The 117,509-nt window shown below is 40.2% G+C and overlaps 7 protein-coding genes and 1 long non-coding RNA gene across 10 annotated transcripts; 3 read left to right on the top strand and 5 right to left on the bottom strand.

Annotated features, from left to right (window-relative positions):
- Positions 1–6,528: 6,528 nt before the first annotated feature.
- Positions 6,529–19,782, bottom strand: LOC134331339 (vitellogenin-like). Of its 2 annotated transcripts, XM_063012704.1 has the most exons (27): positions 19,743–19,782; positions 19,638–19,658; positions 19,410–19,561; positions 19,072–19,323; positions 18,827–18,988; positions 18,598–18,746; positions 18,355–18,505; positions 18,121–18,278; positions 17,881–18,046; positions 16,846–16,971; positions 16,526–16,744; positions 16,217–16,434; positions 16,032–16,129; positions 15,811–15,935; positions 15,603–15,704; positions 15,370–15,504; positions 14,125–14,311; positions 13,936–14,038; positions 12,074–12,259; positions 11,724–11,980; positions 11,296–11,636; positions 9,170–9,214; positions 8,309–8,359; positions 8,023–8,226; positions 7,765–7,916; positions 6,804–6,942; positions 6,529–6,717 (listed from the first exon to the last, which is right to left on the bottom strand). In XM_063012704.1, the coding sequence occupies exons 1-27, from the start codon at positions 19,780–19,782 to the stop codon at positions 6,571–6,573; spliced, it is 4,086 nt and encodes a 1,361-aa protein (XP_062868774.1). In that variant the 3' UTR covers positions 6,529–6,570. The 2 variants fall into 2 exon arrangements, with proteins under 2 accessions (XP_062868774.1, XP_062868775.1); XM_063012705.1 differs by lacking the exon at positions 9,170–9,214 and having other exon boundaries at positions 8,309–8,353.
- A 3,331-nt stretch (positions 19,783–23,113) lies between these two features.
- ctbs (chitobiase, di-N-acetyl-) lies at positions 23,114–33,523 on the top strand. The gene is made up of 7 exons (XM_063012813.1): positions 23,114–23,285; positions 24,877–25,015; positions 27,350–27,558; positions 30,269–30,440; positions 30,530–30,627; positions 32,663–32,824; positions 33,086–33,523. Exons 1-7 carry the CDS (start codon positions 23,166–23,168, stop codon positions 33,344–33,346), a joined length of 1,161 nt encoding a protein of 386 aa, XP_062868883.1. The 5' UTR covers positions 23,114–23,165; the 3' UTR covers positions 33,347–33,523.
- Positions 33,524–37,115: 3,592 nt separating this feature from the next.
- On the bottom strand, positions 37,116–48,658 carry spata1 (spermatogenesis associated 1). The gene is made up of 8 exons (XM_063013402.1): positions 48,528–48,658; positions 48,275–48,392; positions 45,455–45,508; positions 45,023–45,365; positions 41,492–41,617; positions 39,957–40,135; positions 39,673–39,771; positions 37,116–37,223 (listed from the first exon to the last, which is right to left on the bottom strand). Exons 1-8 carry the CDS (start codon positions 48,656–48,658, stop codon positions 37,116–37,118), a joined length of 1,158 nt encoding a protein of 385 aa, XP_062869472.1.
- Positions 48,659–53,353: 4,695 nt separating this feature from the next.
- LOC134331669 (uncharacterized) lies at positions 53,354–54,211 on the top strand. The gene is made up of 2 exons (XR_010015144.1): positions 53,354–53,526; positions 53,813–54,211. It is a non-coding gene; the product is annotated as an uncharacterized LOC134331669 (long non-coding RNA).
- Positions 54,212–57,769: 3,558 nt separating this feature from the next.
- rpf1 (ribosome production factor 1 homolog) lies at positions 57,770–66,490 on the bottom strand. Its single transcript, XM_063012596.1, has 9 exons — positions 66,177–66,490; positions 62,278–62,334; positions 62,088–62,168; positions 61,916–62,011; positions 60,283–60,436; positions 60,100–60,182; positions 59,507–59,688; positions 58,697–58,823; positions 57,770–58,205 (listed from the first exon to the last, which is right to left on the bottom strand). The coding sequence occupies exons 1-9, from the start codon at positions 66,405–66,407 to the stop codon at positions 58,164–58,166; spliced, it is 1,053 nt and encodes a 350-aa protein (XP_062868666.1). The 5' UTR covers positions 66,408–66,490; the 3' UTR covers positions 57,770–58,163.
- Positions 66,491–71,937: 5,447 nt separating this feature from the next.
- dnase2b (deoxyribonuclease II beta) lies at positions 71,938–82,605 on the bottom strand. Its single transcript, XM_063012913.1, has 6 exons — positions 82,001–82,605; positions 81,743–81,911; positions 78,096–78,174; positions 76,128–76,289; positions 75,792–75,989; positions 71,938–72,442 (listed from the first exon to the last, which is right to left on the bottom strand). The coding sequence occupies exons 1-6, from the start codon at positions 82,108–82,110 to the stop codon at positions 72,108–72,110; spliced, it is 1,053 nt and encodes a 350-aa protein (XP_062868983.1). The 5' UTR covers positions 82,111–82,605; the 3' UTR covers positions 71,938–72,107.
- A 1,171-nt stretch (positions 82,606–83,776) lies between these two features.
- On the top strand, positions 83,777–90,982 carry uox (urate oxidase). The gene is made up of 8 exons (XM_063012426.1): positions 83,777–83,857; positions 83,939–84,151; positions 86,293–86,409; positions 86,513–86,591; positions 87,117–87,303; positions 87,520–87,643; positions 87,737–87,820; positions 90,761–90,982. Exons 1-8 carry the CDS (start codon positions 83,840–83,842, stop codon positions 90,833–90,835), a joined length of 897 nt encoding a protein of 298 aa, XP_062868496.1. The 5' UTR covers positions 83,777–83,839; the 3' UTR covers positions 90,836–90,982.
- Positions 90,983–94,043: 3,061 nt separating this feature from the next.
- samd13 (sterile alpha motif domain containing 13) lies at positions 94,044–106,204 on the bottom strand. Of its 2 annotated transcripts, XM_063012321.1 has the most exons (4): positions 106,119–106,204; positions 101,668–101,710; positions 96,425–96,536; positions 94,044–94,809 (listed from the first exon to the last, which is right to left on the bottom strand). In XM_063012321.1, the coding sequence occupies exons 2-4, from the start codon at positions 101,703–101,705 to the stop codon at positions 94,666–94,668; spliced, it is 294 nt and encodes a 97-aa protein (XP_062868391.1). In that variant the 5' UTR covers positions 101,706–101,710; positions 106,119–106,204; the 3' UTR covers positions 94,044–94,665. The 2 variants fall into 2 exon arrangements, with proteins under 2 accessions (XP_062868391.1, XP_062868392.1); XM_063012322.1 differs by lacking the exon at positions 106,119–106,204 and having other exon boundaries at positions 101,668–102,683.
- Positions 106,205–117,509: the final 11,305 nt, after the last annotated feature.

The raw sequence follows: 117,509 nt of genomic DNA, 5'->3' as shown, positions 1-117,509 counted from the left end.
CACTGAAAGCCTCTGTGTGCTCTGGTGCTCCTGAAGTGCCACGCCCCCCTCTCCATGAGCACACTCTGTCTCCTACCACGCCCTAGCTTATGATTGGTTCATTCAAACTGATTGGCTCCAGCTGCCCCCTATATAAGAGGTGCGCTGGAGCAAAGACCTTGGGAACTATTGTGGCTTTGTTGGACTGCTTAACAGGACTCTGTTGCCATCTGTAAGGTCTGTTAATGCTCATGTTTAGTCTTGTTTCTAGCCCTTGCTCATGTTTAGTCTTGTCTCTAGCCCTTGCTCAGGCGAAGTCTTGTCTCTAGCCCTTGCTCAGGCGAAGTCTTGTCTCTAGCCCTTGCTCAGGCGAAGTCTTGTCTCTAGCCCTTGCTCAGGCGAAGTCTTGTCTCTAGCCCTTGCTCAGGCGAAGTCTTGTCTCTAGCCCTTGCTCAGGCGAAGTCTTGTCTCTAGCCCTTGCTCAGGCGAAGTCTTGTCTCTAGCCCAGTTAGCTGTGTTTCTCCTGCTTTTAGTTCATGTGTGTTTAGTTTGGTTTGGTTTTGTCTTTGTCTTTTGTCTTAATTAATAAATATCCTTTGTTTGTTTACATCTCTGTGTTTGTGTCCACCCCTATTGTCTCGTCCTAGACCCCTCGTTACAACTTTGTAGTCCTTTTTTATTCCCCTATATATGACAAGTCCAGGCTACCACAAAACAATTGTAGTTTGTACAAATGCTATACCAATAATGTTTACCACAACATTGATAAAAGTCTTAATGAAGTTCTGTTCTTAAACAATAAACACTAGCTGACCTGAGTCCATGGATCTAAGAGATCTACTGGGTTTATATTCTCTAAACATATCTGAGATGTATTCTGGGACGAATCCACTCAGTGATTTGTAGACTAGTAGCAACACTTTAAATTCTATTCTGTAACTAACCGGAAGCCAGTGTAAAGATTTTAGAACTGGAGTGATGTGCTTTGTTCTCTTCGTCTTGGTTAGAACTCTAGCAGCAGCGTTCTGAATGAGCTGTAACTGTTTAATAGTATTTTTGGGAAGTACAGTTAAGAGACCATTACAATAGTCCACCCTACTGGAAATAAAAGCATGGATGAGCTTGTTGGGACACTAGACCCTTGATTCTGGATATATTTCTAAGATGATAGAAGGCTGTTTTGGTGATAGATTTGATATGGCTAGTGAAGGTGAGATCTGAGTCTGTTAGAATGCCAAGATTTTGGACTTGGTCTTTGGTCTTTAGAGCCCGGGAACTGAGGTGTTCACTGACACTAATTCTCTTCTCTTTGCCGCCAAACACAACAATCTCTGTTTTGTCCTTATTTAACTGTAGAAAATTCTGGCTCATTCGGTTATTGATGTGCTCCAGACACTGACACAGTGAGTCTAATAGGCTATAATCATCTGGTGAGAGAGCCAGATATATCTGTGTGTTGTCTGCATAACTATGGTAATCAATGTTGTTAGCCTGTAGCATTTGGCCTAATGGCAGCATATAAAGATTGAACAGAAGAGGTCCGAGAACTGATCCCTGGGGGATAAGTACAAATGTTCAATTTAACTAAATCCACAGGCAAACACACAACTGGTAAGTTACTTAAACATTACCTATAAACACTGACACAAAACATTTGTATGGGAAAACTATATACACCTATAGAGTCTGAGTGGGGCATGGTGTAAACACACACATGCTATATTGCTTCCACCCTCCCCACCTAATCTACCAAACTGACAAATGCCAGTTTCATTACATGGACCCTCAAACTGGGGTCTCATCGTCCTTGACTCTGTGATGCTGCCATAAAATGAGTCACTCATAGCTGGTTTTCACCGCCAGCAGCTTAATAAGGCTGGGGCACCACTCCTAGTCCTCTAAATATGGGGCTAAGTGGTTTCTTTGTAGTACCATCTGATGTCTAGTATCAGTGCCCACCAGGTAGACCACATCAGACAATCTTTCCAGTACTGTGCAGGGCACCAGCCATTCTCTGGAGAGTTGAGAAATGGCCTTTGGTTTACCGAGGGTTGTAGACCCTGACCAGCTTCCCACTCTCCTTTTGTCTAAAGGTTGTGGCTCATTATCTGAATTACTGTATAATTACAATTTATAAAAAATTTACTACATATAGTGGCGAGCAATTTTTCCCAGAATGCCTTGCATCACTATAATAGCAGCCAGTGGGCAGGGTGTTCCTAGGATACCTTGTAAAACAAGTTTGGTAATGGCATTATTAAGCTAAACTATGTAAGTTTGTGTAATTTTTGAAGTTGTCATGTTTTGTGTATTTGTTGTACAATTTGATGTATGATAGTGTTTTGGTTACCCCTGCCCCATTGCTGTGGTTAGGCATGGCTTAAAAGGCAGATCTCTGTTTGACCATGCCCTTTAATTTGCATCAAAAGCTAATTGTCTCTAAAGAAGTCTCAGTTGATCCTACATTGGTGTCAGAAGTGGGATGGCTCAAGGGTGCTGGAAAGACAAGAAAAGTGTGGGTATGCTGTGAGGTGCAGCTTCAGCTGGTGGCATGGTATTGCGGATTGACAGTGGAGATGGTGGTGCTTCCAGTGGTGGTGCATGGTTAAGAACATACAGGTAAAGGTCCTAGTAGACACATGCTTAACTGTGTCACTGTTTCAGCCCAAAGTCCTGTCCAAGTGGCGGCTGCATGTTGGCGCACAGTGGGGGTCAATGGCAGAGACTTGACTGAAATCTGTTACTGGTGAAGCATCATATCAACAAAATCCAAGAGACCAAGGTGGACTATCCTCTGCCCTGGATCTATAATGTGTTGTACTGGGTGGCAGAGACAAGCTGGTTCAGCTCGCTGGACCTACTTAGTGGTACTGGCAAGCAGAGGTGGAAAATAACGAATTACATTTACTGGCGTTACTGTAATGGAGTCGTTTTTTTGTGTACTTGTACTTTTTAAAGTAGAGAACCTGTAATTTTACTTTTACTTAAGTATGTTTTGTATTAAGAATTTGAGAAATAAAATGTTCACTATAGAAGCACTTCTGTAAGTCGCTCTGGATAAGAGTGTCTGCTAAATGCTGAAAATGTAAATGAAAATGTAAATTGTAATTCGCTACATTTTAAATAACATCCGTTACTGAGTAAAAAAAATAAAAAAATAAAATAAAAAACTTGACATTAAACTGGCCCGTTAGGCTGTTTGATCCGGCCCGCTGAGCATTTACGCATTTGTGTGCTTTAGAGTCGGGCTTGCAAACTGAATCACTGAGTTAACGAGTCAGAAACGACTCACTCTGTTTCATTATGATGTTGTGCATAAACAACTCCATGAATCGGTTCATTTGGTGAAGAGATTCAGATGTATAAAGCAATCAGAGCTTCAGAATTCACATTCTGGGCGGAATTTCCTGATTGGTTGTTCTATAAATGACAGTTTAGTGAACGAATCACCAATTTAAGCTTTTTACCGGGAAAGCCGAGAGAATAAATATAGTTTTCATTAGTTAGGTGGATAAAACAGTTGGGTATAAATTTATATATTCTGGAAACATACAAGATGGTCTTATATAAAGTGGATTATATCCTTAATGGAACAACACATGGATGTAGATCAGATCAGCAGATAAGTGGTTATGATTTTCTGTCGCGGTTCTGCTGTTTACGGTTGGCTTTCATTTTGCAACGATAGCAAAGCATTATGAAATATTGTGATTGTTTTATTTTCATTTATTTTTAGTATTTATTTAAGTAAAACGGACAGCATAAATGTGACTGTGAGATTCTGCTGGTTTGCTTTTGATTTTGATCATGTTCCTATGACGGTGTAAGACCCGTTATATTTTTTATAGGTGCAACCCTAACCGCCTAACCCTTTTATTGAGGATAAACAGAAATAATGCTGTTTTGAATTGATAACAGCAGTTGCAGTGTGTTAAGTGTGTAGAGTGGTTAAATCCACACATGAACTGCTAATATGCTGCATGGCTGGTGAGCTGTGTGTAGTCTGCTGTATCATTCATCTATCAACTTCTTTTGGAAAATGACGTCCCTCCTTCTGTTAAACAAGTAACAAAGTAACGTTTACTCTAAGTACATTTTAAATGAGTTACTTTTTACTTTTTACTTGAGTAGATTTTTAGACTAGTAATTTTTCTCGTACTTAAGTAAAAAATCATTAAAGTAATAGTACTTTTACTTGAGTACAATATGTTAGTACTCTTTCCACCTCTGCTGGCAAGTAGCATTCGCCTTTTGTTTGATTGATTGATGGATCGTGTACGTGTGGGCTTTCCTCAGAACTGGTGTGTTGTGTTCACAGATAAGCCTGGTTTTGACAAAGCCCTGAGTACTTTACAGCAAGTATTCACTGCCATCCGCTCTGCCTACCAGCCTGTGTTTATTAGGGCCTTTACATGTCTGTTTCTAACCATGCACCACCACTGGAAGCACAACCATCTCCACCATCAACCCGCAGTGCCATGCCATCAGCTGATGCTGCACCTCACAGCATACCCACACTCTGCTTGTCTTTTCAGCCCCCTTAAGCCATCCCACTTCTGACACCAATGTAGGACCATTTGTGTGAGCATCAAGAGCAAATTGCCTCTAAAGAAGTATTAGTTGATCAACTAATACTTCTTTAGAGGCAATTTGCTCTTGATGCTCACACAAATGGTTTAATGCTTTGAGAGGACTATGTAAAGTTCCCATATTCAGCTTGAGTATGCTGGAGAAAGATGTCAATAAGAAACATCCAGCTTCACCCGCCCACCAAATAAACTCTGCGCTTTATTGGAAAATGTAGGATTCTTCAATGACACAACTGGTTAACTTATAAAATAATATTACCACCATTTTACAAAATGAACCCCCTGTTATACAAAAATGAACCCCATGTCTCATTTCTTAGGCCAGTAGTACCAAAGCACCTCATTACTATATTACAATACCCTCGGATACACCTCTTCTCGTCTTGTAGTGAGGGCCCTTTTTGACTTTAGAAAGCAAATATTTAGTAGACTGGGAGAATTAGGGCCCAGTGGAGAGATTATGTGTATTTATGTGTGAGTGATTTACAGAAGAGCTTCCTCTGTACTCCAGTCTAAGAACACAAAACTTCTGAAACCCTGTTGGAACTAAAGGTAAATTGTAAATAAAATTGCTCTATAGGCTGAACCATTTTTTTTTTTTCTGCTAAGGATATTTTGGACCACATGATGAAAGCTGACTATGGCCACCAACATCTGGACAGGCCTGCTCCGTGTCCCAGAGGCAGACCCCCAATACACAAACAGTATACTTGGCTCAGGAGCTACATCTAGAAGGGAGGGCAGAAAAAACTAAAAGAAAAAGCAACTACATTTTAGGGCTATATTACAACCCCAAATCAGAACTGTTTGGAAAATGTTTGGAAAATGCAAAGAAAATAAAAACACAGAGTTTCTTACATTTACTTTAACATTTACATTTCTTATATTTTATTTCATTGCAGACAGTTTGAACCAAATTTCATGTTTTATCTGCTGAACTTCATTTCATTTATTAATATACCTCCATTCCTGCATTTCAGGCCTGCAACACATTTAAAAAAAAGTTGAGATGGGGCAATTTAGGGTTAGTAATGAGGTGAAAAAACTAAATAATGATGTGATTCCAATCAGGTGATGTCAACAGGTGATTGTAATCATCGTTTGGTACAAAAGCAGCATCCAGGAAAGGCTGAGTCTTTTATGGGCAAAGATGGTCAGAGGATCTCCAGTTTGTCAACAAATGTGAGAGAAATTGATTGAAATGTTTAAAAACAATGTACCTCAAACAAGGGATTACTTTGGCAAACCTTTGTCAAGCACTACAAGCCTTATGTCAAGCCCTATTCTCTGGGCTCGGAGGCATTTAGGATGGACCATCACACAGTGGAAACGTGTATTGTGGTCAGATGAATCAGCATTCCAGGTCTTTTTTGGGAAAAATGGATGCCATATGCTCTGGACCAAAGACGAAAAGGACCATCCAGACTGTTATCAGCAACAAGTCCTAAAGCCAGGGTTTGTCATGGTATGGGGTGTGTCAGTGCCCTTGGCAAAGGTCATTTACACTTCTGTGATGGCAGCATTAATGCAGAAAAGTACATTGAGATCTTAAGAGCAACATGCTGCCTTCAAGACGTCATCTTTTCCAGGGACAACCACGTTTTTCAACAAGACAATGCAAAACCACCTGCTGCGCACATTACAAAGGCATGGATGTGGAACAAAAGGGTACGGGTACTGGACTGGCCTGCCTGCAGTCCTGACCTGTCCCAATAGAGAATGTGTGGAGAATGTACTGTTGCACATCTTGAGACGTGTTTGTAGGAAGAATGGGACAAGATAAAAGCTGAAACACTGTCCACTCTATTAGATTTTTTGATGTCAGATTTGTTTATGATATAATATATGAATAGTGAAGTATATGAAGTAAAATGAAGAATTAAATTAAAGCTGTAAATTTAAACACTATAACCAAACAATGCACAATTAAATAAAACCAATACAAACAGTATTTTGCTTTATCAATGCTTTTTATTTCAGTTATTTATTTACATAGTGTATTTTAATAAGTTGAATATTCAGCCCGAATCTCATTCATCCACTCATCAATAATAGCTTGAATGTCCAAATTCTTGAGAGCTGGAATGGATCCATCCCGTTCAATAGGCAGGGCAACAGGAAGACGTATAGCCATCTTTGACAGGGTCATCTGAAAGGAAGGATTTAATGTTAGTGTTAAAGTAGTTACAAAATCGTAATTAATTAACATTTAACACCTAAAGAATGATGTTTTACCCTTGGAATCCTCATAATAATGTTTAAAGACTCTTGAGATGGTAAAGCCATGATTAGTTCAATCTCTTGCTCAGGTTTATCGTTTCTGTCGACGTTAATTCCAGCCAAAGGTGCGATCCTAGGGATGTATTCACAAGCCCTGCAAAGGGAAAGGCATAAAGAAATGAACAGACTATTAGACTAAACACAATACACCGATCAGACATAACATTAAAACCATCTCCTTGTTTCTCACTTACCATATAGAAGCACTTTGTAGTTCTACAATTACTGACTGGTCAGGACCCCCACAGGACCACCACAGAGCAGGTATTATTTAGGTGGAGGATCCTTCTCAGCACTGCAGTGACACTGACATGGTGGTGGTGTGTTAGTGTGTGTTGTGCTGGTATGAGTGGATCAGACACAGCAGCGCTGCTGGAGTTTTTAAATACCGTGTCCACTCACTGTCCACTCTATTAGACACTCCTACCTAGTTGGTCCACCTTGCAGATGTAAAGTCAGAGACGATCGTTCATCTATTGCTGCTGTTTGAGTTGGTCATATTCTAGACCTTCATCAGTGGTCACAGGATGCTGCCCACGGGGCGCTGTTGGCTGGATATTTTTGGTTGGTGGACTATTCTCAGTCCAGCAGGGACAGTGAGGTGTTTAAAAACTCCAGCAGCATTGCTGTGTCTTATCCACTCATACCAGCACAACACACACTAACACACCACCACCATGTCAGTGTCACTGCAGTGCTGAGAATGATCCACTACCTAAATAATACCTATTTTGTAGTGGTCCTGTGGGGGTCACACTGGGTCAAACAGATGGACTACAGTCAGTAATTTTAGAACTACAAAGTGCTTCTATATGGTAAGTGGAGCTGATAAAATGGACACTAAGGAGGTGGTTTTAATGGTATGGCTGATCGGTGTATATTTTATTATAATATATTTCTATATTTGACTCATTACCTCTTGATATAGGGAGTTACAAGATTTAGAATACTTGGAACTCTTTCCCACTCAAATGCAAGACGGGCACTAGGATTTGAATCATGCAGACCAGCCTCAGCCTTGACAGCTAAAGAATATTCCTGGCATTCTGCTCCAAACGCAACCCTGGCCTGTAAAGACAGTTTTAGCTTAGTGCAAATAATAGTATTCAATGTGTAGTATTCAGTAACATATAAAGATAACCTTAGTTTACTTAGAGTAAAAAGCTCGACTTACACCAATTGTATGCTTGCTCTGTATTATAGCATCAGCACAAATCTTCCTTTTGTCATTGTCAGCCACGGAGTTGAGCACAATCTGTATTCTCGATGCAGGCTTGTCCAGATAAGCAGCGAACTGGTATCCCATCGCTCGGTCAGCTCTAACAGCACGAGCCGTTACAGCAAGAGCGGGTGGAATAGCATTTCCAAGGAACTTAAACTGAAATTGTAAACAGGTTTTAATTCCAGATGAATTTGGCTTTGGCTTAACACTTTAAACCTACAGTTAGATTTTGTATTACCTGTTTCCTAATGACTTGAGCGGCAGATGCACTGCTGTGCTTTGACTGTACCTGTGGTGTAAGTAAAAAAAAATTATCATATATATAGTATATATATATATATATATATATATATATATATATATTTGTTTTTTTTTGTTTTTTTTTTGTTTTTTTTGCACTATGTGGACAAAAGTATTTGGACACCTGACCATGAGCTTGTTGGACATTCTATTTAAGAAACAAATGGTATTAAAATAGAGTGAACTCTATGTGGGGTGGCATGGTGGCTCGGTGGGTAGAACTGTCGCTTTACAGCAAGAAGGTCTGGGGTTTGATCCCCAGGTGGGGCGGTCCGGGTTCTTTCTGTGCGGAGTTTGCATGTTCTCTCCGTGTCTGTGTGGGTTTCCTCCTGGAGCTCCGGTTTCCTCCCACAATCCAAAAACATACAGTCAAGGTTAATTGGAGACACTGAATTGCTCTATAGGTGAATGGGTGTGTGTGTGTGTGTGTGTATGTGTGTCTACCTTGCGATGGACTGGTACCCCGTCCAGGGTGTTACTGTGTGCCTTGCGCCCATTGAAAAGTTGGGATAGGCTCCATCACACACACACCCCTCCCCAACCCTAATTGGATGAGCGGAGTGAGTGAACTCTGTGTGATCTTTTAAGCTATAACACAAGCCACTTTATGTCTATTAGAATTTTTGCCCATTTTGTCAAAAGAGCATTTGTATGGCTGGACACAAAAATGTTGGTCAAGAAAGCCTCAGTTCCTTTCAAAGCTCTTTATTAGAATGGGTGTCCTAATATTTGTGTCCATATATGGTATGGCAGTCATCATGTGTTGCATTTCATTGAAGTTAAAGAGTTAAAGAGTTACCTGATCATTAGGAAATCTCTCAAAGAGAGCAAGCGTAGAATTAACCTAGGAAGAAACATAGTGTCACATTTTTGTAACCAAAAAAGCCTAAATGTTTTTTACATACATGCATTTTAAAAGGTTAGATTTTAAGCCTTCTGTGAAATAATATAAATAAAACATTATAACTATAAATGTTAAAAACCGGGTAAGCCATAGCCTAGTGGTTAAGGTACTGGACTAGTAATCAGAAGGTCACTGGTTCAAGTCCCACCACTGCCAGGTTGCTGCTGTTGGGCCCCTGAGCATGATCCTAAATCCTGAATTGCTCAGACTGTATACTGTTACTGTAAGTCACTTTGGATAAAGGCATCTGCTAAATGCCAAAAATGTTGATTTCTGTCGGTAAATGTTAGTATTTAAAATGTATTTATGTAGATTATAAAACGGATAGTTCCGGTCCTAAAATCTGATTGGCTGAGCCGCGTTCGAAGCCGTTGTAAAATCCCCGATAAACGCACACCTATGACCACCTCACATCATTCCATATTAATACGCCACTGAAAAGAAAAAGTGAATGTTATGTTCGCCCTGTTAACGAACTACCTGGGGTCGTGGAAGAATGCTTTTTGTAAGTGTTTTTGTAAATAAAAACATTTATAAATTGAACATTGTTGTATTTTATTATATTTTATGTTGAAGACAAGAGACTCCGCTTCGCGTCATGCCAAAACAACCTTCCCCGTGATAAAATCGCAGTAGCGCATGTCTCTTGTGGCTTATTGCTTTATAATACATTGACTTCATGGCTTTTATATACACCTAATGGCCAAAAGTATGTGGAAATATAACCACGAGCTAGTTGGACATTTTATTCCAAAATCATGAGCATGAGTATAGTGTTCACCCCTACTTTGCAGCTGTCACAGCCTACTCTGAATTGTTCTGTAGGAATTTGTGCCCATAAGGTAAGAGTTTGTTTGTTTATTAGGATTTTACCATCATGTTTTACACTTTGGTTACATTCATGACAGGAACAGTAGTTACTCATCACACAAGGTTCATCAGTTCACAAGGTTATATCGAACACAGTCATGGACAATTTAGTGTCTCCAATTCACCTCACTTGCACGTCTTTGGAATGTGGGAGGAAACCGGAGCACCCGGAGTTACCCACGCAGACACTGGGAGAACATGCAAACTCCACACAGAAAGGACCAAGACTGCCCCACATGGGGATCGAACCCAGGACCTTCTTGCTGTGAGGGTAAGGTAAGAGCATCTGTGAGGTCAGACATTGTTGTTGGAAAAAGTGATTGGCCCGCAGGTGACTGATTTCCTCCAAGGGTGTTCAGTAGCGACACGGCAAGGCACCAAACTTCCTTCACACTAAACTCATTAAGCCATGTCTTTATGCTTAATGCTGCTCCTGCCAGATGTTATGGACCTGGCGTGTTTGCCCCAAGAATGTCAAGAACTCACTACAGACTTTATCACAGACTGGACTGAATAATAACTCCAATTAGTTTAGCTAGTTATAACTTTTAGTTCATTTTAATTTGTGTGTGTGTGATATTGTGTAAATCCTATTTATTCAAATTATTCTCCAGGCCACCCAAGAAGGATGGGTCCCTGCTGAGTCTGGTTCCTCTCAAGGTTTCTTCCTGTAATTTTAAGGGAGTTTTTCCTTGCCACTGTCACCCTCGGCTTGCTCAACAGTGGTTTTGGTCTGTTGGTCCTGGATTCTGTAAAGTTGCTTTGAGACAATGTTTATTGTAAGAAGTGCTATATAAATATATTTGACTTGACATGATTAACCGTGCTTGATTATGGCTGGAAAACCCTAAACTCAATTATTAGGAGGGGCATCCACACACTGCTGGCCATATTGTGTATGTACTACAGACATTCTTTTTAAAAAATGGTACTGTAGTGAATATTTTAATTCTCACAATTCCAAATGACAGGCGTATAACAACCCTAAGATGGTAAAAAATGTACACATAGAACAATAACAGGTCAAATCTTCTCAGTATTAATCAATAATACTGATGAGACAAAGATAGAAACCTTAAAGAAACATTACAGTTCTATGTAAATCATAATAATGAACAGTTGTGCCCAATATCTATGTGTTAAATGTTTACCTTGGACATGCGGCTGCTCCTGCTACTGCTTGAACTTTTGCTGCTACTTGAACTCTTGCTGCTGTTGCGGCTGCTTGAACTCTTGCTGCTGCGGCTGCTGCGACTGCTGCGGCTGCTGCTAGCACTTCTGCTGCTACCGGAGGAAGAGGAAGCACTTGAGCTGGAGTTGATGTGCCTAAGACCAGCCTCCAGGATTTCCCTCAGTTTTAACAGGATGGTATTTTCCTCCATGCTGTTATATCCATCCTGATTGTCTGTGTTAGCAATTCTTTTTTGTTTAATAAGCTTTTCTGCATTAACAAGGACATCAAGCTCTAGTTTTTGAAGCGCAGGTCCATCACCTGAAACATAAATAAGGTTTTATTTAATGTTCAAATTAAATCCCATATGAATTTTAGTCTTCATCAAGAAATGAGCTCTGATATTACCTCGTCCTATTGAAAGACGTGCAAGGTGTTGTCCAACAATATAATAAAAAGGATTTAAGCCCATAAAGCCAGCATTGTTAGAATTGATCTCAAGGCATCCCTTGATGTGAACGTAAGGAACTGCAATGCACAGAGACTTCTTAATTGAAGCAGGGATTATTCTTTGTGCAGCATCAGAGGGCATCTGAGGTGCCAGAGATACCACTCTTTCAGTAGGAAGCTCCTCAATGTTTCTGGCCACAGCGACAGTCTCAAAACTAAGAAATAAGAAAACCTTACTCAGTCGTTCTGTTTTTTTTAAACTAACTTTCGAACAAATCATGTTGTCCTATTGTTATGCTGTCCATTACCTGACAACACCAACATGGTCAGGAACATCTACAGGCAGAAGCTCCAGCTTGATGTTGCGTTGTGGAAGATTAGCTCTTAAGGCCACTTTCCCTGGAACAACAGTGTGTACGTAACCTCTGGCCATAACAGCAGCCTGAATCAAGGCGGTGTTCACCCCAATAACTGCAAACGTCTGCATGGCAATGCTGAAATTCAAATAAAATAATTTATATATTCACATACAGTGTATCACAAAAGTGAGTACACCCCTCACATTTCTGCAAATATTTCATTATATCTTTTCATGGGACAACACTATAGACATGAAACTTGGATATAACTTAGAGTAGTCAGTGTACAACTTGTATAGCAGTGTAGATTTACTGTCTTCTGAAAATAACTCAACACACAGCCATTAATGTCTAAATGGCTGGCAACATAAGTGAGTACACCCCACAGTGAACATGTCCAAATTGTGCCCAAAGTGTCAATATTTTGTGTGACCACCATTATTATCCAGCACTGCCTTAACCCTCCTGGGCATGGAATTCACCAGAGCTGCACAGGTTGCTACTGGAATCCTCTTCCACTCCTCCATGATGACATCACGGAGCTGGTGGATGTTAGACACCTTGAACTCCTCCACCTTCCACTTGAGGATGCGCCACAGGTGCTCAATTGGGTTTAGTCCATCACCTTTACCTTCAGCTTCCTCAGCAAGGCAGTTGTCATCTTGGAGGTTGTGTTTGGGGTCATTATCCTGTTTGAAAACTGCCATGAGGCCCAGTTTTCGAAGGGAGGGGATCATGCTCTGTTTCAGAATGTCACAGTACATGTTGGAATTCATGTTTCCCTCAATGAACTGCAGCTCCCCAGTGCCAGCAACACTCATGCAGCCCAAGACCATGATGCTACCACCACCATGCTTGACTGTAGGCAAGATACAGTTGTCTTGGTACTTCTCACCAGGGCGCCGCCACACATGCTGGACACCATCTGAGCCAAACAAGTTTATCTTGGTCTCGTCAGACCACAGGGCATTCCAGTAATCCATGTTCTTGGACTGCTTGTCTTCAGCAAACTGTTTGCGGGCTTTCTTGTGCGTCAGCTTCCTTCTGGGATGACGACCATGCAGACCGAGTTGATGTAGTGTGCGGCGTATGGTCTGAGCACTGACAGGCTGACCTTCCACGTCTTCAACCTCTGCAGCAATGCTGGCAGCACTCATGTGTCTATTTTTTAAAGCCAACCTCTGGATATGACGCCGAACACGTGGACTCAACTTCTTTGGTCGACCCTGGCGAAGCCTGTTCCGAGTGGAACCTGTCCTGGAAAACCGCTGTATGACCTTGGCCACCATGCTGTAGCTCAGTTTCAGGGTGTTAGCAATCTTCTTATAGCCCAGGCCATCTTTGTGGAGAGCAACAATTCTATTTCTCACATCCTCAGAGAGTTCTTTGCCATGAGGTGCCATGTTGAATATCCAGTGGCCAGTATGAGAGAATTGTACCCAAAACACCAAATTTAACAGCCCTGCTCCCCATTTACACCTGGGACCTTGACACATGACACCAGGGAGGGACAACGACACATTTGGGCACAATTTGGACATGTTCACTGTGGGGTGTACTCACTTATGTTGCCAGCTATTTAGACATTAATGGCTGTGTGTTGAGTTATTTTCAGAAGACAGTAAATCTACACTGCTATACAAGCTGTACACTGACTACTCTAAGTTATATCCAAGTTTCATGTCTATAGTGTTGTCCCATGAAAATATATAATGAAATATTTGCAGAAATGTGAGGGGTGTACTCACTTTTGTGATACACTGTATGTTTAATGTAAGAAATGTAACATCATTTAGTTTAGAACAATGTACCTTGGTCTGGCTTCAGCCTGCACTTGGAAATCAGTCTTCATTAACTGATCAAGAGTGACAGTCTCTGGGTGCTCAGGTAGAGGTGGATTAATTGCTGCCTTAACTAAAGAAGTGTATAAAATAATCATGTTAAAAAGCAGGTGATTAGTGTGTTTACCAGTATAATAGTAAAACAGGTTAAACCTTTACCATTAATAGCGGCACCGGCAACAACAGCAGTGTAATGAGCAAGCTCCATTGGTACACCAACAGAAGTAGGAATAATGCGGCGAATCTCAGCGGCCAGAAGAGGCTTGGCATATTGAACTGCAATACCAGATTGCAACGCTTTGACAGCCTCCTTAAGGAGTTCACGAGCACGTGGTCCAGTAGCAAGCTTTAAATATTGGAAATAGTATGGGATTATTTGTTACAAGGTTGCACACAATTACTTTATAAGACCCTGCCTGCACTCCACTAGAGTTACTAAATGTCCAATAAATTTAGCCATATAAAGAAACGAAACTCCTATTTTTTTTATTTTTTTAAGATTAGAAATGGCAATAAACAATAGACATTGTTTTGAAGCTGAGGGTCAGAGCACAGGGTCAGCCATTGTTTCTACACGCACTGTTCATTTTATCGGCTTCACTTACCATATTGAAGCACTTTGTAGTTCTACAATTACTGTCTGTAGTCCATCTGTTTCTCTGAATGCTTTGTTAGCCCCCTTTCATGCTGTTCTTTAATGGTCAGGACCCCAACAGGACCACTACTGAGTAGGTATTATTTGGGTGGTGGGTCATTCTCAACACTGGTGGTGGTGTGTTAGTGTGTGTTGTGCTGGTATGAGTGGATAAGAGTTTTTAAATACCTCAATGTCACTGCTGGACTGAGAATAGTCCACCAACCAAAAATATCTAACCAACAGCGCCCCATGGGCAGCGCGTCCTGTGACCACTGATGAAGGTCTAGAAGATGACCAACTCAAACAGCAGCAATAGATGAGCGATCGTCTCTGACTTTACATGTACAAGGTGGACCAACTAGGTAGGAGTGTCTAATAGAGTGGACAGTGAGTGGACACGGCTGAGTCCGATCCACTTATACCAGCACAACACACACTAACACACCACCACCATGTTAGTGTCAGTGCAGTGCTGAGAATGATCTACCACCTAAATAATACCTACTCTGTGGTGGTCCTGACCATTGAAGACCAAAGTAAAAGCAGGTTAAAAAAGTATGTAGAGAAACAGATGGACTACAATCAGTAACTGTAGAACTACAAAGTGCTTCTATATGGTAAGTGGAGCTGATAAAATGGACAGTGTGTGTAGAAACCAGGAGGTGGTTTTAATGTTATACCTGATCTGTGTATATGACCTCCTTGTGTGGAGTCAATTACTTTCATGATTTATTTTCACATAGATAAGGAATGCATGAATGAAATACCTGTGCTGCCTGTTCGATAATGACTTTGTCAATAAAGTTTCTGTCAATGTTGGCGAAAGCAATTTCCTGTCCGAGGACTTTCACAAAGATGGAAGCCAGAGGTTGATTGGCTTGCAAAGACTTCCAGTTCATTAGCTTGCAAAGTAAAGAGGAGAATGATGTTAATTCAATTGAACTCAGCTTAAATAATACACCACTGAAAAAATGATGATAACATAGTAATGATTACTTACTGCTTTAAGTGTTCTCTTTACTCTGGTTATGCGATCAACATTTTGATCTGCAGCAGGAGTTTTTTGTAGTGCATCCTGAAGTCCCTCAGTTCTTATACCAACCTATTGAAAATAACTATTAAATTACATGTCCTGTGGAATGATATGACTAAGCTATGTATATGAGCTAGGGCAATTAATAATAACCCTTATAAATTGGTATTTTTACCTCGAGAACATCAGCAGCTGCTCCAGCCAGGTAGGCACGTGCCTGAGTCACGATAGCTCTGGGGATAATACTAGCAGCATCATTGATCATGAAAATATTTGCAGCAGCACCGACCATAACAGGAGCTTTAAATAAATGATAAAAGACAATGCAATGTCAAATTTTTTTTTAAATATTTTCCTGCTTCATTTTATCTGAACATAAAGCAAGTTCAAACATACAGATGTAGACAGAGTAATGGAGAGCTTTGCTGAAACGATAGTTTAGTCTTTCCAGTTTGGGGCTCAGCATCCTCATAGCAACGTTAGCGGCAGCAGCTCTGTGAAAAGACACAAAATATTAATGTTTACTTCTGACTTGAGGACATACAGTATAAATAGATTACAAATGTTAAAAATGTCCTTACACATGCATCAAATCGGGAGCCAGGCTTCTTCTCAGAGATCTGATGTAGGAATAAGCAAAGCTGGCAACATGCATGTTTTGCTCCTTCTCCAAATCGCCAGCCAGAGTGGACAGAAGAGCCACTGATGGCCTGGTCTCAAACAGCAAAATGCAGGCAACCATACGCAGCTCAGGGTGAAGATCCTTATTCATGTAAAGTTGCAGAGCCACTGGCTGAACCTACAACAGGACAAAAAAAGATTTACCTTCTGCACAACAAAAAAACAACAAGCCAAGTGGAAACGAATTGTACATTTTATTTAATTCTTACCATCTTTGGCTCCTTCTTGGCGATGTTCCTGAGGGCCAGGATGGCTTCGACTTGGACTCTCATGGGAAGAGAGGCAGCAGCATTTCCAAATCCGGGCAAAAGTTTCATGATGGTTTTAAGGCTAGCAGGGTGACCAGCATTGCCCAGAGCCTTAACAGCTAGTACGATTTCTGGAATGTCAGTCTTGGAAATGGCCTCAGCAGCAATCTCATGAACATGCTGAAGTATGCAGAGGTTGACAGACAGAATTAATGGATTATTTGTTTTAAGTAGACGTTCATATGCAAATGTAAATAATGGATTAATATTAATATTAATACCTTCAAGAGATCAGCAGAGCAGGTAGGATCTTCAGCGCAGTGTTTGGCAATCAGTGAACCGTGGCCAAGGATGATCATCTCACGCAGTACTGGAATTGCCTTCATTTTGGGGTGCTGTGCCAGATTCTGTTTAATAGAGACAATAGGTTTAATTGTGTAGTAATATACACCGATCAGCCATAACATTAAAACCACCTCCTTGTTTCTACACACACTGTCCATGTTATCAGCTCCACTTACCATATAGAAGCACTTTGTAGTTCTACAATTACTGACAGTAGTCCATCTGTTTCTCGGCATGTTTTGTTAGCCCCCTTTCGTGCTGTTCTTTAATGGTCAGGACCCCCACAGGACCACCACAGAGTACGTATTATTTGGATGGTGGGTCATTCTCAGCACTGCAGTGACACTGACGTGGTGGTGTTGTGTTAGTGTGTGTTGTGCTGGTATGAGTGGATAAGACACAGCAGCACTGCTGGAGTTTTTAAACACCTCACTGTTACTGCTGGACTGAGAATAGTCCACCAACCAAAAATATCCAGCCAACAGCGCCCCGTGGGCAGCATCCTGTGACCACTGATGAAGGTCTAGAAGATGACCAACTCAAACAGCAACAATAGATGAGCGATCGTCTCTGACTTTACATCTACAAGGTGGACCAACTAGGTAGGAGTGTCTAATAGAGTGGACTGTGAGTGGACATGGTACTTAAAACTGCGTGCTGTGTGTGATCCACTCATACCAGCACAACACACACTAACACACCACCACCATGTCAGTGTCACTGCAGTGCTGAGAAGGATACACCACCTAAATAATACCTGCTCTGTGGTGGTCCTGTGGGGGTCCTGACCATTGAAGAAGCAGGTGAAAGCAGGCTAAAAGGGTATGTAGATAAATAGATGGACTCCAGTGAGTAATTGTAGACCTACAAAGTGCTTCTATTTGGTAAGTGGAGAAACAACGAGGTGGTTTTAATGTTATGGCTGATCAGTGTATGTATATATGCCTAAACTATTTAAAATATATACTCACAGCTGTCATGTGGATGGCATCTTGATTAGCAGTCAACAAATGCAAACCAACCAAAAGGACCTGGGTCAGTTCAGGAATGGTTAACTCATCAGCTTGGAACTTCTCATTGATGAATCTCAAAGCTACTCGTGTACCGACAAAAGGAAGTGCATCCAGAATCCAGCGCCTATCAGAACTAGAATTTTAGTAAGGTACACACACTGGGTTTTTATTATATCAAAATACTTAAAATAATTCTACCTGTAAACAGGTTTGGTCTTGTGCTGAGCCCAGATGGCCTCCACATGCCCCAGCTGAGCAACACGCAAGAGCTGGATGAGCTGAACAAACTTAAGTGGAGCATCATCATGAACCATGGCCATATTGTTTGCAGCCAGGTGCTGCAAGACCTCATTAATCTGAAAGAGAAAAATGTTCTTAATGAATGTTCTTTAAATAAACATGTATTTAATTACAATCTAATAATAATGATACCTGGACTTGAGCATTATTGATCTTCAAAAGCTGGATGGGAGTTTGGAGAAGCTCAGTGGCAAACTCATACTGCAGTGATCCACGGACCAAATATTCAGCAGACACGGGAGCGATGGGTGCATTTTGCACCTCCAGTAAGGCCAAAGTTTGCCTAAAATCAAAGTAAGATTTGTAGATGTCTGTGTAGAAGTTGTAATATTGAACACATGACTAAATTATAAATTATAAAATGCATTATTATACCTGGCTTGCATTTGGGCGGCTCCAGTGATTGTATTGAAGGCGGAGAACTGATGAAGCTCTTCAAGTGTAGCTTCAGAAACCATAGCGCCAGTATCTGTGGGCTTCATGATGTAGTTAAATGTGGCAGTTCCTGTCAGACTCTTTAGCCTCTGTGGTGAGGAAAAAGATCAGTTAAAAGACTGTGATATCTAAAATCTAGATAAATTAGCTTAAAGTCATGTGATCTTACTTGCTGGCACTCCACACAGGTCTCAGCATAAGCCAAACCAATATCCTTGACAATCCTTTGATGGCAGTTGGTAAAGTCTTTAGACTTTGTAACAGCAATTTGATTGGTCTTAGCATCCTCACGGATCCAGTAGTGGGTCTTGCAAACTCCTTGTGGTCCAGCCTTAAAGGATAAAATATGATCTTTAGCTGACCAGAATACAATTAAATTATTAATGATTATGAACTAACAGTTGTTTTATATACCTCATGTAGCTCATAGACATTTTGGGTCTTTTTGAGGTTGAGGTGAAGGATGTTGAGGATACCTCTGTGCAGATTCAGGACAGTAGCAGAGACTTTAGCAGGGGCAAATACCTTACCCACCATACCTTGGTCATACTCAAATTTAATGGGGGTCGCAAGCTGAGCGTTCAGTACGGAGGTGAGCTTAGCAGAAGGAATGAAAGAATCCTGTGGCCAGATGCCAGCGTACTCGAAGAGTTGAGGATCCAGCAGCTAGAGGTAGGTTTTAAAAGGTGTAGTTAAAATTTAAAATAAAACGCATATCTTTTAATGTGTCGTCCAATAAAACCTGGATTTACCTTAAGGAGGAAGGTATTTTGAGCAACAGCACTGATTTGAACTTTGCTGCTGATTTTTAATCCAGCCTTGCCCAGACCTTCTTGAGGCAGACCACCCAAAAGCAGACCCTCATACTTGTACACATAGGTCTTACCGGCAGCAAATTCTGGAACTAATCAAATTTCACATTAAGTTTCTTTGTAATAATTTAAAAACCATCAAACTATTTAATGAGAAATACAACTTACCAAGGTTTACCTGATGACTTGCTAAAATTAAATAAAAAAACACAATATAAGTATAAAATATATTAAATAGAAATTAAATTCATTTTTTTTCTTATCATGACTTACCCACAAGGGCCAGAGTCAACGCGAGCACAACAGCTCTCATGGTGGTTTGTGATGAATTCTCGGAGAGGCTTCCTTTTATTGCAGCATTTCTGCTGACTAAATCATTATTTTAAAATTAATTATTAACTGATGCATTCATATTTTGATGTGCATGACACTGATTGGGGTATTGACAAAGCAAGGTCAGGTTAACTTGGCCTCTTGTTTAAGCATGCGGCCAAATGTTTGCTCCATCAAGCTTATTTTGATGTATTACAATTCAAATAAATGACCAACACAGTGTAAACTGTATAATACATTTATCAGACGAGTGCTGTTACAGTAGCTATTTTTTTATTCATTTATTGTTTGTTTTAGCAGGTTCGGGATGGGTCAGATTCATTAGGTAAAGTCAGGAAACACCTCGGACAGATCGCCGGTCTATAAAGTCTGCTAGATGTAGCTTCTAGGTCAGATTGCACAAAAACCACCACTTTATTATTTGTGGTTAATACTTTTAATTTAACAGTAAAATGCTTTAGCAATCCAACCTTTACTGTATTAATGGTGAATGTATTTATACTACAATATAAATATATATTTTCATTATAAAAACCTATAATTTGGCAAGCAAAAAGCACTCAATATACTTTAGGTGTTTTTTCTAGGTTTAAGTTAGGATACATGTTGCCAATGATTTCATAAAGATCTTATAGGGGTTTGACAAGTCAGAGGTTTATGGAAATTCAGTAATTACGTTTTGTTTGCATTTAATAGGAGTGTATTCATGACCATGGCATGAATAACTTGAATATATATTAGGGCAATGTTAGCTGAAATATAATTACACAGTTTGGAGGAACATGGGCGGCACGGTGGCTAAGTGGGTAGCACTGTTGCTCACAGCAAGAGGGTCCTGGGTTCGATCCCCAGACGGAACAGTTCGGGTCCTTTCTGTGCGGAGTTTGCATGTTCTCCCTGTGTCTATGTGGGTTTCCTCTGGGAGCTCCGGTTTCTTCCCACAGTCCAAAACAAACATGCAGTAAGGTTAATTGGGAACACTGAATTGCCCTATAGGTGTGTGTGTGTGTATGTGTGTGTGTGTCTGCCCTGCGATGGACTGGCACCCCAGGGTGTTGCTGTGTGCCTTGCGACCATTGGAAAGCTGGGATGGGCTCCAGCAACCCCCCACCCCACGACCCTGATTGGATAAGCAGTTAAGAAAGTGAGTGAAAGAACATATGCTCTCTTTTTTCAATGACATTCATAGTTATTACAACAACACAATGCCTTTACAGGTTAAACCAAAATCATAGACATTGTGTTTTGCAGGCAAAATAAAAAAGAGCGTCCAACCAACCATGTCTTTGTCATGTATGGAGGTGTATTAGTACCCAATGCATGGATAAGTTACACATGTAATAGCACCAATAATGCTGAAAGATATCTACAAATTGTAAAGCATCAATCTTAAACATAACAACAGCAAGCCACATTGTGCATGTTTTAAAACATGGCTATGCTATCAAATAGTGTAATATGAACATGTGCCTCATTATAAAAAGTTATAAGTTACATGGTAGTGAAGATAAAGAACTGCATAAAAGAGAAAAAAAAAAAAAAAAAAAAAAAAAAAAAAAACCCTAACCCTAACCCTAACCCTAACCCTATATATATATTAAAAAACATAATATAATAATATCCTGTCTTTTTTATTCTTAAGCTTTATGCAAAATTTGAACAGAACAAGATGACCTAACTTTTTCAATGACATGGAAAAGTGTGACCTTAACACAGGTTTGTTCTCTGGACTTTGAAAGCATCTTCATGTTTATTTAAAGTGGTTATTTGCCAAATTGCACTTTTCATGTCCAGATACAAAATTAATATGATTTATATTTATACATGCCATGTATCATTGTATCATTGTATCATTGTATCATGTATCATTCAGTCCAAATATTTTATTAATTTATATTGTAATATATAATATAATATTATATTATATTATCCTTTAATACATGTGGGAGGGCTTGCAGCATCAACGTTTAGCTGACAATCCACAGCATGTACATGATGTAGAGATGTATTTTTTTTTTAAGAAAAAACAAATCACAATCACATTCATACTGATTTAGTATAAAATAAATGAGCATTAAAAAAATGTAATGCTTTGTTTTCATTGCAAATCAAAAGCCTGCAGTAAATCACTAGTCCAAAATACAATCCCCATTTCTTTGTATTGGGCAAGAATGGACAAAAATTCCACTTGCAAAAGTGCAACAATTAGTGTCCTCAGTTCCCAAACTTATTAAAAAATCTCTGTCCCAACTTTTTTTGGAGTGTGTTCAAATGAATCAAATCAAAAGGCTTTGAATTCTAAATTAGGCTATATTTACAAAATACAACGATTAGTAAAGACATTGGAAATACTATCTTTTTACTTTTTATTCTTTTTTTTTTTTTTTTTTTTGCATTTTACAACTTTTCTGGAAATGGGGTTTGTATTTCAGTGTACCAATTTACTGCATTGATTTGCAATAAAAACAGGATTATCATTTATTTGAAGCAAAATTATCAGTATATGAGGAAATATTGTAAGACAGACAGACAGACAAAGAAAGAAAAGAAGAAAGAAAGAAAGAAAGAAAGAAAGAAAGAAAGAAAGAAAGAAAGAAAGAAAGAAAGAAAGAAAGAAAAGACAGACAGAAAGAAAGAAAGAGAGAGAGAGAGAGAGAGAGAGAGAGAGAGAGAGAGAGAGAGAGAAAGAAAGAAAGAAAGAAAGAAAGAAAGAAAGAAATGTGTTGTGGCATTTACAGTCTCCAGTTCAACAGGAGAATGTTTTGGATGAATGGTTTCTCGTCCTTTTACGATGGTTTGCACTAAAGCTGTTCTTATATCTTCTGCTGACCTAAATATTTTATTAGATTTTTACCACATTAAATAAATTATTGCAGGAAATACGTACTTTACTTCCATTTTTGTTACTCTACTCAAATCTGCAGCATTTTTACTTTTCTCACTTTAACAGCTGAAGGTTAGAAATCGTACTACAATTAACCACTAGAGGAAGACAGAGACGTTTGTTTACATGTCGAAAACCTGTCATTCACTATTGTTTTGAATGCATGAAATTAAGCTAAAAACATTGTTAAATATATAAGAACATAGAGTTAATGAATTAATTAAAGGTAAATAAATTAAATGCTGAGGAGCTCCAGTATCAAAGGGACAAGACATAAACATTTGATTTATTGTCTCTTATGTATGTGTCAGGTTGGTGATTATCACGTGCACTGCTTCCACTTCGTAACGTCTCGCGCGCCGTACTGAGGAAGTAAACAGTTGACAGTCTCGAGATGTCGCAGTGATGAAGTAGTATATGTTTTTTATTTAATTAAAACATTTAAAACGCTTACGATGTAAAAACTTAGGTGTGAAATCATGCGGCTACTGGTGTTTCTCGCAGTTCTTTTTACTTTTACTTTAAAAGATTCGTCGGCAGCGTGTCCATGCGAACGAGAGGAACTCTGTCAACCCATCCAACAGGAACATGAGTTCGAGGTAAAGTTAGTACTATATAAAGTTACTACTATATAAAGTTACTACTATATATTTTAAAACATGTTTTGCAGTATGTGAAGGACATTGGTATGTGCATGTTGAAGTCGGTCTTACTTGGATTGATAAATCAAATGCTAATACAGTTCACCTTTACGACGCTCCCTAACTCCTTTATCTGAAATAAATTATGTGCTTTTAGCTTTGACATAAAATTGTAATTCTGGTGTGTTTACTTTTTATTTGCCTACTGTAAACTGAGTAAATATTATTTGGTATTTCTTCGAGTAAAATAGACTGCAATGTTGAAGAATTAAAGCTCCAATTGCTTTGGAAGAGTTAGGGAGCGTCGTAAAAGTGAACTGTCTTAGCATTTAATTTATTGAAGTCAAAACAAGGGGCGTCGTAAAGGTAAACTGTTTTAACATTTATTGAAGTCAAACCAACTTTAAAATGTCCCTCACATATTACAGACATGTTTTTTTTTAAATATATTGTATTTACTTTATAATTTTATTATGCAGATAAACAAATATATTAAAATGTTGTATATACTTTTACATATGTAACTTTTACATATGTGTGTGTGTGTGTAGTTTTTATATGTGTGTGTACCTATAATTGTTCCTCACACAGTGCAAATATTTGTTTCATTTATTATAATTTATTTATTTGTTTTACCACTGCTTTTTTCCTGGTCATTGGTTGAAATCTATTGTATGTGCTGTTTTTTATGTGTAAAATTACACAGGTATCAGCCAGTAACAGGCCGGTATACAGACTCATTGAAGTAAATCGCTTGCACTAAATAAGTAGCATCTAATAAACTAATACAAACTTTAAACACACAAGCCCTTTCCATTTGTTTTCCATTTGTTTATTATTTCTAATTCATACTAATCAGATGAACTTTCTGTTTAAATTTACTGACTGCATCCTATTTGTTGTTCCGCACACTGTCACCTCATTTATCAATCAAAAGGGACCTCCATAACACCCCGCTGACTAGATGATGTCTGGGTGAGGGACCATTCCATTGGCGAAAGCCAAAAAAGCTTGGACAGATCACCAGTTACTTAGGGCAGTTTTTAGTATCTCCAGTTGGCCTGACCGCATGTGTTTGGACAAGGGCATCCAGAGGAAACCCACGTGAACACAGGGAGAACATGAAAACTCCATACAGTGGTGATGGGCTAGCATAATAGGCCGCTGCGCCACTTGAGCACCATGTGTATATTTATAATGTAAAACACTGATTAGTACAGACATTTTGCTATCTGTTTTATTGACAGATTTCCAAACTGCCCCCTTTTGAATTGGGGGTTGTATCAAAAACATTAGGTTTAGGTTAACATGTAATATTCCACTAAGTGTATATGATATGTGTTGGCAACATAACATAAAACATTTGCCATGCACAATTAGTAAGGGAAAAGCCATGTCCATATATGCATTTGTAGACTGCTGTGTTAAGTAATTTACAGACAACACACATTGTTACAAGTCTAGTAAATGCTGTAAGACATGTCAAAGGCTTTATAACCAGCATTTCCATATGGGGTCTACAGGTTCTGTAACACTTTTACTCTTGCAGGTATTCGTATTTGATGTTGGGAAGAAAGCCTGGAAATCCTATGACTGGTCCAAAGTAACAACAGTTGCTGCATTTGGAAAGTATGACGCTGAGCTGATGTGCTATGCTCATTCCAAAGGGGCTCGTCTTGTTTTAAAAGGTAATTGTATTGAGTAAATATGTCAGCAAATAAAGGTTTACCTGCTTTATCTGTAGTAGAAATATGTTATAGCAGTTCATTTCATGTGTTTTCAAATTGGGACTAAATCAACAATGCTAACAGTGAATCAGCCATTAAGCCCCCTTACGAGAGATGTGGCTATACAGTGTAGCCTTGATTTAACAGACTAAAAGAGGGGTGCACTAGTCCATAAAATGCGATTGTCCGAAACAGCGAGGTTTTTTTTCAGGGGTTGCGAAGGTATACAAAAACACAGCACTAAGGGCCACAAATTTTACTAAACATGCACATATGATAACCAGTAAAATATACAATATAAATAGATATGTAAATATGTCATGTAAAACCTGTAAATAAATATTAAAGTTGGTGTAGTACTGGGGAGAAATTTTGTTTACCTTGTTTTTTTTTTGCCATGATTGTATCGTGGGGACTAAGAGTATCTATTATTTAGTCTGAAGCACTGCTGGTGGTTACTGGAGCAGCGCTGGTGCATAACTAAGCACTAGAACTTGCAAAAAATTAAGCATAAAACACAGAGAAAAAGGCGAAAACAAAGCAAGCCTTCCAACAAAATAAAGCCTATCACCCATGTGAACACAGAGACGTGAGCCGGCTAGTGGACAGTTACTAAACTACTGGTCTTGGTACGCTTCTCGCAGGAATTTAAAACAATCGGACCGGACATTTGCTTTTAAAAATTTTGGCCATTAAGTTTGAAATCCGTTAAATGGAGGTCTGTTAAATCGAGGTTCCACTATATTTGTATGTTTTTTTGAGTCTTTCATGTGTGAACGGTAACGCCTGGAAAAATTGCATTGAAATTCTTTACTAGCACAGGCAGCACACAGACTCATCTGTGTGAATCTCTTGCACTAGTAATAAACCAATAAAAACCTAACATTTAAACACACTTAACAAACGAGTTATTGTTTTATAAGCTAATCAGATGAACTTTGTGTGTATACATTTACTGAATGTAGCCCATTTGTTGTTCTGCAAACCAATCTCAGCTTGCAATGACACTAACATGGTAATGACCTTGTATTCTGTGTTGAACTAGTATCAGGTGCTGCAGCCTTGCTGGGATTACCTTTTATTCTTAATGTCAGTGTTGGAAGGACAATAGTGCTACAACCAAAAACATAAAGTCAGCAGTGTCCTGTGATCAGAAAGTGTCCAGTGATAAAAAAAAAAGCACAGGAAGATTAACACACATTGTGCATAAAAAGCTGTAGTCTCTAAGTATACACCTGCTATGAGTGGTACCAGGGTATTATTTCTAATTAAGGTGGCAGTAATTTCCCAACACTGCTGCACCTGATATACTCATACTAGAGCAATAAGGTTATTACCATGTCTGTCACTGCAGTGCTGAGAATGATTGGCCACACAAGCAGCACATAGTCAGTGTTGGTCCTGTGGGGAACACACATAGGTAGAATAAACTTCTCATTTAAAGCCAGCAAAGCAAATTAACTCTTCATCATACATGTCCACTGATCAGCCATAACATTAAAACCACCTCCTTGTTTCTCCACTACTTTTCTCTACTTTTTTTAGCCTGCTTTCGCCCTGTTCTTCAATGGTCAGGACCCCACAGGACCACCACAGAGCAGGTATTATTTAGGTGGTGGATGATTCTCAGCAGGTGGTGGTGTGTTAGTGTGTGTTGTGCTGGCATGGAGTTGATCAGACACAGCAATGCTGTCACTGCTGGACTAAGAATAGTCCACCAACCAAAAACATCCAGCCAACAGCTCCCCGTGGGCAGCGTTCTGTGACCACTGATGAAGGTCTAGAAGATGACCAACTCAAACAGCAGCAATAGATGAGCGATCGTCTCTGACTTTACATCTACAAGGTGAACCATCTAGGTAGGAGTGTCTAATAGAGTGGACAGTGAGTGGACACTACTTAAAAACTCCAGCAGTGCTGCTGTGTCTGATCCACTCATACCAGCACAACACACACTAACACACCACCACCATGTCAGTGTCACTGCAGTACTGAGAATGATCCACTACTTAAATAATACCTGCTCTGTGGTGGTCCTGCGGGGGTCCTGACCATTGAAGAACAGCATGAAAGAGGGCTAACAAAGTATGTAGAGAAACAGATGAACTACAGTCAGTAATTGTAGAATTACAAAGTGCTTCTATATGGTAAGTGGAGCTGATAAAATGGACAGTGAGTGTAGAAACAAGGAGGTGGTTTTAATGTTATGGCTGATCAGTGTATGTATTTTAAACATTGCGTGTTGTTTATTTTAGTATTAAGTATTAGTATTAAGTTCTTGACATTTTGTTACAGGTGACGTACCAGTCGCAGATATTGTGGATGATGTCAAAAGAAAAGAATGGATCACGGAAAAACTCAATTTGGCTAAAAGCCAGTTCATGGATGGTATAAACATAGACATTGAGCAGGCTGTAGAGACTTCTTCACCTGAGTACTATGCTCTGACTGCCCTTGTTAAAGAGACCACTGACGCGTTTCATAAAGAAATTCCAGGCTCTCAGGTAGGAAGCTGATTAATACTATGGATGCAAATTTGGCTGGTTTCTTTTAACTGATAATCAGTCATCCTCAGTCAATGGTTAACCATGTATTAACAAGCTTATAGCATCCTATTAAGATCTAAACCACATCATAGTGATCAACAAGTCGTCATGATTTTTTTTAACATAGCATACAAAAGAACATGTGGCAGTAATGTAGAATGATAAGATGAACATAAACACCGTAACCAGAGCTACACCGATCAGACAGAACATTATGACCACCTTCCTAATATTGTGTTGGTCCCCTTTTTGTTGCCAAAACAGCCCTGCAACTGGGATGCACTGTGTATTCTGACACCTTTCTATCAGAACCAGCATTAACTTCTTCAGCAGTTTGAGTTACAGTAGCTCGTCTGTTGAATCAGACCACACGGGCCAGCCTTTGCTCCCCATGGTAATTAATCAATGAGTCTTGGCCGCCCATGACCCTGTCGCTGGTTTACCACTTTTGATAGATACTGACCACTGCAGACCGGGAACACCCCACAAGAGCTGCAGTTGTGGATTTGCTCTGACCCAGTTGTCTAGCCATCACAATTTGGCCCTTGTCAAACTCCCTCAAATACTTACGCTTGCCCATTTTTCCTGCTTCTAACACATCAACTCTGAGGATAAAATGTTCACTTGCTGTGTAATTGATTCCACCCACTAACAGCTGTGATGAAGAGATAATCAGTGTTATTCACTTCACCTGTCAGTGGTCATAATGTTATGCCTCGTCAGTGTAGTTCAGAACTCTTATATTGCTAATAAAAAAGATGCAGCTGGTATATTAAGGCTTACTAACAACATTAATGTAGTTATTGTGAGATAATAAGCAGTGTTCTGTCTTTATACTGGGTGTTTCAAAATATCCATGTAATTTTTGCAAAGAAAAATAAATAAATAATAAAATTTTACCCAGGTACTCATGTGCAGCGATTAACATGCAGTCAGACCCATACTGACACAATACAGCTTTAGTTTGTAATTTTAATGCAGTGCTGGAGCCTATTTCAGCTTTTCAATGGGTGCAAGGCACACAGTAACGCCCTGGACGGGGCACCAGTCCATCGCAGGGCAGACACACATACACACACGTACCCATTCACCTATAGGGCAATTCAGTGTCTCCAATTAACCTGACTGCATGTTTTTGGACTGTGGGAGGAAACCCACGCAGACACGGGGAGAACATGCAAACTCCGCACAGAAAGGACCCGGACCGTCCCACCTGGGGATTAAACCCAGGACCTTCTTGCTGTGAGGCGACAGTGCTACCCACTTTGCCCGATCCATCATTTATGATTTTAATAATATTAGTATTATGTGGAGAGAGGTAGGACCCAAGGATGCAGAGAAAAATTATAATTTTTATTTAACAATAAATAATAGTAAACAAAAGACAACACAAAAGGGAAAAATAACGGGAACGAGGCGAACAAAGCCGCTGGCGCCGCAGGCAACTGGAAAGGAAAAACACACACGAGGAAAAAGGGGAAGCGCAGGGCGCGAACCCGGATCGCTGAGGTGCGAGGTGTTCGCTAACCCAGTTGCGCTATGGCAGGGCGAGAGTCAAATGAAGCCCGTGCGCTTGTAAATGGCGCAGCGGGAAAAACACATTAAAATGAAGACCCAGGTAAGGAAACCAGCGAAAAGCAAAAAAACGGCTTATGAAAAGTCGCTCCGGCATAGTCACCAGCACAATCAGGCTGGGAAGGAGCCGGAGCAAAAATCGGCTTATAATAAAAGCCGCTCCGGCATTGTCACCAGCACGATCAGGCTGGGAAGGAGTTAACGGTTGGCGTTGGAACCAAAAGGGCGGATTCGAACCGGGACTGAGGGGCACAGAAAAGCAGTGGCTTAACCCACTCAGCCAAGACGGCTGGCATGAACCCGCTGAGCCTTTTGGCTTAAGAGCTGCTGTGGAATGGCGGTTAGCTTAGCTTTAGCTCATAGCTAGCATTGCTTACCCTGGCCTTGCGACCTACACACCCTAAGGCTCTAGTAGCGCCAGGGGTGACCAGAGTGTCCCTAGTAAGGAAGCCAGTGTTGTGCCACCATGCCAAACAAAAGGAAAGAAAACAAGAAGGTGCGACGCCTGCAGCCTGGCGACGCCCCCCTAAATAGGGAGACCGCAGCTGCAGGTCGTTCGCCCTAATGAGCTGGCCGCCTATTTGAGGCCACGCTCTTAGTTGTTCTGTAAGGCCTGCGACGTCAGGAACGAGTGGTAGGTTCCACTGACGCCGCAGACACCTTACAATCAGTGCAATAAAACTTTTTGTTTAAGGTAAACTGTAGCATTCAATCTCTGAATGAGTGTGTATGCACACTGAGGGTACAAATCACGCATCATCTGGTGGAAATAAATTGATCGATAGCATTATTTGATCAATGACTTCTTTGTCAGTTATTGGTTTATTAGGGCAGCACGGTGGGTCGCCTTGCAGAAAAAAAGGTCCTGGGTTTTATTCCTAGGTGGAGCAGTCCGGGTCCTTTCTACGTGGAGTTTGCATGTTTTCCTCAAGTCTGTGTGTGGGTTTCCTCCCACAGGTGAATTGGAGATACTAAATTGTCCATGACTGCGTTTGATATTTAGGACTTGAACTGATGACTCTTGAATAATCTGTAATTACGGTTTTTAACATATTGCAGTTTTTATCTTGCTCTTTATTTATATAAATAATAGGTATCCTTTGATGTGGCTTGGTCACCCAAGTGCATTGATAAGCGCTGTTATGACTACACCGCTATAGCAGATTCCTGTGACCTGGTCTTTGTAATGTCTTATGATGAAATGAGTCAGATCTGGGGGGACTGCATCGCAATGGCAAATGCACCATTTAACCAAACATTAGCAGGTATCAGTATAACTGTTCTATTTACTAACACAGTGTATTACTTAAATATGATCTTTGTACTTTTGTTAAAGTGCCTTTTTGTCTTTCAGGGTATGATCAGTACATTAATCTAAAAATAGATCCAAAGAAACTGGTGATGGGAGTTCCATGGTATGGGTATGACTACCCATGTCTAAATTTCTCACAGGTAACTACTCTTACTTATGTTTTATGAATGAAATAATGATCTTATAATATATGGATATGTTGTTTTAATCTATAAGCTTTATTTATTTAGGCTTTTTAAGAAGCATGTAGGTGTCTAATTAAATAATGTTTGAAAACACACTGTACATTATACTATTAGTGAAATGGCTAAGGTATTATTAACATTTGTTTTTTATGATTCATTGATGGGAATTGTATTATTAAATTAAGGTAGAACCACACCGTCTGGCATCTACCAGTTTATTGGCAAATAAGGTTACAAAATTGTTATTCAGCCACATAATGCCATCTATTAAAATAGTACTTAACTAGTCTAGCAACACTTGAACAGCTGTAGTTTACCTTTTGCATATTATTTACACATATCTAAAAGTGTTTTGATCATTGTAGAATGACACATCAGTCTTAACATTTTCCACAGGTAATTTGATTGTGGCTAAGAATCTCAATCTTAGCCACTCAGGTGGCGCAGCGGTTAAATACGCTAGCATACCAGAGCTGGGATTTTTAAATACATCGTATCGAATCTCAGCTCTGCCATCTGGCTGGGCTGGACGGCTACATGAACAACGTTTGGCTGTTGTTCATCCAGGGAAGGGAGCCGGATAGGGACGTCATAACTGATGCAATTACGACCTCTGCTGGCTGATTGATGGTGCCTGCACAGAGAGAGGAATAATGTTGATCAGGGTGTGGCTTTCCGTGCACAAGGCTGACCGGCACTCGTCTCATGCAGGTGAAAAGATGCAGTCGGGTACTGCTCACGTGTTGGAGGGGGCGTGTGTCTGTTCGCGCTCTTCAGTCAGGGGCAGGGGGTCAGCATTAGTAGAGAGGATGCATAATGCAGTTGGGTAAAAATTGGACGCATTTGTTTCATGACAGAAAAAACTAATGCATAATATTCTTTCGTAAACGTTTGTTGAGATTGAATAGTCCAAAAAATTTTAAAGCGGTTATTTTTATAGAATCCTTCCAGGTCCTCCAGACCTTGTTTTTCTGGCCTCACCTTATAGAAATTTTGGTGAGGGGACTGGAATAGCAATGGCACAAGCTTAGTTTTGTTGACGCCAAACCATTTTTGTGTGAATCTGGATGTGTTTAAGTGTCATTGACCATCAAACATGATCCAGTTTTAGCATTTACAATCTACTGGTACTTTATGGCTTCCATAAAATTTTGACTAACATTTACTTCAAGACCTTTTTACACGTCTTGCCAATTTTTCTGTAGGTGGTCAGCAAACATCAGGTATTTGTGGTTGGAAAGTGAGCTTTCATTTGATATGTTTTGCAGTTTAGATGCTCAAGTAGAATTTTCCTGACAAAAGCCGTGGTCTACAAAGGGTTTACAAAGCATCTAAGGCAGGGCTGCCCATACTTTCATGGCTTGAGATCTACTATTTCAGTCAACAGGTTATCGTGATGTACTTTTTAAAAATGTTGGCCTCATATAGTTTTTAAAAAGCTTTAAAGATTTTTTAAATGTGCTTCAGTCGCCTATATTTATATTCAGCATTACAGGGCAAGTGACTGAAAAATCACACTAACCTTATTCTGATGATTTGCACAGAATGGTGTCAGCCAGGTTTATGAAGTCTGGACAATAGCTGCTCTTCATCAGTAAGGGTGGACTGATATTAAGACTCAATTTTTTCTCAGCCAGCAAGTTCTAAAATTGTCCAGCAGAGGCCCTTGGCTTGATATGAATGTCAGTTTGTAGGGTTAAAATTTCTCTGTCAGCTTCTTCCACGTATGAATCGAACCATTTTTGGTTACTTTGTGCTTGGTTGTGCACTCATCTTCACAAACAGTGTAGGTTACAAAAGAAAAAATGCAAAAAATGGCACAAACTGGCTACTGATGAATGAAAACTTTCTAGATTAGCAGTGCTTTAGGCGGGCTGAGACGTAGCTGTGGCCAGAGGTCATTCTGGACCAGCTTTACATGTTGTTTGGGCAAGACTTACCTTAAATGTAACTATGCCAGCTTTCTATGCATAACATTGCTGTCTTGTAGGAGGGTATTTGTACGATTCCTAAAGTGCCTTTCAGAGGAGCTCCTTGCAGTGATGCGGCTGGAAAGCAAATCCCTTACAGTACTATAATGAAGCAGATCAACAACTCCATGTCTGGAAGGAAATGGGATGAAGTCCAGCTTGCTCCTTATTACAATTACAAGGTAAGTTCTAGCTATATAGAAGATATTGTAAAAGTGACTAAATAAAATAATGGAAATTAAGGATTAAAAGCCTTTGGGGGCCCAACAATGGCAAATTGGTGGTAGTCAGGCTTCAACCACCAACCTTCCAATCAATAGTCCAATACTTTAACAACTGAGCTACCACTGCCCTATATATGAAAGGAATAAAACTGGAAAAGTTGCATCTTGAACATTAATTAACATTAAGTAATAAATTGCTTCTCAAATTGTATGCCACAGGATGGGGAAGGGAAAATCCATCAGGTGTGGTTCGATGACCCCGAAAGCATCTCTTTGAAAGCTGCCTATGTGGGACAGCAGGGTTTGAGAGGGGTTGGCATGTGGAATGGAAATATTCTCGACTACAGCGATGACCCTGTCGCCAAGCTGCAAAGTGCTGCAATGTGGAACGCTCTCATCCCAAACCAACGTACAGAGCCTGTTACACAGAATAAAACCCTGTCCCAGGAATTAAAATTGGAAGGATTCAATGACATTTAACTGTCAGTAAGAATAACATATTCCTGCAGACTAAATTACGTCTTCTGCTTATACTGATTAACGTTTTAGTCACAATAAAAAGAAAGGTGAAATTAATGACAAATGATGGTAAAAAAATATAAAATTTAAAAAAAAATTATTGTGAATGTATACTGACAATTAAAAGGAATTTACTGACTTTTTGATTGGTTTACTTACTTTCTTACTTTCCACAAATATCAGTTATAGGATGGAAAACAAATTAGAAATTTTTAAGCTGAGTATAAACTTTAAACTACTAAACTAAATTGTGATGGCATAAAATCCTGTACATAGTCTTCACAATAATTGTACTGGCCTCAGTCAGCTTAGAGGGGGGTCCTATTGCGTTTAATTGAAAAGAGTAAGAAATAATCACAATAGACAACTGGCATACAGCGGATCTCTTGTGATGTCATAAATCTATAAATCTAACCATCTATAGTGTACGGTGGGTCTTTGAGAATGGACATGTCAATGGACGGTGACTACACATGATTCCATTGTTAATGTAGATCCTGCTAAAATAGACCCAGGTGAGGAAGCTCCTACCACCAGTTCTCCAGAAGTACACCCACATCAACCAAAATCAGATTTATACCATTATCCTGGATTCAACAAAACAAACCATGGGCATGAAGATGATATCTTTTGTCTTGCTGAAAGCGTAAGAATAATAACCCGTGTCAAGGAGGTCCCAGAACATGTTTTGAACACAGGGGGGTCTGAGAGAAAAAGAAGGTTGAGGACTGCTGCCATGTGGGACGAGACACTTCATTGATTTATTGTCTGTTTTACCACCACTTTATCCTAATCAGGGTTACAGGGAAACACCCCAGACAGGTCGTCAGTCCATCACAGGGCAAACACACACACATTTTTTTAGTTGCTCCAGTTTGACTGGCTGAATGTATTTGGGCTTGTAAGTGGAAAGCAGAGCACTAAGAGGAAACCCACACACACAAGGAGAACATGCAAACTCCACACAAAAAGAACACCTGTGAATCAAACCCAGGTCCTTCTTGCTTCCACTGAGCCATAGTGGTGCCCAGATGAGACACATCTCATCCAAAAACAAAAAGCACTGACTGACATAGAACAGCTCTCAAGCGTAGATTTCAGCCCTAACATAAAACATACAAATAATTACCAGTCTTTGTTTTAAATAAAAACCTGAGTAATCGCCCATCCAAAAGTGGTTAGCTATTTAGAATTAGAGGTTGTTAATACATAATACATAAATGCATTTGGGCGGCACGGTGCCTAAGTGGGTAGCACTGTCGCCTCACAGCAAGAAGGTCCTGGGTTCGATCCCCAGGTGGGGCGGTCCAGGTCCTTTCTGTGTGGAGTTTGCATGTTCTCCCCGTGTCCGCGTGGGTTTCCTCTGGGTGCTCCGGTTTCCTCCCAAAGACATGCAAGTGAGGTGAATTGGAGACACTAAATTGTCCATGACTGTGTTTGATATAACTTTGTGTAAACTGATTAATCTTGTGTAATGAGTAACTACCGTTCCTGTCATGAATGTAACCAAAGTGTAAAACATGACGTTAAAATCCTAATAAACAAACGAACATAAATACATTTTACGTCACCCTGTGCGCTTTTCCAAGAAGAATTCTTGATGCCTTAAAATGCTGCCTACTAAGGTGCCTTATTTCAAAGCTATAAAGTAATGAGAGAGCATCTGATGCTTCCTTAGCAGTGAAGGCATTCCCAGCATTCAGTGCGGCACAACCTTTCTCACCAAAAATGACAAATATGCTGGACAAACGGAGTTCTTTTCAAATGTAAATAAATCATTACTGATTTGTAATTTGTATTAGGTGTGCAAGTGTCATTTATTTGCAAATTCAGGCTTGTCAGTGACAGTTTGACAGTTTTCGGGACACAGGGAGATGTTAGCTGGCATGCTAGCGGGTTGTGCTGTCTCAGCCTAAGCGTTAGCTTAGTAAGTAAAACTGTGGTACTGTAATTGCCGTAATCTCTAAGTAGTGTGTCTAAATAATCTGCCTTATGAATTCAATGTCTTAGTAGAATCCTCTCTACTTACAGTGCCTTGCAAAAGTATTCAGCCCCCTTGAACTTTTCAACCTTTTGCCACATTTCAGGCTTCAAACATAACGATATGAAATTGTAATTTTTTGTGAAGAATCAACAACAAGTGGGACACAATCGTGAAGTGGAACGAAATTTATTGGATATTTTAAACTTTTTTTAGAAATAAAAAACTAAAAAGTGGGGTGTGCAATATTATTCAGCCCCTTTACTTTCAGTGCAGCAAACTCACTCCAGAAGTTCAGTGAGGATCTCTGAATGATCCAATGTTGACCTAAATGACTGATGGTGATAAATAGAATCCACCTGTGTGTAATCAAGTCTCCGTATAAATGCACCTGCTCTGTGATAGTCTCAGAGTTCTGTTTAAAGCGCAGAGAGCATCATGAAGACCAAGGAACACACCAGGCAGGTCCGAGATACTGTTGTGGAGAAGTTTAAAGCCGAATTTGGATACAAAAAGATTTCCCAAGCTTTAAACATCTCAAGGAGCACTGTGCAAGCGATCATATTGAAATGGAAGGAGTATCAGACCACTGCAAATCTACCAAGACCCGGCCGTCCCTCTAAACTTTCAGCTCAAACAAGGAGAAGACTGATCAGAGATGCAGCCAAGAGGCCCATGATCACTCTGAATGAACTGCAGAGATCTACAGCTGAGGTGGGAGACTCTGTCCATAGGACACAATCAGTCGTACACTGCACAAATCTGGCCTTTATGGAAGAGTGGCAAGAAGAAAGCCATTTCTCAAAGATATCTATAAAAAGTCACCTCGGAGACACACCAAACATGTGGAAGAAGGTGCTCTGGTCAGATGAAACCAAAATCGAACTTTTTGGCCACAATGCAAAACGTTATGTTTGGCGTAAAAGCAACACAGCTCATCACCCTGAACACACCATCCCCACTGTCAAACATGGTGGTGGCAGCATCATGGTTTGGGCCTGCTTTTCTTCAGCAGGGACAGGGAAGATGGTTAAAATTGATGGGAAGATGGATGGAGCCAAATACAGGACCATTCTGGAAGAAAACCTGTTGCAGTCTGCAAAAGACCTGAGACTGGGACGGAGATTTATCTTCCAACAAGACAATGATCCAAAACATAAAGCAAAATCTACAATGGAATGGTTCACAAATAAACGTATCCAGGTGTTAGAATGGCCAAGTCAAAGTCCAGACCTGAATCCCATCGAGAATCTGTGGAAAGAGCTGAAAACTGCTGTTCACAAACGCTCTCCATCCAACCTCACTGAGCTCGAGCTGTTTTGCAAGGAAGAATGGGCAAAAATTTCTGTCTCTCGATGTGCAAAACTGATAGAGACATACCCCAAGCGACTTGCAGCTGTAATCGCAGCAAAAGGTGGCGCTACAAAGTATTAACGCAAGGGGGCTGAATAATATTGCACGCCCCACTTTTCAGTTTTTTATTTCTAAAAAAAGTTTAAAATATCCAATAAATTTCGTTCCACTTCACGATTGTGTCCCACTTGTTGTTGATTCTTCACAAAAAATTACAATTTCATATCGTTATGTTTGAAGCCTGAAATGTGGCAAAAGGTTGAAAAGTTCAAGGGGGCTGAATACTTTTGCAAGGCACTGTAGGCAGCTGGCTAGGTAGGCAGTAGACAGCAAGGCAGCTCACTAGGTTTTCAGACAGACCCTAAGTGTTAAACGGGTTTGCATGTGTTTAGCTGATCAGAGATGAGCTGAACTTAAGAGAGGCCCATTGTATGAGCACTGAGATTTTTTCTGAGCCAGTTCAGCTTTAAGGGCTTGAAGCTCTGAAGCAGCCTGCTTTCTCAGCTGAAACAAAACAAGAGAACTTTATTTATGAGAAAATGTATTATTTTTAAATAAAAATATGTATATTATTTATGGCAAGCCAAACAGGAAATGTATAGCAAACACTGATATATATGGAATGAAAACTGATATATATGGAATGAAACTGATATGTATATGGAATGAAAAACAATATATATAGAATGAAAATGATATATATGGAATGAAACTGATATATATGGAATGAAAAACAATATACAGTAAGTCCTCGGGTTACGGCGGACTCAACATACGGCGTTTCGTGGTTACGTCACCATCTCCTATAAATTTATTAAGAAAGTCTTGTTCCGTCATTCCGATGTACGCCGTTTGAGACGTAAAAACAAAGTTTGCACGGGAACTAGTTGGCGAGCGGAGCAGACGAATACGTCGTCACGCGGCGCTATACGAGGAAGACTGTACTGTGTATGTGCTCCATGTGAGTGACGTAGATGCTTATTTAGTTGGGTTCCGACTTACGGCGAAAATCGCGTTACGTCACGTAGGAACGGATCTCCGACGTAAGTCGAGGACCTCCTGTATATGGAATGAAAAACGATATATATGGAATGAAACTGATATATATGGAATGAAAAACGATATATATGGAATGAAAATGATATATATGGAATGAAAATAATATATATGGAATGAAACTTAATATATATGGAATGAAACTCGATATATACGGAATGAAAACTGATATATATACAATGAAACTGATATATATAAAATGAAACTAGATATATACAGTATATACAGTGTATCACAAAAGTGAGTACACCCCTCACATTTCTGCAAATATTTCATTATATCTTTTCATGGGACAACACTATAGACATGAAACTTGGATATAACTTAGAGTAGTCAGTGTACAGCTTGTATAGCAGTGTAGATTTACTGTCTTCTGAAAATAACTCAACACATAGCCATTAATGTCTAAATAGCTGGCAACATAAGTGAGTACACCCCACAGTGAACATGTCCAAATTGTGCCCAAATGTGTCGTTGTCCCTCCCTGGTGTCATGTGTCAAGGTCCCAGGTGTAAATGGGGAGCAGGGCTGTTAAATTTGGTGTTTTGGGTACAATTCTCTCATACTGGCCACTGGATATTCAACATGGCACCTCATGGCAAAGAACTCTCTGAGGATGTGAGAAATAGAATTGTTGCTCTCCACCAAGATGGCCTGGGCTATAAGAAGATTGCTAACACCCTGAAACTGAGCTACAGCATGGTGGCCAAGGTCATACAGCGGTTTTCCAGGACAGGTTCCACTCGGAACAGGCTTCGCCAGGGTCGACCAAAGAAGTTGAGTCCACGTGTTCGGCGTCATATCCAGAGGTTGGCTTTAAAAAATAGACACATGAGTGCTGCCAGCATTGCTGCAGAGGTTGAAGACGTGGGAGGTCAGCCTGTCAGTGCTCAGACCATACGCCGCACACTGCATCAACTCGGTCTGCATGGTCGTCATCCCAGAAGGAAGCTGACGCACAAGAAAGCCAGCAAACAGTTTGCTGAAGACAAGCAGTCCAAGAACATGGATTACTGGAATGCCCTGTGGTCTGACGAGACCAAGATAAACTTGTTTGGCTCAGACGGTGTCCAGCATGTGTGGCGGCGCCCTGGTGAGAAGTACCAAGACAACTGTATCTTGCCTACAGTCAAGCATGGTGGTGGTAGCATCATGGTCTTGGGCTGCATGAGTGTTGCTGGCACTGGGGAGCTGCAGTTCAGTGAGGGAAACATGAATTCCAACATGTACTGTGACATTCTGAAACAGAGCATGATCCCCTCCCTTCGAAAACAGGATAACGACCCCAAACACAACCTCCAAGATGACAACTGCCTTGCTGAGGAAGCTGAAGGTAAAGGTGATGGACTAAACCCAATTGAGCACCTGTGGCGCATCCTCAAGTGGAAGGTGGAGGAGTTCAAGGTGTCTAACATCCACCAGCTCCGTGATGTCATCATGGAGGAGTGGAAGAGGATTCCAGTAGCAACCTGTGCAGCTCTGGTGAATTCCATGCCCAGGAGGGTTAAGGCAGTGCTGGATAATAATGGTGGTCACACAAAATATTGACACTTTGGGCACAATTTGGACATGTTCACTGTGGGGTGTACTCACTTATGTTGCCAGCTATTTAGACATTAATGGCTGTGTGTTGAGTTATTTTCAGAAGACAGTAAATCTACACTGCTATACAAGTTGTACACTGACTACTCTAAGTTATATCCAAGTTTCATGTCTATAGTGTTGTCCCATGAAAAGATATAATGAAATATTTGCAGAAATGTGAGGGGTGTACTCACTTTTGTGATACACTGTATGTATATATTGAGTTTCCTTCTATATATATCAGGGTTTGTTATATATTTCCTGTTTGGCTTGCCATAATTATTATATACATTTATTTGTAACTATTACATACCTTAATTTCCGTTGCAAGCTTTATTTTGGCATCATCAATGTTTTTCTTCAGCTTTTCTATTTCACAACTCTCAGTCATGATCTGAATTATAAGGTCATTCTGTGAATAATAATTATATATGAGCTCGGTAACTGCTTCTGCTCCTGTTGTCTTGCAAATTTTAAGGTACGTTTTGTGACAGCTTAACATTTTACAAGACAGTAGATGTTTGTCTTCCTCTAATAAAATGGCCTAGTGGCTGCAGGTTTAGCATCAGGGAGCGGCCAGTAAGTGGAATAGCTGACCTTTGTGTTTGATAGTTTCCCTCGTCGTTTTTGTCTGTTCTTTCCATCTCTGGCTTGCAGTTGTTGAAAGAGTTTGTCGTAAAACGTCTCGAGTTCCTGACGAAGGCTTTTTAAGGTTTCTTCCAATGGTGCCGTGGCCTTTTTGGTGTCAAAATACTTTTTCTTCCATTTGTCCCGTGCTGGGATTTGTGGTTCGGGGGAAGAGGAAAGGGGTGAAAGAACTCTTTTAGGTTCAGTTCTCATTCAGAGTACAGATGGAGACAAATTAAAGAGTATGTCATGAGTATGTCAAGAGTATGTCAGTGCAGGACATAATTAGACAGTCCTTCAACAAGTACATAAGGATATATAACACCTTATTACAATGATGAATGCACATCAGATTGTTAATTAGTGCAAAACGATATTAGCTGGTCTAAAAAGTGTGATTGTTCACCTAAACAATTTGATCACAGAGACATGTAAAATGCTGTGAGACAGGATGAACCTGAGATATTTCATATTTTATCTGCTCAACTTCATTTCATTTATTAATAAACATCCATCCCTGCATTTCAGATCTGCAACACATTCCTAAAAAAGTTGGGACGGTAAAGCAATGTACTTTTCTGCATTAATGCTGCCATCACAGAAGTGTAAATGACCTTTGCCAAGGGCACTGACAGCTTCATCCATGACAGACCCTGGCTTTTGGACTTGCTGCTGATAACAGTCTAAAAAAGACCTGGAATGCTGATTCATGTGACCATAATACACGTTTCCACTGTGTGATGGTCCATCCTAGATGCCTCCGAGCCCAGAGACGTCGACGCCGCTTCTGGACATGGTTAACATAAGGCTTCTGGTTTGCACAGTAAAGTTTTAAGTGGTATTTGTGCATGTAACTCTGTATTGTAGTGCTTGACAAAGGTTTGCCAAAGTAATCCCTCACCCATGTGGTTATATCAGCTATTGTTGAGTGGCGGTTCTTGATGCAGTGCCGTCTGAGGGATCAAAGATCACGGGTGTTCAGGTTAGGCTTGCATCCTTGGCCTTTACGCACTGAAATTCCTCCTGATTCCTTGAATGGTTTAATGATATTATGCACTGTAGAGGGAGAAATATGCAAATCCCTTCCCAGCTTTCTTTGAGGTTCATTGTTTTTAAACATTTCAATCATTTTCTCACACATTTGTGGACAAACTGGAGATCCTCTGATCATCTTTGCTCATCAGAGACTCAGCCTTTCCTGGATGCTGCTTTTGTACCAAACCATGATTACAATCACCTGTTGACATCACCTGTTTGGAATCACATCATTTAGTTTTTTCATCTCATTACAAGCCCTAAGTTGCCCCCATCCCAACTTTTTTTAGAATGTGTTGTAGGCCTGAAATGCAGGAATGGAGGTATATTAACAAACGAAATGAAGTTGAGCATAAAAAACATGAAATATCTCGGGTTCAAACTGTCTGCAATCAAATAATAGTCACTGTAAATTTAAGGAACACTGCATTTTTATTTTGTTTGCAAAAAATATTAAAATAAGTGCATACCTTGGTTTCTATAGTGTCTATTCAGAGCTAGCAGCTCTTTGCCCTTTCTCAGAAGTTCCTGTCTTGTTCTTTCTAGTTGTTTTTTCTCTTCTTTGACCTGTCTGAATTCTTTTAGCAGCTCATCCCCTATAAAAAAAAACAAATTTCCATTAATCTGTAGTTACATTTAATCTGTTCATGCATTAGAATTTAAGATTCTGGTACAATCTTACTGTTAGTCAAACTTCTTTGTGTATGCAAAGAAGCATAAGGAGCCAAATCACACAAAACGGGAACTATACTGTCTGGTCTGTCCACATAGACCTGCCAGGGAAGAAGAAAAAAACTGTCAGTAATAAAACCTTCATGCATGTTTACTACAGACTGAGGAAATACCTCAGCTGGAATTTTAGCAAGCCAGTAAAGTACATTTATGAGCACTGGTAGTTCTATATCCATATAAATGTGGTAGTCAGGGTGGTCCTGCCTTTTTTAGATGGTCTAACATTCACACATTATTGGCTACCTTTTACATCTACCATACAATTACTGTAGCTCATGTGTTGCTCTGTACATTGTCCCCCCATTCACTATTTATCAATCGAAAGAGACCCAGCAGTGACACTAACATAGTAATGCATGCTAGTGTGTTGTGTTGGTATGGGTGTATTAGGTGCAGTAGTGTTGTTGGGATTACACCGATGAAGCATAACATTATGACCACCTTCCTAATATTGTGTTGGTCCCCTTTTTGCTGCCCCATATGCAACAAACTGTGATGCACTGTGTATTCTGACACCTTTCTGTCAGAACCAGCATTAACTTCTTCAGCAATTTGAGCTACAGTAGCTCGTCTGTGGGATCGGACCACACGGGCCAGCCTTCGCTCCCCACGTGCGCCCATGACCCTGTCACCGGTTTACCACTGTTCCTTCCTTGGACCACTTTTGATAGATACTGACTACTGCAGACCGGGAACACCCCACAAGAGCTGCAGTTTTGGAGATGCTCTGATCCAGTTGTCTAGCCATCACAATTTGGCCCTTGTCAAACTCACTCAAATCCTCACTCTTGCCCATTTTTCCTGCTTCTAACACACCAACTTTGAGGATAAAATGTTCACTTGCTGCCTAATATATCCCACCCACTAACAGGTGCCGTGATGAAGAGATAGTCAGTGTTATTTACTTCACCTGTCAGTGGTCATAATGTTATGTCTGGTCGGTGTATAATAACACATGCTGTTAGCACTCACTGTAGGTGTACAGTTAAATACTAGAGCTGTTTCCTTTCTTGCGCTATGTGTGTATTTTTTCTGTGGTCTGATCTGTGGACTCTAACATCTGGTCAGTGGGAGTACAAATGGGTCCTTATTAGTTGAGAAATGTGGTACGAGGGTGACTGTACAGAAAAACAGTTCAAACTACAGTCAGTAACTGTATATCCAGAACATTCATCTGTGTGGTAGGTGTAGCTTTTAAAATAATTCATAAATGTACACTGATCAGCCATAACATTAAAACCACCTCCTTGTTTCTACACTCACTGTCCATTTTATCAGCTCGACTTACCATATAGAAGCACTTTGAAGTTCTACAATTACTGACTGTAGTCCATCTGTTTCTCTACATACTTTTTTAGCCTGCTTTAACCCTGTTCTTCAATGATCAGGACCCCCACAGAACCACCACAGAGCAGGTGGTGGATGATTCTAAGCACTGCAGTGACAATGACATGGTTGTGGTATGTTAGTGTGTGTTGTGCTGGTATGAGTGAATCAGACACAGCAGCGCTGCTGGAGTTTTTAAATACCGTGTCCACTCACTGTCCACTCTATTAGACACTCCTACCTAGTTGGTCCACCTTGTAGATGTAAAATCAGAGACGATTGCTCATCTATTGCTGCTGCTTGAGTTGGTCATCTTCTAGACTTTCATCAGTGGTCACATGACGCTTCCCACAGGGCACTGTTGTCTGGATGTTTTTGGTTGGTGGACTCAGTCCAGCAGTGACAGTGAGGTATTTTAAAACTCCAGCAGTGCTGCTGTGTCTGATCCACTCATACCAGCACAACACACACTAACACACCACCACCATGTCAGTGTCACTGCAGTGCTGAGAATGATCCACCACCCAAATAATACCTACTCTCTAGTGGTCCTGGGAGAGTCCTGACCATTGAAGAACAGCATGAAAGGGGGCTAACAAAGCATGCAGAGAAATAGATGGACTACAGTCAGTAATTGTAGAACTACAAAGTGCTTCTATATGGTAAGTGGATCTGATAAAATGGACAGTGAGTGTATAAACAAGGAGGTGGTTTTAATGTTATGGCTGATCTGTGTATATTAACAATACATGCATTGCAGACTAAGCTCAGCCAATATGAAGATATCTCACCTCATCGTTGGCTTTGTTTCTGGTTGGCTTCACTGTCTGAGATAGTTTTGATTTCCTAAATTGTACAATACCATAGAAAAGGGGTAAAATGCTTAGCAGAAAGGTTTAAAAAAATATATATATAGCAAATCTACATAGCAAATCATATCTTTTAGATCATTACCTTTCCTGGGAGTGGAAAGACCCAGTATTGGAACTTTCTAGCAGTTCTAGTACTTGTGAATCCTTGACAACATTTCTTTTCTCCACTGCATTTGAAGTAAAGAAAAAACATGACCAAAGTAATTATTTCTTCTCATAATTTATAATATTGGACTTCATTTTATGGGAACCAAAGGTTTATTAGTTAGCAGAGCAGAAACCCACAAATTCATGGCAACCGTCATTCAACAAGATACTGCAGTGAAGAAAGACATTTAAGTGGCCACATTATACCTAGGGCCCAATAAAGAACTGATTGGGAATTTTCCAAACTCAGTTATATGAGTAGTGTTCTAGCTGCTTTAGACTTTGGCATCTTGGTCATTCTGACTGACCGATCACTAACTGAATTGCCGGAGGATTGGTAGGACCGCCTCATAGTGCAAATTAACCAGTAAACATGAGGCACTTAAATGCTACATGAATAACAATCGTTAAATCACTAAACACAAACCTTACATTTTAAATTACACATAAGACGCGATTTTTACTGCCATGAATTAGGCAGGGCCTTAATTATAATTAATTATAATTAAAAATATGACGTCTTGAAGGCAGCATATGTTGCTCTAACAAAACATGAAATATATTGGGTTTAAACTGTCTGCAATCAAATAAAAGTCAAAGTAAATGTAAGGAACACTGCATTTTTATTTTATTTGCATTTTCCATACTGTCCCAACTTTTTCTGATTTGGGGTTGTAGAACTTGTGAAAGAGAAACTTGTGGGGTGGCACTGTGAGTCAGTGGGTAGCACTGTTACCGCATAGTAAGAAGGTCCTGGGTTCGATTCCCAGGAGGAGCAGTCCGGGTCCTTTCTGTGTGGAGTTTGCATGTTTGCATGTCTGTGTGGGTTTCCTCCGGGAGCTCCGGTTTCCTCCCACAGTCCAAAGACATGCCATCATGTTATTTGGAGGTACCAAATTACTAAAAACATAAACATTTTCTCACCATGCTGCTTTGCCATCAGCTCCTCCTGAACTTTCCAGTACATTTTGTGACCGCTGGTCCATGAGGATTTTTCCAAACCTAGAGAGTCCTCCTCCCTTTCCTCCAGGGAAGTAGAGCTACACTCATCCTCCATACTCACATCAATAACACACTGTTTAGTCCCTTGTGTGATTGAGGGAAACTTTGTAGGTTCTTTAGTCTGGACAGGTAGAAAAGCAGGTCTGGGAGGGCAGCACGCCTGAGAGTCAGTGTTGTAAATAACTGTGTCTGAGCTAAGAGACCTGGAGGAAAGGCTGCTGCTGATGTCCTCCACCTGTAGCAGGTACAGCTCCGGGTAAGGGGACTGAGATATGGAAATGACAATGAATGAGAAAAGGATAAGACAGTCTGATGTGTCAAAAGCACATGCTCTTATTATGATATAATACTTACATAGGGTGGAGCAAAAGATTTTGCTTTCAAGTCTTTCTCCTGTTTGGCTTTGACCTAATATTAATATGTCAGACAGGTTACAAATTAAATCATTAAATAGTTTATTATTATTATTATTATTATCATCATTATTATTATTATTATTATTTAGGGCTAGATGTACCAAGTCTTGCATACTGTTGTAATTGCAGTTAGGCTGTATTCTGTGGAATAATCATATTCTTGGCAACCCACATATTACAGACAGGTTACGAATTAAATCATTAAATAGAAGTGCAATATTATTATTATTATTATTATTATTATTTAAGGCTAGCTGTACCAAGTCTTGCATCCGGTTTTTATTGTAGTTAGGCTGCATTATGTGGAATATTCCTATTCCTGGCAACACACAAAGTCCCCATCATGCACGTTGCACAAAAAAGGGAAACTGTTTAAAATGCTTCATATTAAAAATAAAAAAAATAGTTCAGCTTCAAAATATATTATTCACATATGGCTAAAATCCACAATAATAATTAAATGTACATTAAATGGACAAAAGTATTGGGACACCCCTTTAATTTTTGAATTGATGTGTTTCAGCTGCAACAGTTGCTAACAAAAGTAATGAAGCGATTCTATAAAGAAAATGATATGCTTTAACAATGCAGGATCAGTTTGGGAATGCTATTTCCTGTTCAAGCATGACTGTACCCTTGTGCATGAAGCAAGACATGAGGAAAAGCTCAGTTCAAAGAAACTCCACTGGCCTGCACAGAGCTCTGACCTAAGCCAGCTTTACTGTGTGGAGTTTGCATGTTCTCCCCATGTCTGATTTTCCTTTGCTTAACTCAGTTGTAAAGAGTGGTTAATTTAGTAACTGTAGCCTTTCTGATAGTTTAGTTCAACGTGGCATTTCCAGAACATCAAAGCTGGCAGAACTGCCGCTCACAGGATGTTTTCTGGGTTTTTTCACTATTCTGTATACTGTTAAGACTGTTGTAGCTGAAAACCCCAGGAGATCAGTGGTTTATCTTGAACCAGCTGTCTTGCAACTACAACAATGCCAGTCACTTTCTTTTTCCCCTATTATGATGGTCTCATGCAATGAAGATTCCTCTGAATTCCCTAAATCTTTCCACAATATTATTTACTGTAGATGGTAAAAGACCAACATTATTTGGAATTATGGAATAAAAATGGCTTTTTATATATTTTTATATACACCCACTAGGCATAACATTATGACCACTGACAGGTGAAGTAAATAACACTGATTATCTCTTCATCACAGCACCTGTTAGTAGGTGGGATATATTAGGCAGCAAGAGAACATGTAATCCTCAAAGTTGATGTGTTAGAAGCAGAAAAAATGCCAAATTGTGATGGCTAGACGACTGAGTCAGAGCATCTCCAAAACTGCAGCTCTTGTGGGGTGTTTCCGGTCTACAGTGGTCAGTATCTATCAAGAGTGGTCCAAGGAAGGAGCAGTGGTAAACCAGCGACAGGGTCATGGGCGGCCAAGGCTCATTGATGCACGTGTGGAGTGAAGGCTGGCCCGTGTGGTCCGATCCAACAGACGAGCTACTGTAGCTCAAATTACTGAAGAAGTTAATGCTGGTTCTGACAGAAAGGTGTCCGACTCCATGTCTCGGCCGGTCAACACAATATTAGGAAGGTAGTCATAATGTTAAGCCTGAGTGGTGACATTGCTTATTCTGTAATATTTTTTATAAATATCTTTATAACTGATTTCCTGTTCTGTTTCAAAGTTTGTAACAGTAATAGGCTTAATTATTTTCCAGCTACCAAGGGCAGTTTGCACAACTGGTTACAATGTTAGTACATCAGCTATTAATTTCAAATGCATTGGACCTGAATATTGCAGTTACATAAAAGCTTAATTTGCACTGCACTGTATCACTTTTGTACATTAAGCCCTCAATATAAAGTAGCTGTTGATAGTAACATCCATATTACACTAATCAGCCATAACATTAAAACCACCTCCTTGTTTTTACACTCACTGTCCATTTTATCAGCTCTACTTACCATATAGAAGCACTTTGTGGTTCTACAGTTACTGACTTTAGTCCATCTGTTTCTCTGCATACTTTTTAGCCTGCTTTCACCCTGTTCTTCAATGGTCAGGACCCCCACAGAGTAGGTATCATTTATTCAGCACTGCAGTGACACTAACATGGTGGTGGTGTGTTAGTGTGTGTTGTGCTGTTATGAGTGGAGCAGACACAGCAGCGCTGCTGGAGTTTTTAAATACCGTGTCCACTCACCGTCCACTTTATTAAACACTCCTACCTAGTTGGTCCACCTTGTAGATGTAAAGTCAGAGACGATCGCTCATCTATTGCCGCTGTTTGAGTTGGTCATCTTTGAGGTCTTCATCAGTGGTCATAGGACGCTGCCCACAGGGCACTGTTGGCTGGATATTTTTGGTTGGTGGATTATTATCAGTCCAGCAGTGACAGCAGCATTTATGTGTTTTATCTACTCATACCAGCACAACACACACTAACACACCACCACCATGTCAGTGTCACTGCAGTGCTGAGAATGATCCACCACCCAAATAATACCTACTCTGTAGTGGTCATGTGGGGGTCCTGACCATTAAAGAACAGCATGAAAGAGGGCTAACAAAGCATGCAGAGAAACAGATGGACTACAGTCAGTAATTGTAGAACTACAAAGTGCTTCTATATGGTAAGTGGAGCTGATAAAATGGACAGTGAGTGTAGAAACAAGGAGGTGGTTTTAATGTTATGGCTGATCGGTTACGTCCAAATTGTCAATTCAGTATTATTGATGCAGGGTACTCACCAAAGCCAAGCTTCTACCCACACATTTTAAAAAACAATATCTATCCATGACCCTGTCAGGTCCAAATAAAGATCCAAGCTCTTCTCTAATAGCTTTAAGACTTATATCTGGATACACCCTGAAACACAAATCACAATACAACTGCTTAGAACTGGGTTTGATAAAGTGCACAAGTTAACACTTGTCACAGCTTTATTTATTATGAAAGAATCAGCAGGTCAAGTCTGTTCATATGTATTTAGTGACTGCTCACCTGATGAAGCCTGCTGAGATAAAGCTGTCTATGGCGTCTACTGACACTTTATTTAACCTTGAATTCCACTGTTCATCTGGTACAAACAGCACATGGAGCTCTACACACTGTTTTAAATAAATGACACCCATATCAACTTAGGAGAAACATGCATTATGCTTAGTTTAGGCTTAAAGGCTGTAATTAAGACACCACAATGGAAGAAAAAAAAGATAATTAAAAAGTATAAATATTGCATATAGGTTTAATTCACAAAAAATATATACCAGTTATAGCATTTTACTACTGTAGAGTATAATTACAGTAGGAAATTTAGTTGATTGGGTATTTGAAATGGATAACTTTTTTTATTTTGTGTAGCAGCAAATTGCCCCCAACAAACCTTATTGGAATCATATCCAATCTGACATTTTGTATGATGCAGTGAACACAAAAATCTAAACATTTATTAACCTGACTAAACTAAAAACGACAACAAAAATGTCCAGTGTTTTTACTGACACAACATACTTTTATCTTTTAAATATAAACAAACTAAGAATTAGATGAATGCGCGTTTGAAAAGGTCGAGACAGGTCACCGTATCAAGTCAACGGCTCGTGGTCACCATTGTCTGTTTCTGCTTTTCATAATACGCCATACAGTTTCAATAGGAGAAACATCTGGACTGGAGACAGGTCAGTCAAGCACACACACATGAGCAAAACTGATGTTAGCTTTTGCATCTTTCACTGATAACAGTCTGGATGGTCCAGCTTAAACCAAGCTTAAACATGGACCCATTTGACCATAGCACACATATTTGTCTTCTTGTCCATCTGAGATGAGCATAGGCCCAGAGATGCCAGTTTAATAGTGGTAATATACAGTATGTATATATTAATCAACTTCACTCTACAATCTCTACCAAAAATCATTTTAGAAAGGCAGATACGGAATAATTCTTTAGGGATTTTATTGACATTATTTACGGTTGCAAGAACAGACAATGGTTTTAAATGCTAAAAATAAAAAGAATTCATGAAAATAACCTCTCTTACCTCAGAGTTTGTGCTTCTGTTGGGCGAATAACAGTTCATTATGTTATTTTCTTATATTCCAGGAGAAACTATTCTTTAAGATGCAGATTGATCAGTACTGTGTGGAGGTTGGAGTGATGTAGACTGTGTGGTGGGAGTGGAGTGATTAGACTATAAAATGGGAGTTGAGTGTAGAAGTGAGTGAGTGATTGGACTATGTTAAAATGGGAGTGGTTTGTTTATATTATTTAGGATTTTAACGTCATCTTTTACACTTTGGTTACATTCATGACAGGACAGGTAGTTACAGGTTACACAAGATTCATTAGTTCATAATTCATCTTCAATTAATCTAACTTACATGAACTTGAACTATGGAAGAATACCGGAGCTCCCGGAGGAAAGGAAGAAAGGACCCCGACCGCTCTGTCTGGGTCTGAACCCCAAGCCTTCTTGCTGTAAGAAGACAGTACTACCCACCGAGTCACCCAGTAAAGTGATAAAACTGTAAAGGTGGAAGTGATTATTAAAGCTTAATAATTTATTACTTTGTTTTAAATTCATAGGCACATAGTAATAAAATTCTAATAAAATATTTATTATTTAACTATATACTGTTCACTTAGAAAAATAAATAAAAAAAAGTGACTGGCAGATGTTATTTTCTATACAGTGGCATAACTAGGAGCTCATGGGCCCCAGTGCAAAACAATTTTTGGGCCCCCTCAACAAATTTCATATATACACTATATTGAGTGACGTCCCGTTCTTAATCCATAGGGTTTAATATGATGTCGGCCCACCCTTTGCAGCCATAACAGCTTCAACTCTTCTGGGAGGGCTTTCCACAGGGTTTAGGAGTGTGTTTGGGTGAAAGACGAATAGGGTGTTCCAAGTACCAAAAAAATAAAATGGTTAAATTGTATAATTTTTTCATTTAATATTGTGCACAAATGCGTCACCTATGTAAATATGTATTTTTTTTTCAGCATTTTGCTTATTTGATAATTTTAGTGTTGTTGACACACAACAAGGGCACAAAAATGTCATTCAGTGCAACGACTAATTTATGACAAAATACACACACAAGGAACAATCTTAGCCATTTCAAATTTATAAGTTTAGTATATCTCTTACAAAAGATTTAAAACCTCAGAAGAAACTGTACTTACTCTGTTTTGAATTTTCTGTGCATTGTTTGTACTCTAATGCGTCTTGGGATTTTGTTTATTTGTATACAAGATGTTTTTGCTACACATTCTATTCTATTTTGAAACCCAATCAAACTCTGTTTTCTATGAAGCAGGCCTGGATTCTCTTGCATTCACATGAACAAAATATATAATAATTACTTTACAGTTATTTTAAGCAAATGTTTTTGTTGCACTGAATGACATACTCCAAATTATCCTGTTACATCAGAATATTCATGACTTCATTTGTTTTTAAGTTCTTTATTGATTAAAGTAGCAGTAGTACTGTAGAATGAAATTATGCCACACCAGTGGCAAGTATGTGTTATAATATTACATCATCATGAGTTTGCATGTTCTCCCCATGTCTGCATGGGTTTCCTCCCAGTCCAAAAACATGCAAGTGAGGTGAATTGGACACACTAAATTGTCCATGACTGTGTTTGATAAAGCTAATGAACCTTGTGTGAAGATAAAGTACCGTTTCCTGTCATGAATGTAACCGAAAGTGTAAAACATGACGTTAAAATCCTAATAAACAAACAAACTACATCATGAAAAAAATAAGGCAATCAAAAACGTAAACTTTATTCTGAAATAAAACAAGAAACTTGCATAAAAGTGATGTAACATAGTAACATAGTAATATTAAAACATAGCTAATGAAGCCATCATAACAACTTGTAAGGCACCAGAACAGTGTGGAAGTGTGGAATTTGTGTCATAACACGTGAAAAAGATGCTGCAGTAAATCTAAATTCATTCAGCAGTGAAAACCATTTGAAGTCACATTTTATCTTTTGTTGTTAACCTTGAGGTTCTTGCTGTACATGGCTTTGGTTCTGCGATTATGGCCACACAAAGGAATTTGTTTCAATTTTGCTTTAAAAAATAATTTTAAAACATCATAAAGTCAATATAACAATGTCATTGTCAATTTAGTGCAACAGCGAAATTCTGTTGCGCTGAATGACTGTTGTACTGAATGACAGAAATTTTACTTTAGCACATTTTACAGTTATCCCAGTGGTTAGCAAAAGCTAACATTGACCTTAACTCAAAGACATTTCTACACATATTCACATTTAAATGTTAACAACCTTGTTTGTTTACAAGATTAACCGTAATATTACGTTTTCTGTGTTGTACTGAATGACACTCAGTTTTGTTCTTTAATGTACTGTGTCAGTAAAAAGAGATTTTTATCAAATAATGTTAAATGCATTGACCTTGTGTGTGTGCTGAAGGGTCCCCAGGAGTCTTCTTTTGTTGTTATAATTGGTCACATGACTGCAGTAGCTTGATCAAATACTAAAATAAGGCTTTTTATTAACGTTGTACTGAATGACAACTGAAGATTGGGAAAATGGGGACTGAAAGTGTCCTGAATATTATTAATATTAAAAAACACATCTGATAGAATATTATTTAATATGTCACACATGACATTTGTACAATTATGCCAAAGCAGTAAATTTTAAGTTTTACTTAAGATTAATTAGTTTTTTCTTAATGTTTTATTACTTAAAGAGGTAGGGGGATCATTGCACTAAATGACATTTTGGGGGTTTCAAGGGTTATTTTTTCAAAAATCATAAATTTTCTGTAAAAATTACTTTAGGTTTCAGTAAACATGTACAAATGGAGTAGATTGAAGGTATATCCACTTACATTAACATAATTGTATATTATTCATCAAGTGGGGACACTAAAAAGTTACGTCTCGTCTTTGACCCGTTTATGGGAATGTTTGACAATTCTTCCAGAAGCGCATTTGTGAGGTCAGACACTGATGTTGGACGAGAAGGCCTGGCTCACAGTCTCCCCTCTGATTCATCCCAAAGGTGTTCTATCGGGTTGAGGTCAGGACTCTGTACAGGCCAGTCAAGTTCTTCCACACCAAACTCGCTCATCCATGTCTTTATGGACCTTGCTTTGTGCACTGGTATGCAGTCATGTTAGAACAGGAAGGGGCCAAACTGTTCCCACAAAGTTGGGAGCATGAAATTGTCCAAAATCTCTTGGTATACTGAAGCATTAAGAGTTCCTTTCACTGGAACTAAAAGGCAGAGGCCAACTCCTGAAAAACAACCCCACACCATAATCCCACCTCCACCAAACTTTACACTTGGCACAATGCAGTCAGACAAGTACCGTTCTCCTGGCAACCGCCAAACCCAGACTCGTCTATCGGATTGCCAGACGGAGAAGCGTGATTCGTCACTCCAGAGAACACGTCTCCACTGCTCTAGAGTCCAGTGGCGGCGTGCTTTACACCACTGCATCAGACGCTTTGCATTGCGCTTGGTGATGTAAGGCTTGGATGCAGTTGCTCGACCATGGAAACCCATTCCATGAAGCTCTCTACGCACTGTTCTTGAGCTAATCTGAAGGTCTGTAGCGATTGACTCTGCAGAAAGTTGGTGACCTCTGCGCACTATGTGCCTCAGCATCCGCTGACCCCGCTCTGTCATTTTACGTGGCTACCACTTCGTGGCTGAGTTGCTGTCATTCCCAATCGCTTCCACTTTGTTATAATAGGCTCTATGCACGACTGTCTTCCGGGTTCTGGTATACTGGCAGATCAACTTCCGGTATTCATTTGCCGGTCGTCAACAAGCAGATACCGTTAGGCATGGCTCTCTTTTACACTTGTTGTCTTCAAGATTAACCTCGTCTGACAGTGAACGATTTAGACCGACCGACGCATGGTTTGTACTGCTTCTTCTAACAAGCGGGAAAAAGGATTTTAAATGTACAACTCCAGCGACATTGACAAATATGAAGGTAAGTACGTTAGCAAACATTTCCTTAGAACCATGCAAGTAGGGTAGTTGTAAACTGGTTAGTGGTTGTTTTGCTAGACTAGACAAACACTACATCTAGCTTGACAGACCAGTATTAAGATTCATGTTTTAGTTAGCTTTGAAGCATACCATTACAATTTCATTTTTATGCATATTCTGCTTGCACAGTGCCAGGTTAGGCAAGCTTTAAGATAGTGTCAAATCCCATGTATTAATGATGTTCAAACAACAATAAATATATATATGTATGTGTGTTCAATTCCCAGGTGGAGTGGTCCGGGTTCTTTCTGTGTGAGGTTTGCATGTTCTCCCTGTATCTGCGTGGGTTTCCTCCGGCAGCTCCTGTTTCCTCCCACAGTCCATAGACGTGCAAGTGAGGTGAATTGGAGATACAAAATTGTTTGATATTAAAACTTGAACTGATGAATTTTGTGTAATGAGTAACTACCATTTCTGTCATGAATGTAACCAAAGTGTAAAACATGATGTTAAAATCCTAATACAACATAAAACAAACTAAACATATCTGACTGGATATATTAGCAATTTACCCTCAATCTTTTGATTAAGTGTAAAAAGTTTTGTTCACCAATATATGAATGAGTTATCTTTTATTCATTATCAAATGTTATATGTCAGACCATAATAAATTTCCTGTCAATTGATTAATTTGATGTTACAGTATTAACATGTCTTTCTCCAAAAACATATTTGTTGTAAATGCGAGGAGGAACTTTGATTTTTTTATTCTTATGTTTATTACAGCAGGTTATCAAGAATTAAAGTCATTACAGAATTTATCAGTGTCAAGCTGGCAGCAATGGGGTATCAAATATACAGTGCCTTGCAAAAGTATTCAGCCCCCTTGAACTTTTCAACCTTTTGCCACATTTCAGGCTTCAAACATAACGATATGAAATTGTAATTTTTTGTGAAGAATCAACAACAAGTGGGACACAATCGTGAAGTAGAACGAAATTTATTGGATATTTTAAACTTTTTTTAGAAATAAAAAACTAAAAAGTGGGGCGTGCAATATTATTCAGCCCCTTTACTTTCAGTGCAGCAAACTCACTCCAGAAGTTCAGTGAGGATCTCTGAATGATCCAATGTTGACCTAAATGACTGATGGTGATAAATAGAATCCACCTGTGTGTAATCAAGTCTCCGTATAAATGCACCTGCTCTGTGACAGTCTCAGAGTTCTGTTTAAAGCGCAGAGAGCATCATGAAGACCAAGGAACACACCAGGCAGGTCCGAGATACTGTTGTGGAGAAGTTTAAAGCCGGATTTGGATACAAAAAGATTTCCCAAGCTTTAAACATCTCAAGGAGCACTGTGCAAGCGATCATATTGAAATGGAAGGAGTATCAGACCACTGCAAATCTACCAAGACCCGGCCGTCCCCCTAAACTTTCAGCTCAAACAAGGAGAAGACTGATCAGGGATGCAGCCAAGAGGCCCATGATCACTCTGAATGAACTGCAGAGATCTACAGCTGAGGTGGGAGACTCTGTCCATAGGACACAATCAGTCGTACACTGCACAAATCTGGCCTTTATGGAAGAGTGGCAAGAAGAAAGCCATTTATCAAAGATATCTATAAAAAGTCACCTGGGAGACACACCAAACATGTGGAAGAAGGTGCTCTGGTCAGATGAAACCAAAATCGAACTTTTTGGCCACAATGCAAAACGTTATGTTTGGCGTAAAAGCAACACAGCTCATCACCCTGAACACACCATCCCCACTGTCAAACATGGTGGTGGCAGCATCATGGTTTGGGCCTGCTTTTCTTCAGCAGGGACAGGGAAGATGGTTAAAATTGATGGGAAGATGGATGGAGCCAAATACAGGACCATTCTGGAAGAAAACCTGTTGCAGTCTGCAAAAGACCTGAGACTGGGACGGAGATTTATCTTCCAACAAGACAATGATCCAAAACATAAAGCAAAATCTACAATGGAATGGTTCACAAATAAACGTATCCAGGTGTTAGAATGGCCAAGTCAAAGTCCAGACCTGAATCCCATCGAGAATCTGTGGAAAGAGCTGAAAACTGCTGTTCACAAACGCTCTCCATCCAACCTCACTGAGCTCGAGCTGTTTTGCAAGGAAGAATGGGCAAAAATGTCTGTCTCTCGATGTGCAAAACTGATAGAGACATACCCCAAGCGACTTGCAGCTGTAATCGCAGCAAAAGGTGGCGCTACAAAGTATTAACGCAAGGGGGCTGAATAATATTGCACGCCCCACTTTTCAGTTTTTTATTTCTAAAAAAAGTTTAAAATATCCAATAAATTTCGTTCCACTTCACGATTGTGTCCCACTTGTTGTTGATTCTTCACAAAAAATTACAATTTCATATCGTTATGTTTGAAGCCTGAAATGTGGCAAAAGGTTGAAAAGTTCAAGGGGGCTGAATACTTTTGCAAGGCACTGTATATGCTGTTCAGTTCAAAACCTTGTATCATGTTACAAAAGAGAAAAAAAAAAACGTCCATTTGAAGTTAAATGTAAAAAGATTTTATTTCAAGTCTTTTTAACGCCATTCAAGTGGTCTATTCATTGTGAAATGAATGTTAAACAACTGCCAGATTCACAAAACGTAAGAAACAGCAAAAACTGTTTTACACACTCAATATAGAAGCACTTTGTAGTTCTACAATTACTGACTGTAGTCCATCTGTTTCTCTACATGCTTTGTTAGCCCCCTTTCATGCTGTTCTTCAATGACTCTCCCAGGACCCCCACAGAGCAGGTATTATTTAGGTGGTGGATGATTCTCAGCACTGCAGTGACACGGACATGGTGCTGGTGTGTTAGTGTGTGTTGTGCTGGTATGAGTGGATCAGACACAGCAGCGCTGCTGCAGTTTTTAAACACCTCACTGTCACTGCTGGACTGAGAATCGTCCACCAACCAATAACATCCAGCCAACAGTGCCTCATGGGCAGCGTCCTGTGACCACTGATGGTCTAGAAGATGACCAATTGAAACAGCAGCAATAGATGAGTGATCGTCTCTGACTTTATGCCTACAAGGTGGACCAACAAGGTAGGAGTGTTTAATAGAGTGGACAGTGAGTGGACACGGTGTTTAAAAACTCCAGCAGCACTGCTGTGTCTGATCCACTCATACCAGCACAACACACACTAACACACCACCAGCATGTCATTGTCACTGCAGTGCTGAGAATCATCCACCACCTAAATAATACCTGCTCTGTGGGGGTCCTGGTCATCAAGAACAGAAAGGAGGCTAACAGTATAGAAAGAAACAAATTAACTACAGTTTGTAATTGTAGAACTAATAAAATAATCAAAGAGTGTAGACATAAGAGGTATGTTTACATAATGAAGAGGCTTTTGTTGGCTTTTTATGCTTTTGTTTAAAAACAGAGTATAAACTATAATATATATATTTACAATATTTAAATGTGCACGTTCTTTAAAAAATTACAGTCAAAAACGAATGTTTAGCTCCATCCCTTGACAAGTGGTCCAATCTCACGATACAGTAAACAGCTGATTTATGCTCTGATAGCGATCACTGTGTCAAACAACTTATTCTTTTTAACCCGTCGGATGCAGCGTTCAACATGAACCCTGAGAATGTACCGATCCACCCCGATCTTGTTTTTGAAAACACAAAACCTTCTTACTCATTTTAGAACTCAAACTCGTATATTCGCCGCTATACGACACGTTGTGATTAGAAATTTGCCGGTGTTTATAACAAACCGGAAGCTAGACTGCCCGACTAACGCTAAACGGAAACGCGTCACAGAGCTTGCGTGCATAGAGCCTATACCACTGACAGTCGACTGTGGAATATTTAGCAGCGAGGAAATTTCATGACTGGACTTGTTGCACAGGTGGCATCCTATCACGGTACCACGCTTTAATTCACTGAGCTCCTGAGAGCGACCCATTCTTTCACTAATGTTTGTAGGAGAGGTCTGCATGCCTAGGTGCTTGGTTTTATACACCTGTGGGAGTGATTAGAACACCTTTCAATGATTTGGACTGGTGAGTGAACACTTTTGGCAATATAGTGTATTTTGCACCCTATGGCATACAAACTTTTGCAAAAGTTTAGACAACCCAGTCAAATTATTTTTATTATTTTTTAAAAAGAAGTAAGCACAATCAAACAGTAAACAAACATGGCATTTTACTGCCATAAATACCAAATTTTAGGGTACAACAATTATAAGACAGACCAGTTTGGTATTCTTTTATTTTAAAATATATTACATTCAGCAACAAAACAGTAATTGCTCAATGTAATCTGCCAAAATGTATATTTTGTGAAGAATGTTGTACCAGTCAGCATATTTCAGTTGAATATTAATTCTGGAACCCAACATTTCAACTTAAAAAATACTTTACTTTTGGTACAAGTAAGAGTCACCTGCAACATACTAGCCTACTGTAGATAAATGAGATTTAATATACATTTACTGTACAGTTGCGAGTCTAACATTATTTTGAAGCTGATTTGATAGAAATCTCCAGATCAGCTGATTATCAGAAGTGTATAAATTCATACAGATCTTTTTGTATGATAACAGTCCTTGTGCTGCATGCAGGTACCATCACTCCGCTCTTATTTTACAGATGGAACTTCCTTCTGCTGGTATCCATTTCATGGCGCTGAAAAATAAAAAGCAGCTTTGATTAATAAAATAAAAATGGTCCGTGTATTTATTTATTAATCTTATGCATTTTCTCCCCATTTTCCTCATGATTTAGCGCACACAATTTGTCAATATCGCTTCTGAGCGATACCAGATTGCATCTAAGGAGAGTACGTCGCTGTACACACGTGTACCGTCCTCCTCTTCTCGCCCGTGCTTTCTGCACAGTCTCCGCCAATCAGGGTCCTTACACAGCGTATGAAGACCCACCCACGCCCACATAGTCTGGCCCACACCCTGCAGATACTGTGGCCAATAAGTATGTGCTGCCGGCACTGCCAATTATGCCCGCCAGATGGCACCCAGCCAACCGGTGGCAACACCGAGTTTCAAACCGAAGAGTTCAGAATCTCGGTGCTGGTGTGCTAGCGGAATATCCTGGGTGCCTGGTTATTTATTTCAATAAATACAAATATCAGTCTCAGACACAAGAGTCCTAAAACTCACCTTATGAACCCATTCATACTCCCCGAACTTGGAGTTGAAAGTCCCTTTCTGCAGAGAGCGCAGTTTAAGAGTAAACCTTGGTCCTAGTTCCTGAATGCCCACTTTCTTTTCATTCTTGAAGATGTATCTATAAAAGAAACAAAAATAATAATACTGCTGCTACTACTACCAATAATTATAATTAATAATAATAATAAAAATGGAAGTGTTGTTAAATTGTTGCTTAGCTGGTTAAATTTTGTTAAATGAAAAAAAGATCAAAAAAGAAAATAGTAATTTTGCTACTGTAAGGTGTATCATTATTATTATTTTAACATCATGTTTACATCAGGCGGGGCGCCTACACTAACAATGATTGGTTCATTCGAAGGGTGGATGCCAGAGGGAATTCCTTATAACTGGTGCAATAACGACCTCTGCTGGTTGATTCATTGCACCTGTACAGAAACGAGGAAAAATGAGATCCACGCGTGTTGGAGGGGGCGTGTGTTAGTCATGGCTCTCCTCAACCAGGAGTGGAGGTCAGCATCAGTAGAGAGGAAGCGAAATGTAATTGGGTAATTGGATGTGACTACATTTTTATAAGCACACAGCATCTAGCATCTGCACTCCCTTAATATAAAGCCACACTGTTTTACCACATGCAAATAAAATGGATACACACAGTGAATGTATATTAAATAAATACAATCCAAACATTAACTGTGCTTTGTGACAGTCTTTAATTGTGTATGAAGGAAAGTGTAAATCAGTCAGTCTACAAATGAGAAGAAATCGGAAACACTGTGTATAAATAGGAGACATTTATACCTGTGGAACCTAAAAAAAATAAAGTCTCGCTGGTTGTGTAAGGTGGCAACCTGTCGACCAACAAACTGTGGATCCTGCGGGAATAATGCAGCAAACAAGCGGCCAATGGAGTGACCCAGTCTGGTAGTGAAATTATTAAGGATGACCTCTGGATGGTGATCTGTTGGCTCTTTTCCTTTCCTCTGCAAAAGATATCAATGCAATGAGCACATAAGAATTTTATATCATTACTACAATACCACACCTACAGTATGTGACCACATAATTGGTTGGGAGTTTTCCAAACTCAGTTACCCGAGTAGTGTTTTTACACTTTAACATATTGGACATTTTGACTAAGCGATTGCTAACTGAATTGCCGTAGGATTGCTAGGACCGCCTCATAATGCAAATGAATCAGTAAACGTGAGGCACTTGAACACTACGCGAATGAACATTTTTAAATCGCTAATTTTGAATTTTACAGCAAATTGCATATTACACGGGAAAAGGCTTACGATTTTCGCAGCTGTGAATTAGGTAGGGCCTTAATTATAACCCATCTAGTTCAAAATTAGGCACAATTTAACAAACATAAAGGAAGTGTTCCGAACCTTCATCTCTTTACGGAGTCGCACACTGCTGACTTTAAAATGTGCCGTAGGTCCCTCAGGAAGGTGACACAGAACCATGCCGTCTTTAACAGCGAGTTAAGGGATACCACGTACTGTCCTCTGGATGCACAACACTGCATAATTATGCAAAAAAGGAAAAGCAACAATAATGGCGAAGGATACTGGGCACTTTCCGGTCCTCGTTGATGACTATCAGGTAGGTGAAGTCTCGTGATATACACTGAGGTATGATCTTCTTCAGAGCGAGACCTCTTCTGTAGTACACATGTGCATTCGGTATCACTGTTGCAAGCTGCTCACAAAATCGCACAGTTCTCTAGAGATAGAAACACAATGAAACAGTATTTTTTTATTTATTTATTTTTTTTACCCCTTTTTCTCCCCTTTTAGCGCATCCAATTGTTCAATTAGCATCGTGCTTCCTCTCTGTCTATGCCGAACCCTGCCCTGACGGAGGTGATTGAAGCTAACCCGTATCCCCTCCGAAACACGAGCAGCAGCCAGATGCATCTTTGCCACCCACACATTGACGAGTTTGGCGCCACCTAGCGTTGCATGCGGAGAGACACACCCTAAGGGCACCCTCTCCCATCTCTGTGTAAGCGCCTCCAATCAGCCGGCAGAGAACGCAATCGCATTCTGACAGAGAGAGACCCACATCCGGTTCTTTGTCCCACCCCCCATATGAGCAACCGGCCAATCGTTGCTCATATAGCCACTCAGCTTCGAACCGGTAAAGCAAGGCTGGATTCGATACCACGCTCTCAGAATCCAGCCCTGGTTGCAGCGCGTTTCTTTTTACCGCTGCGCCACCTGAGCGGCTAATGTAGCGATTTTTAAACGTGGTTCTTTCCATTTATTTAGGAGACAACTTTGTTGTGTATGTAAAATTAAATCCATTGTTATTACTCAAAATGTAAAAGTCGTCTTTACAATAAAAAATAATAAAAAAAAAATTGGCCAAAATTAAGTTTTTAGCAGTTGCATAGCCAAAATGATTGATGTATAAGGTTTTATTACCAAACTTAAGCTACTAGGCTGAAAAAACAGTTTTAGTATTTGCATTATTTCTCCTTTTTCCCCCCGAATTTAGCATAGCCAATCCACTACTGGGGACCCCGATGATGTCCATGGAGGGTGTATATTCGCCCGACACACACTCCCTCCGACGTGTGCGCAGTCCATCAATCCTTTCCTATTCACCTATACTTCAGTGGATTCGTGCGTGAGGTTGGGTTAGCGTCTGGCGAGCCACACCCGATCTCTGCGCTCCTCCACTTTCTGTACAGGCACCTGGGCACCACCGGGGTCATTTATTACCGGGCCGCACAGAAAGAATAAATAATTAGAGATCGCTACATCAGCAATGAAAACACTGCTTCACACTGTTTAACACACGGGTGTTTATCATCTCATATCACCCCCAGGTGGAAGCAGCGTCTCGTTGCAGCAAAAAAGCTCATTTGTGAGCAGTATAGTTATTCTGTTTTAAATCCCCCCTGCCCCGGCCGGTCCGTGAAATTATGTATTATTTGAAGCCGGTCCGTGGTGCAAAAAAAATTTGGGACCACTGTGCTAGAGGACACCAAGCTGACCTCTGTGGATGGTCAAGTGTCAATTGGTGGGCAAAAATGCCACTTATCCATTCAAAATCAAATCCATAATGCAAATCTGCATCAAGTCTGTAAAACATCAAGAGGTCTGAATAGTTTCTGAATCCACTGTAGCTATAAACCACATTTTCTGTGTAAACAATTAAAATTCAAGCAATTACAATCAAATAAACACAACTTACTCCTCGTGGTCTGTCTGATGTGGTGATAAGAACTTTAGGGTTTACAAGTTTGTTGAAGTAAGCACAGAATTCATCTGTCCCTTCATCAAAAGCTACCTGTGTACAGATTAAACATGTTCATGTATTTGCCAACATGAGAAAATGCAACAGAAGCATTTCTAGATAGTCATACCTCCTCATCCTCAGGGTCTACTGTCGTTTCATCATATATTCTCTGGTTTTCAATAGTCTTTGGAACTTCTTTGGGTGGTGCCTGCAAAATCCACAAGGATAGCAATTAATTGCAAGTGTTTATAAAATGCCTATACATGAAAATAACTTGGAAAAATGTTATTCTAGTGAAAGAATATACATTTACATACCTTACCACCAAGAGCTTCTCTCTCCTTCTTTCTTTTCTTTCTTAATTCCAGTTTTTGCTGAGAAGAGGAAAAGAGTCAGTTATATTGACTGATTTCAGAACTGAACACTGCTAAATTAAATACAGGTATTTCTGAACACAACAACATTGGTATGCTGGTTTATCACATTCTTTAGTATTGCTTCAAATCGGTGCTCAGGTGGAGCAATGGTCTAAAACACTAGACCACCACTGCTGGGATCTCAAGCACGAATTTTAGCTCTGGTATAGGCGGGATAGAACAAAAGGGGATGTATTTAATGATGGAGTATTTATGTCTTCTAAGGAAATAATGAAAACAGAATTTCATTTCATTTTCATGTTTTACCATCAGTTCATCCTGGACAAAGTTGCGGTGGGCCCGGTTTCCACTGAATCACTGGAACTTACATGGAACAAAGGACAGTAGAAACCTGTGCTATGGTCAGATGATTCCACATTTCAGCTAATAAATAAGTTACTTACTTATTTATTAGGATTTGAACATCATGTTTTACACTTTGGTTACATTTATAACAGGACAGGTAGTTACTGGTTACACAAGATTCATCAGTTCATGTCTCTACCGTCATGGACAGTTTTGTATCTCCAATTCATCTCACTTGTCTTGACGACACAGTGACGACAGTGAGGCTGTGAGGCGACAGTGCTACCCACCGAGCCACCCCAAGACGGGAATGAAGTTTTTAAAGACAAAAAGAGCCATCAAGACATTTTCAGTCGCAGGTGCTAAAGCCAAATCAGTCGTGGTATGGGGGGCATCAGTGTCTACAGCATGGGTGACTTGCATGTGTGTAAAGGTACCACTGACATAAAGGTGTATACTGGGATTTTAAAAAGAGATTTGCTGCCATCAAGGCAAAGCTATTTCCCAGGAAGCTTATGGTTATTTCAGCAAGACAATGCCAGACCTCAATAACGCGCTACAACAGAATAGCCTCAAAGACACAGAGGGTGTGCTTGACTGGCCTGCCTGCAGTCCAGATCTGTGTTCTATTCAAAATATATGGTACATCATGAAGAGAGAAGTCAGACAACAGCAAACACAGGCTGTTGAGCAGCTGAAATCTTATAATCGTTTAGGTCAGGGGTGTCAAACGCACGGCGAGAGCTTCAACGACTGTACGATAGTTGTGATGGTTCGAGTCGTTACAGAGACGCACTTATAATTTAATGGGACTCCTGCGCCTTTAAGTGCAACTGTTGACATCGTAGTCATGGCAACTAACTTTGACCTTCGCTGAGAAGCCATGTGACTTTTACGGCAAAAGAACGCGGGTAGTAATGTAAACAATAATAATAAATATAAATAATTATCTTGCAGTATAATACCAAAGCATCATCTGTAAGTAGTGGCGTTTATATTCTCAGTTGTTAGTAAATGTTTAGTGAGTATATCACAGCGTTTTAGTTACAAATTTACCGTAATTAAATACAATTGTTACCGTTACTATAGCAATTAGTATCTTTACACAAAATGCTAACTCCTTAGCGCTATTTTACGTTTGGTTAAATCTCATATTGTACCAGATGTAACACTTGACTACAGCTGTGTGCTTGTACTATATTAAGTTCTTTATTGTTTTTATTGTTTGTATTTTTACTTCATCCTGGTGCACACAGTGTATCACACAGCTGGGAAGCAAATAAAACCGACTGTATTCTGAAGAGAGCTGTCTGTCTGTCTGTCCGTCTGTCTAGCTGAGCAAGGGGGATAAACTATTAGTGAGGGCAGAACGATTGTCTTAAAATACACTGTAAAATCCTACATTAACTGCATCTCTCAAAATGCATGCTGATTTTGTGACCTGCAAAGTGACACATCCCGCCAGTAGATGATGTTAAGAAATATTTACACATGATCCCAAAATGTACAAGAAGATAAGTAAGAAAATTAAGCAGAAGGAGGAAATGTAATGAAAATGAAAACAAGTTTGTGCTTCAGGAAGAGAAACCGGTGCGTCTCTTGTGTTATGAGGCGTGTCTGTGGTAAAGGAGGACAATATAAATGCAGAATTCAGCCTCCAAGAAAAACAGCAGACTGCAATCACAGCAGGATACGTTACAATCGGCCCTTTGAGGGCCACCATAATGCTGATGTGGCCCTTGGTGAAAATGAGTTTGACACCCCTGATTTAGGTGATCGGGTAGGAACACTAAACATGTTTTTGTCTTAACTTTTTAGTGTTGCAGGCATCAAATCTAAATGTGTATCTATTTACAACCTACTACAGTATGAAGCTGATTAATGAAAACACTGGAAATCTTTTCACTATTTTGTCAGTTAAAAACTCAAGAGAATTAACACATCATCATTGTTGTTATTATTTTTACTAAAATGTCCCAACTTTCTGGATATGGGGTTTGTAGTTAAAAACAAGCCTAACTAAATATGTGGAACAACTACAACTGCAAACCTGCAGAACCAGTAAATACCAGTTAGGGGTGTATCTTTAACATAACACTGTGTTTAGGCTTTTACCTGACGTAAACTACTAATCAGATTCAAAAATACAGCATCAGGTTCTTATAAGGGTCTCGTGCATTGATCCTGACAGCTCTGTTCCAGTGCATCTGATTGGACACCATTATAACCGTATCAAGGGGCTTTAAATACAGAGTCGGCTTCTTTTCACTTCAATCAACTACTCAAGTAAGTGCACAGCAATTGTGAACTCAGCTAGTGAAAAAGGACAATGTTCTACTTTTACATCTAACCAAGCCAATATTATAGCAATATTATTATTTTAGAAACAGCATCGTGGTAATCATATTAAATGTGTTATACTAAAAATCCTCGTCCACATGTGGTAATCTGGGGCACTCATGTAACAGGTTTAAAAACCACTTGGTGCTTTTTATGGAGATTTGCAAAACTTAATGTATTATTTTATATTTCTCATCATTTCCAATCAGCAGCAATTACTATGTTTGCACCGTAGTACATTTCTAAATATCATCAGTTAATAGCAGGGTAAAATATAAGACAAATATGTACAACATGTCGTAATATGGGCTTCAGTTGACTGGTGCATTTTCACTTTATAATAATTTCTATGTATATTTAATGGACGTGTCCATGTGTCAAACACATTAATGTACGTTCATATTTCCAAAAACGTTAGGTCCCTAAATGATATAGAGCAGATTAATGAGCCATCAAGGAAAGATTCAAACAAGCCAACTAAGGGTGGGACAGTTTACAAATGACACATCTGTTTGTTTGTTTGTTTATTAGGATTTTAACGTTGTTTAATGTTTTACACTTTGGTTACATTCATGACAGGGACGGTAGTTACTCATTACACAGGGTTCATCAGTTCGCAAGGTTATATCGAACACAGTCTTCGGACTGTGGGAGGAAACCGGAGCACCCGGAGGAAACCCCACACTGAAAAAAACCAGACCGCCCCTCCTGGGGATCGAACCCAGGACCTTCTTGCTGTGAGGCGACAGTGCTACCCACTTAGCCACCATAACAAAAGTACTAATGGGTGATCATTTAAAAGCAAAAGTAAAGCAAAGAAAGACTGTCAGGACGTAATTTGTTGGTTGTGTTGGCACCAAGTGAAATTTCCAAAGCAACTTAGTGACAGTACTGTGACAGTATATTGCCTAAGCTATTGAGGGTTAAGGGCCTTGCTCAAGGGCCCAAAAGTGGCAACCTGGTAGTGAGTGGTGGGGCTTGAACCAGCGACCTTTTGATACTAGTCCAGCACATTAACCATTAGGATACGAAACTACAACCTTTCTTCACAAGATAATATGAACTAAACAGTGTTTTATGGCCAATTTATGTTGTGGCAATATTATTTTCATACACATTTTAACCATTTAAACCGTAAATTACGTTAACCTTACCTTCCGTTTCTCCTGTTTGAGCTTCATGAACATGAGTTGTCTTCTCTGTTTATTTTTTATTTCTGATAAGTTAAAGGAAGGAGGCGGTAGGGAACCTGACGGAGTATCTAATGCTTCAGTCTCGGCATTTTCAGCAGCTTTATCTACACTTTCCTTTTGCTTCTTTTGTTTTTTAGCTTTCCCTTTTGAAAAGCTCGCATCGTCAGACACCGGCACCTCAACAAAATCCATTATGAGCCGTTATAACGAGTTTTCTTGAACACACGTGTATTCGGTGTGTGAGAAACGCTGTCTGTCGTGCTGGTTCTGGCGGAAGTAGCCTGCTACGTTAGCTTGTATAATCCGTGCGCGCGCCTCCTAGCTAACAGGCGAAGTATGGACGCAAAATTAGCTTGTACACTGATCAGCCATAGCATTAAAACCACCTCCTTGTTTCTACACTCACGCCTTTGTAGTTCTACAATTACTGACTGTACTCCATCTGTTTCTCTACATACTTTTTAGCCTAGTGGTGGATGATTCTCAGCACTGCAGTGACACTGACATGGTGGTGGTGTGTTATGAGTGGATCAGACACAGCACCGCTGCTGGAGTTTTTAAAAACCGTGTCCACTCACTGTCCACTCTATTAGACACTCCTACCTAGTTGGTCCACCTTGTAGACGTAGACCTTCATCAGTGGTCACAGGATGCTGCCCATGGGGCGCTGTTGGCTGGATATTTTTGGTTGGTGGACTATTCTCAATCTAGCAGTGACGGTGATGTGTTTTCTGATCCACTCATACCAGCAAAACACACACTAACACACCACCACCATGTCAGTGTCACTGCAGTGCTGAGAATGATCCACCACCCAAATGATACCTATTCTCTAGTGCAGTGGTTCTCAAACTTTTTAGAACAAGTACCACCCATTATCAAACCAAAACTTCCAAGTACCACCTACGTTTCTCATCACAGAACCACATATGGCACACATTAATTAGGTGTGTGTGTGTGTATATACTGTATATTAGTGATGGGAATTATGGCTTCTTGAAGGGAGCCGCATCTTTTGGCTCGGTTCCTTTTAAAGAGTCAATCAAAAAAAATGGCTCTTCGTTCTTCGGGAGACGCTACTGGGTAAACTATAAGACACCCCCGATATTAATATCAAATTTTGCTACTTTGCCTTAAATGTATTCCTAATTCAAACAACACTTAAATGAAAAAAAAAGATTTATTTTAAAAGTAAAAAAAGCTACAGAGAAGAGACAGACTGTGGTTGCATTGCATTAAGTTTCAGAAAAATCCTTTCTTGTATTTAAAACAATTAAACAAGTTTATAGTTTATTTCTCAATTATTTGTCATTATACTACTAGCTCTCTCTCTCTCTCTCTCTCTGTGTGTGTGTCTCGCTCGCTCTCCGCGACACTGAAAGTGTTTCGGATTTGAATTTCGACAATAAACAGCTCTTATTACGACTTACGATTAATTCCCTCTACTGATGGAAGCTGAATGGGTTGATTAGATTACAGCCGATAAGAACGGCGCAGAAATAAAAGACTCGGTTCCTTTCGTTCATTTCAAAGATCCGTTCAATAGAATCGGATCGTTCGCGAATGACTCATCACTAGTATATATGCAGTTAGCATTTCAGTGAGTGCGCCTGTTTAGCGGAGCAGCCTTGTGATGTCAGGAACTAGAGCAGTGAGATTCAAACGCAGATCTGGCTCTGATAAAAGCGAGAGAGCTACTGATAACTTTACTGATAACGTTTCGGAAATTCCGAGATGGAAACCGCGAACGTGAAGTATAGATGTAATGAAGTACGGTGGCTGCGTAGCCCCGAATATTTTTAAAAACACATTAGTTTTAATACAATTTGTTTTCATTAAACTGATTTTATTAAAACAGAATTATAGTAATTTACACAATTTGTTTCATATGATTTTTTTTATTTATAATTATTAAATTATTTATTTTTTCGGTGCATGTAATTACTAGTTTGAGAACCACTGCTCTAGTGGTCCTGTGGGGATCCTGACAATTAAAGAACAGCATGAAATGGGGCTAACAAAGCATGCAGAGAAACAGATGGACTACAGTCAGTAATTGTAGAACTACAAAGTGCTTCTATATAGTAAGTGGAGCTGATAAAATGGACAGTGAGTGTAGAAACAAGGAAGTTTTACAGTTTTTCTCAGTCGATTTGGTACATTTCTCACATCATGATTTACATTGGCATCACAACAAGTGCATTTCTCAAAACAGTTAGTGCAAACAGCAAAACTCAATGAAATACCTGCAGAAGCACGTACCTCGCTCACAATTCTTTGTTTTTGCCTCAAAAGCAAATATTTATGTCAATCAACTTGTCAGTGCCATCAGAATGTCTAGTCTGTGTGTCATTGCCTATGAACAAGGCAGTCAAAATACTTACTCATGTTGTCAGTGCAACAGTGTACACTAAGTATATTCTGATGGAAACTAGCTAAGCTTTTGATTACAAGAACGCTGCACATTCTGTGGCATATCAATTGAAACGGTACGTGTTACACACAAAATACAAACTTACACAGAACACAAAGTTACACATGACTATGTGGGAGACTGACCGCAAGAAATTGGACTGGAATCAAATTTATACAGTAATATTCTTTTACTGTATTGTTCGCACTGCAATTTGTTGACAAAAAAATCTGATAGAAATTCAGGAAAGACAGACAACTGTTTGGCAGCACTCTATAACACAAAGAAAAAACTACAAAATTAGAAACTTACTCTAAACATTTAAAACAACCTGAGACAACAACTTAAGGAATTATAGTGCTTTCTTTTCTATACATCCTGACGCTCCTCTCTGTTGGGCCACATGTTTTCATCCACGTCACACTGGATATCTTCCCTTGCAATGCAGCGTGGAAAGAATCTCCTGGAGTGCCTAATCCAGCCTCTGCAGGCATCTGCTGTGATATCCTCACAAGCCGCATCCATGGCAGTCAGCAGGTTCATCTGGGTGTGCGGCTGGTGATCGTACACCTTCCATCTCCAGGCTGAGAAGAACTCCTCAATTGGGTTCAGGAATGGGGAGTAGGGTGGGAGGAATTCCATCAGCATTCTATAATGAATGGCAAACCATTGCCTGATGGTGTTAGAGTGGCATGGACTCTCCTACCTCTTCCTCTGTTTTGTCCCCTCATTGGCTGTTCACCCTGTACACGGCCTTGTCTTTTCATTGTGAGACTTTGTGACATTGCAATGTTTTGTGTCTATATATGTTTGTCAATTGAAGGTTCATGAGATGTACCTCTGACCTATGGTCGAGAGCTGTTTGACCATTGGTTGATCTAAACCTTCACAAATTCCCCTTCTTAACTGAAAGCCAAGATTCACCTGAGAACAATTTAATCAATTTATAATAAATTACCAAAATTTACCAAAAAAGTTTCATAGAAATGTACAAATTATGCCTGAGAGATTATGACAACATGTTCAGCACTTTTGCATGTAATGACCTAGGCAATGACCCAAAGCCTAAATGTTTTGGAGGGTAAGACAATTCAACAGACAATCAGTAGAACACATTTTGATAAACATGACATAAGCAATTGATAATGCAAAAAACAGCAGACAATTGTACATGACCATTTGCATGAATGTACAAAAGCATTTGCAAAATGTGAAACACAATGAGAAAAGCTATTATGATCTGCACAAGTGACAAGGAGATGTGGAGATTGAATGAACAGTTTTGAGAATTTCAATTCTGATTTGAGAAATGAACCAAATCGACTGAGAAAACTGTAATGTTATGGCTGATCAGTGTAAGTTATTGATAAATAAAATACTTTGAAATTTATATATTACGTATATAATTTGTTTAGTGTAAGCTATTAAATGTGTCCATATACATTAAACAGTGTTTAACACTATATACTATAACTTATACTGTATGCTATACTGGGTGGCTTAAGGGGTAGCACTGTCACCTCACAACAAGAAGGTCCTGGGTTCGAATTTACACTGATTAGACATAACATTAAAACCACCTGTCCATTTTATCAGCTCCACTTGCCATATAGAAGCACTTTGTAGTTCTACAATTACTGACTGTAATCCATCTGTCTCTCCGCATGCTGTGTCAGCCTCCTTTTATTCTGTTCTTCAATGGTCAGGATCCCCACAGAACCACCACAGAGCAGGTATTATTTGGGTGGTGGGTCATTCACAGCATTGCAGTGACACTGACATGGTGGTGGTATGTTACATTTACATTTTCAGCATTTAGCAGACGCTTTTATCCAAAGCGACTTACACAATGAGCTGAACACGATGAGCAATTGAGGGTTAAGGGCCTTGCTCAGGGAGGGTGGCGAGGCTTGAACCGGCAACCTTCTGTTTACTAGTGCAGTACCTTAACCACTGAGCTATCACTGCCCTTAGTGTGTGTTGTGCTGGTATGAGTGGATAAGACACAGCAGTGCGGAGTTTGCATGTTCTCCCCGTGTCCGCATGGGTTTTCTCCGGGTGCTCCGGTTTCCTCCCACAGTCCAAAAACATGCCGACCCCGCTACCGAACGAGAAAAAGGCCAAGGAAGAAAAAGAAGAAGATACTATATACTATACTATATATAACCACTATATCCTGATTAGTGGGGAGTCCCATACCAAAAGTGCAAAACGGAATACACCCAGGACAGTCCATCAAAGGGCAGCACACACATTTAAACAGCCTTTGGAAATAAACATAAACATTTTAATTTCTTCTTTGTTTGAATCAGTTGTTGAGCCATTTTCCTGGATGTTGAATAGTTGTGTATGAAATTAGACATCATTCAAATCTTAGCAACTAGATATCAAAAGGGCTTTGACCTAGCCTTGTCTTCTGACCTGAGAGTCCCATCTTCATTCTGTCATTCATTTCCATTTGGTTTCCCTGGTAGAGTACAGAAGTGGTTTACCATTGCTTTATTTAGCAGTTAAATTGATTTCACTCCCACAGTCCAAAGACATGCAAGTGAGGTGAATTGGAGACACTAAATTGTCCATGACTGTGTTCGATATAACCTTGTGAAATGATTAACCTTGTGGGATGAGTAACTACCGTTCCTGTCATGAATGTAACCAAAGAGTGTAAAATATGAGGTTAAAAAATCCTAATAAACAAACAAATCATCCATCTCTGACATCATCCTACACTGCTGCTGCCCAATATAGGTGGTACATTTAGTCAAGAGAGAACCTGACAGGAGATAAAACTCTAGGCAACATAGTAATAGAATTAAATTAATCAAAGACTAGACAGGCAGCTCAGGTGGCGCAGTGGTAAAAACACACGCTGGAACCAGAGCTGGGATCTCGAATACATCGTATCGAATCTCACCTCTGCTACCGGCTAAGGCTGAGCGGCCACATGAACAACGATTGGCCTGTTGTTCAGATATGGGTAGGACTAAGCCGGATGGGGTCTCTCTCCCATGACTGGTGCAATTACGACCTCTGCTGGCTGATTGATGGTGCCTGCACAGAGATGAGAAAAGAGTGCTCTCAGGGTGTGTCTCTCCGTACACAACACTGAGCTGCACTGCACTCGTCAAAGTGCAGGTGATAAAATGCCCACGTGTCGGAGGGGGCGTGGGTTAGCTTCCTTCTCCTCAGTCAGAGCGGGATCGGCATTGGTGGAGAGAAAGCATGACGCAATCGGGCAATTGGATGCGCTAAAAGGGAGAAAAAGGGGAGAAAGGTGTAGAGTGCATAGGAAAAATTAGTATATTCAAATTGAGAATGCAAACAGGGAAAAATGTTTTACTTCTTCCAGTTTTCAAGTATTCAAATTTACGTTCATAATATTTTTCATTCATTTATTTTCTAAAAAAAATGAGTATTCTGTACAAAGATGGTGGTCGTTCTTATATAAGAAATTAGCTACTGTACAAGATGTCTTGATGTTAACAGTTTTTATACCAGGCGACAGCTGTGCGGAAAGCTTTGTAGACAGTGGGATTTTGTGTACAGATGAGCCCTCCACCTCTCCATGCCTGCGCAGTCTCTCTGTTCAAGTCCCCCAAACAAGCCCACTGGGCTTTAAAATTCCAAGATACACACCACTTAGAGTGGTCATCATAAGAGCTGAAAATCACAGATCCAGGGAGTTGGACCCTCCTGATGTTCATTGCATGGAAAGGGAGAGAGCAGTTGGAGGGAAGCTGGTGGGGTTCTCGCTGCCATGATTCCACCAGCAAGTCTGCACTCAGTGTCTGTGCTACCCAGCCAGCATAGATGTCTGGTGGAGAAAGTTAATACACATAAGACAGTGATTAGACAACAATGAAAGGAAAAAGCAATAAGAAGCAATAATTGTTCAGGGAAAATAGAGGAGCTTCATACAATCGCTAGTGTCAAAATGACTAAATATCACTTTGTACATAGCCATAGCAAACACCTCAAACATTTCTGTCAGTACAGTTGAACCTATAACGTGGCAAAAAGGCATCCCTAGAAAAGTGCACCACACACAGATTCACAAGGTGCTTTTAGTAAGAAAAAAGTTGCAGGATGAACTAAAGGAAGCAAGAACAACAGTTACACAAATAAAGATAGATAGATAGATAGATAGATAGATAGATAGATAGATAGATAGATAGATAGATAGATAGATAGATAGATAGATAGATAGATAGATAGACAGAAAGACAGAAAGACGGACGGACAGACGGACAGACAGACAGATGAATAGATAGACAGAAAGACGGACGGACAGACAGACAGACAGACGAATAGATAGATAGATAGATAGATAGATAGATAGATAGATAGATAGATAGATAGATAGATAGATAGATAGACAGACAGACAGACAGAGACAGACAGACAGACAGACAAATGGACGGACAGATAGATAGACACATGGATAGACAGATAGATAGATAGATAGATAGATGGACGGACAGACAGACAGACAGACGTACGGACAGACAGATAGATGAATGGACGGATAGATAGATAGATAGACAGATGAATAGATAGACAGAAATACGGACGGACAGACGGACAGACAGACAGATGAATAGATAGACAGAAAGACGGACGGACGGACGGACAGACAGACAGACGAATAGATAGATAGATAGATAGATAGATAGATAGATAGATAGATAGATAGATAGATAGATAGATAGATAGATAGATAGATTAGATGGACGGACGGACGGACGGACAGACAGACAGACAGACAGACAGACAGACAGACAGACAGACAGACAGACAGACAGACGAATAGATAGATAGATAGATAGATAGATAGATAGATAGATAGATAGATAGATAGATAGATAGATAGATAGATAGATAGATAGATAGGGACGGACGGACGGACAGACAGACAGACAGATAAATGGACGGACAGATAGATAGACACATAGATAGATAGATAGATAGATGGATAGACGGATAGACGGATAGACGGACAGACGGACAGACGGACAGACGGACAGACGGACAGACAGACAGACAGACAGACAGATAGATAGATAGATAGATAGATAGATACAGTGTATCACAAAAGTGAGTACACCCCTCACATTTCTGCAAATATTTCATTATATCTTTTCATGGGACAACACTATAGAAATAAAACTTGGATATAACTTAGAGTAGTCAGTGTACAACTTGTATAGCAGTGTAGATTTACTGTCTTCTGAAAATAACTCGACACACAGCCATTAATGTCTAAATAGCTGGCAACATAAGTGAGTACACCCCACAGTGAACATGTCCAAATTGTGCCCAAAGTGTCAATATTTTGTGTGACCACCATTATTATCCAGCACTGCCTTAACCCTCCTGGGCATGGAATTCACCAGAGCTGCACAGGTTGCTACTGGAATCTTCTTTCACTCCTCCATGATGACATTACGGAGCTGGTGGATGTTAGACACCTTGAACTCCTCCACCTTCCACTTGAGGATGCGCCACAGGTGCTCAATTGGGTTTAGTCCATCACCTTTACCTTCAGCTTCCTCAGCAAGGCAGTTGTCATCTTGGAGGTTGTGTTTGGGGTCGTTATCCTGTTGGAAAACTGCCATGAGGCCCAGTTTTCGAAGGGAGGGGATCATGCTCTGTTTCAGAATGTCACAGTACATGTTGGAATTCATGTTTCCCTCAATGAACTGCAGCTCCCCAGTGCCAGCAACACTCATGCAGCCCAAGACCATGATGCTACCACCACCATGCTTGACTGTAGGCAAGATACAGTTGTCTTGGTACTTCTCACCAGGGCGCCGCCACACATGCTGGACACCATCTGAGCCAAACAAGTTTATCTTGGTCTCGTCAGACCACAGGGCATTCCAGTAATCCATGTTCTTGGACTGCTTGTCTTCAGCAAACTGTTTGCGGGCTTTCTTGTGCGTCAGTTTCCTTCTGGGATGACGACCATGCAGACCGAGTTGATGCAGTGTGCGGCGTATGGTCTGAGCACTGACAGGCTGACCTCCCACGTCTTCAACCTCTGCAGCAATGCTGGCAGCACTCATGTGTCTATTTTTTAAAGCCAACCTCTGGATATGACGCCGAACACGTGGACTCAACTTCTTTGGTCGACCCTGGCGAAGCCTGTTCCGAGTGGAACCTGTCCTGGAAAACCGCTGTATGACCTTGGCCACCATGCTGTAGCTCAGTTTCAGGGTGTTAGCAATCTTCTTATAGCCCAGGCCATCTTTGTGGAGAGCAACAATTCTATTTCTCACATCCTCAGAGAGTTCTTTGCCATGAGGTGCCATGTTGAATATCCAGTGGCCAGTATGAGAGAATTGTTCCCAAAACACCAAATTTAACAGCCCTGCTCCCCATTTACACCTGGGACCTTGACAAATGACACCAGGGAGGGACAACGACACATTTGGGCACAATTTGGACATGTTCACTGTGGGGTGTACTCACTTATGTTGCCAGCTATTTAGACATTAATGGCTGTGTGTTGAGTTATTTTCAGAAGACAGTAAATCTACACTGCTATACAAGCTGTACACTGACTACTCTAAGTTATATCCAAGTTTCATGTCTATAGTGTTGTCCCATGAAAAGATATAATGAAATATTTGCAGAAATGTAAGGGGTGTACTCACTTTTGTGATACACTGTAGATAGATAGATAGATAGATAGATAGATAGATTAGATGGACGGACAGACAGACAGACAGACGAATAGATAGATAGATAGATAGATAGATAGATAGATAGATAGATAGATAGATAGATAGATAGATAGATAGATAGATAGATAGATAGGGACGGACGGACGGACGGACAGACAGACAGACAGATAAATGGACGGACAGATAGATAGACACATAGATAGATAGATAGATAGATAGATAGATAGATAGATAGATAGATAGATAGATAGATAGATAGATAGATAGATAGATAGATGGATAGACGGACAGACAGACAGACAGACAGACAGACAGATAGATAGATAGATAGATAGATAGATGGGTGAATGGATGGATGAATGGACGGACGGATGGATAGACGGACGGACAGACAGACAGACAGATCGATAGATAGATAGATAGATAGATAGACAGATAGACTGATAGACTGATAGGTAGATATATAGATTTTCTTACCATCAACATAACTGTGAGATTTAGCAAAATTGAGAAACACCTCTCCATTGGATGACAGCAGCTTCTCAAGCCTTCTCCTTGGGGTAACAGACAGTGGTTTGCCAGCACAGATCTGTAACATGACTGTGAAGTCTATAGAAAATGCTTCAGGCACCGAGCAGTTGTATGCATGGGGATAAACATAGGCCAGTTGTTGTGCTGTTAAAACATGTGCAGAGACATATTTCATTAAAATCACTAGCAATGGTTATTATTGGTATGGAACATGAATATACTTTGCTATTTATATAAGAACTTGGTGTGATTCCATGACAGTTGTTCATTATGTTTGCTTACATATTTTTTGGAACTGTGTGTAGTTGTAGGTGGTACACAGAACAGTCTGGCCAAAGAGTTTTCCAGTGGAGGGATAGTCAAACCCTTTTTCGGGGAATGGTGGAAAGTGAGGAATGCTGTGTGATATCCAAAATCCCTGAGACTGGTCGAATAGCAATGCCCCTACAGAACAGACATCATATTCTTTAGACTTAATTAATAATTTATTAATAATTTAACCACAATTCATTACATCAGTTAACCATAATTCATTAAAGCCTCCTGATTTGTAAATATTTGCTTGCTGTCCACAAGTATGCACCAGAGGAAAGATCCTGTGTACATAAACCCCCTATATCTGATGTGAAGGGGTGTCAACAAAGCTCAGTCAACAGCATTTATCAGTGCTCTTTGTACTAGAACTGTCCTCTTCAAAAGTAGCTAAACATTGCACAGTCATATTAAAAAAAAAAACAACTGCTGTACAACTGTACCTGTACAACTGCTCATTCGTGGAATTATCAGCCAAATATTTGGCAGCAGCACAATGCATTCAATCATACAGACATTGTAGGTGGATCAAACATCAGAATAAGTTTGACTTATACATGGCATTTGACTTATACATGGGTGTTAGCTGGTTGTTGGTATCACTAGGTTGGTTTGAGAGTTTTAGAAACCGCCAGTATCTCTGGATTTTCATCAACAATAGTCTACATAAAATGATGAACAGAAAAACAAACAGTGAGCAATTTTGCAGATATCCTTAAAGATAGGGGTCAAAGGAGAATGGCCAGACTTGTTCAGAACTACCTTGAGGCAGAAAGGCGTGTTTTGCATTCTAAGATGCCTTTTTGCTAAACACTGTAGCCTTTTTGTCAGCTTGAACTGGTCTAGCCATTCTCTTCTGACATCTTATTATCAGGAAACTGCTTCTCACTGGATGTTTTTTTTTTCACACCAGTCTATATGACCTTATTGATATAGACAAACTGTAGACACATCACTGGCTAACTGGACTACACACTGATCAGCCATAATGTTAAAACCACCTTCTTGTTTCTACACTCACTGTCCATTTTATCAGCTCCACTTACCATATAGGAGCACTTTGTAGTTCTACAATTACTGACAGTAGTCTATCTGTTTCTCTGCATGCGTTGTTAGCCCCCTTTCATGCTGTTCTTCAATGGTCAGGACTCTCCCAGGACCACTGCAGAGCAGGTATTATTTGGGTGGTGGATCATTCTCAGCACTGCTGTGACACTGACATGATGGTGGCGTGTTAGTGTGTGTTGTGCTGGTATGAGTGGATAAGACACAGCAGCGCTGATGGAGTTTTTAAACACCTCACTGTCACTGCTGGACCGAGAATAGTCCATCTACCAAAAATATCCAGCCAACAGCGCCCTGTGGGCAGCGTCCTGTAACCACTGAAGGTGGTCTAGAAGGTCTAGAAGATGAACAACTCAAACAGCAGCAATAGATGAGCGATCGTCTCTGACCTTACAAGGTGGACCAACTAGGTAGGAGTGTCTAATAGAGTGGACAGTGAGTGGACATGGTATTTAAAAACTCCAGCAGCGCTGCTGTGAAAGCAGGCTAAAAAAAGTATGTAGAGAAATAGACGGACAGTCAGTAATTATATAACTTCAAAGTGCTTCTATATGGTAAGCGGAGCTGATAAAATGGACAGTGAGTGTAGAAACAAGGAGGTGGTTTTAATGTTATGGCTGATAATGAAAAGAGAATTGGACCCAAGACAGATTCTTGAGGAACCCCACACTTAAATGGAACACTTAAAAAGAAGGGGGAAAGCGGGGCAATGGGTAAAAAAATCTTGTTAAGGGATGAATAATTATCATGTAAACTGACTCTGTCTTTGAATCCCTTTAGAATCCCTGACATAAATAAAACAGTACTATTATTTATGTTTTTCAATTCTGAATAAAAATGTAAAATAATACATGAAATATAAAGCATAAGTACCTTTTGAATGTCCATAATTGTTTTCGTATTTAAGATCTGGAGGTGCATCATTGTAGAGCATGTATGCAGAGCTATTTGACTGAAAAACAATAACACATTGCAAACAAAATGACTTTATAACAAGAAAAAGCAGGAGTAGGCAAAGTAGTAGGTAGGGTTACACTAAACTATGGGCGTAAACTATTTTGTATACATTTACAGCATTTAGCAACTTACAGCTGTGAGAGTATACAATCTAAGCAATAGAGGGTTAGGGCCTTGCTCAAGGACCCAACAGTGGCAACCTGGCAGTGGTGGGGCTTGGACCAGCAACCTTCTGATTACTAGTACTAGGTACTGGAGCTTTTCCCAACTTTTTAATGGGCACAAGGCACACAGTAACATCCTGGACAGGGTGCCAGTCCATCGCAGAGCAGACACACATACATACACACATTCACCTATAGGGCAATTCAGTGTCTCCAGTTAACCTGACTGCATGTTTTTGGACGTCTGCTAAATGTCTAAAATGTAAATGTAAATGGACTGTGGGAGGAAACCGGAGCAGACACAGGGAGAACATGCAAACTCCACACAGAAAGGTCCCGGACCGCCCCGCCTGGGGATCGAACCCAGGACCTTCTTGCAGTGAGGTGACAGCTACCCACTAAGCCACCGTGCCGCCCCAGGCTACAACTGTCTGTTATATTAAAGAAGCAAGAATGGTAACTGGAGTTAAGTAATATGATTAATAAGAAGCTAAATTGGAAGACAGAAAATGTAACCGGCAGCAGCACCACAGTATTAAGGAATTAATTAGCCCAAGGTCTAAAGAATCACAGTGGTTACTGTGCTGCCGTGTTGCTTATTTATGTGAATAAATGCTTTTGTTATATATATATATATATACAGTGTATCACAAAAGTGAGTACACCCCTCACATTTCTGCAGATATTTAAGTATATCCTTTCATGGGACACCACTGACAAAATGACACTTTGACACAATGAAAAGTAGTCTGTGTGCAGCTTATATAACAGTGTAAATTTATTCTTTCCTCAAAATAACTCAATATACAGCCATTAATGTCTAAACCACCGGCAACAAAAGTGAGTACACCCCTAAGAGACTACACCCCTAAATGTCCAAATTGAGCACTGCTTGTCATTTTCCCTGCAAAATGTCATGTGATTTGTTAGTGTTACTAGGTCTCAGGTGTGCATAGGGAGCAGGTGTGTTCAATTTAGTAGTACAGCTCTCACACTCTCTCATACTGGTCACTGAAAGTTCCAACATGGCACCTCATGGCAAAGAACTCTCTGAGGATCTTAAAAGACGAATTGTTGCGCTACATGAAGATGGCCAAGGCTACAAGAAGATTGCCAACACCCTGAAACTGAGCTGCAGCACAGTGGCCAAGATCATCCAGCGTTTTAAAAGAGCAGGGTCCACTCAGAACAGACCTCGCGTTGGTCGTCCAAAGAAGCTGAGTGCACGTGCTCAGCGTCACATCCAACTGCTGTCTTTGAAAGATAGGCGCAGGAGTGATGTCAGCATTGCTGCAGAGATTGAAAAGGTGGGGGGTCAGCCTGTCAGGGCTCAGACCATACGCTGCACACTACATTGGTCTGCATGGCTGTCACCCCAGAAGGAAGCCTCTTCTGAAGTCTCTACACAAGAAAGCCCGCAAACAGTTTGCTGAAGACATGTCAACAAAGGACATGGATTACTGGAACCATGTCCTATGGTCTGATGAGACCAAGATTAATTTGTTTGGTTCAGATGGTCTCAAGCATGTGTGGCGGCAATCAGGTGAGGAGTACAAAGATAAGTGTGTCATGCCTACAGTCAAGCATGGTGGTGGGAATGCCATGGTCTGGGGCTGCATGAGTGCAGCAGGTGTTGGGGAGTTACATTTCATTGAGGGACACATGAACTCCAATATGTACTGTGAAATACTGAAGCAGAGCATGATCCCCTCCCTCCGGAAACTGGGTCGCAGGGCAGTGTTCCAGCATGATAATGACCCCAAACACACCTCTAAGACGACCACTGCTTTATTGAAGAGGCTGAGGGTAAAGGTGATGGACTGGCCAAGCATGTCTCCAGACCTAAACCCAATAGAACATCTTTGGGGCATCCTCAAGCAGAAGGTGGAGGAGCGCAAAGTCTCAAATATCCGCCAGCTCCGTGATGTCGTCATGGAGGAGTGGAAAAGCATTCCAGTGGCAACCTGTGAAGCTCTGGTAAACTCCATGCCCAGGAGAGTTAAGGCAGTTCTGGGAAATAATGGTGGCCACACAAAATATTGACACATCAGGAACTTTCACTAAGGGGTGTACTCACTTTTGTTGCCGGTGGTTTAGACATTAATGGCTGTATATTGAGTTATTTTGAGGGAAGAATAAATTTACACTGTTATATAAGCTGCACACAGACTACTTTTCATTGTGTCAAAGTGTCATTTTGTCAGTGTTGTCCCATGAAAAGATATACTTAAATATCTGAAGAAATGTGAGGGGTGTACTCACTTTTGTGATACACTGTATATATATATATATTTTTAAATCAACAGCTTTATCCTGGTCAGGGTTGCAGCATGTCCAGTTTCACCAGGAAACACTGCAAGCAAGGCAGGAATACCCTGGACAGGACAATAGTCCATCACAGGGCTCCCTCAGACAATGCCCAGCCAACAGATAGAACCATTGAGATCCGAACACAGATCTTAGCATTGGTGGGCCAGTGTTATAGACTACTGCACCACCAGAGCGCAATAAATTAATGTATGAATGATACAGTCCTAATCATACACCAATCAGCCATAACATTAAAACCACCTCCTTGTTTCTACACTCACTGTCCATTTTATCAGCTCCACTTACCATATAGAAGCACTTTGTAGTTCCACAATTACTGACTGTAGTCCATCGGTTTCTCTGCATGCTTTGTTAGCCTCCTTTCATGCTGTTCAGGACTCTCTCAGGACCACCACAGTGCAGGTATTATTTAGGTGGTGGATCATTCTCAGCACTGCAGTGACAATGACATGGTGGTGGTGTGTTAGTGTGTGTTGTGCTGGTATGAGTGGATGACACAGCAGCGCTGCTGGAGTTTTTAAATACCGTGTCCACTCACTATCCACTCTATTAGACACTCCTACCTAGTTCCACCAAGGTCCACCTTGTAGATGTAAAGTCAGAGACGATCGCTCATCTATTGCTGCTGTTTGAGTTGGTCATCTTCTAGACCTTCATCAGTGGTCACAGGATGCTGCCCATGGGGCGCTGTCGGCTGAATATTCATGGTTGGTGGACTATTCTCAGTCCAGCAGTGACAGTGAGGTGTTTAAAAACTCCATCAGTGCTGCTGTGTCTTACCCACTCATACCAGCACAACACACACTAACACACCACCACCATGTCAGTGTCACTGCAGTGCTGAGAATGATCCACCACCCAAAAAATACCTGCTCTGTAGTGGGTCCTGACCATTAAAGAACAGCATGAAAGGGGGCTAACAAAGCATGCAGAGAAACAGATGGACTACAGTCAGTAATTGTAGAACTACAAAGTGCTAAAATGGACAGTGTGTGTAGAAACAAGGAGGTGGTTTTAATGTTATGGCTGATCGGTGTATACATCACAGTTGTTAAAAGCTGCACATACCTTGTAGCTCTTGTATAGCTGGTTGAGTGTTCTGCCTACAGCCCCTTCAGTAGTATTCACTGCATATCGACTCTTCTGCCAGGTCGATACCGAAGGATCCAAATACATGTACTCGACTCCGCTTCCCACATCACCCTTCTTATATTTTGGCAACTTGTACACAATGAACCTTATATTGTAAAAGCACAAGGAGAACATGTATTAAAGATCTTACTAAAACACACCAGAAATGAAGTTTAAAAGATTACCAGTGTTTACCAGTCTACAGGCTGCCCTTCTTCATTCAAGCAGCTGAATTCACCATTACATAGTGAACATGTCAGAAACACTTGGAGCAAAATCAAACAGAAACACCAGAACAAAAGCATTTTTATCTGTGTTAATGTGGAAAAAAGAAGTAGCTCATGCTCATATGGCTTCCTCACGATTAAGCAAGAATGAAAGTACCAATGTACGCTTGAAAAAAGGGAAGTTCAGTGTTTTGTCTCATGACTTCTTGGATGTCCGCTTAAACTTCTTCTAAGTACAAAAACATATACAACTGCTATCAGAAATGCACTATATTTTGTATTTATATTAAAGAAAATGAGTTTTAATACCACTCTGTACAATACATGAGTCACAATTGGTTCAGTGTTGTTTAAATGTTGTACTGCCACAACATTATACAGCTAAAGTCAAAATTTACATACAACGATCAGCCACAACATTAAAACCACCTCCATGTTTCTACACTCACTGATCATTTTATCAGCTCCACTTACCATACAGAAGCACTTTGTAGTTCTACAATTACTGACTGTAGTCCATCTGTTTCTCTGCATGCTTTGTTCGCCTTTCATGCTGTTCTTCAATGGTCAGGACTCTCCCAGGACCACTAGAGAGTAGGTATTATTTGGGTGGTGGGTCATTCTAAGCACTGCAGTGACAATGACATGGTGGTGGTGTGTCAGTGTGTGTTGTGCTGGTATGAGTGGAACAGACACAGCAATGTCACTGCTGGACTGAGAATAGTCCACCAACCAAAAACATCCAGCCAACAGCGCCCCGTGGGCAGCGTCTTGTGACCACTGATGAATGTCTAGAAGATGACCAACTCAAACAGCAGCAATAGATGAGCGATCGTCTCTGACTTTACATCTACAAGGTGGACCAACAAGGTAGGAGTGTCTAACAGAAAGGACAGTGAGTGACACAGTATTTAAAAGCTCCAGCAGCGCTGCTGTGTCTGATCCACTCATACCAGCACAACACACACTAACACACCACCACAATGTCATTATCACTGCAGTGCTGAGAATGATCCATCACCTAAATAATACCCGCTCTGTAGTGGTCCTGGGAGAGTCCTGATCATTGAAGAACAGGCTAAAGGAAGGCTAAAAATCCACGCAGAGAAAAAGATGAACTATATGGTAAGTTGAGCTGATAAAATGGACAGTGAGTGTAGAAACAAGGAGGTGGTTTTAATGTTATGGCTGATCAGTGTATAATAAGCTTCCAACTTTGAGGTAATAGTTTGTAGAATAGCTTTAAAAAAGTTTCGATGTATAACGCCAAATCTATAAAGAAATGGTTTTCCAACTCTGGTGAACTAGAACTTAAATGGCCAGCACAAAGACTCTTCAATTACATTTGGGATGAGTTGGATTGCCAAATGCAAGGCACACAATATACCCCAAAATTAGTGTATATATATTTTTTGCTATATATATTTGGAGAAAAGTCTCTTCAGAATGCGTAGTAGACGCTGGTATAGCAGTAACAGAGAGACCAACTTCTTATGCTTTACAGCACGTACACATTCATCGTTTAAATGTCCACGTACTTCTGGTCACGGAGTAGAATATTTACATAACCTTGAAATTCATATGAAAGCAAAAACATTTTTCCAATAGTGAATATACAGTACAACCAACCGAAATACTTGTTTTAAAGCAATTCAACCCTGACCATGGACATGACCATTTGGACCCATTGCAAAACACTAAACTGCAGGTGACACCACCCCCTAATATAATCATTTGTCTCCAGCGATTCAGCTCCTGGTGAAGATTCGAGAGGAAAGACACGCACTCGGAACACCAACTGACCAATATGACTACCTCAAACCAGGTAGAGAGCTCGATTTTACACTTAAAACGTCATTTTTATTGTAAATTTAATACTAAAATGTGAATTTTTTTAAATCCTCAGAATGTGGAGTTCGTGAGGACAGGGTATGGCAAGAATCACGTGAAGGTCATGTATATTCGTCGAGAAGGGACCTACCACTACATAGTCGAGTTGAAAGCAGATGTGCAGCTAACGTTAAGCTCGAAGAATGATTACCTGACTGGAGACAACTCGGACATCATCCCTACTGACACTATCAAAAACACTGTTCATGCTCTGGCCAAGCTGAAAGGGGTAGGTCTGACCATCGTAGACATATATTACAGATATAAAATTATGAGTAGTTAATTAAAGCATGTACACAAAGTGTCAATGGAAGATCTCTGATGTAGAAAATGTGGTAAATGTTGACTCATTAGACTTCTTACATCAAGTTATGCATCTTCACACATTTTACTGAATGGTAACCCAGCCTTTTAATTTTAACTCACAACATACAGTTTTAGTATGTTGACTGGGGCATACGGTGCTAATTGTACTGCTGTCGTAGCCCAGCATCTTGTCATCATCTTTGACCATCTTTTAAGGTTCTTTGAAATGTGTTTTGGGGTGCCTTGTTATAGGAAAGCTCACCTTCAACCAACCTGTCAGTCTAAGGTCCATAATTAAAACTCTTGACTTGCTCAGGGGTTCAGATACTGACAGATTAACCAATGTTTTAAAAGACACTCAAAGGTACAACTGTATTTTCAATAATATTTTCACAGGGTTCACAAACTTTTTCTTGAAGCTATATAAAGTTAAAATAAACATTAATGTTTGCATATACACTGATCATCCATAACATTAAAACCACCTCCTTGTTTCTACACTCACTGTCCTTTTTATCAGCTCCACTTACCATATAGAAGCACTTTGTAATTCTACAATTACTGACTGTAGTCCATCTGTTTCTCTGCATGCTTTGTTAGCCCCCTTTCATGCTGTTCTTCAATGGTCAGGACTCTCCCAGGACCACCACAGAGTAGGTATTATTTGGGTGGTGGGTGATTCTCAGCACTGCAGTGACACTGACATGGTGATGGTGTGTTAGTGTGTGTTGTGCTGGTATGAGTGGATCAGACACAGCAATGCTAATGGAGTTTTTAATTTTTTTTTTAATATTGCTGGACCGAGAATAGTCCACCAACCAAAAATATTCAGCCAACAGCGCCACGTGGGCAGCGTCCTGTGACCACTGATGAAGGTCTAGAAGATGACCAACTCAAACAGCAGCAATAGATGAGCGATCGTCTTTGACTTTACATCTACAAGGTGGACCAACTAGGTAGGAGTGTCTAATAGAGTGGACGGTGAGTGGACACGGTATTTAAAAACTCCAGCAGCACTGCTGTGTCTCATCCACTCATACCAGCACAACACACACTAACACACCACCACCATGTCGGTGTCACTGCAGTGCTGAGAATGATCCACCACCTAAATAATACCTGCTCTGTGGTGGTCCCGACTATTGAAGAACAGGGTAAAAGCAGGTTAAAAAAAGTATGTAGAGAAACAGATGGACTACAGTCAGTAATTGTAGAACTACAAAGTGCTTCTATATGGTAAGTGGAGCTGATAAAATGGACAATGAGTTTAGGAACAAGGAGGTGGTTTTAATGTCATAGCTAATTAGTGTATATTCTTCTGTCTAGTTCTGTCTAGCATTTTTTTTTATGCTTAAAAACTGTCAACAAGGCAACAATAATTAGATGCTTTTCTGAAAAGGCTGCAGGTCTGTTTTTACAAAGATAGAAATCAGCTTTCCATATTCAGTGTTTTAAACGAAACTACAGATACTGCTCAATACCTACAATATATTGCCAAAAGTATGTAGACACCTGTAGGACTTAGCTTTTACATATACATTTTCGGCATTTAGCAGATGCTTTTATCCAAAGCGACTTACAGTACTGTGACAGTATACAATATAAGCAATTGAAGGTTGGAACAGTTGCAACCTGGCAGAGGTGGGGCTTGAACCGGCAACCTTCTGATTACTAGTCCAGTACCTTAACCACTTAACCACTCCATTGCAGCCATAACTCCTCCCGCACTTGTGAGGTAAAGCACTTATGTTGGATGAGATGACTTGTTTTGGCAATCAGCATTCCAATTCATTCCAAAGGTTCAGTTCAGGAGTTCTGTGCAGGTCTTTAAATGTACTCCATGCCAAAATCAAACCTGTCTTTATGCTCACAAATCTTTCTAAACCTGTTGCAACAAAGTAATTGATTTTTAACACCTTAGGTGTTAAGTGTGACAGAAATATCTGAGCTCATTATTCAGGAGGGGTACCAATATGATTGTAGCTATAAAGTATATCCTGGCAGCGGTGTAAGTGTATTTTATCTATTTTATTTTAAAGGGTATGTGTGTTTGTCTTTTCACAGGTCAGGACCATTGAGGGCTTTGCCCTGGACATCTGCAACCATTTCCTAACAGCGTTCAAACATGTCACACGAGCAAAGGTCAACATCGTGGAAGCTCCATGGAAGAGACTGGAAAAGGTGCTGCTAACATAAAAATGGCGATAAATAAACAGATCTTTTACTCATGACCATAGATTTTCTTAAATGTTGTATGTTATATAATATTTTTTTTTTTTTGCAGAATGGTGTTTTGCATTCCCATGCTTTCATCTTCTCTCCAGAATCCTGGCGATTCTGTGAGGTAGAACAGTATCGGAATGGTGAGTGAATTACTCACTAATAATTTTCACTTTTCTATTCTTTGGTGATTCTACAAGTGAACATTTTACCCTCTAAGTTGATTTGTTAGAAGCAGGAAAAATGGGCAAGCGTAAGGATTTGAGTGTGTTTGACAAGGGCCAAATTGTGATGGCCAGACGACTGGTTCAGAGCATGTCCAAAACTGCAGCTCTTGTGGGGTGTTCCCAGTCTGCAGTGGTCAGTATCTATCAACAGTGGTCCAAGGAAGGAACAGTGGTAAACCGCCGACAAGGTCATGGGCGGCCAAGGCTCACTGATGCACGTGGGGAGGGAAGGGTGGCCTGTGTGGTCCGATCCAACAGACGAGCTACTGTAGCTCAAATTGCTGAAGAAGTTAATGCTGGTTCTGATAGAAAGGTGTCAGACTCCATGCTTCGACGGGTCAGGGCTGTTTTGGCAGATCATAATGTTATGCCTGATCAGTGTATGTTTAACATTTTATTATTTTGTAATAAGATATTTTAAGATACTGTTCATCCCTACAGACAAACCAGTGATCCACAGTGGAATCCAGGACATGAAGGTTCTCAAGACCACACAGTCAGGCTTTGAAGGCTTTCTTAAAGACCGCTTCACTACTCTCCAAGAATCCAAGGACAGGATCTTCTGTACTACTGTCTACGCTAAGTGGCGTTACCACACGAGCCAGAACCCGAATTTTGACACTGCCTGGTAACTAGAACAAAAATCTAACATAAGCCTTAAGCCCTGGTGCTCTGTCCACAAAGAGCCAGTGTGGCAGCTGGAATTAATACTGGGAAAGCATCTTACTCTTGTTGGTAATATGCCGCCCAGGGCCACTGGACCTTTGTGGTTGAGATTGAGTACCAGTTGTCTAAATTATGATCTAATTAAAATGGGATAGATGGATGTATGTTGTTGTTGCAGGAATACAGTTAAGGACACAATCATCGAAAAGTTTGCTGGACCATATGTGCATGGGGAGTACTCACCCTCAGTTCAGAAGACTCTGTACGATACCCAAGTTCTTGTTCTTGACAGAATTCCTGAGGCAAGTCTCTTTTAAAGATTTGAATGTCAGTTCAACATCTTTAGATTAATCTAATAACACTGTTACATCATGCTTTTGCATCTTGTCTTATAGGTTGAGGAGATTGAAATCGTCATGCCCAATCAGCACTATTTCACAATCGACATGACAAAACTGGGGCTCTCCAATAGAGATGAGGTTGGTGTCTATAAAGCATTCATTTCTATAAAAAAAAATAATGTTATGATACACAATATTGCCAAAAGTATTCACTCACCCATCCAAATAACTGGTGTTCCAATCACTTCCATGGCCACAGGTGTATAAAACCAAGCACCTAGGCATGCAGACTGCTTCTACAAACATAAGTGAAAGAACGGGTCGCTCTCAGGAGCTCAGTGAATTCCAGCGTGGTACCGTGATAGGATGCCACCTGTGCAACAAGTCCAGTCGTGAAATTTCCTCGCTACTAAATATTCCACAGTCGACTGTCAGTGGTATTATAACAAAATGGAAGCGATTGGGAACGACAGCAAATGACAGAGCGGGGTCAGCGGATGCTGAGGCGCATAATGCACAGAGGTAGCCAACTGATGCAGTGGTGTAAAGCACACTGCCACGGGACTCCAGAGCAGTGAAGACGTGTTCTCTGGAGTGACGAATCTTGGTACTTGTCTGACTGCATTGTGCCAAGTGTAAAGTTTGGGAGAGGGGGGATTATGGTGTGGGGTTGTTTTTTTAGGAGCTGAGCTTCAGCATACCAAGAGATTTTGGACAATTTCATGCTCCCAACTTTGTGGGAACAGTTTGGGGATGGCCCCTTCCTGTTCTAACATGACTGCGCACCAGTGCACAAAGCAAGGTCCATAAAGACATGGATGAGCGAATTTGGTGTGGAAGAACTTGACTGGCCTGCACAGAGTACTGATCTCAACCCGATAGAACATCTTTGGGATGAATTAGAGCGGAGACTGCGAGCCAGGCCTTCTCGTCCAACATCAGTGTCTGACCTCACAAATGCGCTTCTGGAAGAAAATTCCCGTAAACACACTCCTAAACCTTGTGGAAAGCCTTCCCAGAAGAGTTGAAGCTGTTATAGCTGCAAAGGGTGGGTCGACATCATATTAAACCCTATGGATTAAGAATGGGACGTCACTCAAGTTCATATGCGTGTAAAGGCAGACGAGCGAATACTTTTGGCAATATAGTGTATATTTGATTTACTTGTTCGTACTTGTGATTTTGATTATTTAATGCAGAGAGATAATGGCTCTACACTGGTTCACTTGAGTCCTTTTTTGTTAGTTTTTAACCCTAGATAGTGATACAAATGGTTGTTGAATTTTTTTATGGAAATGCTTGATGAGTCAGATGACTATGATTCTCCAAAGGTCGGCGGAAATCACATTTGACAAAAAGTGTTGTGTAATATACTTAGTTTATCGGTCTATCATGCAAGTGTGACAATTTTGCAATAACTTGCAATCTGGAAAGTGAAAATGACTTTTTCACTCAACTATTGAATTTATTTTTAGGTTGACAAAGTCACCAATGCATTACTGTTCCTTTTTTTATTAAAACAAAGAAAAAAGATGACAAAGTAGCTTAAGATTAGCTCAACAAAAGTGATCAATTTACATGATACTCACTCAATTAGAGTCGGGGGCGGGGGGAAGGTGGGGGTTGGAGCCTATCCCAGTTTTTCAATGGGCGCAAGGCACACAGTAACACCCTGGAACGGGACGCCAGTCCATCGCAGGCCAGACACACATATACACACACACACCCATTCACCTATAGGGCAATTCAGTGTCTCCAATTAACCTGACTACATGTTTTTTTTGGACTGTGGGAGGAAACCGGAGCTCTCGGAGGAAACCCTCACAGACACGGGGAGAACATGCAAACTCCGCACAGAAAGAAACCCAGGACCTTCTTGCTGTGAAGCGACAGTGCTACCCACTGAGCCACCGTGCTGCCCTATTTACATGATACTTTAAGTATAAAATGACAAAGCTTCTGGAAATTAGCAATTAGGAAGCTAATGCTTACAGGCGAATATTGTTTTAGCATGACTGTGCCTCTGCTCAAAGCAAGGTCTATAAAGACTTAGTTCGATAAAGAGTGTGACCAACACCAATAATTATTATCATTTAAATTAAGAATAAAATACCACCTTTTTCTACTTGCGACCAACATGAGCTAGTTCAGTAGCTAATAGCAGTTAGCAGCTTACTTTTAGCTTTAAGATTTGCTTATGTTTCCTAAACAAATATTTATACATATTAATGGTCTATTTAACATTGGTTTGTTTCTGTGAAAGACTTTTAAATATCATTTTATTTAAAAGAACTTTCAAAAACGTAGGATGCAGTGGTGTAAAGTACGCCACCACTGGACTCTAGAGCAGTGGAGACGTGTTCTCTGGAGTGACGAATCACGCTTCTCCGTCTGGCAATCCGATGGACGAGTCTGGGTTTGGCGGTTGCCAGGAGAACGGTACTTGTCTGACTGCATTGTGCCGAGTGTAAAGTTTGGTGGAGGGGGGGTTATGGTGTGGGGTTGTCTTTCAGGAGTTGGGCTCGGCCCCTTAGTTCCAGTATAAGGAACTCTTAATGCTTCAGCATACCAAGAGATTTTGGACAATTTCATGCTCCCAACTTTGTGGGAACAGTTTGGGGATGGCCCCTTCCTGTTCTAACATGACTGCGCACCAGTGCACAAAGCAAGGTCCATAAAGACATGGATGAGCAAGTTTGGTGTGGAAGAACTTGACTGAGTCCTGACCTCAACCCGACAGAACACCTCTGGGATGAATTAAGAGTGGAGACTGTGAGCCAGGCCTTCTCGTCCAACATCAGTGTCTGACCTCACAAATGCGCTTCTGGAAGAATGGTCAAAAATTCCCATAAACACACTCCTAAACCTTGTAGAAAGCCTTCCCAGAAGAGTTAAAGCCATTATAGCCGTAAGGGTGGGCCGAAATATTAAACCTTATGGATTAAGAATGGGACGTCACTCAAGTTCATATGCGTGTAAAGGCAGACGAGCGAATACTTTTGGCAATATAGTGTATTTGTAAGCTCTGTTACATTCCTATCTTTAAGATCATGTAAGGTTTCTATACATCTCTTTCAGGTTCTGCTACCTCTTGATAATCCATCTGGAAACATCACAGGAACTGTATGCAGGAAGCCCCGAGCTAAACTGTGAAACTATCAAGAAAACCGAGACATCCACAAACAAAAGCATTATACAAATCTTTAATCACCTGCAAGAAAAAAGTAACCAATTTACACACAATTTTTGTTCAACCAATGTGAGTTAACAAAATAAATAAAAACAATTTATAATTGAAAACCTGAACTTGTTTAAATGCGGGTTAAAATGCAGTGGCTGCCACAAAAATACTCCTTTATAATAAATAATTGGTTTAATAAATAAAATAAAGGTGAGTGTAATTCCATAATTGACACAGTTCTGAACTGCTGTGGATAAGAATTTAGCACCTTGATGTGAAATAGCTTGGTACACTGATTTAATTTGATAGACACATTTAAAAAAAAAATACAATTGAACCCATTTAGATGGGATAAACACATATCCTTCACTGTACACAAAGTGGATTTATGGGTAATGCAAAAGCTGTTAAACAACTTGTTGCCGAAGTGGGCGAAATCAATTTTAAAGGATCTCTTGATGCATGCTCAATAATCCAGGTACACGAATCCACAAAGTTGAATCGGTTCACCTGGACACAAGTTTGTTGTAGAGATACGTTTGTGACTTCTTCAGTCTGAGCTGGTGGTGAATAACCCAGACATTATATGCATAACGACCGATCGCCGCACATTGCCCATTAATTACTATGGCCATGTGTGCCTTTCACATATGATTGGGGTATAGCTCCTATTACGGCGTTGTAAGAGGGTGAGAGATGTACTCTCAGGCCCCCTCCCCGGTTCAGGGATGCTGGTTTGAACGAGAAGTCAAAGAGGCAAGTGCAATGCAAAGCGTCAGATGCAGTGGTGTAAAGTACGCCACTACTGGACTCTAGAGCAGTGGAGACGTGTTCTCTGGAGTGACGAATCACGCTTCTCCATCTGGCAATCCGATGGACGAGTCTGGGTTTGCCGGTTGCCAGGAGAACGATACTTGTCTGACTGCATTGTGCCAAGTGTATAGTTTGGTGGAGGGGGGATTATGGTGTGGGGTTGATTTTCAGGAGTTAGTTCCAGTAAAAGGAACTCAATTTGGACAATTTCAAGCTTCCCAACACGACTGTGCATGAGTGCCTTTCACATATGATTGGGGTAAAGCTCCTATTACGGCGTTGTAAGATGGTGAGAGATGTACTCTCAGGTCCCCTCCCCGGTTCAGGGATGCTGGTTTGAACGAGGAGTCAAAGAGGCCATCTATGTGAAGAGGGAACGACCATCCCTGAATCGGGGAGGGGGCCTGAGAGTACATCTCTCACCATCTTACAACGCCGTAATAGGAGCTATACCCCAATCATATGTGAAAGGCACACATGACCATTGTAATTAATAGTCATTGTGATTTGCATATGGACCTGATCACCGGTTCCATTGTTATGCAATGTGCGGTGATCGGTCGTTTTGCAAATCGTCTGCATATAAGATTGGGGTATTCACCACCAGCTCAGACTGAAGAAGTCACTTGGAAGAGTGACGAAACGTATCTCTACAACAAACTTGTGTGAACTGATTCAACTTTGTGGACAATTTTAAAGGACACAATCTAGGCATGAGTACAGTAGGTTCAGTAATGTAGAAGTTCATTAAATCCCTTTGCTTTGCACAAGTTACTGCAAATATCATGAATATGACACGTTTTTAAATCACATGGCAGTGGGTATTTTCAATGTTGGGGTTCTACCCTGACATGGAAGTGCTTGAAAGTGAAAATGGGGAAAATAATTAAAAAAAATATCTATTGTTAGTTTTTAATTTTAAATTACTTCATGTATTCACAGTTATTATTTAAAAAAATCTGAGCACCCACATGAACAACGATTGGCCTGTTGTTCAGATAGGGGTGGGATATTGAAAGCCTGATAGGGACTCTCTCTGAACTACTGCAATTACGACCTCTGTTAGCTGATTAATGGCGCCTGCACAGAGACGGGAAAAAGAGTGCTGTCAGGGTGTGTCTCTCCGTACACAGTGCTGAGCCGTATTGCACTCGTCATAGTGTAGGTGACAAAATGCATACGGCTGCTGCCCACGTGTCGGAGGGGGCGTGGGTTAGCTTCGTCCTCCTCAATCAGAACGGGGATCGGCAAAAATAAAGAAATTAATAATAAAAATAAAAAAATTATATACTGTATAAATATATATATATATATATACACATACATACACACATATACATTTATACAGGGTGAGTCAAAAGTCTCAGGACACTTATTTCAGAAACGAAAGGGAAAATGACATCTGAAAACCTCAGCAAGTAATGGGTGAGGGGGCCTATCTTTTAGGCTATATCCGGAGCATGACCGCCATCTTGAAAGCCGCCATATTGGATCAAGGGCAAGTTTTTCCAATGGGAAGGTGGTCATGTAGCATATCAAAGAAGACCAGAATTTGCAATATTCCATGTGGTTCAAAAGTCATCAACACAGAAAGTTGCAACAACAACTGGGAACGTTCCCTGTCATGCACAGCTATTTGACGTGTTCAATGTGTTGTCCCTGGTGCTGAATGCTGTCACAAGCCTCCATGATGCGGTGCTGAAGGTGGTGTTTGTTGTGGATTTCCTCAGCATACACAAATAAAAGAGTGTCCTGAGACTTTTGACTCACCATATACTGTATATATATATATATATATATATATATATATATATATATATATATATATATATATATATATTTTTTTTTTTTAAAAGCTTCTGCACCTTTTTTCAAAAACAATTTGCATCACTTGCATTCACCTACATCACATGAAAATCTTCTTTCCCTTAAAGCTTTTTCGAGCGGTCTAAAGAAATGGAAATCAGATGGCGCTAAATCCGGACTATAAGCTCTCTCTCAGTCTCTCAGTCTCTCGGACACGCCCACTTACTACTCCTCCCACCCTCACCACTTCCAACGAAAATATAAAAGTGTGGAAACTTTTTGAAGATCCCTCGTATTACAAAATGAAGATGGTACCAGAGGATCAGGTGTGTACAGCAGGAAGTTCTGTGGATACAGAATGTCTAATGTAGGTCCAGCGACATCTCACACTCGTGAAGCATTGGTAGCACATGGCCATCATGAAATTCATCATACATTCTTATAGATTCGGTAGAATTCCATACGCCCTATGTGTCCTGAAGTCAGTAAGTGGTTATCCATGTCTCAATATCTATAGCTTGTTCAAGCGAAATGCACTAAAATGAACACAAAAATAGTTCGGTTTAATTTTTAAACCGGCCTAAAGCTACCATTTCAAAAGTGAGTGAGTATATGTGAATAAAACCTCAATAAAAAACAAATACAGCTGAACTATTGTTAGTTTTTACAACCAGACTTGACATCAGGTTGTATGCATTTTCAGTCGTTCAAGAAAAAAAGCAAAAGCAAAATAAATTAGCACCCTCCAACATATTTTTGCACAATGTACAGCTCAATAACACAATAATGAATTCATGTTCCATAAAAGCTTTGAAAACGTAATTCATGTCTTAGCTAGACAATACCTTCCATAGTAGTGTTCACAACCTTAGTGTCAGACACTCTCGCGCATTATTTCTTACAGTAAAAGCTTAAAAAATCTCAAACAATATTGAACATTCTGACATCTGTACATGTTTGCGAAGGATCTTGGGATTTCAGTCAAAACACAAGTCAAATGCATCAAACACAAATCAAGACCTAAATCAAACTGAGAAGGAGAAATTCACATTACAGTCCTTTTTTTTGCCCGAAAGGACGCATCAAATACATGCCAGGACTCGGCCTTATCTTTAGTCTCAGATTAGATTACCCTGCTGTTCCATGGCGTGATTGTCTTCCAAGCTGCCGGATGTCCTCGGTGCTACGAGGCGTTGCTTTTTAAGTGCTGGGTCTGAAGCGGCTTCACGTGGAACTCGTAGATTTTGAGTGCAGGGCCCAGTTTTATCGAGAGTCCGGTCAGAACGTCGTTGCGAGTCATGAGCAAGAGAGATTTGCCATCAATTTCCTGCAGTAGGAAAAATGCAAGGTAGGAATTTTAAAGTAAAACTATCATAATAATCCATCTATTCAATCAGCATGAACATGAGACTACGATAAGCCCCATGGGGGACATTCAAGTTAGTAGTATGACAACTTACAACTATACAGGAAAAAACGATATGTCTATATCTTGTTTCTACACTCACTGTCCATTTTATCAGCTCCACTTACCACATAGGAGCACTTTGTAGTTCTACAATTACTGACTGTAGTCCATCTGTTTCTCTGCACGCTTTGTTAGCCTGCTTTCATGCTGTTCTTCAATGGTCAGGACCCCCACAGGACCACCACAGAGCAGGTATTATTTGGGTCGTGGATCATTCTCAGCACTGCAGTGACACTGACATGGTGGTGGTGTGTTAGTGTGTGTTGTGCTGGTATGAGTGGAGTTTTTAAATACTGTGTCCACTCACTGTCCACTCTATTAGACACTCCTACCTAGTTGATCCACCTTGTAGATGTAAAGTCAGAGACGATCACTCATCTATTGCTGCTGTTTGAGTTGGTCATCTTCTAGACCTTCACCAGTGGTCACAGGACGCTGCCAAGGTGCTGTTGTTGGTGGACTATTCTCTATCCAGCAGTGACAGTGAGGTGTTTAAAAACTCTATCAGCATTGCTGTGTCTGATCCACTCATACCAGCACAACACACACTAACACACCACCACCATGTCTGTGTCACTACAGTGCTGAGAATGATCCACCACCTAAATAATACCTGCTCTGTGGGGGTCCTGACCATTAAGGAACAGAGTAAAAGGAGGTTAAAAAAGTATCTAGAGAAACAGATGGACTACAGTCAGTAATTGTAGAACTACAAAGTGGAGCTGATAAAATGGACAGTGTGTGTAGAAACAAGGAGGTGGTTGTAATGTTATGGCTGATCGGTGTATTGTTTGCACTTGTGTTCAATGGTACATGGAATGAAGCTGACAGGGTTAAGTGTCTTGCTCAAAAACCTAAAAATGGCAGCATGGAAGTGCTGGGGTTCCAACCCACAACCTTCTGATTGATAGTCCAAAGCTCTACCCACTAGGCTTTCACTGTCATATTTAGACTGAAGTCATATTCTTATACTTTTGGTACCTCATAAAGCAGCATCGAGACAAATGCTCACCTCTGCTCCACAAGTACAAACCCTATTTCCAAAAATAATGGGACATTTTTTAAAACGCAACAAAAACAAGAATCATCATCCTAGAACTTGCATGTTCAAATCTCAGCTCTGCTACTGGAAGGTCAAGTGCCTATATGGACAATGACTGGCTTGTCTGAGGGTGGGATTATTGGAGGGGGTTCCTCATAACTGCTGCAATTATGACCTCTACTGGCAGATCGATGGCACCTGCACAGAGACGGGGGATCATGGAGATCAGTGTAAGACTCTCCGTCCACAGTTCAGACACCTGTCTGAACCCGCTTCATCCAGGTAATAAGAAGCGATCAGCTGCTATACACGTGTTGGAGGGGAGGGGTGTTAGTCACAGCCCTCCTCGATCAGGTGGAATGTGATCGGGCACTCGGATATGACTAAATTAGGAGGAAAATTGGGAAAAAAGAAACAAAAAAACATCTTTACCTGATCCTGGAAAGCAGTGGCCTGCTCTTCAAATCCAGTAGCTTTGAAATAATTGACAACGTCGGCTACAGCCCAGTGAGCAGGATCGGGAAGTTGCCCATTCTCCACCGTACTGTTAAAAAACAACATAAATTCAATTCTGTGTTACCACATGGGTCTAATGCACTAGCCTGGATCTCAGCTGTGCTATCGAGCTGGCTTAGCGTTCACATGGGCACATCTGGCTTCAACTATGGAAGAAAATGGTAGAATGGGTTTCTTATAGTGATGGGTCGGTCGCGAACGATCCGGCTCTAAGAGCCGGCTCTTTATAGTGAACGACGGGATCCGGCTCCTGATTGGGAGCCGATTCGTTTTTTTCCGGGGGTTAATATTTCTGTCAAAACCGCACGTGATTGGTCAAGATACGTGGTGGCGTTTGTGTGTTTACACTGAGCAGGAGGGGAGGGGTTACACACACACACACGCACACACAGACAGCGTGCACACGAACAGGAGGGAGGGAGAGAGAGAGAGAGAGAGAGAGAACTCAGCGCTTTACACAGCCAGACATTAAACACTGGAAAGGTGAGGAAAATGAGTGAGAGGAAACATAGTAAAGTTTGGACACGAGAAGCCCCTTTTACAGAGAAGTTCAGACCCACTGAGCTGGTGGGAGACCAAGTGTTCAGTCTACCCACATCTTATACATGTGATGGCACACAGACTGTGTATCTGTCCCCTCAGAGAGAATCTTTTTTAACAGGGCAGATCATAACAGAAAGGAGAAACAAGATCAACCCATCAAAGATGAGCTCCTTGGTTTTTCTGAATGCCAATCTTCACTAAATACTTACAAATACCGTCACACCTTTCACCTGGATTTTCTTTTTGTTTTGCACATTTTCATTTATATTTTGTTGAGTGTGAGTGATGCTTCGTTGATGTTGTGGTGTTTCACTCTAGATGCTTGTTTATTTTGTTTTGTTTATTAGGATTTTAACGTCATGTTTTACACTTTGGTTACATTCATGACAGGAACATTCACCTCACTTGCATGTCTTTGGACTGTGGGAGGAAATCGGAGCACCCGGAGGAAACCCACACAGACATGGGAAAGACATGCAAACTCCACACAGAAAGGACCCGGGCTCTTCACCTGGGGATCGAACCCAGGACCTTCTTGCTGTGAGGCGACAGTGCCAACCACTTAGCCACCATGCCGTCCCACTCTAGATGCAAATGTACAAATAATATACACAATCAGACCTTTTTATCTAATTGAGATGGGTCTTTGTTTTTGTATTTTATCATTTATTGTCGGAGCACTCTGTTCCATGTTGAGTATATAAATAAAGCAATTTAAATAATAAACATTTGATACAATGTTTTTTTACATTAGTAATTCATTTCACATGTAATTTGGTAATAAATTAATTTAAGCAACAAAAAAATCTAAGGAGCCACTTGGGAGCCGAAAGAGCCGGCTCTTTTCAGTGAGCCGAGCCAAAAGAACCGGCTCTCTAAAAGGAGCCGAAATTCCCATCACTAGTTTCTTATTGCTGCTACAATTGCAACCTCTGCTGACTGGTTGTGGTGCCTGCACGAGAGGGTTGATTCAAGAATAGCAGTTAAGAGTTACTGCTCTCTGTAAGAACCCATCTCTGGCAGGTGAAAAGAAGCGTCTGGTGACCATGTGTCACTTCTACATAATATATACAGTACTGCAATATGTAAGACTGCTAAATTTGATTTTGACCAATGACGAGGCTACTATTATGAGCAGACTTTGTAGGATTTTGTATGTGGATTGAGACACAGCCCTCTAGTTTGGCTTTTTAAGATTGGCATGTATTTTTATTATGTGTTTTTTTCTTTCAGCTGCCCCCGTATATAGGGGTAACCACAGGAGATCTGGTCCACATACCAGACTTGGCACAGTTTTTACACCGAATGCATTTTCTGATGCAACCCTCTTACTTCTATCCAGTCTATCCATACCTGGGCTGTCACCGCCTCCAAATCTCACCAAGCATTTTCTATAGGGTTCCAGTCTGGTGACGGCTTCTCCAGAATCTTCAAGGACTTCTACTGAAACCAAGCCTTGGCGGACTTTGAGGTTGGCTTGGGATCACTGTCCTGCTGGAAGGTCCAATGACGCCCAAGTTTCAGCTTTGTCACAGAAAGCATTTTCTCCTAGGATTTCCTGATACTTGATTGAATCCAGTTTGCCCTCCACATGCTGTAGGTTTCCAGTGTCAGAGGACGCAAACAATTACCAGAGCATCTTTTTGGCATATGTTGCATTCTTTCTTCTCCAGACATACAGCTGATATGTAGGCCCAAAGAGTTCCAGCTTTGAACTCTGTGGCTTATGTATTGGAGCATACTGGAGGCGATTATTCCTGTGCTTTTGGGTCAGCAGAGGTGTACATCTTGGAGTTTGGAGATGGAGACCTTCAGCGCAGTGGCGACTCCTGCCAAATCTCTCGGGAAGGGGGGGGCAATTGTTGCGATAATGGCCAAGGTGACCCATTCAATGGGTTAATTAAAGCTTAAATAATGAACATCTTAAGTCATCTGTCAGTTTGCCCTCACAAATAACTTTGAACATGGAGAGAGACCAGCTTTACCATTAATCCCAAAATAAATTAGTAAAGCCTTCACACTAACAATTTAATTCAGTCTTCATCAGATAGCATTTTATTTGCAGACAAATAAAAGTTAAAGACACATTAATCCATCTTTATGTGGACAATACAGTTCTGTATTCTACTGGTCCATCTCCGGAGGCAGTATTTTCATCGCTCCAGAATAGCTTTTTGATGGTCCAATAGGCCTTTTCTAATTTGGATCTTGTGTTAAATACCACCAAGACTAAGGTTATGTGGTTTGGCAAAAGAGGTTCGATTCACCAAGCAGTCCATGACATCATCACTGTCGATGGGGCTACTTTAAGTCAGGTCTCTGAGTATAAATATTTGGGCATATGGCTAGATAGCACACTGACATTTTCATATCACATTAGTAAATTACAATCTAAGGTTAGATCAAAAATAGGCTCTCTGTATAGAATGCGGGCCTCTCTAAGTCGATCTGCTAAACTGAAACTTGTACAAATGACCATCCTCCCCTTGTTAGATTTTGGTGATGTTATATACAGGTCAGCTCGAAAAAGTGATCTTCTGAAACTTGACGTACTTTATCACTCCGCCATTCGGTTTGCGATAAATGCTCCATAAAAAAACCCTTTATTCTACTGTGAACTGGCCATCTTTACACACTCGTCGTGCTATTCATTGGTTTATGCTCATATACAAAACCCTGCTTGGTTTGTCTCCTCCCTATTTGTGTCATTTATTGCAAACCTCATCTTCAGTTTATTATACTCGCGCTGCTCATCGTATTTCACTGAAGGTTCCTAAAACGAACACCATTTTTGGTCAGTCATCATTTCAAGTGGCTGCAGCCATAGACTGGAACAAACTGCAAGAAACTCTAAGGCTGGATACATTTATTTCTAAGACATCTTTTAAAAAACAAATTACAGATATCTTAAGAGATACATGCAGCTGTATGACAAATTGATTTTTCTTTTATACTATTGCTGGATGATTCAACTATGTGTTATTGTATTGTGATCATCGTTGTTTGTTTTCAGTGTCTTATGTAAATTTGTTTGTATGATTGTTCCTCAAGAGGCTTTGCCTTTTGCCAGGCCACCATTGTAAATAAGAAGCAGTTCTTAATGACTTGCCTGGTTAAATAAAGGTTAAATAAAATAAATAATAATAAAAAATAAATAAATAAATGTTTAGGTGCAGCAGATCCAGAATAAAAATTGGCATCGGGGCTGATGTGCAATGAATAAAGAAGTACAATTTAACAATTTAGGAGATACAAGAAGTGCAATCACAATTCACAATTTAAAAATTACATTACTTACTTACATTACTTACTTGTAATTTACTTGTAACTTATATGATCTCCCCCTTTGTAGATACTTGCTTGATGTTTAAATTTGGTCTGGGTGGCCCTAATTCTTAAGTTGCTAATTTATCCTGATTACTACGATGACTGAATGGCATTAATGACACGATGGAGTTGCTCCGAACTGAGGTGATGGTCGTCACAGTGACGAGATCGCGACACCAGGTTACGTGTGACGCAAGCACGTAAGTGCGAGCCCTCCTGGAACTCATTCAGAATGTATTGCAGCGCCTGCAGTTCGAAAAAAAAAGAGCCTTAATATGAGAGTCTATGAGAGCATTCCGGGGCTATTTTCAGTCAGACTGAAATTGCCCCAAAAGGGGCGGTACTGTACAGAACACAACTCGACGCTGATTGGACGATATTCAGAGGCAAGAGACTGTCCAGAACGGTCACAGCTATGATAGAAAAATGGTGGTGCGTCGCCCGATCGCCCTAAGGAACGAGCCGCCCCTGCTTCAGCGTATAGTGTGCACCTTACTGTACAGGTTGAAACCTCCTTGCCTGCTCCAGATCTTGCAGCAGGTCTTTTGCATTTACTTGAGGGTTTTTGACCACCTGCATCCTCAGGAATCTGGTGGCAGCGGGTAATGGTGTCCTCTTTCTGCCACGTCCAGGTAGCTAGTGTTTCTTTAACTTTAAACCAGCAAACTATGCTTTTAACTGTATCTTTAGGAACGTTCAGTGCCCTTGCTGACTGCTTGCCAGTCCACGTAAGTGATGTGTTTTATCTCAAGCACTCCAGATGCAACTAATGAAGCCCTCGACTACAAAATTTACATTTGGGATTTGCAGCTGTAAATCTGGAGACTTAGAAGGCAACTCCAGGATATTCCAGCACTGATTCTCAACCAAGCTCATCGTCCTGCTGAAAAGTCAAACTATCACCAAGGTTCAATTTCACCACAGAAGCCATGACATTTGTCCTCAAAATGTCTTGGTATTTTCTGTGAAGCCATGATGACAGTCTCAATTCCTTTAGCAGAAAAACATCCCCACATTATCACTGATACACTGCTAAGCTTAACCGTGATGGTAGTATTCTTCTGGTCATAAGCATCCACTTTCTTGCGCCGGACGAACTGCTGATCCACATGGCCGAACCGTTCCTAATGGTTTAATCATGTAGGAACCCAACTTATTTTCTTTGTTTAAGGGGGGGGGGGGGGGGGGGGGTCAAAATTTGGATACCAAGGGAAATAAAAACCAAAACCAAGAAAAGATGCATCTAATGAGGCAATGTGGTGGAAAAGGAAAAACGGTTTAATACATACCTTTTGGTTTCCATCGAGCCATTCTCCTTGGTTTCCATGACAGCTAGAAAGACACAAACAGCCCATTAAGAAGCTGCCAAAGCTCAAACCCAACAGTGTGTCTTTGTCCGAGTTCCAGGACTTGTGATGCATGCCATGCCATGCTCTTCCCTGACAACTAATGACTCAAATCAAGCCATAAGACATCAATCTGAATCAAAATAATCAATCATAACCCAAAAGCTGTATTTAGTGGCACTTATGTATAGAAAGTCTTTATAGTTAAAATAATTTGGGTGTAGTCTACATCATTAGCTGCACATAACAGGGTAACTAAGCAACAATGCTAGAAAAAGACTAGAAAATACATCATTAAACTTTAAGCATGGAACTGTCATGGAAATAAATCTCCCATATATGTCTCTGGTCTTTGCAATCTATAGATGAGGTTCATGATGAGCCTAAACACAAATGCTCCATTTTTCCACACTAACAGCACACAGTTGCTTAGCAACATGATAAATCAGCAGTTGTAGAAGGATTCAGGTGGCAATTCAAAGACTAAGCATTGGTAAGAAATGAGAACCGACTTGTGCTATTATTTACATAAACAGTCTATTGCAAAAGTGCAGACACTCATGGTCAAATTGTTTTGTTAATGTTTTCACGTCACAATAAGTACAGACTAGGGCTGGCACTGATCCGATACTCTGTATCGGTCCGATAATGGCCCAAATCACTGGATCGGATATCGAAAGGAAAAAAACATGTAATCCGATCTGATACCGTTGCTTAATGTAAATAACACAATGTAAATAAGGCCATTGTTTGTGTGTAAAGCAAATAACACACGAAGATACGTTCCTAGAGAGTGCTGTTTATTGCTAGCCAACTCTTCAACTGTCGTAACAAGGTGCATCTTGATGACATTATTAACATGTGCCACTGATCTACAACTCATCCGCAACAGCCATTCAGAAATGAAAACGCACTGATCTACTTAAAACTTTTCTAGCACTTTTACTGCCACAACTAAAAACACGATAAAAATGGCTTTATAAATGATAAATCACTCACCTGAGATAAAGAAAACCTATCCTGCTTGGAGATCTCTCACATCCTCAACGATTAACCCATTAAAGTTATGAAATAATTGTATTTATTTATTTAAGTTTTAACACCATGTTTAACACTTTGGTGTTAATGGCAGTAATAGGTATTATGTACAGTGGGGGGAAAAAAGTCTTTGATCCCCTGCTGATTTTGTAAGTTTACCCCCTTACAAAGACTTGAACAGTCTATAATTTTTATGGAAGGTTTATTTGAACAGAGACAGAATATCAACAAAAAATCCAGAAAAAAAAACATTAAATAAAAGTTATAAATTAATTTGTATTTAATTAAGGGAAATAAGTATTTGATCCCCTACCAACCAGCAAGAATTCTGACCCCCACAGACCGGTTATGTGCCCATGAGGCACACAAATTAGTCCTGTCCCTGTATAAAAGACTCCTGTCACAGAATCAGTTTCTTCCGTTCAAATCTCTCGACCACCATGGGCAAGACCAAAGAGCTATCAAAGGACGTCAGGGACAAGATTGTAGACCTGCACAAGGCTGGAATGGGTTACAAGACCATCAGCAAGAAGCTTGGTGAGAAAGAGACCACTGTTGGTGCGATCATTCAAAAATGGAAGAAATACAAGATCACAGTCAATCACCCTCACTCTGGAGCTCCATGCAAGATCTCACCTGGTGGGGTAAAAATGATTCTGAGAAAGGTGAGGTCAGTCCAGAATGACACGGGAGGAGCTTGTCAATGATCTCAAGGGAGCTGGGAGCACAGTCACCAAGAAAACCATTAGTAACACACTTCGCCGTAATGGATTGAGATCCTGCAGTGCCCGCAAAGTCCCTTTGCTCAAGAAGGCTCATGTACAGGCCCGTCTGAAGTTTGCCAATGAACACCAGAATGATTCAGAGAAAGCTTGGGAGAATGTGATATGGTCAGATGAGAACAAAATTGAGCTCTTTGGCATCAACTCCACTCGCCGTGTTTGGAGGCAGAGAAATGTCCGGTGGGGGTGGTGTTCTTGGGGACATATCCAGCATTTCTCTGCTCCCAGCTCCCTTGAGATCCTTCTACAGTCTTGTCCCTGATGTCCTTTGATAGCTCTTTGGTCTTGCCCATGGTGGTCGAGAGATTTGAACGGAAGAAACTGATTCTGTGACAGGAGTCTTTTATACAGGGACAGGACTAATTTGTGTGCCTCATGGGCACATAACCGCTCTGTGGGGGTCAGAATTCTTGCTGGTTGGTAGGGGATCAAATACTTATTTCCCTTAATTAAATACAAATTAATTTATAACTTTTATTTAATGTTTTATTTCTGGATTTTTTGTTGATATTCTGTCTCTCTCTATTAAAATAAACCTCCCATAAAAATTATAGACTGTTCAAGTCTTTGTAAGGGGGTAAACTTACAAAATCAGCAGGGGATCAAATACTTATTTTCATCACTGTATGTGTCTTCATATTTTGGTCCATATTATATGTTCATTTTTATTTTTATGGTTGCAAGGTAGGTTAAAAGTCTTCTTGTGTTGTCTTGTGTGAGAGTCTCTTTGATAGTTTCTGGCATGTGTGCTTGTTCTCTTTCTTTAGTGTATTTTGGGCATTCTATCAAGATGTGTTTTATTGATATAGATGTTTGGCAGGTTTCACAAGTTGGGGGGGTTTCTCCATTTATCAGGTGTTGGTGGGTTATTCTGGAGTGGCCGATTCGGCACCTCGTGTATATGACCTGGTCTATGCGTCGTCCCTGATGAATTCTTGGCTTGGCTGTTCTGAAATAAAACAAACTACACCGTTTCCCGTTTAGCCACATATGTCCTCTTCAAAATCCAGCAGGGTTTTGTAATAATCTAAAAAAAATGACAGAACTTTGATGGAAAATCTCAACTCTGCGTCAATTCTAATTGGTCCATCGCGTTTGATTGACATCCACATCTTCCAATTGTAGATACTTTGGACGACACGCCACAAAGCGAGATGTGTCACGAAATTTAAATGTTTGTACGGTGCTGTTACACAAGCAAAAAATGCTGCTAAATGTTCTGTGTGTAAAAGTTAAAACAAAAACAGCAGTTTTGTATAAGTGTGATGTTGTAGGTTCTGTATTTATTCCTTTAGAATATTTGTTACACAGTCTGAGCATTATTATTTAGATAGATGGTTTAACCATGGTGCATTGAGACATGTATTATTACTGCTTAGTTGTTTGAGAGGAGAAATGACGGTATCGGATTTGTATCGGTATCGGCAGATACTCAATTTGCAGTATTAGTATAGGTATCGTACATAAACTAGTGGTATCGAGCCAGCCCTAGTACAGACGTTCTATGACATTATTCTGCAGATTGGGCAGTTGTTTTACACTGGTTACATTCATGACAAAACAGGTAGTTACAGGTTACACAAGATTCATTACTTCAAGTTCAATGTCAAACAGTCATGGACAATTTTATATCTCCCATTCACCTCACTTGCATGTCTTTGGACTGTGGGAGGACCTTGCTGCGAGGTGACCGTGCTGCCCTTGTTTACCAATTTAACATTCTACAAAAATGTTAAATGTACAGTATGTAGGCTAGGCATCACTGCCTCGTTCCCGACTGCATCAGTGACTGGCTGCCTGGTTTTGGCACTTGCACGAGCAGCAATGAAAAGTAAAGTGGGTCACGACTGGCTTGTAAAAAATGGGGGCTAGTCTGCACCTATTCTAGGCCACACAGATGTTGTGTATAAGGCGAGGTTGACAATGCAGCAAGGGAAAAAAAAAGCTACACTGTGTTCCCTGTAGAGTAAGATATCCCAACCACTAGAGTTCCATGGTCAACACTGATTTCCGACCACATCACACATTAAGTACAAAATTCTGCTCTTTACTTATAATGCTCTCCATGGTCTGGCCTCAGCTTACCTTTGAGAGCTCTTACACCCGTACGTTTCCTCTCGCACCTATACCTTTTACTAAAATGTCCTTAATGGGTGGCAGATCTTTCGTGAAAGGCGCTATATAAATAAAACATATTATTATTATTATAGATTAAGTATATGTGTATATGTGTATACATATGTGTATCTGGCACAAGAAAGGAGAGGCTTATGACCTGGAGTATACTATCCCAACAGTCAGGCATGATGCCTCTAATTACAACACCCTCTGTATTTCATCTGGGCTTGGGACCAGCACTGTGAGCACACTGACAAGTGCACCTACCAATGGCTAGGCTGTTCGAGCACTCCCAGCCCCCTCAGACATAACCAATCATGTCTGTGTAGACGCCCAACTGGCCAATGACAGTAAAGATCAGTGCCTAACTCTCCGATGGATGGATGGATGGCTGGATAGATGGATAGATGGATAGATGGATGGATAGATGGATAGATGGATAGATAGATAGATTACCTGGTTGTCACTGTTGAATATAACCTTTCATTGGGTGTCTCAAACTTCATCGTACGCTCTGCCCACCACTGGCATGATTTTCTTCTGTGTTCCCAGCAGTCGTGTCTCCTTAGGATAAAACTGTCTAAAAATAAAACAGCCCAAAAAGGCAATCAGACATTTATTCAATTATAATCGAAAATAATACATACACATGTACAATCCTTTGCAAAGTCTATATTTTGTTCATTTACAAACAGAAGTAAAAAGAAAGCAAACTTAAATTTTGGCTGTGAATTTTAGTTTTTAAATGTAACAATTAAAAAAACCAAACATTTATATTAGGGATGTCAAGGCAAATCAAGGCATTTTTTAACTGATCAGTATAGTTTTTTCTAAGCCAGCTGGTGCCTGCAACACACCTCACTCATTTTAAGAACCGGGGGTGGCTCAGTGGGTAGCACTGTTGCCTCACAGCAGGTCCTGGGTTTGATCCCTAGGTAGGGCAATCCGGGTCCTTTCTGTGTGGAGTTCGCATGTTCTCCCCGTTTCCGCGTGGGTTCACTCCAGGTGCTCCGATACTAAATTATCCATGACTGTGTTTGATATAACCTTGTGAACTGATGAATCTTGTGTAATGAGTAACTACCGTTCCTGTCATGAAAACATGACGTTAAACTCCTAATAAACAAACACGTGTCTGCTGCAGGCACTGCCAATTATGCCCACAGCGCAATGCCGAGTTTCGAACCGAGGAGTTCAGAATCTCGGCGCTGGTGTGCTAGCGGAGGCTCAGTGGCACAAGGTGCCAAATAATTCAGGTCCTTTACCACCTACCATACATGATGTTGTGAAAATATGCAGGGAATCCGGAAGAATCCAGAACTCAAGCATTGAGAATTGGCAAAAATTCCACTGCCAAGTTTACAACAATTAGCTTCCTCAGTTCCCTGATGATTAAAAAGTGTAATTAATAGGAAAGGTGATGTAGCACAGTGGTATGGTAGACACGACCCTTTCTCAACTTTTTTTTACATCCAGTTGCAAATACACAACATGAAATATATGGTATTTAAGCTATTTATGTTTAATGTACAGTACAGGCCAAAAGTTTGGACACACCAGCCAAAAGTTTGGACACACCTTCTCTTCAATGTTTTTTCTTGATTATTTTTATTTTCTACATTGTAGATTAATACTGAAGACATCCAAACTATGAAGAATTATGTAGTGAACCAAAAAGTGTTAAACAAACCAGAATATGTTTTATATTTTACCAACTCTACCTCTGCACAACCCAACTGATGGTCTCAAACACATTAAAAAAGCAACAAATTCCAAAAATTCACTCTAGACAAGGCACAAACATTCATTGAAAACCATTCCAGGTGGAAACCTAATAAAGCTGGTTGAGAAAATTTCAAAGAGTGTGCAAATCTGTCATTAAAGCAAAAGATGGCTACTTTGAAGAATCTAAAATATAAAACATATTCTGGTTTGTTTAACACTTTTTTGTTTACTACATAATTCCATATGTGTTCCTTCATAGTTTGGATGTCTTTAGTATTAATCTACAATGTAGAAAATTTAAAAAAATTAAAAGAAAGCACAGGAATGAGAAGGTGTGTCCAAACTTTTGGCCTGTACTGTAGGTTTAATAAAGATTACAAGTGTAGATTAAACGTGGACTTGAAACTCTACACATCTGCATCCTTGTAACCCTCCTAATTAGGTTCACACACTATCTTTACTAATAAATGGCTAAATAAAATGAAAATATTAATATTTTATGACATTTTAACACTTTCTTGTGACATGCCATTTTTCTTTAGAACGATATAGGTATTTGTTTTATCAATTTGAATTAAGTACACTATATGAACGCAAATATTGTGTTTCCTAATTCAGTGTCTCCGCTACATGTACTTTGCGGTGGCGGCCAGCCGCTGCTTAATTATTGCCGCCGCTCCATCAGAATTTATGTAATTACATGAAACCGCAATTAACCCCGTCCCAAAGCACTCACTGGCGGTCAGTCTTACAACCCGCGTTTCCACCAGTTTTTTGGGAACCAAGCGCGCGTCATCAACGGTGGGTGTTACTTAAAGAAAGTAAAGAGTACAGGTAAGTCCTCGGGTTACGGCGGACTCGACATACGGACTTTCGTGGTTACGTCACCATCTCCTATAAATGTATTAAGAAAGTCTTGTTCCGTCGTTTCGATGTACGCCGTTTGAGACAAAGTTCGCACGGGAAAAATCGCGTTACGTTGCGTCCGTAGGAACGGATCTCCGACGTAAGTCGAGGACCTCCTGGTAGTGATGTGGAGTGATGTGTGAGCATTTGTGCTGTTGTTACAGATGTTCATATTTACTGCTAATTTTGTTAAAGATATGCTGTTTCACATGAGTTCGTTAAAAATGGTAATAAACCAGTTTAGACCATGTTTCATGTCTTGCTTGCGCTAAAAATTGCAAGTTGCCCTGCCGTGGCATATAGCCCCACCCTAGATCGGTATCGGCTATCGGCCGATCGCGCTGAAAGGTGATCGGCGGTCGGAATCGGCCTCAAAAACGCTGATCGGTCCATCTCGTTATAAGTGCTCTGTACTAATTATAAGTGCTCTGTACTGCCCAAATTCATCGGTCGCCCACGTGAGTCATCCGCAGGGCATGTTCTAAACTGCACTGGTGACTACAGAGCTCTGTCTAAAATTAACCTTTTGAATCAGTAACACGACGTGCATTGATGTAGATTTGAAAATGACAAAATATTACATTTCAAAAACCGTAGGAAACATTTACTCTGCACTCATTACAGAGAAATAAATTCATTCAAGTCTTGTAATGATTTGATGGATCAATGTCAAACTATTTTATACAAACAAATTAAATACTACAAACCATATTAAAAAAAAATGTTTGTATTTATTTTCCATTAATTTTTAAGTAAAAATAAATGTCATGTAATTTTTTGTATACAAAATTAATGTCCCGTACAAACCTTGGTTTTTTTTTTTTTAGATCCTTTTATATTTATTTTATATTAAAATATAATAAAGATCAGTAAATCCAAAATAAGTGTAATGATCATTTGTACAAAAAATGGTTTGATTTTGATCAAAATGTTCTCATTCATACAAACTGTCAAGAAATATATTTAGCAAAATATCAAAAATGTGATAGATCTGACTTTCAAATATTGAAACAGATTTAGATTAATAGGGATAAATAATATTACATATTACATGTGAAATATATCTGTTTCCTACTGTGGTAAATCGTTGTTAATCATTTTTCTGAGGAATCATTAAAATTAACATGATCAGACAGTCTCTTCATATATATGAATATTGATAATAATAATAATAATAATTAAAGGCAACCCGTGCAACTTTATGTTGTTCAAGAAGTTTGTATCACCAAGTAGCCCTTCGTATTATTTAGTAGCATTGAAGTAGCTCTCGGTCTGGAAAAGGCTGGTGACCCCTGGTCTAGAGCACTTTTACCGCCTCAAAATTTAATCAGATGAATAATTAAAATATGAAAGAACAGCGCAGAAGCGGTTTCACAGCCTCTACACTGTGACACGCCCACAGATGACGACAGGGTCCGCGCTGATTGCTTATGCAAAGCGGATTGCTTATGCACATACTGCCTAATGAATAGAGCCTGCTTAGATTCTAAGCTTTAATACAGTGCTGTCAAGGTTAATGTGTTCATTTTTAACACAAACTTTTATTTAATTTATTTTGCACTGCACTGGATGGGGCCGTGGGTGTGTGGGGGGTTGAGGGTGCCTGCCACCGCTGCTAAAAAAATAATTCTAGAGGAAACAATGTAATTATTAATTGATTTACAAAGTAGAATTGGGTAGGACAGGTCATACACAAAACTCACAGATTCTTGTTTTACTGTATTTTACAAAATGTCCCAACATTTCCAGAAATAGGGGTTTGTAAATAAAAAAAAAAGAATTTAAATAGTGTGCAGATGAGAGGCTAAGGGACTGAACAGGTGATTGGAAAGTCGCCTGCTCACGCCTCAGCACCTTTATTTACATTTTTCCTGTGACACAAAGTGATGGTTTGTTCATTAGCTTGAATTCCAGCTGAAGCGGAGTCGTATGCAGGGGGGTGAATTGGCTTCTTCTCTCCGTGGCTCCTCTCCCATTTCTTACATTCCCATTCAGATCCATTCTTTCTCACTTTCTTGTTCTTATTTCTCTTTTTACCCCTTGTCTTTAATTATCTGCTTACACATTATACGCTTACATGCTCTCTTATTATCTTCATTTTCTTTATTTTACAAGTACTCTTAATGATGCTTTAACTCCTTGCTGAAAAACAAATTCAGTTTAGTGTCCTCATATTTCTTCCTTGCTTTTCTGTTCATTCCATATGTCATTTTTAACCGTTACACTCCATTAACTGTCTTTTTTTGATCACATAAAATTCAAGTTCAAAATTAACTTGGGTCCTGAATAGGGATGTAACGACGCACCACAAGACAGTTAAAAATCGATTCACATGTGTAACGATTCAAATCGGTTTACATCTATAATGAATCGATATTCACTTTAAACACACAGACAGCGGTAGCTCAGTGGTTAAGGTACCGGACTAGTAATCAGAGGGTTGCAGGTTCAAGCCTCACTACTGTCAGGTTGCCACCGTTGGGCCCCTAAGAAAAGCCCTTAACCCTCAATAGCTTCAACTGTATTCAGTCAGAATTGGAAGTCGCTTTGGATTATGTGAGGATAAAAGCTGAAAATATAAATATACAGCAAAATAATATAAACAGCAGAAGGCACTGGAGCTATTCACCTCTGGTTGACGTCACTACAGGGTTGCCAGGTTCTGAATTTTCCAGCCAAATGTATTTATGTGAGGATGGATACTTTCTTTATTTGTATTTTTCATTTATTTATTTATTTAATGTGGGGTTTGCTTTAAAACTTCATTTCAGTTTGTTTGTTTTTTTACACAAAAAGGGAAATGTGAATTAAATTCGTTAGTCAAGGGTCTACTGTAGCTTTTACCTTAATTTATATGAGGATGCTTGAAAAAGAGCATTTAAGACATAAGAAAGGTTAGGTAAGGGGGTGGTCTGGGTGGTCTGGCACGGATTAATTCTATTTACATGATTTCTTATGGGAAAAACAGGTTTAACTAACGAATAACTAACTTAAGAACAGCCCTTCGGAACCAATTAAATTCGTAAGTCAAGGGTCTACTGTAAAATGAATCGATATTCACTTTAAACACACAGACAGCGGTAGCTCAGTGGTTAAGGTACCTACTAGGTACTAGTAATCAGAGGGTTGCAGGTTCAAGCCTCACTACTGTCAGGTTGCCACTGTTGGGCCCATGAGAAAAGCCCTTAACCCATCATAGCTCAAACTGTATTCAGTCAGAATTGTAAGATATAAATATACATATAATATAAACAGCAGAGGGCACTGGCGCTATTCACCTCGCCCGGTTGACGTCACTACAGGGATGCCAGGTTCGGAACTTTCCAGACAAATTTATTTATGTGAGAATGCTTTCTTTATTTGTATTATTCATTCATTTATTTAATGTGGGGTTTGTATTAAAATTTCATTTCAGTTTTTTTTTTTAAACAAATAGGGAAATGTGAATTAAATTCGTTAGTCAAGGGTCTACTGTAGTTTTTACCTTATCAACTATTCTACTTTATCAACTTTCCATCTTTTTTTAGTTTGTTTAAAAGTTCTTTTAAAAAAAAACATGAATTATTTAGACAGTTTTCCAGTCCCCTGTATTTCCCATCACTAACTACAGCTCAGTACAAACAGCTTCTTGTTTATTAAACATTAAGTTTGGTCATTAAATCCCACGTGTTATGTAAGTGAACTTTCTGAGGGTTTGCAGTGCAGCTTTATCTTGATCTAAATGTAAACTAGAACATGAGGAGGGAGGAGGCAGGAGGAGGAGGAAAAGGGTTAGTTAGCAGGCTAAGCTTCTAATGCTTTATTTCTATATCATTCGCTACTGTAGGAAACACAGCTCACCTTAATTAAATATGACACTCACGTACGTGCACTCTTTAAATTAAAAACATTAAAGAATAAACGCATTAAAATGACAGTAAATACAAACAACGTACCGTTGAACTGAAGTGAATCACAGATGAACAGAACAGTGATATTCGCTGCTGCAGCTTTGCTATATTTGACACAAACCCAGTTTCCTTCCGGCAAAGTCCTACTACGCACGTAGAGTGTTTAGCCAATCGCAGGTGTACGGCTGGTGCAGACGCGGTGCATTCTGGAACCTGTAGTTTTCTATTTAAAAGTAACGGTTATGTACTCGTTAGATTATTTATTTAATTACAGTTAGTTAAATTAACAGCTGACATCCCAAGTTGCAAAAACTCATTTCAGGGAGGTACCCCCGGAGCTCGACCCCCCCCCCAAAAAAAAAAAGGATATGGGTGATAACAGAACTTTTAGGTGCTGCTAACTGAGCTACTAAGCTAACTGTTCGCGTCACAAACACATTAATGTGTACTACATAGTGCACTAGATAGTGTGAAAGATAATAGATTTATGTTCCCTACATAGTGCACTGGATTGTATATTAGAAAAGAATTTATGTTCCTTACTTAGTGCACTAGCTAGTGTACTAGAGAATAGACTTATGTTTCTTACATAATGCTTTAGGTAGCGTATTAGTTAACGGATTTAGGTTCCCTACATAGTGCACTAAATTGTATATCAGATAATGGATTTATGTTCCCTACATAGTGCACTAGCTAGTATTTTAGATATGAATTTATGTTCCCTACGTAGTGCACTAGATAGTGAATTAGACAACTGGTTTATGTTCCCTACACAGTGCACTAGATTGTATATCAGGTCACGGATTTATGTTGCCCACATAGTGCACTAGATAGTGTATTAGGTAATGCATTCATGTTCACTACATAGTGCACTACAAAGTATAACTAGATGATGATTTGTGTTCCTTACATAGTGCACTAAATTGTATATCAGATAACGGATTTATGTTCCCTACACAGTGCACCAGATTGTATATCAGACAACGGATTTAATAGTTCAGTTCAGTCCTAACATTAAAACCACCTCCTTGTTTCTACACACACTGTCCATATTATCAGCTCCACTTACCATATAGAAGCACTTTGCAGTTCTACAATTACTGACTGTAGTCCATCTGTTTCTCTGCATGCTTTGTTAGCCCCCTTTCATGCTGTTCTTCAATTGTCAGGACCCCCACAGGACCACTAGAGAATAGGTATCATTTGGGTGGTGGGTCATTCTCAGCACTGCAGTGACACTGACATGGTGGTGGTGTGTTAGTGTGTGTTGTGCTGGTATGAGTGGATCAGACACAGCAGAACTGACAGAGTTTTTAAACACCTCACTGTCACTGTGGGCAGCATCCTGTGACCACTGATGAAGGTCTAGAAGATGACCAACTCAAACAGCAGCAATAGATGAGAGATCGTCTCTGACTTTACATCTACAAGGTGGACCAACTAGGTAGGAGTGTCTAATAGAGTGGACAGTGAGTGGACACGGTATTTAAAAACTCCAGGAGCGCTGCTGTGTCTGATCCACTCATACCAGCACAACACACACTAACACACCACCACCATGTCAGTGTCACTGCAGTGCTGAGAATGATCCAACACCCAAATAATACCTGCTCTGTGGTGGTCCTGTGGGGGTCCTGACCATTGAAGAGCAGCATGAAAGGGGGCTAACAAAGCATGCAGAGAAACAGATGGACTACAGTCAGTAATTGTAGAACTACAAAGTGCTTCTATATGGTAAGTGGAGCTGATAACATCGACAGTGAGTGTAGAAACAAGGAGGTGGTTTTAATGTTATGGCTGATCTGTGTATCTTAAAAATTGTTGAAGAAATAGTTAGACAGAGCACATCTTAATAAAGGTTACATTTGCTTTATAAGTGGGTAGTGGGTAAAGGTAACAAAAATGAATGCCTTGATAGTGATAATAAAATTGTGATTAAAGTTGGTGCCTTACAGCAAACTGTAAATTATACTGTATAGTATTCATGTCACATTGTTGCACATCTGTTTTATCTAATTGTTAACTAAATATAATTTACTTTAAAAATCTATCTTGTATTGGTTTTCTTTTGAAGCATATCCATAGCACAGACACAAAAAAAAAGAAATCGTGAATAAATAAGAAGCTGAGGGGTGTTGAATGCCTCAATCACCTTTGAACACCATGTGACCCTTAGAGACGAAACTACAAATTATTTTCTTAATTTAAATAACTGTATTTGAACATGATAGGGTTTCAGTCTGGTCATTAAACTAAAGAGTAACCAGCACTACATGAATTTCATTAACAAGTTATAGTGGTTACACTTATTGAACATCACTCACTCACTCACTTTCTTAACCTCTTATCCAATTAGGGTTACGGGGAGGGGGGGGGGGGTGCTGGAGCCTATCCCAGCTTTTCAATGGGAGCAAGGCACACAGTAACACCCTGGATGTGGCACTAGACACACATACACACACATACACACATTCACTTATAGGGCAATTCAGTGTCTCCAATTAACCTGACTGCACGATTTGGACTGTGGGAGGACACCAGAGCTCCCGGAAGAAAACCCACGCAGACACAGGGAGAACATGCAAACTCCACACAGAGAGGACCCGGACCGCCCCGCCCGGGGATCGAACCCAGGACCTTCTTGCTGTGAGGCGACAGTGCTACCCACCGAGCCACCCCTTATTGAACATGTTCTTGGCATTCCTAAATGTATGCATCTGTGAAACGGTGGCCAATTAGTATCTGCTACAGGCACTGCCAGTTATGCCCGCTAGATGGCGCCCAGCCGACCGGTGGCAACACCGAGTTTCGAAACGGGGATTTCAGAAACTCGGTGCTGGTGTGCAAGCGGAATATCCCGCCGCGCCACCTGGGCGTTGACCTACAATTGTAACCAGTTACAATGCAGGCGATTAAGGATTAAGATCCTTGACTAGAGGCTCTACTTTTTATATTTTTAAGTTTAAAGTAATAGTTTTTAAAGATCATTTATTAGATTGGAACCTGTACAGTCATGTGGGATCTAAAACTCACTTAAATAAAACAAGTAACACTCCATCCATCCAATCAGTAATTGTTGGCTTTATCCTGATGTCCCTTGTGTTACATTTAATTTGTGTGGTGATTTGAATTAAGTTCAAATGTAAAAAAAAAAAAAAACTAGCCAAATCTACCAGCTACAAGGGGTGTCTACATAATTTTAAAAAGTCAGCAGCCGCTCAGGTGGCGCAGTGGTAAAAAAAAAGTACGCTAGCACACCAGAGTTGGGGTTTCGAATACATCTTATCGAATCTCAGCTCTGCCTTCCGACTTGGCTGGGCGGCATGAACAACGATTGGCTGTTGTTCATAGGGGTAAAAAAGTCGGATCATAGGTCCTCATAACTGGTGCGACTGCAGCCCCTGCTGGCTGACTGATGGCGCCTGCACGGGGCTGAGGAATAATGCTGATGGGGGGTGTGGCCCTCCATACACATTGCCCGTCAGTGTATGAACCTGACTCGTGCAGGTGAAAAATGCAGTCTGTACGTGCCGGAGGGGGCGTATGTCAGTTGAGAGGCGTCGTCAGCCAGCGGTGAAGGGGTGGAATCAGTGGTCAGCAATAATCCATACAATGTAAAAGCTTTAGCAGGATTCAAAAACTTCAACACTAAAATACAAAGCATTTTTCTTTATTTATTACAGTGACATTTCATTAGATACATAAAATATGCTACAGCGAAGAGGTGTACATGTTCGTTAAAAACACACGTGGGCTAATAATGCAGGAACACAAGTTGCTTTCTAAGTGACATTGTGCAAATAATACAAACTAAATACACATACGTTGTATACTAGCGCCCGCAATGACACGTGAAATACTCCTATTTTAAATATCGTTTTCAGGGCTGTCAAGTGTAAAACAACCCAACAAAAAATAAAACACTTCAACTTTTACTAAAGATTAAAATCCTTCAGTGATACATCTTTAGGAATGTCAGTTCACCCAGTTAACCAAATAAAATGTAACATTTTTATAAATTAAAGAATAAAGATAGCAGACATTAGAAATGAAGACAGTTAAAAGGCTGAAAGTACAGTCAACAAAGTATTTTATACTGAATGTGAATGTCACGATCTTAAAACCTCCTGAAGTTACACACTACTTACAAATGCATTGTGATTAAATGATAAAATGACCTAAATAAAAAAATGGAAGATGGTAAAAAATTCATACACAGTAGTCCATACTGTATGCTAACACCGATCAAACACAACATTATGACCACCTCCTTGTTTCTACACTCACCGTACATTTTATCAGCTCCACTTACCAAATAGAAGCACTTTGTAGTCTACAATTACTGCCTGGAGGTCCATCTGTTTCTCTGCATGCTTTGTTAGCCCCCTTTCACGCTGTTTTTAAAATGGTCAGGACCCCCACAGATCAGGTATTATTTGGGTGGTGGGTCATTCTTAGCACTGCAGTGACACTGACATGGTGGTGGTATTAGTGGATCAGACACAGCAGCGCTGATGGAGTTTGCTGAGAATAGTCCACCGACCAAAAAAATATCCAGCCAGCAGCGCCCCGTGACCACTGATGAAGGTCTGGAAGATGACCAGCTCAAACAGCAGCAATATATGAACGATCGTCTCTGATCTACAAAGTGGACCAACTAGGTAGGAGTGTCTAATAGAGTGGACAGTGAGTGGACACGGTATTTAAAAACTCCAGGAGCGCAGCTGTGTCTGATCCGCTCATACCAGCACAACACACACTAACACACCACCACCATGTCAGTGTCACTGCAGTGCTGAGAATGACCCACCACCTAAATAATACCTGCTCTGTGGTGGCCCTGGGGGGATCCTGAGCATTGAAGAACAGGGTGAATGCAGGCTAAAAAAGTATGTAGAGTAAGTGGAGCTGATAAAATGGACAGTGAGTGTAGAAACAAGGTGGTGGTTTAAATGTTATGGCTGATCGGTGTTCACACACATATATGGGCTTTTATAAAGTGTACTTGCTGAAAAGATAAATAATTAATAGATTTATTTCCACCTTTAATCTATGCAGGAGGGAAGAAAGGAAATCACATTCAAACCGATGTTAAATAGTAGTCAGTGACAGCTGCCATCAATTAAAGTGACTCGGATTAACCCCATATAATGTTCAGCTCTTCTAGTAGGATTTTCCTGACATTTACTAGCTGCACTTTTCAAAAGACATGGTCCACAAGAGCTTACAAAGCATCAATGGAATATCAATGTTGAAATGTATCAGCCAGGAGAAGGGAACAAAACAAAATCAAAGTCATTACACATACCATGTAATACAGTAAAGA

This window comes from Trichomycterus rosablanca, chromosome 17, assembly GCF_030014385.1.
Source record: "Trichomycterus rosablanca isolate fTriRos1 chromosome 17, fTriRos1.hap1, whole genome shotgun sequence".
Taxonomy (NCBI): domain Eukaryota; kingdom Metazoa; phylum Chordata; class Actinopteri; order Siluriformes; family Trichomycteridae; genus Trichomycterus; species Trichomycterus rosablanca.
The sequence above is the reverse complement of the archived record's forward strand: the minus strand, read 5'-3'. Positions and strand labels throughout refer to the sequence as shown.

What these genes read in the sequence shown, in the direction of transcription:
- spata1 (XM_063013402.1), bottom strand. Translation starts at nt 48,658, where the DNA reads ATGGGTGTCATTTATTTAAAACAGTGTGTAGAGCTCCATGTGCTGTTT. An exon ending in GCTGATGGCAAAGCAGCATG is followed by an intron (nt 41,618 to 45,022) that starts GTGAGAAAATGT and finishes TTTTTTTTATAG; the next exon opens with GGGATGAGCTGCTAAAAGAA. An exon ending in AGCTTGCAACGGAAATTAAG is followed by an intron (nt 37,224 to 39,672) that starts GTATGTAATAGT and finishes GTTTTGTTTCAG; the next exon opens with CTGAGAAAGCAGGCTGCTTC.
- ctbs (XM_063012813.1), top strand. Translation starts at nt 23,166, where the DNA reads ATGCGGCTACTGGTGTTTCTCGCAGTTCTTTTTACTTTTACTTTAAAA. An exon ending in AACAGGAACATGAGTTCGAG is followed by an intron (nt 23,286 to 24,876) that starts GTAAAGTTAGTA and finishes TTACTCTTGCAG; the next exon opens with GTATTCGTATTTGATGTTGG. An exon ending in GGCTCGTCTTGTTTTAAAAG is followed by an intron (nt 25,016 to 27,349) that starts GTAATTGTATTG and finishes ATTTTGTTACAG; the next exon opens with GTGACGTACCAGTCGCAGAT.
- rpf1 (XM_063012596.1), bottom strand. Translation starts at nt 66,407, where the DNA reads ATGGATTTTGTTGAGGTGCCGGTGTCTGACGATGCGAGCTTTTCAAAA. An exon ending in GAGAAGCTCTTGGTGGTAAG is followed by an intron (nt 62,169 to 62,277) that starts GTATGTAAATGT and finishes TGGATTTTGCAG; the next exon opens with GCACCACCCAAAGAAGTTCC. An exon ending in TAGACCCTGAGGATGAGGAG is followed by an intron (nt 62,012 to 62,087) that starts GTATGACTATCT and finishes ATCTGTACACAG; the next exon opens with GTAGCTTTTGATGAAGGGAC.
- dnase2b (XM_063012913.1), bottom strand. Translation starts at nt 82,110, where the DNA reads ATGCTTTTGTTCTGGTGTTTCTGTTTGATTTTGCTCCAAGTGTTTCTG. An exon ending in GAAGGGCAGCCTGTAGACTG is followed by an intron (nt 81,912 to 82,000) that starts GTAAACACTGGT and finishes TTACAATATAAG; the next exon opens with GTTCATTGTGTACAAGTTGC. An exon ending in CAATTATGGACATTCAAAAG is followed by an intron (nt 76,290 to 78,095) that starts GTACTTATGCTT and finishes TCTGTTCTGTAG; the next exon opens with GGGCATTGCTATTCGACCAG.
- samd13 (XM_063012321.1), bottom strand. Translation starts at nt 101,705, where the DNA reads ATGGAAACCAAGGAGAATGGCTCGATGGAAACCAAAAG. An exon ending in GGCTCGATGGAAACCAAAAG is followed by an intron (nt 96,537 to 101,667) that starts GTATGTATTAAA and finishes GTTTTTTAACAG; the next exon opens with TACGGTGGAGAATGGGCAAC. An exon ending in CCACTGCTTTCCAGGATCAG is followed by an intron (nt 94,810 to 96,424) that starts GTAAAGATGTTT and finishes TTCCTACTGCAG; the next exon opens with GAAATTGATGGCAAATCTCT.
- uox (XM_063012426.1), top strand. An exon ending in GGTAGAACAGTATCGGAATG is followed by an intron (nt 86,592 to 87,116) that starts GTGAGTGAATTA and finishes TCATCCCTACAG; the next exon opens with ACAAACCAGTGATCCACAGT. An exon ending in GGCTCTCCAATAGAGATGAG is followed by an intron (nt 87,821 to 90,760) that starts GTTGGTGTCTAT and finishes CATCTCTTTCAG; the next exon opens with GTTCTGCTACCTCTTGATAA.
- LOC134331339 (XM_063012704.1), bottom strand. Translation starts at nt 19,782, where the DNA reads ATGAGAGCTGTTGTGCTCGCGTTGACTCTGGCCCTTGTGG. An exon ending in CCAAGAAGGAGCCAAAGATG is followed by an intron (nt 16,435 to 16,525) that starts GTAAGAATTAAA and finishes GTCCTGTTGTAG; the next exon opens with GTTCAGCCAGTGGCTCTGCA. An exon ending in CAGGCTGAAGCCAGACCAAG is followed by an intron (nt 12,260 to 13,935) that starts GTACATTGTTCT and finishes TTTGAATTTCAG; the next exon opens with CATTGCCATGCAGACGTTTG.